Raw genomic sequence first — 144179 nt, 5'->3', positions numbered from 1 at the left:
AATGTTGGTGTAGGGACAAAGTGGAGTCGCAATTCAACGGCTCAGACACGAGACGTATGTGGCAGGATCTAAAGGCAATCACGGACTACAAAAAGAAAACCAGCCAGGTCACGGACACCGACGTCTTGCTTCCAGACAAACTAAACACCTTCTTTGCTCGCTTTGAGGATAATACAGTGCCACCGATGCGACCCTCTACCAAGGACAGTGGGCTCTCCCGCTCCTTCTCTGTGGCTGATGTGACTAAGACATTTAAACTTGTTAACCCTCGCAAGGCTGACAGTCCAGATGGCATCCCTAGCCGCGTTCTCAGAATATGTGCAGACCAGCTGACTGGTGTGTTTACGGACATATTCAATCTTTCCCTATCTCAGTCTGCTGTCCCCACATGCTTCAAGATGTCCACCATTGTTCCTGTACCCAAGAAGGCAAAGGTGACTGAACTAAATGACTCTCGCCCCGTAGCACTCACCTCTGTCATCATGAAGTGCTTTGAGAGACTAGTCAAGGATTATATCACCTCTACCTTACCTGCCACCCTAGACCCACTTCAATTTGCATAACGCCACAATAGGTCCACAGGCGACGCAATCGCCATCACACTGCACACTGCCCTATCCCATCTGGACAGGAGGAATACCTATGTACGAATGCTGTTCATTGACTATAGCTCAGCATTCAACAGCATAGTACCCTCCAAGCTCATCATTAAGCTTGAGGCCCTGGGTCTCAACCCTGGAATTGGGTCCTGGACTTCCTGACGGGTCACCCACAGGTAATGAAGGTAGGAAACAACATCTCCACTTTGCTGATCCTTAACACTGGGGCCCCACAAGGGTGCATGCTCAGCCCCATCCTGTACCTCCTGTTAACCTGTTAGGGCTAGGGGGCAGCATTTGCACGTCTGGATAAAAAAAATGTACCCGATTTAATCTGGTTACTAATCCTACCCAGTAACTAGAATATGCATATACTTATTATATATGGATAGAAAACACTCTAAAGTTTCTAAAACTGTTTGAATGGTGTCTGTGAGTATAACAGAACTCATTTGGCAGGCAAAACACTGAGACATTTTCTGACAGGAAGTGGATACCTGATGTGTTGTATTGACTTTAAACCTATCCCATTGAAAAACACAGGGGCTGAGGAATATTTTGGCACTTCCTATTGCTTCCACTAGATGTCACCAGCCTTTACAAAGTGTTTTGAGTCTTCTGGAGGGAGATCTGACCGAACAAGAGCCATGGAACGATGATGTCCCATTAGACACCTGGCGCGAGTTCATGTTGGGTACCCTCGTTCCAATACGTTATAAAAGAGTATGCATTCGTCCACCTTGAATATTATTCATGTTCTGGTTAAAAAAGGCCCTAATGATTTATGCTATACAACGTTTGACATGTTTGAACGAACGTAAATATATTTTTTCCCCTCGTTCATGACGAGAAGTCCGGCTGGCTTAGATCATGTGCTAACAAGACGGAGATTTTTGGACATAAATGATGAGCTTTTTTGAACAAAACTACATTCGTTATGGACCTGTGATACCTGGAAGTGACATCTGATGAAGAGAATCAAAGGTAATGGATTATTTACATAGTATTTTCGATTTTAGATCTCCCCAACATGACGTCTAGTCTGTATCGCAACGCGTATTTTTCTGGGCGCAGTGCTCAGATTATTACAAAGTGTGATTTCCCAGTAAGGTTATTTTTAAATCTGGCAAGTTGATTGCGTTCAAGAGATGTAAATCTATAATTCTTTAAATGACAATATAATATTTTACCAATGTTTTCTAATTTTAATTATTTAATTTGTGACGCTGACTTGACTGCCGGTTATTGGAGGGAAACGATTTCCTCAACATCAATGCCATAGTAAAACGCTGTTTTTGGATATAAATATGAACTTGATAGAACTAAAAATGCATGCATTGTCTAACATAATGTCCTAGGAGTGTCATCTGATGGAGATTGTAAAAGGTTAGTGCATCATTTTAGCTGGTTTTATGGTTTTGGTGACCCTGTCTTTGACTTGACAAAACATTACACACAACTCTTGTAAATGTACTGTCCTAACATACTCTAAATTTATGCTTTCGCCGTAAAACCTTTTTGAAATCGTAAAACGTGGTTAGATTAAGGAGATGTTTATCTTTCAAATGGTGTAAAATAGTTGTATTTTTGTAAAATTTGAATTTTGACATTTATTTGGATTCAAATTTGCCGCTCTTGAAATGCACCTGCTGTTGATGGAGTGCACCACGGGTGGCACGCTAGCGTCCCACCTAGCCCATAGAGGTTAACCCATGTCCGCGTGGCCATGCACACCTCCAACTCAATCATCAAGTTTGAGTTTTTTCTCCCTTTTTCTCCCTAATTTCATGGTATCCAATTGGTAGTTACAGTCTTGTCCCTTCTTTGCAACTCCCGTAAGGACTCGAGAGAGAGGTGAAGGTTGAGAGCCGTGCATCCCGGAAACACAACCCAGCCAAGCCGCACTGCTTCTTGACACAATGCCCACTTAACCCGGAAGCCAGCCTCACCAATGTGTCAAGAACATCCCGGCCGGCCAAACCCTCCCCTGACCCAGACGACGCTGGGCCAACTGTGCACTGCCTCAGGGGTCTCCTGGTCGTGGCCGGCTGTGACAGAGACTGGACTCGAACCAGGATCTCTAATGGCACAGCTAGCACTGCGATGTGATGCAGTGCCTTACACCAAGTTTGCAGATGACACAAAAGTAGTAGGCTTGATCACCAATGACGAGACAGCCTATAGAGAGGAGGTTAGGGCACTTGGAGTGTGGTGTCAGGAAAACAAACTCTCACTCAACGTTAACAAAACAAAGGAGATGATCGTGGAGTTCAGGAAACAGCAGAGGGAGCAACCCCTATCCACATCGTCGGGACAGCAGTGGAGAAGGTGGAAAGTTCCTCGGCGTACGCATCATTAAAAACTAAAATGGTCCACCCACACTGACAATGTGGTGAAGAAGGCTGAACATTTGTAAAATGTTTAGCTTGTCACCTAAAACCCTAAAACTTTTACAGATGCACAATTGAAAGCATCCTGTCGGGTTGTATCACCGACTGGTATGGCAACTGCACCGCCCACAACCGTAGGGCTCTCCAGAAGGTGGTGCGGTCTGCACAATGCATCACCGGGGGCAAACTACCTGCACTCATGGACACCTACAGCACCCGCTGTCACAGGAAGGCCAAAAGATCATCAAAGACAACAACCACCCGAGCCACTGCCTGTTCACCTCGCTACCATCCAGTTGCGCGAGATCAGTACAGGTGCATCAAAGCTGAGACGGAAGCTATTTTTCAGTCTCTCGGTCTCAAGGCCATCACACTGTTAACCTCTATGGGCTAGGTGGGAAGCTTGCGTCCCACCTACTCAACAGCCAGTGTAATCCCATGGCGCGTTATTCAAAAACCTAAAATGCAAAAAGTTCAATTTTTCAAACATATGACTATTTTACACCATTTTAAAGACAAGACTCTCGTTAATCTAACCACACTGTCCGATTTCAAAAAGGCTTTACAACGAAAGCAAAACATTAGATTATGTCAGCAGAGTACCCAGCCAGAAATAATCAGACACTCATTTTTCAAGCTAGCATATAATGTCACATGAACCCAAACCACAGCTAAATGCAGCACTAACCTTTGATGATCTTCATCAGATGACACACCTAGGACATTATGTTATACAATACATGCATGTTTTGTTCAATCAAGTTCATATTTATATCAAAAAACAGCTTTTTACATTAGCATGTGACTAGCATGTGACTAGCATTCCCACCGAACACTGCCGGTGAATTTACTAAATTACTCACGATAAACGTTCACAAAAAGCATAACAATTATTTTAAGAATTATAGATACAGAACTCCTCTATGCACTCGATATGTCCGATTTTAAAATAGCTTTTCGGTGAAAGCACATTTTGCAATAGTCTCAGTAGATAGCCCGGCAGCTATTTAGACACCCAGCAAGTTTAGCACTCACCAAAGTCAGCTTTACTATAAGAAAAATGTTATTACCTTTGCTGTCTTCGTCAGAATGCACTCCCAGGACTTCTACTTCAATAACAAATGTTGGTTTGGTTCAAAATAATCCATAGTTATATCCAAACAGCGGCGTTTTGTTCGTGCGTTCAAGACACTATCCGAAAGGGTAAATAAGGGTGACGAGCATGGCGCAATTCGTGACAAAAAAATTCTAAATATTCCATTACAGTACTTCGAAGCATGTCAACCGCTGTTTAAAATAAATTTTTATGCCATTTTTCTCATAAAAAAAGCGATAATATTCAGACCGGGAATCTGCGTTTAGGTAAACAGAAAAAAGAAAATAAAGCATGGGGTCGACTCGGGCACGCGCCTAAGCCCATAGTACTCTGATCGGCCACTTGCCAAAAGCGGTAATGTGTTTCAGCCAGAGGCTGCCTCGATATCGTTCAGCTTTTTCCCGGGCTCTGAGAGCCTATGGGAGCCGTAGGAAGTGTCACGTTAGAGCAAAGATCCTCAGTCTTCAATAAAAAGAGCCAAGATGAAACACAACTTGTCAGACAGGCCACTTCCTGCATGGAATCTTCTCAGGTTTTGGCCTGCCATTTGAGTTCTGTTATACTCACAGACACCATTCAAACAGTTTTAGAAACTTTAGGGTGTTTTCTATCCAAAGCCAATAATTATATGCATATTCTAGTTACTGGGCAGGAGTAGTAACCAGATTAAATCGGGTACGTTTTTTTATCCGGCCGTGTCAATACTGCCCCCTAGCCCTAACAGGTTAAACAGCCGTCACTAACACAGAGAGGCTGCTGCCTACATACAGACATTAAATCATTGGCCACTTTAGTCATGCCACTTTAACCTCCCTTCGTCAACAGCCAGTGGAATCGCGTGGCGCAAAATAAAAACCTCAAAAATGCTATAACTTCAATTTCTCAAACATATGACTATTTTTACACCATTTTAACCTCTCTAGGGTAGGGGGCAGTATTTTCACATCCGGATAAAAAAACGTACCCGTTTTAATCTGGTTATTACTCCTGCCCAGAAACTAGAATATGCATATAATTGTTTGATTTGGATAGAAAACACCCTGATGTTTCTGAAACTGTTTGAATGGTGTCTGTGAGTATAACAGAACTCATATGGCAGGCCAAAACCTGAGAAGATTCTGTACAGGAAGTGCCCTCTCTGACCATTTCTTGGCCTTCTATAGCCTCTTAATTGAAAACAGAGGATCTCTGCTGTAACGTGACATTTTCTAAGACTACCATAGGCTCTCAGAAGGCGCCAGAACGTTGAATGATGACTCTGCAGTCCCTGGCTGAAAAACAGTAGCGCATTTGGATAGTGGTCGATCTGAGAACAATGACACGGGGGCGCGCGTGCACGTGAAGAGTCCATTTTCTTCTTTGAGTCTTTGAACGAAAACAAGTCTCCCGGTCTGAATATTATCGCTATTTTACTAGAAAAATCAGATAAAAATTGATTTTAAACAGCGTTTGACATGCTTCGAAGTATGATATTGGAATATTTAGAAATGTTTTGTTCGACCATCTATTGCATCTTGCCTATGACGCTCGGTCATTGCTCATCCATATGTTTATATATATATATATTCTTATTCCATTCTCTTTACTTAGATTTGTGTCTATTAGGTAGTTGTTGTGGAATTGCTAGATTAGTTGTTAGATATTACTGCACTGTCGGAACTAGAAGCACAAGCATTTTGATACACTCACAATAACATCTGCTAACCATGTGTATGTGACCAATAAAATTTGATTTGATTTACTGTCATTATAATTTGGTTCTGTTATGTAGAATAGTATCATTATATAATCTTGCAGACATTGATTCAGCTTTGATCTAACTTTATTAAACAAGCACCATTTGCGAGAGTAGCCTGTTCTCTAAAAGTAGAGCAGAGACTGTGCATAAGTTAGAGAATAAACACATGCACAGAATGTGATCTGCACATGCACAGAAGCTCCCTGATATTTAGTCCGGAAAAACAAGGTTCTGGGAAATGTCGGATCTGCAACCACTCAGTATTTAAAACTTCTCTCTCTGCAGGGTCTATGATAATGATTATGGACATATGCATTTGTAATTTTTCTCAGCTTCATGGCCGATATCATGCACTTACTGTAGAAAAATTGAAAGACAGGTGAATACATTGCACACTGTATGTAGTTTAAACACATTGGCAACATTTCCGAATTATTGCATGTAAGAAACAGGTGTACCCCATAAAAGTTTAAATGAAGTTCAAATAATTTAGATTCAAAGACCTCTAAATTCTTAATCATATATTTGGTACTCGCTTATGCATTGTTTGCCTCAGAGTATAAGGTATGCAACATTGTTTTCGTTTTTGCCTAATTAGTAAACAAAAACAGGTGGTACAGCTCACACCCATCGTTAGAGTTTCATGCAGATCCTTCCCTAATGTGACTGTAGGTGTTTGACAAGCCCTGAAAGCAGCTAAAAGAGCAGATGCCAGCAAGGTTCACGGATAGGTTGCGTTTGTCGGGGGGGACATCCTTATAACTGTTGCAGAGCCACGTGGGCTTCAAATGCCACAAACATCCCATGCATACCATCTGCCTCTCAGCTGTTAAGGAGGCTTAAAATAGGCCTCAAGGTCCCCCAGCTATTCACAGCTAAAACCTGAACTGCTGCTAACATTGAGCTGCACTTGCTCTTTTGTTACTGGCCTGTGGTGTGAGATGTGGATTGTGTGACCTTTTCTTCTATTTTTTTTATAGTGTGGCCTTTCGTTTTCCAGGGAAGAAGGACTTTTCTCAGGAACTTAGATTATTGTCACTCATTATACTAAACTTCATACATATTATAAAGTCTTTCTGAAAAATTTGACTGGACATTACATGTAGGCCCAAAGTACATCTGACCTTATTTTCTTATGTACAATAGCAGTGGCGTATAGCCAGGCTTCCCGTCACAAAAAGTTAAAATAAAAGTATTAAATATTATTGTCCTTCAATTTGCAAGTGGCTGAATGTATCGCACCAGAGAAAGATTCAGAGTGAGCGAAAAAGCTCCCCTCTGTCTCAGTACGTGTAGCCCGCGGCGATTACTCAGAGTCAGTATTCATTTCATAAGAAGGAACTCCCCTCGACCACAAATTGGGGAAAACAAACATTATTTCCCATTGACCCCCACTGTAAAAGAGCCAACATTGTCGTAGATTATTATTATTTTTTATACAGAAATAACAAAACATGCCGAAAAACTGCTGTGTTGTTCAATGTACATGTAACCAGGTCAAAAATCCGACATACGGCTCGCAATGCTCCCATGTAGGGAAATAGAGCCTGCAAGAAGAGCCCTGTGGCTTCACGCTCTTCGGTGTGGAAGAGTGGGAAATTATGGAAACCCGGTATCCAAGTAGGCTACATGTAGCTATGTGTGTGCAAAACATGTAATCACAGGTGAGACATTTAACTTGTTTAGTATAGTCCATTTTTAACTCCACTCACTACCTGTAGCTTTATAGCTAGTCTGTTTGATTTGTTGGACTTGGCTAGCTCAATGTTCTGGTTGGTAGCTAGCTAGCACTATCATGTCATGAAAAGGGGCATGCGGGAAGCCCTACAATATATTAAAAGTAGTGAGAATGCTTGGGAGCAGGCAATGTTGAAAATAAACTTTTTCTTAAATGTTGTTTTATAATTGCCTAAAACAAGCAGACATACAATAATTTTTTTTGAAAAAGGTCACGTTTTTGCTATGAGCCAATGGGGTTACCAAGATAACCATGGGTTGTTTTCTCCACAGGCAGTTGGGGCCACAATTTTATTTGTATTATCGACTGGGACTATGCAGGAGCTCATATTAATCCCCCTAACTCCAGGGAATTTTAAATTATATCTGGGAGGCTTGTATACAGTCACAAGTATGCTCATTAATGAAGCAGGGATTTTGAATTGCCGACCAAATTAATCACGGTTTAAAACAGATAAAACAGCAGTCAGCATTCAGAGTTTACGGCATCGCTAAATGCTGCCAGGAGGGACAAGAAAGGAGGAGGAAACGAGAAAAACAGTTTGAGGAAACCTGTTGGTGTAGATACAGCATTGGGTACATCTTCAAAGTGGAGATGGATGGACCTGCTTCTTATTTGGTGCTCCCTGGCGTTCATGCCTTTGTGTTTGCTGAAAGCCAGAAGGATGCAGGTAACAGGAATTCACTTTTGAACCATATTAGTCTCTGACAGTACCCTCATTTTTTGACTGATGTTTTGCACCACCAGATAAAGCAGTAATGTTTTGAAATGTATTGGAGAAAGGTGCAGTATAGGTGGGTATGGGCAGGCAATTCTGCCTGTACCAAAGAATGCAGAAAAAACAACCAAGGCAAACCGAACACAACAGACAGACCCAATGTTTTTGAAACAGTCCTGAAAATGATGCACTGCCATTTCTACTGTGAATAAAACTGCTGTTGTGATTGATTTGAATTAAACTACTCTACTGACAAGTGGCAACCAAATTGCTGATAGTGTGCAGTGCAGAGCAAAGCACTAGAGTACAACCTCAACATACTGAATGGCCCATCTCACAGGGACTGTGTGTTAATATTCACAGGGGACACAGTTTAGAGAAAGCAACACTCCAGTTTTGGGCAATAAGTGCATGTGGCTTCCTTATTTATACTGAACAAAAATATAAACGCAACATGCAACAATTTCAACGATTTTACTGGTTACAGTTCATATAAGGAAATCAGTCAGTTGAAATACATTAATTAGGCCCTATGGATTTCACATGACTGGGCAGGGGCGCAGCCATGGGTGGGCATAGGAGGGCATACCCACTGGAGAGCCAGGCCCAGCCAATCAGATTGAGTTTTCCACCACAAAAGGCCTTTATTACAGACAGAAATACTCCTCAGTTTCATCAGATGTCTGGGTGGCTGGTCTCAGACAATCCCGCAGGTGAAGAAGCCAGATGTGAAGGTCCTGGGCTGGCGCGGTTACACGTGGTCTGCGGTTGTGAGGCCGTTTGGATGTCCTACCAAATTCTCTCAAATGACGTTGGAGGCGGCTTAGAGAAATGAACATAACATTTTCTGGCAACAGCTCTACTGGACATTTCTGCAGTCAGCATGTCAATTGCAAACTACCTGAAAACTTGAGACATCTGTGGCAGTGTTGTGATTGAAACTGCACATTTTAGAGTGGCTTTTTATTCTCCCCAGCACAATGTGCACCTGTGAAATGATCATGATGTGTAACTTCTTGACAATCCAACCACAGTGTCTGATTTCAAAAAGGCTTTACGGCAAAAGCATACCATATGATTGTTAGGTCAGCACCTAGTCACAAAAAAACATACAGCCATTTTCCAGCCAAAGAGAGGAGTCACAAAAAGCAGAAATAGAGAAAATTAATCACTAACCTTTGATAATCTTCATCAGATGGCACTCATAGGACTTCATGTTACACAATACATGTATGTTTTGTTCGATAAAGTTCATATTTATAGTTTACATTGGCGCGTTATGTTCAGTAATGTTTTGCCTACAAAACATCTGGTGATTTTGCAGAGACCCACATCAATTTACAGAAATATTCATCATAAATGTTGATGAAAGATACAAGTGTTATGCATAGGATTATAGATAAACTTCTCCTTAACACCATCCATTTAGGATTTCTATTTGACATATTTTTCAACTGTGCTGTGATGCTTCACAAAAGTTCTGAACTTTTCTATTGTCATAGTTTCTACAGATTGTAAATTAAAGATACATTTTTTGCTAAAAGTATTATTATATTATTGATCGATTGACTAGGACTTTTCAAATCACCCAGTATTGCTATCTATAGCGTTAGCTCCAGGTAAATGTTGCAATTCTTCAGTCATTCCTGGACCTGTGACCAAAAACGAGCTACATATCCTCTCTGGGCTAGGCGGGACGAATTCGTCCCACCTACGTAACAGCCACTTGCAGCCTGTGGCGCGATTTTCAAAACCTTAAAAATCCTATTACTTCAATTTCTCAAACATATGACTATTTTACAGCTATTTAAAGACAAGACTCTCGTTAATCTAACCACACTGTCCGATTTCAAAAAGGCTTTACAACGAAAGCAAAACATTAGATTATGTCAGAAGAGTACCAAGCCAGAAATAATCAGACACCCATTTTTCAAGCCAGCATATAATGTCACCAAAACCCAGAAGACAGCTAAATGCAGCACTCACCTTTGATGATCTTCATCAGATGACAACCCTAGGACATTATGTTATACAATACATGCATGTTTTGTTCAATCAAGTTCATATTTATATAAAAAAAACAGCTTTTTACATTAGCATGTGACGTTCAGAACTAGCATACCCCCGCAAACTTCCGGGGAATTCGCTAACATTTTACTAAATTACTCACGATAAACGTTCACAAAAAGCATAAATTATTTTAAGAATTATAGATACAGACCTCCTCTATGCACTCGATATGTCCGATTTTAAAATAGCTTTTTGGTGAAAGCACATTTTGCAATATTCTAAGTACATAGCCCAGGCATCACGGGCTCGCTATTTAGACACCCGGCAAGTTTAGCACTCACCATAATCATATTTACTATTATAAAAGTTTGATTACCTTTTGTTGTCTTCGTCAGAATGCACACCCAGGACTGCTACTTCAATAACAAATGTTGGTTTGGTCCAAAATAATCCATCGTTATATCCGAATAGCGGCGTTTTGTTCGTGCGTTCCAGACACTATCCGAAATGGTAAATAAGTGTCGCGCGCATGGCGCAATTCGTGACAATAAAATTCTAAATATTCCATTACCGTACTTCGAAGCATGTCAACCGCTGTTTAAAATAAATTTTTACGCCATTTTTCTCGTAGAAAAGCGATAATATTCCGACAGGGAATCTCCTTTTCGGCAAACAGAGGAAAAAAATCCCAAAGGCGGGGCGGTCGGGTCATGCGCATAAGCCCAGAGTCCATTGATCGACCACTTGAGAAAGGCGATAATGTGTTTCAGCCTGGGGCTGGAATGACGACATTCTGTTTTTTTCCCGGGCTCTGAGAGCCTATGGAAGACGTGGGAAGTGTCACGTTAGAGCAGAGATCCTTAGTAAAAGATAGAGATGGAAAAGAAGTTCAAGAAATGGTCAGACAGGCCACTTCCTGTAAAGGAATCGCTCAGGTTTTGACCTGCCATTGAGTTCTGTTATACTCACAGACACCATTCAAACAGTTTTAGAAACTTTAGGGTGTTTTCTATCCATATGTAATAAGTATATGCATATTCTAGTTACTGGGTAGGAGTGGTAACCAGATTAAATCGGGTATGTTTTTTATCCAGCCGTGTCAATACTGCCCCCTAGCCCTAACAGGATATGGACAGTACCAAAATAAAAAACTGCCTCTTCGGCAACTAAATCTGCAGAGCTGGGAAGGTTGTATCCCCCATATATATAACATTCTGTTGGTTGCAAGAATTCTGTATAATAATTTAAATGTAAAAATTCAAAGTTTTGAATCCGGCGTTGTTTTGAGTGTCACTTCGTAAACCATGTGCCATGGAATCGGTACATTGAAAATCTCTTCCCAACTATTTTGCAATCTATATGGCACAGCTGTCAATTTTTGGGTCCTTAAATGAAACTGGTATATATTATTATTTATCATTTTCTTTAACAATTGTTGGTCTTTAATGTATGGCTGACAGAGAAGTTCCTTACCTTTCCCCCTTCCTCTTGCCTCTTCCATTTTTGCGATAATGCTGCAATTAGTTGGTTGTAATTTTCATATATTTGTGTTAGCTGCATGTGTAACATAACTCCACCAGTCACATTTATGATATAATTGACAAAGATGTATAATCTTTTATTTTTTGTTATCGAAAAATAAAGTTTGAGTTTCACCACAAAATATTTTTTGTATTATTTGTTGTCTTTTCTGGTGGATTAAACTGAAATTGCAACCAACTTTCTATGGCTTGTTAAAAAATTATGATATTTTGGAGATTTATTTCATTTGCAAATAACAGAATGTGAGCGGATGTAATCTGAATAAAGGGGAAAAGGCCATTCTTGAACTTGGGGTGAGACATTCTTACTAATTTGCTAGAAAACCAGTTTGGATTTAAGTATCATTTTTTTATGACTGATGCCTTTAGTGAAAGGTCTAATGCTTTAATATTTCATAGTTTCTGCCCTCCGAATTCATAATGTCACGCCTGCTCCCGCTCTTCCCCCCCTGGCTCTCGAGGGCGCCAGGCTCCCCAGCATCATGCACTCCTGTCACCATCATTATCCACATCTGCCTTCCCCCTGTCACGCACATCAGCGATTATTGGTCTCACCTGGACTCTTACCTCTGTCATTACCTTCCCTATATATGTCTGGTTCCCCGCTTTGTTCGCTGCTTCAGCATTGCTTGCCGTATGTCCTTGTTTACCCGTGTGCCGACGCTGTACCTGTCTTGTTACCTGTTTGTTCCTGATTAAATGTTGACTCCCCGTACCTGCTTCTCATGTCTGCCATCCATCCCTGGGGCCGGATTCACAAAACATTACTTACGAAAAAAAATAAGAAGTTCATAAGATGCAATTTCCTCAAAATGTTCTTAGGAATTCGTAGTTTTGTTAGGAACTTGGTTAGGAACTTGGTAAATATGTATATATATATATTTTTTAATTTCACCTTTATTTATCCAGGTAGGCTAGTTGAGAACAAGTTCTCATTTGCAACTGCGACCTGGCCAAGATAAAGCGTAGCAATTCGACACATGGAATAAACAAAACATACAGTCAATAATACAGTAGAACAAAAGAAAACAAAAAGTCTATATACAGTGAGTGCAAATGAGGTAAGATAAGGCAATAAATAGGCCATGGTGGCGAAGTAATTACAATATAGCAATTAAACACTGGAATGGTAGATGTGCAGAAGATGAATGTGCAAGTAGAGATACTGGGGTGCAAAGGAGCAAGATAAATAAATAAATACAGTATGGGGATGAGGTAGGTAGATAGTTGGGCTGTTTACAGATGGGCTATGTACAGGTGCAGTGATCTGTGAGCTGCTCTGACAACTGGTGCTTAAAGCTAATGAGGGAGATATGAGTCTCCAGCTTCAGAGATTTTTGCAGTTCATTCCAGTCATTGGCAGCAGAGAACTGGAAGGAAAGACGACCAAAGGAGGAATTGGCTTTGGGGGTGACCAGTGAGATATACCTGCTGGAATGCGTGCTACGAGTGGGTGCTGCTATGGTGACCAATGAGCTGAGAAGGTGGGGCTTTACCTAGCAGAGACTTGTAGATAACCTGTAGCCAGTGGGTTTGGCGACGAGTATGAAGCGAGGGCCAACCAACGAGAGCGTACAGGTCGCAATGGTGGGTAGTGTATGGGGCTTTGGTGACAAAACAGATGGCACTGTGATAGATTGCATCCAATTTGTTGAGTAGAGTGTTGGAGGCTATTTTAAAGATGACATCACCGAAGTTGAGGATTGGTAGGATGGTCAGTTTTACGAGGGTTTGTTTGGCAGCATGAGTAATGGATGCTTTGTTGCGATATAGGAAGCCGATTCTAGATTTAATTTTGGATTAGAGATGCTTAATGTGAGTCTGGAAGGAGAGTTTACAGTCTAACCAGACACCTAGGTATTTGTAGTTGTCCACGTATTCTAAGTCAGAGCCGTCCAGAGTAGTGATGCTGGACGGGCGAGCAGGTGCGGGCAGTGATCAATTGAATAGCATGCATTTAGTTTTACTTGCGTTTAAGAGCAGTTGGAGGCCATGGAAGGAGAGTTGTATGGCATTGAAGCTCGTCTAGAGGTTAGTTAACACAGTGTCCAAAGGATATAGGATATGGTTATTTTGTTATTTTTCACACATTATAGCCATCAGACTAGCTATATCAAAATCAAAAATGGATAACCAAGGACAGTGCAATAAAAACTTCAGCAAACAAGAGCTTGAAGTGATGGTGAAGAAACTATAAGTCAGGAAAAGTTTGCTGTTGGGGAGACTTGATAACTGCGGGGTCATTGCAGAGACCAAAAAGATAGGATTGGCGAGAGTGGCCGAGTCTGTCTCTGCCGTCAGGGGTATGACAAGGGACAGTGATGCAGTAAAAAATAAGTGGTCCGACATCAAGTTGGCTGCTGAGAAGAAGGGAGCTGAGAGACCATTAATGTGGACCAGATGGAGGAGAAGATGTCGTCCATGGTAGGAGAGATGGTGGTAGAGGGACTGTGCAACCAGTAAATTGGGTAGCTACCTTAGCTAGCCAACGCGTCCCGACATTATAGCCAACAACATTTAAATATCTGGTAGTCAACTGTGTCTATGGCGCAAGAAAACGTTAATGTTTACAAAAGTATCCATTCATTCGTCTCAAGACAAGGGTTTAGCTGTCCTAAAGTTAAGTACCAAAAATAAATCCTAAAACATTATTTTCAAGAATCCCATTTCTTAACTTCTTTCATAGGAAAAAAAATAAGAACATTTCCGTTAACTTTACTGAGGCATAGCAACGTTGCTTAACTTTGTTCATAAGTCTATAGTTAAGGGAAAAATTGCAGTTCAGAAGAAATTTCTTAACTAACAGCTGGTTCTCCAGGACACGTTGAAGAACCTGTCAAACAAGGAGCACATGTTCTTGGGGGTAGTGGGAGAAGATGAGGATGTCATCAATATTGACGAAGTCGAACCAGTTCAACATGTCGCGGAGAACATAATTTACCAGAGCCTGGAACACAGTAGTATCAAGGCACAAGGTGAGACCCAGATGCAGACACAGGGGGCAGATGATTGGAGTCTTACAATGTTTTTTAATCTAAAGGGGTAGGCAAGAGAATGGTCGTGGACAGGCAAAAAGGTCAAAACCACGTCAGTTGAATAGGTACCGAAGTTCAGGCAGAATCAAGGTTAGGGCAGGCAGGATGATCAGGCAGGCAGGAAAGAAATCCAGAGTCAGGCAGGGGTCAGAACCGGGAGGACTATAACCTCTTACATCTAGACGTTCCGCTAGCGGAACACCTGCTCCAATACCCAATGATAGGCGTGGCGCGAATTACAAATTCCTCAAAAATACAAAAACTTCATTTTTCAAACATATGACTATTTCACAGCATTTTAAAGATAAGACTCTCCTTTATCTAACCACACTGTCCGATTTCAAAAAGGCTTTACAACGAAAGCAAAACATTAGATTATGTCAGCAGAGTACCCAGCCAGAAATAATCAGACACCCATTTTTCAAGCTAGCATATAATGTCACAAAAACCCAGAAGACAGCTAAATGCAGCACTAACCTTTGATGATCTTCATCAGATGACAACCCTAGGACATTGTTATACAATACATTCATGTTTTGTTCAATCAAGTTCATATTTATATAAAAAACCAGCTTTTTACATTAGCATGTGACGTTCAGAACTAGCATATCCCCCGCAAACTTCCGGCGAATTCACTACGAATTTACTAAAATTACTCACGATAAACGTTCACAAAAAGCATAACAATTATTTTAAGAATTATAGATACAGAACTCCTCTATGCACTCGATATGTCCGATTTTAAAATAGCTTTTTGGTGAAAGCACATTTTGCAATATTCTAAGTACATAGCCCAGGCATCACGGGCTAGCTATTTAGACACCCGGCAAGTTTAGCACTCACCAATATCAGGTTTACTATTATAAAAGTTTGATTACCTTTTGTTGTCTTCGTCAGAATGCACTCCCAGGACTGCTACTTCAATAACAAATGTTGGTTTGGTCCAAAATAATCCATCGTTATATCCGAATAGCGGCGTTTTGTTCGTGCGTTCCAGACACTATCCGAAATGGTAAATAAGTGTCGCGCGCATGGCGCAATTCGTGACAATAAAATTCTAAATATTCCATTACCGTACTTCGAAGCATGTCAACCGCTGTTTAAAATCCATTTTTATGCCATTTTTCTCGTAAAAAAGCGATAATATTCCGACCGGGAATCTCCTTTTAGCTAAACAGAGGAAAGTAAACAAAGCTTTCGGTCGACGCGGGCACGAGCCTGAGTCTCACAGTACTGTAACCAGCCACTACCCAAACGCGCTACTTTTTTTCAGCCAGAGCCTGCAAAGCCACGATTCAGCTTTTTACCGCCTTCTGAGACCCTATGGCAGCCGTAGGAAGTGTCACGGGACAGCTAAGATCCTCACTCTTCAATAAACAGAGACAAGAAGAACGACACCTTGTCAGACAGGCCACTTCCTGCCTGAAACCTTGTCAGGTTTTTGCCTGCCAAATGAGTTCTGTTATACTCACAGACACCATTCAAACAGTTTTAGAAACTTTAGGGTGTTTTCTATCCATATGTAATAAGTATATGCATATTCTAGTTACTGGGTAGGAGTGGTAACCAGATTAAATCGGGTACGTTTTTTATCCAGCCGTGAAAATACTGCCCCCTAGCCATAACAGGTTAAAGATAGTAGAAAAGGAGTATGAGAAAAACACGCTGGTTGACTTGACTAAACATACAAGACGAACTGGCACAGAGAGACAGGAAACACAGGGATAAATACACTGGGGAAAATAAGCAACACCTGGAGGGGGTGGTGACAATCACAGGAACAGGTGACACAGATCAGGGCTTGACAAGCAGGGGCATTGGTGAGGCCAAATGGCATGACCAAAACTCGCAGTGTCCACTGGCCGTGTTGAAAGCGATCTTTCACTCATCCCCCTCCTGTATCCGCACCAGGTGGTAGGCATTCCATAGATCCAGCTTGGAAATCCCGGTTGCCCCCTGGAGTAGCTCGAAGGCCAAAGAGATGAGTGGTAGCAGGTAGCGGTCTTCACCATTGTCATTGAGTCCCCGGTAGTCGATGCACGGGTGCAGGGTCTTGTCCTCCACAAAGAAGATCCCTGCGCCAGCAGGAGAGGGCAAAGGACGTATAAATCCTGCAGCTAGGGTGTCCCCAATGTAGGTGTCCATAGCCTTGGTCTCCGGTCCTGACTGTGAGTACATACGTTCCTGGGGCGGAGTGGTGCTAGGGAGAAGGTCAATCCCGCAGTCATATGGTCGATACAGTGGAAGCGAAGTGGCCCAGGCCTTGTTGAACACCTCTCGAAGGTCCTGGTACTCTGCAGGAATGGCGGAGAGGTCCGGGGCACCTTCCGAGTCCCCAGGAAGACGTACCGGGGAAGGTTGCGCTGACTCCAGCCCACGATGGCACCAGTAGACTAGTTGATGAGGGGATTGTGTCACTGGAGCCAGGAGATTCCCAAAACCACGGGAATCTGAGGAGAGTTGATGAGCAGGAATTGAATAGTCTCCCTCTGATACCCTGACACCCGTAGGTTGTTGGGAATGGTAATATGAGTGGCCCGGCCTATAGAATGCCCATCCAGCGATCTAACTTCCATGGGAGTGGAGAGGGGCTGTTCAGCTCGGAAGCCATGGTAGCGTCCAAAAAGCTCTCATCGGCCCCAGAATCAATTAGGACCTTTAGACTGGTTTCCCCACAGCAGAATGGCATGAAAATAGGTGCGGGAGAAGGTGGAGTGATCGGTGAGACGGCGCTGCTAGCAGCTGGGTAACTGAGGGGCTGTGGGGTTACCACCGTGGTAGGCTGCTTACCAGACAACCCGCGGAAAATGTCCAATGCCCTGTCATGGTGTTCAGCCAACGCTTGGACCCCCTCCATAAGGCCATGAAGCAGTTCCTCATGCCTCCCGATGGTGGCTCCTTGAGAGGAGATGGTGTCGTGCAGCTGGCCCGGGTCTGCTGGATCTGTCATGCCCAGTAAGTACTATCAGGGTTGAAGGTAAGACCCAGATGCAGACTGTGTCAAAATCAAATCAAATGTATTTATATAGCCCTTCTGACATCAGCTGATATCTCAAAGTGCTGTACAGAAACCCAGCCTAAAACCCCAAACAGCAAGCAATGCAGGTGTAGAAGCAGGTTGGCTAGGAAAAACTCCCTAGAAAAGGCAAAACCTAGGAAGAAACCTAGAGATGGCCAAGATGTTCAAATGTTCATAAATGACCAGCATGGTCAAATAATAATAATCACAGTAGTTGTCGAGGGTGCAACAGGCCAGTACCTCAGGAGTAAATGTCAGTTGCCTTTTCATAGCCAATCATTGAGAGTATCTCTACCACTCCTGCTGTCTCTAGAGAGTTGAAAACAGCAGGTCTGGAACAGGTAGCTCGTCCGGTGAACAGGTCAGGGTTCCATTGCCGCAGGCAGAAGAGTTGAAACTGGAGCAGCAGCATGGCCAGGTGGACTGGGGACAGCAAGGAGTCATCATGCCAGGTAGTCCTGAGGCATGGTCCTAGGGCTCAGGTCCTCCGAGAGAGAGCAAGAAAGAAAGAGAAAGAGAGAATTAGAGAGAGCATAATTCAATTCACACAGGACACCGGATAAGACAGGATAAATACTCCAGATATAACAGACTGACCCTAGCCTCACGACACAAACTACTAAAGCATAAATACTGGAGGCTGAGACAGGAGGGGTCAGGAGACACTGTGGCCCCATCCGATGATACCCCCGGACAGGGCCAAACAGGAAGGATATAACCCCACCCACTTTGCCAAAGCACAGCCCCCACACCACTAGAGGGATATCTTCAACCACCAACTTACCATCCTGAGACAAGGCCGAGTACAGCCCACAAAGATCTCCACCACGGCACAACCCAAGGGTGGGCGCCAACCCAGACAGGAAGACCACGTCAGTGACTCAACCCACACAAGTGATGCACCCCTCCTAGGGACAGCATGGAAGAGCACCAGTAAGCCAGTGACTCGGCCCCTGTAATAGGGTTAGAGGCAGAGAATCCCAGTAGAGAGAGGGGAACCGGCTAGGCAGTGACAGCAAGGGCGGTTCGTTGCTCCAGTGCCTTTCCGTTCACCTTCACACTCCTGGGCCAGACTACACTCAATCATAAGACCTACTGAAGATATGTCTTCAGTAAAGACTTAAAGGTTGAGACTGAGTCTCTCACATGGGTAGGCAGACCATTCCATAATGAGAAAGCCCTGCCTCCAGCTGTTTGCTTAGAAATTCTAGGGACAATTAGGAGGCCTGTGTCTTGTGACCGTAGCGTACATATAGGTATGTACGGTAGGACCAAATCAGAAAGATGGGTAGGAGCAAGCCCATGTAATGCTTTGTAGGTTAGCAGTAAAACCTTAAAATCGCCCTTGCTTTAACAGGAAGCCAGTGTAGAGAGGCTAGCACTGGAGTAATATGATTAAAAAAATATCAAATTTGAGCCCGCCTGTCGATGTAACAATGTTTATTACAGCAATAGGGGAAGGCAAACAACAGGTGAAGGCAGGCAGGGGTTGATAATCCAGTGCAGTGGGGCAAAGGTACAGGACGGCAGGCAGGGTCAGGTCAGGCAGAGGTCGGTAATCCAGAGGTGGGGCAAGGTACAGGACGGCAGGCAGGCTCAGGGTCAGGCAGAGTGGTCAGGCATGCGGGCTCAGAGGCAGTACAGGCAAGGGTCAAAACCAGGAGGGCGAGGAAAAAGAGAGACTGGGGAAAGCAGGAGCTGAGACAAAACGCTGGTTGACTTGACAAACAAGACGAACTGGCAACAGACAGAGAACACAGGTATAAATACACAGGGGATAATAGGGAAGATTTGCGACACCTGGTGGAAACAATCACAAAGACAGATGAAACAGATCAAGGTGTGATAAGAATGGCATATTTTTGTCTAATTATGTTACTGGTCTGTGCAGCATATATGGCTGTGGCATACACATGAAATCAATAGCTATTTTGTTCATTAAATTGACAAGACAGACCCTGATCGCAGTCAACACACATACTGTATATTTTATAGTAGGCTAAAAATATTATGGAATAAAATACGAATAGTATTTTTCCCACACAACCGTGGCACCACTGTCATATAAACTATATGATATTTTGAAACAGAGCCCAAAGCAAGCCCATGCTTTTTTAAATCCATGTTTCATCTCTTTCCTACCTTCACTCTGCTTTGTTAGTAATGTCAGTCTATATTTTCAAAAGCATTTGAGTCTCGTGTTCATATTTTACAACCTCCGCGGGCTTTTTGAGTTGACTATAGGCGATCGAGCACTATAATAGGCCTACACTGGATTTAGGCAACATTATTGCATACTAAATGTTTCTGATCAGTGATAGATGAGAAAACGAATAGATTAGCTATACTACCACTTACTTGCCCAGCCACAGAATTGTAAGAGTCTATTGACGTACTAAGTAACAAAAAAATCCCCATCAAAATCCATCAGCTTAAACTCGAGAGCTTTTTTGCATGGGCTGGGTCTCAATCCATCGCATCCGCTTTTGTCGGCCTTCCACATCTGTGGTGGAAGTTGGCCAAGCTACAGTGGTGTTTGTCAGACCATGAGACATCCTGAAAATATGTATTTTCATGAAAACGTCTGTAGCGTACAAACGGTTTGGCCTACTAACTAATATGACCCCACTTTGGAAGATGTAGACTCTCACGAACACAAGCAGCTCTATGACCCCCACAAGTGTCTCAGGACTCGTCTAAAGGTAACCCATACAAATTAATGTAAGAATGGAGGTAGTTTTGTGGCAACAAAAATAAGGGGTTAAATATGTGTTAAAAAACAGAAATATTTCCTGAGCTTTGTTATATCTCCTAGATATAAGAGACGCTTCAAAACCTTATTCCTTATGATACATTTTTATACAGTCTGTTTTGCCATTTATGAATGTGTTATTCAATTCATTTCTATGGGCTATAGTAGGCAAAATTCATCATTTTATTTTGTACCTAATAAACTTTTATTTACTTTAAGCATATGTTTTCTTTTCAGTGTCCTCCATCTCCACTAAATTAAGCTTATTGTATGTATTTTTTTATATTAATAATGTAAAATTAACAGCTGTACAGAAAGACTCGTGTGACGGACAAATTACAGAGGAAGAACTTCTTGATGCAATTAAAGCCTTTAAGTCCAGGAAAACTCCAGGGGCCGGATTCACAAAACCTTCTTAATGCAAACACTGTGTCTGATTTTACAATGGCTTTTCGGCAAAAGCACATTTTTCAATATTATGAGTACAGAGCTCAGCCATCAAAGCAAGCTATACAGTTACCCGCCAAGTTCTGGAGTCAACTAAACTCAGAATTTGTATTATAAATCTTCCCTTACCTTTGCTGATCTTCGTCGGAATGCACTCCCAGGACTCCCACTTCCACAAGAAATGTTATTTTTGTTCAAAATACTCCATATTTATGTCCAAATACCTCGGTTTTGTTCGCGCGTTCAGGTCACTAATCCAAAGGCATAACGCGAGAGCGCAGAACCAGAGACGAAAAGTCAAATAGTTCCATTACCGTTCATAGAAACATGTCAAACGATGTTTACAATCAATCCTTAGGGTCTTTTTAACATAAAACGTAGATAATATTCCAACCGGACAATAGGGTATTCATTACAGTTGAAAAAGAAGGAGAGGCGCGCCAATGTGCCGGCGCAGTAAACAACTCACTGGTCCCAGGCAGTCCACTGATTGACTGAGCTCCTATTCTCTGCCCAGTAACAGTAGACGGATGAAACAAGTTTCTAAAGGCTGTTGACAGCCAATGGAAGCCTTAGGAAGTGCAAAATGACCCCACAGACACTGTGGTTTGAATAGGGATTAGATAGAACTACAAGTCACTTCCTGGTTGGATTTTTTCTCAGGGTTTTGCCTGCCATATGAGTTCTGTTATACTCACAGACATCATTCAAACAGTTTTAGAAATATGCATATCCTACATTCTGAGCCCGAGTAGTAGGCAGTTTCATTTGGGCATGTCATTCATCCGAATTTCCGAATACTGCCCCCTGTCACTAAAAAGTTAAGGAGTAGTATATCTATAATTCTTTCAATAACTGTTGTAAAGTTTATCAACGTTTATGATGAGTTTTTTAAATTGATGTGCTCATTTACCGGATGTTTTGGTGGGAATACATTTTCTGAACATCAGGCGCCAATGTAAAATGGGGTTTATGGATATAAATATGAACTTTATTGAACAAAACATACATGTATTTTGTAACATTGAGTCCTGGGAGTGTCATCTGATGAAGATCATCAAAGGTTAGATATTCTGTCACGACTCCTGCCAAGGGTGACTCCTCTCCCTGTTCGGGTGGCGCTCGGCGGTCGTCGTCACCGGCCTACTAGCTGCCACCGATCCCTTTTTCCCTTTTCTGTTGGTTTTGTCTTGATTGTTTGCACCTGTGTATGATTAGTGTTAAGTTGAGTATTTAAGCCCGTTTCCCCACTTGTTCTGTGTGCGGGCTTACTTTCTGTTGTCGACTGTTGTTTATGCAGTGGTACGTGTTATTGGATCATTGTGTTTGTTGGATCACACCCAGTTGTGTTTTCGTGGGTGTACTTTTCTTTTACGGTGCAATTCATTAAAAGCCCGTTAGCAACTACTCCTGTTTCCTGCGCCTGAATCCACACCCACTACTGCAATCGTTACAGATTCATTTTAGCTGTATTTCTGTTTTTTGTGACGCCTCTCCTTGCTTGGAAAATGGCTGTGTGGTTTTTCTTGTCAAGGTGATGCCCTAACATTATCTAATGTTTTGCTTTCGCCATAAAGCCTTTTTGAAATCAGACACTGTGGTTAGATTAAGGAGAATCTTATCTTTAAAATGGTGTATAATACTTGTATGTTTGAGAAATTTGAATTATGAGATTTTAGTTGTTTTGAATTTGCCGCCCTGCTATTTCACTGGATGTACCGCGGGTGGGACGCTAGCATCCCACATAGCCCATACTAGTTAAGGCAGAGAAGTGCGAGTTCCATCGCTCCACCATCCCCTTTCTGGGGTACATTATCTCCGCTGGGAGTGTCCAGATGGATCCCGGGAAGGTGAGAGCGGTGGTGGATTGGCCCCAGCCTTCTTTCAGGTTGCAGCTGCAATGTTTCCAGGGGTTCGCCAAATTCTATCGCTGCTTCATCCGGGGTTACAGCACCCTGGCTTTTCCCATGTCAGCACTCACCTCTCCCAAGGTTCCATTCACATGGTCCCATGCTGCTGACCAGGCGTTCCGGGACCTCAAACACCGCTTCACCAATGCTCCTATCCTGGTTCATCCTGACCCTTCACGTTAGTTTGTGGTGGAAGGCCATGCGTCTGATGTAGGAGTGGGTGCGGTCCTATCCCAGCGTTCTGCCCTGGACCTGAAGCTACATCCCTGCACCTTCTTCCAGGCAAGCTAGATGGGCCCTGCTGTTCACATGGTTCAACTTCTCCCTCTCATATTGGCCAGGATCCAAGAATGTCAAGCTGGATGCACCGGAGCCCGAGACCATTCTTCCCACCTCGTGCCTGGCGATGGCACTCAGCTTGGGTATAGGGAAACCGGTCCGGGAGGCACAGTGTTCCCAGCCGAACCCCCAGTGCACAAAACCAGACTCCTCGACAAGCTCCAGCTGGTCTCTTCCAACCTCTGCCGGTCCCTCACCGTTGCTGGTCCCACATCTCCCTGGACTTTGTCACAGGTCTTCCCCCATCTGATGTCAACACCGCCTTCCTGACTGTGGTGGATCGGTTTTCCAAAGCCGCCCACTTCATTCCTCTCCCCAAACTACCCTCTGCCAAGGAGACGGCCCAGCTCATGGTGCAGCACGTCTTCCAGATCCATGGACTACCAGTCAACATGGTCTCTGACCGGGGTCCTCAGTTCTCGTCTTGGTTCTGGATGGCGTTCTGCACCCTCATTGGGTTGTTGGCCAGCCTGTCCTCCGGATTCCAGCCCCAGTCCAACTGCCAGTCAGAACGAGCCAACCTGAATCTGGAGATTACTCTGTGCTGCCTGGTCTCTGCCAACCCCACCACCTGGAGCCAGCTGTTGGTGTGGGTTGAATATGCCCGCAACACCCTTCCCTGCTCTGCCACGGGCCTATCTCCTTTTGAGTGTTCCCTGGGGTATCAGCCTCCGCTCTTCCCTGAGCAGGAAGAGGAGGTTGGCATACCTTCTGCCCAGATGTTTGTCTGCCACTGTCATCGTACCTGGAGGAGAGCCCGGTCGGCCTTCCTCAAGACCACCTCCAGGTATTGACGACAAGCGGATCACAACTGGACCTCGGCTCCCCACTATCGTCTCGGGTAGAAGGTATGGCTGTCCACCCGGGATCTTCCCCTCCGGGTGGAATCCCGCAAATTCTCCCCCCAGTTTATCGGCCGTTTCCCATCTCCAAAATCATTAGCCCCTCTGCTGTTCGTCTTCTTATTGCCCCGGACCCTTCGTATACATCCTACCTTTCATGTCTCACAGCCCTTTGTCTCCTGTTTCCATGTGGTAAAAGGGGGTTATTTCTCTACAGGCAAAATGTGATTGACCGGCTTGATTCGATCTTATGTGTTTTTTACATTGGATAAAAGTAAAGACTCAGAGCTTGAAAATGGTATATCATACATTAAAGTTGAGGAACAATGGGAAAGTAATACTGCTTTGAAAGTTGACCTCACTTTTGAGAGAATGGCCATTGAATGTTTTGCTACCTACTGGACAGCTCTTCTTTGTCTACACCCATTCAGCATCATTCACACCAATTTAAGCTTTAGCCCCACCCATATCTTTAAGGATTCACATGTGAGGCTATGTACTAAACAACCAAAGAATTCAAGACTAAAGGCTGGCTTATACTACGGGTGTGTTTGTACATTTTATCTGGAGTGCCAGTGTGTACTCTGGGCAGTTGTAAACTCAGAGCATTTTCAAATTGGCAGTTTATAAATTCAGAGTGCCCACTGGACGCTCCGGTCGAAAAGTATGGTTGATCCGAGCGTTCTGACCTAACAACAGCAGTCAAGCACTCAAGCTAACTGGCTAATGTTGGCTAGCATGCTAGCTACTTCCAGACACAAATGAGAGAACAACTCACTGTGACCATGTTACTCACCCTAGCAGAGCTGGTTAGGCTTGTGACTGCAACTGTACTGCTGGCAGCAATTTAATTAACCTGTTATGGCTAGGGGGCAGTATTTTCACAGCTGGATAAAAAACGTACCCGATTTAATCTGGTTACCACTCCTACCCAGTAACTACAATATGCATATACTTATTACATATGGATAGAAAACACCCTAAAGTTTCTAAAACTGTTTGAATGGTGTCTGTGAGTATAACAGAATTCATTTGGCAGGCAAAAACCTGACAAGGTTTCAGGCAGGAAGTGGCCTGTCTGACAAGGTGTCGTTCTTCTTGTCTCTGTTTATTGAAGAGTGAGGATCTTAGCTGTCCCGTGACACTTCCTACGGCTGCCATAGGGTCTCAGAAGGCGGTAAAAAGCTGAATCGTGGCTTTGCAGGCTCTGGCTGAAACAAAGTAGCGCGTTTGGGTAGTGGCTGGTTACAGTACTGTGAGACTCAGGCTCGTGCCCGCGTCGACCGAAAGCTTTGTTTACTTTCCTCTGTTTAGCTAAATGGACATTCCCGGTCGGAATATTATCGCTTTTTTACGAGAAAAATGGCATAAAAATGGATTTTAAACAGCGGGTGGCATGCTTCGAAGTACGGTAATGGAATATTTCGATTTTTTTTGTCACGAATTGCGCCATGCGCACGACCCTGATTTACCCTTTCAGATAGTGTCTGGAACGCACGAACAAAACGCCGCAATTTGGATATAACGATGGATTATTTTGGACCAAACCAACATTTGTTATTGAATTAGCAGTCCTGGGAGTGCATTCTGACGAAGACAACAAAAGGTAATCAAACTTTTATAATAGTAAATCTGATTTTGGTGAAGGCTAAACCTGCCGGGTGTCTAAATAGCTAGCCCGTGATGCCTGGGCTATGTACTTAGAATATTGCAAAATGTGCTTTCACCAAAAAGCGGACATATCGAGTGCATAGAGGAGTTCTGTATCTATAATTCTTAAAATAATTGTTATGCTTTTTGTGAACGTTTATCGTGAGTAATTTAGTAAAATGTTAGCAAATTCCTCGAAGTTTGCGGGGGGTATGCTAGTTCTGAACGTCACATGCTAATGTAAAAAGCTGTTTTTTTTATATAAATATGAACTTGATTGAACAAAACATGAATGTATTGTATAACATAATGTCCTAGGTGTGTTATCTGATGAAGATCATCAAAGGTTAGTGCTGCATTTAGCTGTCTTCTGGGTTTTTGTGACATTATATGCTAGCTTGAAAAATGGGTGTCTGATTATTTCTGGCTTGGTACTCTGCTGACATAATCTAATGTTTTGCTTTCGCTGTAAAGCCTTTTTGAAATCGGACAGTGTGGTTAGATAAAGGAGAGTCTTGTCTTTAAAATGCTGTGAAATAGTCATATGTTTGAAAAATTGAAGTTTTTGTATTTTTGAGGAATTTGTAATTCGCGCCACGCCTATCATTGGATATTGGAGCAGGTGTTCCGCTAGCGGAACGTCTAGATGTAAGAGGTTAAGCTTATTTGCTCATGTTTACCAACACCGACCATATTAAATGGGTGTCGAGCGTTTGTAAATTCATCAGTTATTCAGCGCTCTGGCACACTCAGATGAGAGTGCTCTGAAATCGGAGTAAATAGCCAGAGCGAATTTACCAGCTACGTCTATCGACAGTTGTCGCAGTGACAACATAAGCATTCTATTGAAATAGTTACTTGCATAGTGGAGTCTTTCGTTTACACATGTAGCTAGCTTGCTAAACTATGAACCATAATCCAAACTCATAACGATACTATCCTGCATGAATCTGCAGGTAGCTAACCAACCAGGTTCAATATTAGCTAGCTAGCAATGCAAATGTCTCTGAGATACGAATAATATTACTATACAGATCATACACAACATTAGTACACTTTAATTAGAAATTACTTTCTGACAAAATTAGAAACATGTAATATCTTAAAAGGTAGCTAGCTAGACTCTCTTACCCATATACATGGATGAACGCTTCTCCCTATCTGTCACGGATGCCATGGTTGCCCTTAGTTTAAAGATGTAATCCGGAGACAGGTGTTTTCAACAGCCTTCTGTGTGTTCTCTTATTGATTCCGTCTGCATATTTGCAATCAAACGCCAAAAATCTCTACATCTCCTTAGCCATCATACTCTAATTCCACTGATTTCAAAACTCGGTCCTCCACAAAGTGGAGAGCAAATCCAATGCAGTTCTACTAAGTGATATCTTTCAAAAATGCCATGTTAGAAAGGATTACCTATTACACATATTGCCCAGCTCAAATTATAGATATAAGCGTGCAACATGGCAGACCAATCCAAACTCATTATCTCAGGCAATCATGGCTAGTGGGAATGTTGCCGACTTTTTCTATGGCTAAACCAACTAGGTTAATGTTCAAATGGCTCTCCTCTGAAGTAGTGACAGGCGACATAAATTCTATGTGAAAGCAGTATCAGTAAACAAACGCCTCCTTGCTAACATGTGACTACAGGGACTGGCCAATGCCAGCTAGTGGACTTTTTAATCACACTCTCAAAGGGACCTATGTGAACATACAGTACTGTATGTCTTAGTATTGGTTCAGGTTTTTGCTATCACTCAGACAATTCTTAGCACAAGATTAAATCAGCCCATTGAGAATAGATATGCTTCCTCATTTCCTTAAAGTGCCAAATTAACTTTAATGAAGTCACTTGCATGCCATATTGTGCATACCGTCATTAATAATGTACATCTCTTCTACATGAACAAACAACTGACTTCTTGGTTTTTTATTGCCAGACAAGCCAGGGTGAAATGGAAAAAGATGTACTTTGCATTTGATATTGTTGGTGCATTTGTGGACAGTAGGCTAGGCTGTTTATTAATTAATTAATATGATTATCTTTTTAATATTACTGGAAGCTGTGTGCAGTTTCATTAAATCTGTACACATGCACAGGGCTTATATCAAAGATCTTCGCGGCTTGAAATACTATTAATGATGGGAAATTTGTCTTTTAAAAACTCTAAGGACATTCAGATGCAATTACCAGAGATTTATTCATCATTAATCATCCATTATAATGGAGGTTTTATTTTTCACTTCATTACTTCAGCACACTTCCTAGGCACATCTAATGGGGACTGAAAACACACAAGCTGAATGGCAAAGCTGAATATGATACTACGTTATTTGACATTATTCATACTGGAAAAATCAGCCGGGTCACCCGTGATATTAGTCAGTCCATGTCTGAGGACGTCGGGAGATGACGTGGAAACTGGCCACCAGTGAACGCTGTTACCTTCAAGTAGGTTGCCTCTGTTTCCAAAGGTTGTAAATTTGAACCCAGTGATAGAAAGTTGTTTTTGAGATTTTGTTTTAAGCCTATCCCAAACCTTAACCCTTACCTTAACCATTCAGAGTTAATGTCTAACCTTAACGGGGGTTTTTTTGGTGGGGGGGGGGGGTTACAACACACTGCCCCTCCTTTGGGCAGCACGTACCTGTCTGGCACTAATGTACAGAATACAGAGGAAAGCCTAACATGGACTTGAATCTGGGACTTGCAAGCACACTTATTACAACTCCAAGCCCCTTGGGGAAGATTGTAACGCACTTATTAAAGATTGTTACAATATCGGTGTGAGAAGGTTCATTTTCATGCATCTAATTAGCCTATTTCTCAGCGGCACCAGCGGTGTCTGACCGTTGGAAATTATGTCTGTGGCAAAGAATCTGCGATATAAAAAAATGATTATTTTTCAGTCAGCCATAGAATATAAAGTTACGATTTTATCTTCCATTAAAAACTTATTGGATTGCCCCCGAAATGTCAGTAACCAAAGGTTTGTTCTGGCACACATTTACTGGTTCTGTTCCTAAGATAAAACAAAAAAAGGGCAGTGTAGCCATAGTGGAACAACAGAATCAACCATGCCAGGTTTTCATGTCATAATAATTGAACACTGGTAACTTTAATACTGTTTACATACTGTTTAACCCACTTTATATGTACAGTATATACTGTATTCTAGTCATGGCTCATCCTATATAACTACTGCTGTACAAAATGTATCTATTCATACACTGTCTATACACACCATTATATATATATACAGTACCAGTCAAAAGTTTGAACACAAACTCATTCCTGTGTTTTTCATTATTTTTACTATTTTCTACATTGAAGAATAATTGTGAAGCCATCAAAACTATGAAATAATTCATATGGAATCATGTAGCCACCCTTTGCCTGAAGCTGCCAGTTAAGTGATTCTCTATCCAGTATACAGTGTCAATGGGGTCATTTTGCACTTCCCAAAGCTTCCACTAGATGTCAACAGTCTTTAAAACGTTGTTTCATGCTTCTACTGTGAATGGGGAGAGAATAAGAGCCATTGGAATCAGATGACTGAGAAAATGACATGAGCTCAGTGGCGCTCGCTCCTGTGAGAGTTCTGTGTGTTCCTTTTCTTTTTTGAAGACAAAGGAATCGTCCGGTTGGAATATTATGGAAGATTTATGATAAAAACATCCTAAAGATTGATTCTATACATCGTTTGACATGTTTCTACGAACTGTAATATAACTTTGACTATTCGTCTGAACTAACTGAGCGAGCACAGTGGATTTGGATTACTCGACTGAACATGGAAACAAAAAGGAGGTATTTGGACATAAAGGATGGACTTTATCGAAACAAATGAACATTTATTGTGGAACTGGGATTCCTGGGAGTGCATTCCGATGAAGATCATCAAAGGTAAGTGAATATTTATAATGCTATTTCTGAGTTTTGTTGACTCCTCGCTGTAAAGTTGTTTAGGCTAAATTATAGATGGGCTATGTTCAGGTGCAGTGATCTGTGAGCTGCTCTGACAGCTGGTGCTTAAAGCTAGTGAGGGACATAAGTGTTTCCAGTTTCAGAGATTTTTGTAATTCGTTCCAGTTATTGGCAGCAGAGAACTGGAAGGTGAGATGGCCAAAGGAGGAATTGGCTTTGGGGGTGACCAGAGAGATATACCTGCTGGAGCGCGTGCTACGAGTGGGTGCTGCTATGGTGACCAGTGAGCTGAGATAAGGGGGGACTTTACCTAGCAGGGTCTTGTAGATGACCTGGAGCCAGTGGGTTTGGCGATGAGTATGAAGCGAGGGCCAGCCAACGAGAGCGTACAGGTCGCAGTGGTGGGTGGTATATGGGGCTTTGGTGACAACGGATGGCACTGTGAAAGACTGCATCCAGTAGGGTATTGGAGGCTATTTTCTACTGACAGGATGAGGTCAATATCCTTCCAGGATACCCGGGCCATGTCGATTAGAAAGGCTTGCTCACTGAAGTGTTTCAGGGAGCATTTGACAGTGATGAGTGGAGGTCGTTTGACCGCTGACCCATTACGGACGCAGGCAATAAGGCAGTGATCGCTGAGATCTTGGTTGAAAACAGCAGAGGTGTATTTAGAGGGCAAGTTGGTTAGGATGATATCTATGAGGGTGCCCATGTTTACAGCTTTGGGTAGGTTCATTGATAATTTGTGTTAGATTGAGGGCATCGTGCTTAGATTGTAGGATGGCTGGGGTGTTAACTTCTCTAGGGCCAGTGGGACGATTTCCCACCTACGTAACAGCCAGTGAAATCCTGTGGCGTGTTATTCAAATACCTTAGAAATGCTATTACTTCAATTTCTCAAACATATGACTATTTTACACCATTTTAAAGACAAGACTCTCGTTAATCTAACCACACTGTCCGATTTCAAAAAGGCTTTACAACGAAAGCAAAACATTAGATTATGTCAGCAGAGTACCCAGCCAGAAATAATCAGACACCCATTTTTCAAGCTAGCATATAATGTCACATAAACCCAAACCACAGCTAAATGCAGCACTAACCTTTGATGATCTTCATCAGATGACACACCTAGGACATGTTATATAATACATGCATGTTTTGTTCAATCAAGTTCATATTTATATCAAAAACCAGCTTTTTACATTAGCATGTGACGTTCAGAACTAGCATACCCCCCCGCAAACTTCCGGTGAATTTACTAAATTACTCACGATAAACGTTCACAAAAAACATAACAATTATTTTAAGAATTATAGATACAGAACTCCTCTATGCACTCGCTATGTCCGATTTTAAAATAGCTTTTCGGTGAAAGCACATTTTGCAATATTCTAAGTAGATAGCCCGGCATCACAGGGCTAGCTATTTAGACACCCAGCAAGTTTAGCACTCATCAAAGTCAGATTTGCTATAAGAAAAATGTTATTACCTTTGCTCTTCTTCGTCAGAATGCACTCCCAGGACTTCTACTTCAATAACAAATGTTGGTTTGGTTCAAAATAATCCATAGTTATGTTCAAATATCCTCTGTTTTGTTTGTGCGTTCAAGACACTATCCGAAGTGTAAAGAAGGGTGACGCGCACAACGCTTTTCGTGACAAAAAATGTCTAAATATTCCATTACCGTACTTCGAAGCATGTCAACCGCTTTTTAAAATCAATTTTTATCGTAAAAAAGCGATAATATTCCGACTGGGAAATCGTTTTTTTATTACAAAGAGTGAAAGTAAAAGCATGCTATCCCCTCATGCACGAGCCTCAGTCTAATGGCCCTCTGATAGAGCACTTGCCAAACGCGCTAATGTGTTTCAGCCTGGGGATGGAATTACATCGTTCAGCTTTTTCCCGCCTTCTGAGAGCCCATGGGAGCCGTAGGAAGTGTCACGTCATGCCAGAGATCCCCTGTATTTGTTAGAGATGATCAAGGAGGGCAAGAAATGGTTTAGGAAGTGTCACGTCATGCCAGATATCCCCTGTATTTGTTAGAGATGATCAAGGAGGGCAAGAAATGGTCAGACAGGCCAATTCCTGTAAGGAATCTTCTCAGGTTTTGGCCTGCCAAATGAGTTCTGTTATTCTCACAGACACCATTCAAACAGTTTTAGAAACTTTAGGGTGTTTTCTATCCAAAGCCAATAATTATATGCATATTCTAGTTACTGGGCAGGAGTAGTAACCAGATTAAATCGGGTACATTTTTTATCCGGCCGTGCAAATACTGCCCCCTAGCCCCAACAGGTTAATGTGCTTCTTCTTGAGCCACTCCTTTGTTGCCTTTGCCGTGTGTTTTGGGTCATTGTCATGCTGGAATACCCATCCACGACCCATTTTCAATGCCCTGGCTGAGGGAAGGAGGTTCTCACCCAAGATTTGACAGTACATGGCCCCGTCAAATGATGCAGTGAAGTTGTCCTGTCCCCTTAGCAGAAAAACACCCCCAAAGCATAATGTTTCCACCTCCATGTTTGACGGTGGAGATGGTGTTCTTGGGGTCATAGGCAGCATTCCTCCTCCTCCAAACACGGCGAGTTGAGTTGATGTCAAAGAGCTCCATTTTTGTCTCATCTGACCACAACACTTTCACCAGTTGTCCTCTGAATCATTCAGATGTTCATTGGCAAACTTCAGACGGGCATGTATATGTATTCTTGAGCAGGGGGACCTTGCAGGCGCTGCAGGATTTCAGTCCTTCACGGCGTAGTGTGTTACCAATTGTTTTCTTGGTGACTATGGTCAAGCCTGCCTTGAGATCATTGACAAGATCCTCCCGTATAGTTCTGGGCTGATTCCTCACCGTTCTCATGATCATTGCAACTCCACGAGGTGAGATCTTGCATGGAGCCCCAGGCCGAGGGATATTGACAGTTATTTTATGTTTCTTCCATTTGCGAATAATCGCACCAAATGTTGTCACCTTCCCACCAAGCTGCTTGGCGATCGTCTTGTAGCCCATTCCAGCCTTGTGTAGGTCTACAATCTTGTCCCTGACATCCTTGGAGAGCTCTTTGGTCTTGGCCATGGTGGAGAGTTTGGAATCTGATTGATTGATTGCTTCTGTGGACAGGTGTCTTTTATACAGGTAACAAGCTGAGATTAGGAGCACTCCCTTTAATAGTGTGCTCCTAATCTCAGCTCGTTACCTGTATAAAAGACACCTGGGAGCCAGAAATCTTTCTGATTGAGAGGGGGTCAAATACTTATTTCCCTCATTAAAATGCAAATCAATTTATAACATTTTTGACATGCGTTTTTCTCGAATATTTGTGTTGTTATTCTGTTTCTCACTGTTCAAATAAACCTAACATTAAAATTATAGACTGATCCTTTCTTTGTCAGTGGGCAAACATACAAAATCAGCAGGGGATCAAATACTTTTTTCCCCCACTGTATATACACGGGACACGACAAGACAAGGACAAAAGACGTCTGACTGCTATGCCATCTCAGAATGAATATAGGTCTACGGTTTCAAGCTTTGATTGATTTCAAATGTATTTCCAATTCTACAAGTTAATAATGGATATGTTGGATTCATGTCTTCATCGCAACACAAAATCTAATTTAAAGAATAGGAGTAAATCAAATCAAACTTTATTTAAAGTGTGTTTGATTTAATTATGTTTGTTAACGTTTTGGTTGAGGTGTAGCTGTGAATCCAACATATTTTTTATTTATTATTTTACCAGGTAAGTTGACTGAGAACACATTCATTTACAGCAACGACCTGCGGAATAGTTACAGGGGAGAGGAGGGGGATGAATGAGCCAATTGTAAGCTGGGGATGATTAGGTGAACATGATGGTATGAATTACTAACTTGTAGACAAACTGGAGACTAAGTCAGTGGCGCAAACAGAGAACACTTGGGAGGGATCTTAGACCATTCCTCCATACATAACTCTTCCAGATCTTTGATATCCTTCATCTGTGCTTATGGACTGTCCTCTTCAATTCAAACCACTGGTTTATAATGGGTTTGAAGTCTGGAGACTGAAATGGCCATTACAAAATTATGATTTTGTGGCCACTTAACCATTTCTTTGTGGATTTCGATGTGTGCTTGGTGTTATTGTCTTGCTGGAAAGTCCACTTGCGGCAAGTTTCAGCCTCCTGGCAGAGGCAACCAGGTTTTGGGCTAAAATGCCTTTTGTTGTGCTTTTATAGGGTTGAAAGTGCTTTTATAGGGTTGAAAGTGCAGTGATAACACATTGGGATTTCAACAAACTATTGGCTGTCTTTGAGTGAATATACAGGTAACTGCTCAAATAAAGGAAGCACCAACATAGTGTCTTAAAGGTCCAGTGCAGTCAAAAACATGATTTCCCTGTGTTTTATATATATTATTTCCACACTATGAGGTTGGAATAATACCTTGAAATTGTGAAAACTTTTATAATTCCCTTTAGTGTAAGAGCTGGTTGAAAACATTGAAAAGTTTTGGTGGGATGGAGTTTAGGCCTGCCTTGTGACATCACCAGGTGGTATATTAGTTAACCCCCTAGAGTCGAATGACCCACCGGTGTGACAGTCTAAGTAACATAAAAAAAAAAAATCCCCATAAAAATCTGTCAGTTTAAGATAGAGATATCAGTTTTGCATCGGATGCGTCTCAGTCCACCACATCCGCCGATGTCGCACATCCGCATCTGCGGTGTCATCAAAGTGTGTCAGAAGTTTTCAGACCTTAAAAGTGATCTGAAGTCGATTTGAACATATTTCACGGCATCTGTTATTTAGAAATCTGCAGGTCCCAATTGCACATGAATGGTAAAGATTGGCACCATCTAACATACACAACAAATGCCGTGGAACTCAGCTTTTGGCATACAGTACCAGTCAAAAGTTTGGACACACCTAATCATTCAAGGGTTTTCCTTTATTTTTTTGTAGAATAATAGTGAAGACCTCAAAACTATGAAATAACACATGGAATCATGTAGTAACCAAAATATTTAGATTTGTCAAACAAATCAAAATATATTTTAGATTCTTCAAAGTATCCACTCTTCGCATTCTCTCAACCAGCTTCATGAGGAATGCTTTTCCAACAGTCTTGAAGGAGTTCCCACATTTGCTGAGCACCTGTTGGCTGCTTTTCCTTCACTCTGAGGCCCAACTCATCCCAAACCATCTCAATTGTGTTGGGGTCGGGGGATTGTGGAAGGCAGGTCATCTGATGCAGCACTTAATCACTCTCCTTGGTCAAATAGCCCTTACACAGCCTGGAGGTGTGTTTTGGGTCATTGTCCTGTTGAAAAACAAATGATAGTCCCACTAAGTGCAAACCAGATGGGATAGCGTATCTCTGCAGAATGCTGTGGTAGCCATGCTGGTTAAGTGTGCTGACAGTGTCACCAGCAAAGCACCATCACACCACCTCCTCCATGCTTTACGGTGGGAACCACACATGCGGAGATCAATCAAGTAAACACTCTTGACCTTATGGTACAGTATGTACCCCATGTAGAATCCAGCAGTCATGGCTATACGGGTTGGCCCTGTTTTATTTTGGTTTTGCATAATGTGTAAAAATACTATAAAGTACTACTTAAGTTGTTTTTTGGGGGGTATCTGTACTTTACTATTTATATTTTTGAAAACTTTTACTTCGCTACATTCCTAAAGAAAATTATATACTTTTTACTCCATACATTTTCCATTACACCCAAAAGTACTCAGTACATTTTGAATGCTTAGCAGGACAGGAAAATTGTCTAATTCACACACTTATCAAGAGAACAATCCTGGTCATCCCTACTGCCTCTGATCTGGTAGACTCACTAAACACATGCTTTGTTTTTAAATGATTTCTGAATGTTGGACCATGCCCCAGGCTATCCGTTTAAAAAATAATAATAATACCATTTGGTTTGCTTTATATTAGGAATTTTAAATGATTTATACTTTTACTTTTGATACTTCAGTATATTTTAGAAATTACATTTACGTTTGATACTTAAGTATATTTAAAACCAAAAACGTTTAGACTTTTACTGAAGTAGTATTTTACTGGGTGACTTTCACTTTTAATTGAGTCATTTTCTATTAAGGTATCTTTTACTTTTACCCAAGTATGACAATTGGGTACTTTTCCACCACTGTGTGCCTCTGGGAGAGAGGAGAGAGACCTGCGTATCTGAACCACTCTTACAGCACTCCCTGTAGTCCTTATCAGGCCTTTGAAGAGTGGTGCTTGTTATCAAAACATTCATCTCAATGGAACTCAGAGATTAACCTGCACTGCACTGAGCATCATTCAACACCCTTTTACTGGTCATCTGGTACAGCTTCATCCCCCATTACACAGAGCCCTAACTGGACTCTGTCAGGGAACTAGAGCCCTAAGGGCATTTTCCTATATGGGCGATTCTACAGAAGTGTGCAAATTGCACCCCCCCTTAAAACACATTCCAAACATATATCATTATGTAAATAAATGTCCTGTTCTAATTCAGTCCAAGGCAATAAGTAGTTAAATTAATATAGTACACAGTCACCGTTTATACACCCATTTCTGTTGAGGTGGCTGTCCTAAACCCTGACTCCTAAACTTTGACTCCTGTATTTTTTACCAATATTATTTCAAGAGCAAATCTTTTTCTAATATTACATTGAAATATACTAATCTAATTAGTAGTTGTTTATTTTTAAACATCGACCTCAAAAGAATGCTGTACCATCTTTTGATGTACACCACGGAAACACACACTAAAAGACTGTAGAATGGGCCTCCCGAGTGGCGCAGCGGTCTAAGGCACTGCTTCACAGTGTTACAGCATCACTATAGACAAGGGTTCGATCCTGGCCGGGACAGGGAGTCACAACCGGCCGGGACCGGGAGTCGCGCGATTGGCCCAGTGTTGTCTGGGTTAGGGGAGAGTTTGGGGGGCTTTACTTGGCTCATCGTGCTCTAGTGACTCCTTGTGGCGGGCCGGGTGCCTGCAGGCTGACTTCAGTCGTCAGTTGAATGGTGTTTCCTCTGACACATTTGACCGGCTGGCTTCCGGGTTAAGCGAGCAGGTGTTAAGAAGTGTGGTTTGGCAGGTCATGTTTCGGAGGACACATGACTCGACCTTCACCTCTCCCGAGCCCGTTGGAGAGTTGCACTGATGAGACAAAAAAAATTATTACAAAAAAATAGACTGTAGAATGAATGTGCCTTAAGCCACACCCCTACAAATATCACCAGGTGATGGAATTGCACCCCTCTCCAGCATTGCCGCATGGTGTGTAGCAAGTTGGTAAATCTTCATGTATTTTTAAGAAGTGTCACTACGAAACACCTAATATGTAAAGTACGCTTTTGGGACTAAAATATGTTTTGCTGGGGTGTACATCTGGCCAAATGAAAAAGAGCCAGCCATATGTTAGCTATGGGGATTCTTTAAAGTCCAAACAGAAACGATCACAACCAAAACAATTGACACGAATATATATGAGGCCTCATCTTTGTTTCTGGCTATCATGGCGTCTGTTACAGGACAGGCAGCGCCATTTTAAAGTTGCATGCTCTACCAACTGAGCTACAAAGGACCACCATGTGGGTAGAGGACAAGGGCACACTTCAGGAAAAAGTATAGTATTGAGATGCATAGCCAGCAGGGTGGCTCCAACCCTCCAAGAGTCCAAAAATGTACATCCATTTGGCCACTACATAGAGATCTATAATGTGCTATACTGTAATGTACTTTACTGTACTGTTGTCTACTGCACTGTCCTGTACTGTGCTCGAGTTTACTCTACTTGAGTTTTTTACAATTGAAGAAAGGGCCCATGGCCTCTTGATCAAGTGGTCTTAGTCTTGAGACCACTCAAGACCACAAATTCAGTCTTTAACTTGTCATGGTCTCAACCACAGAGTTAGAGAGATCATCATTATGGCGCTGCCCGTAGTCAGTTCTTATTTTGTTGTTTGATTAATGCATACATCTTATTTTGGTGTGTTTTATTAATGCATACAACTTATTTTGGTGTGTTTTATTAATGCATACATCTTATTTTGGTGAGTTAATGACACCTGCAGTACTGGAGTCATGAACCAATTTGTGTCATTAATTTATTGTGGCCACTAGATGGGGGGTGTTAAAGTAATTTACAAACCATAGCATCCAATTTGAAGACAATGCTCTGATCATTGGCTGATTACTCCCAACCCATAGGAATCATGACCCAGCTGACTACTTTAGAATGGTGGAAGCCTTCAATGGCAATGTCCATGCTAAAATATGTTACATAGAGGTTGAGTCCTCTATCCATCTCTATGGTCTCATCTCACTGGGTCGGGATCTTGGGACCAATGTCCTTGTATAAATATTGGTCCTGGATATTACCTTAGTATTTGGTTTACAAAGCATAGGCAACCCAATTTTGAAGAAGACAATGACTGATCATTGGCTGATCACTCACAACCCATAGGAATCCCCACCCAGTAGACTACTTTTAAATGGTGGAAGTCCTCAAAGGCAATGTGTATACTAGAAAAAAAGTCCTCCATTTATCTCTGATTGAAACTGAAACGCCTGTTATTTTGCCAAAATATAGGTAATATGATCATTTTAACATCTAACAACATGATTGAATTACTTATGCATCTAATTAATTAACAAGTTTCAGATTCATACAATCAACGTTGAACATTTTACAGAGAACAATAGAGATTATATTACTCAATTAATTTTAAAGGTTTTAAAAAGCAGTTTAAAAATCTTCAGGGGTCCTGTGTGGCTCAGTTAGTAGAGCATGGTGTTTGCAATGCTAGGGTTGTGGGTTCAATGTCCATGGGCGACCACTGAGAGAACTGTATGCACTCACTACTGTAAGATGCTCTGGATAAAAGCGTCTGCTAAATGACTGTAAATGTAAAACATATACACTTACTGACACACGCCTTTTATAGGCGACGCACACACCTACTCATAAGCACACGCTCACACATAAACACACCTTTATTTAAACGGGGGGGGGGGGGAGAAATACACACAGCTCTTTCACGTCACGGTCAAGTTAACAAGCTTTCAGTGTGGAGCGATGCCCTAGCATACTCCTCACTGCCTCAGCCCTAAGCCCCCACAGTGGGCGTGCCCAGAGAACACAATCAGGAGGCCTGGTGCTCAAACTGGAGGTGACAGTGACAGCTAAGACTTAGAGCACTGATGCTAGCATTAGCTACAGTGCCTTCAGAAAGTATTGATATCCCTGACTTATTCCACATTTTGTTGTTACAGCCTGAATTTAAAATGTATTAAGTATATTTTGTTTCTCACCCATGATCTACACACAATACATCATAATGACAAAGTGAACACGTTTAAAACATTTTTTTTGCACATTTATTGAAAATGAAATGCAGAAATGGCTCATTCCCATAAATAAGTATTAACATATGTATACATGTTAATCACCTTAAACAACGATTACAGCTGTGAGTCCTTCTGGGTAAGTCTTTAAGAGCTTTGCATACCGGGATTGAACAATGTTTACACATTACTATGAAAAATATTATTCAAGCTCTGTCAAGTTGGTTGTTGATCATTGCTAGACAGCCAAGTCTTGCCATAGATGTTTAAGCCAATTTTAAACTGTAACTAGTCCACTCAGGAACATTCAATGTCATCTTGGTAAGCAACTCCAGTGTATTTTAGGTTCTTGTTTTGCTGAAAGGTGAATTTGTCTCCCAGTGGTGGAAAGCAGACCGAACCAGGTTTTCCCCTAGGATTTTGCCTGTGCTTAGCTCTATTCCATTTTTTTTTTTTTAAATCCAAATAAACTCTGTAGTCCTTGCCGATAACAAGCATATCCATAACATGATGCAGCCACAAACATGCTTCAAAATATGAACAGTGGTACTACAGTAGGTGATGTGTTGGATTTGAAATAGGAAGAGTGGTACTAGGTGATGTGTTGTGTTGGCTTTGCCCCGAACATAACACTTTGTTTTCAGGACGTAAAGTTAAATTCTTTGCAACCTTTTTGGCAGTTTTACTTTAGTGTCTTATTGCAAACAGGATATATAATTTTTTATATTTTACATTTAAGTCATTTAGCAGACGCTCTTATCCAGAGCGACTTACAAATTGGTGCATTCACCTTATAATATCCAGTGGAACAACCACTTTACAATAGTGCATCTAAATCTTTTACGGGGGGGTTAGAAGGATTACTTTATCCTATCCCAAGGAATACCTTTTATTCTCTACAAGCTTCCTTTTTTCACTGTCATTTGGGTTAGTATTGTGAGTACTACAATGTTGTTGCTCCATCCCATTAAACTGTTTTAAAGTCACCATTGGTCTCATGGTGAAATCCCTGACCAGTTTCCTTCCTCTCCGGCAACTGAGTTAGGAAGGATGCCTGTACAGTGCATTCGGAAAGTATTCAGACCCCTTAACTTTTTCCACATTTTGTTACATTACAGCCTTATTCTAAAATTGATTACATTAGATTTTTCCCTCATCAATCTACACACAATACCCAATAATAACAAAGCAAAAACAGGTTTTTAGAAATGTTTGCAAATGTATTAAAAATAAAAACAGATACCTTATTTACATAAGTATTCAGACCCTTAGTTATGAGACTCGAAATTGAGCTCAGGTGCATCCTGTTTCCATTGATCATCCTTGACATGTTTCTACAAGTTGATTGGAGTCCACCTGTTGTAAATTCAATTGATTGGACATGATTTGGAAAGGCACACCTCTCTATATAAGGTCCCACATTTGACAGTGCATGTCAGAGCAAAAACTAAGCCATGAGGTTGAAGGAATTGTGGGAAAGGGCACCAAAACATTTCTGCAGCATTGAAGGTCCCAGTGGCCTCCATCATTCTTAAATGGAAGAAGGTTGGAACCACCAAGACTCTTCCTAGAGCTGACCGCCCGGCCAAACTGAGCAATCAGGGGAGAAGGGCCTTGGTCAGGGAGGTGACCAAGAACCCGACGGTCACTCTGACAGAGCTCCACTGTTCCTCTGTAGAGATGGGAGAACCTTGCAGAAGGACAACCATCTCTGCAGCACTCCACCAATTAGGCTTTTATGGTAGAGTGGCCAGACAAAAGCCAATCCTCAGTAAAAGGCATAAGACAGCCTGCTTGGAGTTTGCCAAAAGGGACCTAAAGACTGACCATGAGAAACAAGATTCTCTGGTCTGATGAAACCAAGATTGAACTCTTTGGCCTGAATGCCAAGCGTCATGTCTTGAGGAAACCTGGCAGCATCCCAAAGGTGAAACATGGTGGTGGCAGCATCATGCTGTGGGGATGTTTTTCAACAGCAGGGACTGGGAGACTGGTCAGGATTGAGGAAAAGATTAATGGAGCAAAGTACAGAGATATCCTTGATGATAAACCGGTTCCTGTGCACTCTGGACCTCAGATTGTGCTGAAGGTTCACCTTCCAACAGGACAATGACCCTAAGTACACAGCCTAGACAAAGTAGGAGTGGCTTCGGGACAGGTCTCCGAATGTCCTTGAGTGGCCCAGCCAGAGCCCAGACTAGAACCCGATCCAACATCTCGGCAGAGACCTAAAAATGGCTGTGCAGCAACGCTCCCCATCCAACTGTAACAGTGTAGCTTCCGTCCTTCTCCTCGCCTCTACCTGGGCTCTGCACACATCAACAACTACCTCCCACAAAGCATCGTTACCCATCGCTCCACAAAAGCCACGGCCCTTGCAGAGCAAGGGGAACAACTACTTCAAGGTCTCAGAGTGAGTGACGTCACCAATTGAAATGCTATTAGCATGCACCCCGCTAACTAGCTAGCCATTTGACATCGGTTACACTCACCCCCTTTTCACTTCCTCCTTTTCCGCAGCAACCAGTGATCCGGGTCAACAGCATCAATGCAACCGTATAGCTTCCATCCCTCTCCTCGCCCCTACCTGGGCTTGAACCAGGGACCCTCTGCACACATCAACTGCCGCCACCCTCGAAGCATCGTTACCCATCGCTCCACAAAAGCCGCGGCCCTTGCAGAGCAAGGGGAACAACTACTTCAAGGTCTCAGAGCGAGTGACGTCACCGATTGAAACGCTATTAGCGCGCACACCGTTAACTAGCTAGCAATTTCACATCAGTTACACAACCTTATAGAGCTTCAGAGGATCTGCAGAGGAGAATGGGAGAAATTCCTCAAATACAGGTGTGCCAAGCTTGTAGCGTCATATCCAAGAAGACTCGAGGCTGTAATCGCTGCCAAAGTGCTTCTTCAAAGTACTGAGTAAAGAGTCTGAATATTTATGTAAATTTAATATATTTCAGTCTTTTTTTATAAAATGTCCTAAAATTTCTTAACCTGTTTTTGCTTTGTCATTATGGAGTATTTAATCACTTTTTAGAATAAGGCTGTAAGGTCACAAAATTCAAGAGGTCTGAATACTTCCCGAATACACTATATTTGAAGTGACTTGGAGTACAGATACACCGTCCAAAGTGTAATTAATAACTTCACTGTGCTCAAAGGGATAGTTCATTTTTACCCATCTACCAGTAGGTGCCCTTTGAGAGGCATTGGAAAACCTCCCTGGTCTTTGTGGTTGAATCTGTGTGTGAAATTCATTGCTTGACTGACAGATAATTGTATATGTTGGGAACCGAGCTGAGGTAGTCATTAAAAAAATAATGTTGTTAAAACACTATTGCACACAGAGTCCATGCAAGTTATGTGGCTTGTTAAGCAAATGTTCACTCCTGAACTTAAATAGGCTTGCCATAACAAAGGGGTTGAATACTTTGACTTTAAGACATTTCAGCTTTTCATTTTAAATTCATTTGTAAAAATGTGTCTACATACATAATTCCACTTTGACATTATGGGGTATTATGTGTAAGCCAGTGACACATCTAAATTTAACGTATTTTAAATTCAGGCTGTAACATAACAAAATGTGGATAAAGAGAATACTTTCAGAAGGCAGAGGGGCAGAGAGAGGCGTATCATGGTTTAACACCTCCCTCTGGTGGAGATGGTAGGTCTGCACAAACATTAGTGTTGTTGTCAGGCTTCCATTTTGCCCTGTTGTGGCTAGGCACTGGACAGATCTAGAATCAGCTTCCCTTCCCCTATGGGCTCCCTTTTGTGTTATGGCTAGGTTCAATGCAGCGATCAAAGGGTGTGGTCCAGATATTCTTGTTATGTAGTGTGTTTCCTTTGGGCCCTTTATGTTGATTCACCTTTACCTGACCCCCAAATGTCAGACATAATACTGCAGCAGTAACACCTGTAGCAGAAACCTCATATCCTTCTCATATTGTCTATGTTTGATGTAATATTAAGTATTGTAATATTAAAGTTCACCCAAATTACAAAATGACATATTGGTTTCTGTAAGCAGTCTATGGACAAGGTATGACAAACAAACTCAAAGCATGGATTGCTATCTGACAACTGTCTCCAAAAGCTAATATCAGGGCTTGTATTGGATTTGTTCGACAAATGCTAAAAAAAAAAAAAAAAAAGCAGCATTTGGAGACCGTGTCCAGGTAAACAAAACCACTGCTTTGTCTTATGTCGTCCATAGACTGCTTACAGGGTAAGGAAACCCATATTTAGTTCACCGAAATTGCAAAATTGTCTCTTTAATAACAGATGATAAGGGTGATGGTATACATCACCCTTATCTGGTATTAAAGAAATCATTTTGCAATTTCGGTGAACTAAATATGGGTTTCCTTGCCCTGTCTGAATATTTACGTAAATGTAATATTTCAGTCTTTTTTTATACATGTGCTAAAATTAGTTAACCTGTTTTTTCTTTGTCATTATGGGGTATTTAATCACTTTTTAGAATAAAGCTGTTACGTAACAAAATTCAAGAGGTCTGAATACTTTCCAAATGCACTGTATATTTTAAGTGAAGTGAGCTTTAGATAATTGAGAGATTGATACAAAATTAATCTCTCTTTCTCTGTAACACCCCCTTTCTCCACTCCTCCTCAGATATCAACATGGCGGGAGAGCCCATGCCCAACAGACCCAGAGGGCAAGGTTGATATAGATGAGACTTGTGACACTTTCCCCTTTTTACTCAATTTCTCTAAATTTCTCTAACATTCGTTGTTCTTCCTCAGACATCAACATGGCGGGTGAGCCCAAGCCCAACAGACCCAAAGGACTGAAGAGGTCTGCCGCTGGTCTCTACAGGTACATAGGAGAACCATTTTGGGTTCCATGTAGAACCCTCTGTGGAAAGTGTTCTACATGAACCCAAAACAGAACCAACAAGTGTTCTTGTCCGAGTGTACTCTATAAGGTGTAAAGCGTAAATCATGTGCACAGACGCAGAGCCGCAATAGTCCAGCATTCTGTTGTGACATAGCTATGTGGCTCTGCATACCTCCCCACAATTCCCAACCAATGCAGCTCTATTCATTTGAATGTGTTGACAGTTTGAGAAATTGCTTGAGCTGCGCTGAGAATTTGAAATGTATGAAAGCCAACGGTTCAATATTCTAGAACACTGCTGTACGTATGCATCCACATTTGGACTATTAAGGCTTCATGGAAATAAGGGGGGAATAAGGGGTCAATCTCAAGTCTCAATAGTTGCTGATAATTCTTTACTCATTTCCTATCCTTCCTCTACACCAATCTGATAGAACTTGATAGTGGGATTTTTGCCTTACTGCTTTGACCTGTTTTTTTTCTGAGGTCAGTGCACATGAGGGAGAGGAATTTGGGAACTAAGGAGATTATTGATGCTCATTGTCATTCCAGAACATTATAATGTTGTCTAGATATTTTGTTTGTTTCTTTCAGTGGCTATCACTTTGATAATGACTACTACAGAGATGAATTCTATGACAGGTGAGTGGATTACACCTGTAAATACACTTTCGGTGTAACTCTACATTGCACATCATCCAGCAATGAGAAAGAGAGAATCATTTTGCAATGGCAAACATTCACAGTAAAGTAAATAAAGAGATCATATTCTTTCATCGGTGACAATCGTTTTGCAATCTCCCAAAAAGTCAGTCAGTGATGGCATTTTAATGCAGTCATACAGACACAAGTAATTTATTTTGTGAGGGTGCAAACCATTAATGTCATTGATCAAAGACTATAAACTATATATTTACTTTCATGGGACTTTTTTTCTGAGCAGTGGAAGATGTTGTTGCCTTTTATTCTCAACTCATCATTACTGAAAGATGTCAAAACTTGTTCCCATAAGTAACGCTCACCCAGCTGTTAAGTCAAGCTTTTGTTTCACAACACGGCCTGTGCTGAGCAAACTTTGGCAGTGTCCGCCTCCTCTCTTGGCCGTCCCCATTTCAGTGGCTATAGAATCCCCGCTGTTGCTCTCCGCTGGATGCCTGTGTTCGCAGATGTCTGAACATAATATCCAGATGAGGAACACATTTCAGCCATCCAGAGGAGTTTATTTATACCCTCTCTGTGATGTCCAAATCTGAGTTACGGCTGTCAGAGGCTGCCTTTGACTGGGATCAATATATTACAGAGAGATACACCCAATAATTTAATCGCCCTTCTGCTTTCAACTGATCTTCAAAACCCCTAGTCTTCATGGAGCCGCTGACGCAACCAACGAACTTGCTCTCTGTCTGGACGGCAGATATCGCTTTGAAGCCGAGGCAATAGCCTCAGCCTCTTACTTTATTTCATTCACAACACACCAGAGAAAGCTCATCGCAGAATAGTTTCCTCTAAATCCTTTTGAGGTAGGTTTATTTTTTCTAGTGAACAATGGACATACATACCCCTTAAAGGCAATATAATTATCTCAAACTCCATAAGATGTATTCAACACCCCCAGTCCATGGTACTGTAGATACGTGTAAGAAGGTAGTGCTTTACCTCAGTTGTCCCTTTCAATGTTTCAGGCATGTCAATACCTTTTTAACCCCCTAGAGTCGACTGGTGCATCAATCTAGGTAACATGATAAAAAAATTCCCCAACAAAATCCGTCAGTCAAGCTAGAGATTATTTTGCATTGAATGCGTCTCAATCCACCTTATCCGCCAATGTTGCACTTCCGCATCTATGGTGAAAGATGGCAGAGCTATAGCGGTGTTTGTCGTACCATGAGACATCCCGAAAATCGGTCTTTCTCACGAAAACGCCTGTAGCGTCCGAACAGTTTGACCTAACTATTATGGAAATGGGAGACTCTCACGAACACCATGGTGGTCTCTGCTTTGCTTTACGAACTTCACAGGTGTCAGGGGACTTGTCTGAAGTCGGTACCGTCAATGTGCCAACTTCTGTTTGTAGCGTCCAAACCATTTGAGCTAAACTAATGTGAACCAAATGTGGAAAGGGAAGTTTCTCAAAACATGAAGGTGTTCTCTGTTTGGCGTTATGACCGTCACAAGTGTCACGGAACCCGTCTGAAGGTAACCGCTACCAGTTTTTTTTTTAAATGAATGGAAGTATGAAGGTAGTTTTGTGCCTACCCAAAAAAGGGATGAAATACATGCAAAAAACCAAATCTATTTACATTTCCTGAGCTTTCTTATATCTCGGAGATATAGGACAAACACTTCAAAACCTTGTTTTTCATTTCTTGACTATCTTTTTTGCCATTTATGAATGTGTTATTCAATGTGTTTCTCTGGTCTGTAGTAAAGGCCAAATTCAATATTTTATCAAATAATTGTAAAATATTTTTGAGATACATAACGGAATTGTAAATCAAATTACCCCCAACGGCTTACATTTTTAAGAATTAAGGACTATTACCTCTGTACTGTCATAACGCAATACAGAAATGTACATTTTAAATATCCATCCACCAAAGGCTGTGTACCCTCTCTCTTTCCCTCTGTAGGTTGTTTGAGTACAGGAGCAGAGTGTCGCCAGTGCCTCGCATAGTGCCAGTTAAGTGGCCTCACATGGCCATGCCCCTGGTGCATCAGGTCAAGTATTTACCCTCCAAGCTGTTGGCACGCTCATCACTCCTCCCTAGCAGCCCCAAGCAGAAGTGTAAGTTCCTGCAGGTGCTTTATATCAACAATTAACCCAATAAGATGTCTTCAAGCAAAGCTCTGAACTAAAATGGCTCGGTTGAACTTGAACGGATCCATAGCAATCTCTTTTCATCTACAATTTTATATTTGCTTTTAAACAGTAAATTCTAAGATGAATGGATATCATTTGTTGGGACGAGTACATGTTATTGTTTTGAGCAATCGCGCTTTGCAGTGTTGTTACCATTTACAGCAATCTTCTCTTGATACGGTTCCATGCTGCAATGAATGTGTGGGTGGATCTCAAACTTAAAATGGCTCTTCTTTGCTGTCCCCCCTCTCTCTCTCTTTATATCTCTATTCTGGTGTTGTCTGTTACGGTGAGCTCAGCGGTAAAATCCAACGAGCTACAGGTAATCAAATCAGAGCTGACTCAGATCAAGTTCAACATTGATGCGCTGCTCGGCCGACTGGAACAGATCACAGAAGACAAACACTTTGCCGCGGGTGAGTTCCATCTCCATCAGTCCACAAGAAATATATAAAATATAACTCTACAACCTTAGAGAGCCCTCTTTACCAGGGTGGAGTCAACAAAAGGTAAAACAATTGTGCAAACACCTGTACAGGAGGATAGAGAAAGTAGGGTAGAGAACTCAATTGAACCCCCAACACTGAAAAATGGTAGGTCCTTGCAGCCAAATGGAACTTGAAGTGTGAGTTGAGTACAGTTTAATACAGCTTAATCAACCAAAAAAAACTAAAAAGGGCCAAGATAGGCCCAATATAAACTCTTACAGAAGCAGCCAAGAAAATCAGACTGAGTCAATAACCTTAATTAATTTGTGTTATTATTACAAGGCTGCCTCTGGTATGCAGATTGTATAGTTTCCCACCCTCCCCTAATGGCCAATGTCCAGTAGGTGGCAGAATGACACAATCAGCCATTGATTATCTCCTTGGTTTGACCAAAGAAGAAAATCAAATTCTCTTGTATCCTGGTCACAGACTCTACTTTAATGCACCAACAGCCCCCACATTATTTTTCATATGATGTGAGACACCTTTATAAGCCCTTTTTCTAAATAAATTGACCCTCCACAGATCATATACTGTTAACAGTGAGGGTCAAACACTGTAAAGGTGCTGAGTCAGCGAGGCCCTGGTCTGCATCCCAAATGGCACCCTATAAGGCACTACTTTTGACCAGAGCCCATTGGAAATAGGGTGCCATTTGGGACGAAGACTTGTTATATGAACTGTCATTCGCACTGGGTTTATGACCCTGTAGGCTGTGCCAGCTGTACTCCTCTCTTTCTCTCTCAAACACACACACAGGTCATAAATTCAGTGCTCCACTGTCTTTGACCAGGCGTGGCCTCTAACCAGAGATTTAGGATCAGTATTCCCTTCCTAAGTTTAGAAGCCAAACCGTATCGATGTGAAACACAACTAACCTTGGATCAGTTGTTTAGGGATTTACTTCACAGAGCAGCTCTAAGTCCTAACTAATCATATGTATGTTTGTCAGTTATTAATCTGCTGCGTGTACCATACTTTTGGTTTTCAAGTAGACTTGTCAATGATGTGTCTGGGCAAATAGTACCTAGTTGAAGTGTTTTATTGAGAGCAGATGCAATACCTCAAGCATTTTTGGGACCCATTAAATCACATTGCGAAACAGTGGAGAAAACATACCAGAAACAGATTTTTGTTCACTTGACTCACTGGTTTCATGACTTTAGCACATGAAATGTTTAATGTACAACCTACAAAAGTGGCCCCAGAGGTTAAGGCGCATGTGGGAAGTGAGAAGGTCTGTGGGTAACAAAATGTTCAATTCACCCAGACACAAAAAAAGATCCACAAGAAAAGGTTTTGACTGGCTTCTGGTTTTCTAGAATGGCTTTACTTTCTCAGGCGTACTAATTGAAATACACGTTTCAATGTCTCACTACGGAATTTGCTCAGCATATCTTTGACGGCTCGAAGAACCAATCGCACATCATCTGTTGGAGGCAGACCAGTTGAGTGAGCGAATGAGGTGAGCCCCTCGCCTCCTTATAAGGCGCCACTACCCCCTCCGCTGGTCATTTTCACCTCTTCCTTGTGGAAGAGATCACTACTCTCCTGAAGCTCTCAACAAAACGGCTAGCATTCCTACCTGCACATACAGTTGCATAAGAAAGATAACTCAGAAACGAGTTGCCTACCTGCCCAGACAGTAGTATGGCAAGCTCCATTCTCTCATTTAGTTCAACCTATGTTCATGCGTTTGATTTGACTGACCAGTTTAGCCTCACGGCATTACGGTCATGGGAGACTTTAAACCGAAGTCGAACAACGCACCCGTCGCCTAACACTGTGCTAGTTATAGCTTACCAAAACGAGGCGCTTGCTAACTAGCTAATGCCTACACTAGCCTCACGGCTATAGCGTTCATACACTGTGCTCACTTCAGCTATCCAAACCGCTCGCTGTTGTGAGGCCGGTTGGACGTGCTGCTATGGTAGAGAAATTAACATTAAATTCTCTGGTAACAGCTCTATAGGATATTCCTGCAGTCAGCATGCCAATTGCACGCTCCCTTGAAACATCTGTGGCATTGTATTGTGTGACAACTGCACATTTTAGTGGCCTTTTAATGTCCCCAGCACCAGGTGCACCTGTGTAATGGTCATGCTGTTTGATCAGCTTCTTGATATGCCACACTTGTCAGGTGGATGGATTATCTTGGCAAAGGAGAAATGCTCACTAACAGGGATGTAAACAAATTTGTGCAAGATTTGAGAAGCTTTTTGTGCGTATAGATTTCTGGCATCTTTTATTTCAGCTCATGAAGCCAACACTTTACATGTTACATTTATGTTTGTTCAGTATATAACTCTTTGTCCCCTTGAAACTAGGGGCACAGGGCCATGTTAATTCGATAAAAGTGGCTCTGATGCCACCAGAGGGTGCCACCACACTACCTCAGGTGAGCGCAAATCACCAGCTCTTTTTCATAGCAGAGAATTAACACGCTGTCACAGTTACTGCCTAAGTGCTGTCTACTATTACAAGGGGATACAAAATTCAGTTTGCTATGAAATCACCCATTTTCTACTGGGTTGTATTATCAATACCCAACGACCACTCGCCAAGTCGTCACCATGCGGCAGAAGTGTGACATGCGTAAGAACAGAAGGCTAACACAGCTTTTATTAAACTTTGTGTTCTGGTGGAAGTCCATTCATTTCAATGGAATTCAATCTGCGACTCATCTGCTGTACTAGTATCCAGACCCCTTGACTTTTTCCACATTTTGTTACGTTACAGCCTTATTGTAAAATGTATTAAATTAATTGTTTTCCTCCTAAATCTACACACAATACCCCATAATTACAAAGCAAAACGTTTTGGAAAATTTTGTAAATGTATTAAAAAAAATTAACATACCATATTTACATAAGTAAATTCAGACCCTTTGCTATGAGACTCGAAATTGAGCTCAGGTGCATCCTGTTTCCATTGATCGTCCCTGACGTTTCTACAACTTGATTTGAGTCCACTTGTGGTAAATTCAATTGATTGAACATGATTTGGAAAGGCACACCTGTCTATAAGGTCCCACAGTTGACAGTGCAGTCGGAGCAGCCAAAAAGCACATGGAATCGGATATTTCAAGGCACATTTCAAACCACCTTTGTAGGTGGTTTGAAATCAGTTACAAATCTGATTCCTGGGCATACGACTTAAATCTGATTTATTTGCACTCAAGTGTTTTTTTTATACTTTTATTTGGCATGTGTTGTTGCTTGCTAGCTACTCTGTTGACAGTTTGACAAGAACATGACGTGGTAGCTAACTACCCCACATGACCAAAAGTATGTGGACAGCTGCTCATCAAACATCTCATTCTAAAATAATGGCCATTAATATGGAGTTGGTCCCCCCTTCGCTGCTATAACAGCCTCCAGTTTTCTGGGAAGGCTTTCCACTTGATGTTGGAACATTGCTGTGGGGACTTGCTTCCATTCAGCCACAAAAGCATTAGTGAGGTCGGGCACTGATTTTGGCCGATTAGGCCTGGCTCGCTGTCGGCATTCCAATTCATTCCAAAGGTGTTCGATTGGGTTGAAATCAGGGCTCTGTGCAGGGCAGTCAAGTTCTTCCAAACCGATCTTGACAAACCATTTCTGTAAGGACCCCCCTTTGTGCACAGGGGCATTGTCATGTTGAAACAGGAAAGGGCCTTCCCCAAACTGTTACCACAAAGTTGGAAGCAGAGAATCGTCTAAAATGTCATTGTATGCTGGTGCGTTAATATTTCCCTTCACTGGAACTAAGGGGCCGAGCCCAAACCATGAAAAACAGCCCCAGCCATTATTCCTCTTCCACCAAACTTTACAGTTGGCAATATGCATTGGGGCAAGTAGTATTCTCCTGGCATCTGCCAAACCCAGATTCATCTGTCAGACTGCCAGATGGTGAAGTGTGATTCATCACTCCAGAGAACGCGTTTCCACTGCTCCAGAGTCCAATGACGGTGAGCTTTACACCACTCCAGCCGACACTTGGCATTGCGCATGGTGATCTTAGGCTTGTGTGCGGCTGCTCAACCATGGAAACCCATTTCATTAAGCTCCCAACGAACAGTTATTGTGCTGACGGTGCTTCCAGAGGCAGTTTGGAACTATGAAGTGAGTGTTGCAACTAAGGACAGACGATTTTTATGCGCTACGTGCTTCAGCACTCAGCGGTCCCGTTCTGTGAGCTTGTGTATCCTACCACTTCACGGCTGAGCCATTGTTGCTCCTAGACGTTTCCACTTCACAATAACAGCACTTACAGTTGACCAGTGCAGCTCTAGCAGGGCAGAAATTTGTCAAACTGACCTGTTGGAAAGGTGGCATCCTATGACGGTGTCACGTTGAATGTCACTAAGCTCTTCAGTAAGGCCATTCTACTGCCAATGTTTGTCTATGGAGATTGCATGTCTATATACCCTATGAACTTGTGGAGATTTCAGACGATTTGACGGGTGTAAGCAATATGATAATAGGTTCACCTTGTCCCCCTAGATAGAAGTTACACCATATTCCTTATACCAATTATATCGTATCAGATCTCCACCAGTGTATAGGGTGTAGGGCAGGGTTCTTAATGTTTTGAAAACCCTTTTTCAGAACAGCCTCAATTTTGTCAGGCATGGACTCTACAAGGTTTTGAGTGTTCTACAGGGATGCTGGCCCATGTTGACTCCACTGCTTCCGGCAGTTGTGTCAAATTGGCTTGATGTCCTTTGGGGGGTGGACCATTCTTTACACACACAGAAACCCAGCAACATTGAAGTTCTTGACAACAACAAAAAAGGGCTCCTTGCACCTACTACCTAGTTAAATAAAATACTACCATACCCCATTCAAAGGCATATAAATATTTTGTCTTGCCCATTCACCCTCTGAATGGCACAAATTCCAATTTGGCTCAAGGCAAAAAAAAAAAAAAATCCTCCTATAACCTGTATCCTCCCCTTCATCTACACTGATTTGAAATGGATTTAAGAATTTACATCAATAAGGGATCATAGCTTTAACCTGGATTCACCTGGTCAGTCTGTCATGTAAAGAGCAGGTGTTCCTAATGTTTTGTACACTCAGTGTACAACACCTTGACTTTTCCACATTGTTGTTACAACTGGAATTAAACATCTATTAAATTGAGATTGTGGGTCATTGGTCTACACACTACCAAATGTCAGTGGAATTATGTTTTAGAAATTCATTTAAAAAATGAAAATGTCTTGAGTCAATAAGTATGGACTCCCGATTGGTGCAGTGGTCTAAGGCACTGCATCGCAACGCTAGAGGCGTCACTACAGATCTGGGTTCGATCCCAGGCTGTGTCGCAGCCAACCGGGAGACCCATGAGGGTGGAGCATATTTGGCACGGCGTCGTCCGGGTTACGTGAGGGTTTGGCCGGCCTGGATGTCCTTGTCCCATCGTGCTCTAGCGACTCCTTGTGGTGGGTCGGGCGCATGCACGCTGACTTCGGTCACCAGTTGCATTGTTTCCTCCGACACATTGGTTGCCGCTGGCTTCCGGGTTAAGCGAACAGTGTGTCAAGAAGCAGTGCGACTTGGCAGGGTCGTGTTTCGGGGGACGCAAGGCTCTCAACCTTCACCTCTCCCGAGTCCATATGGGAGTTGCAGCAATAGGACAAGACTGTAACTACCAATTGGATATCACGAAAAAGGGATAAAAAGTACAAGGAAAATATATATCAGCAAAAATAGAAACAGCCCTTTTTCAGGACCCTGTCTTTCAAAGATAATTTGTAAAAATCAAAATAACTTCACAGATCTTCATTGTAAAGGGTTTAAACACTGTTTCCCATGCTTGTTCAATGAACCATAAACAATTAATGAACATGCACCTGTGGAACGGTCGTTAAGACACTAACAGCTTACAGACGGTAGGCAATTAAGGTCACAGTTATGAAAACGTAGGACACTAAAAAGGCCTTCCTACTGACTCTGAAAAACACCAAAAGAAAGATGCCCAGGGTCCCTGCTCAGCTGCGTGAACGTGCCTTAGACATGCTGCAAGGAAGCATGAGGACTGCAGATGTAGCCAAGGCAATAAATTGCAATGTCCATACTGTGAGACGCCTAAGACAGCGCTACAGGGAGACAGGATGGAGCGCTGATTGTCCTCACACTGGCGGACCACATGTAACAACACCTGCACAGGATCGGTACATTGGGAACATCACACCTGAGGGTTTGGTAGGTAAAATGGCGCTGGAAGAAATGGCAGCAGTTTTACGGGCGCCCAACCAATTGTGCCATTGTGGGGGTTTTTTGCGTTATTTGTCACTTATTTTGTACATAATGTTTCTGCTACCGTATCTTACGGCAAAAAAAGAGCTTCTGGATATCAGGACAGTGATCACTCACCTCGGATTAGACAAAGATTTTTTCGACAACAAAGACGACGCACAAGACATTCTCCAAACACCCAGCAGGGCCGACATCCCCGTTATTTGCAAGAGGAAGCGACGCAGGTACAGAGGACAAAGAGCCGGAAGCCTGGTCAGGACCCAGAGAAGGCAACTGGGAAAGCTGCCGTTACCGTCAATACTACTCGCCAACGTGCAATCATTGGACAGTAAATTAGACGAGATACGATCACGAATATCCTACCAACGGGACATCAAAAACTGTAATATCCTATGTTTCACGGAATCGTGGCTGAATGATGACATGGATATTCGGCTAGCGGGATATACGCTGCACCAATAAAATAAATCTGCCATTTCCAGCTACAATAGTCATTTACAACATTAACAATGTCTACACTGTATTTCTGATCAATTTGATGTTATTTTAATGGTCAAACATTTTTTGCTTTTCTTTGAAAAACAAGGACATTTAAGTGACACCAAACTTTTGAACGGTAGTGTAAAATATATATACACACACACCACATTTGAGAATAATAATGATATTCGTGTGTGTCAATGTATAAAATGTACAATTAAATGCTGCATCATAGAATGGCTGGTGAGTTTGAAAATGGCTTTTTTTTTGGTGTGACAGTGCAGTAAGTGGAGCTGGTGGTGGAACGAACTAGTTATCTGCTTCGATTCAGTCAGGATGCGATGCTGCAAAGGAATGACGTCAGAGGTGACTGAAAGGTGTTACCAGGTATGGGGTCTAGGGTGGTGGGTGGCTTGAAAGGTGCTTTGCGTCAGATGTCTGGTAGCTTGAGTGGTGCTCAGGGTCGGCATCAGGATGTTCTCCTGTGGACATAGGCTTTTCCCAGACGGCAACCTCAAGCGTTCCCCTGTCCTCTTCTAGCTGGGTGTTCTCATTAAATCAAACTGTATTGGTCACATACAAGTGTTTAGCAGATGTTGTCGCAAAATGCTTGTTTCTAGCTCCACCAGTGCAGTAATATCTAACAAGTAATATCTAGCAATTAAACAACATACATCATATACCAACATCCTCCTCTCCCTCTTCCTGTCATGTCTTGTCCCTGCACCTGGCTATCGTATTCCCACTTGTGGGATGTGATTTTACAATTGGGTCAATGAATGACATGATTGGGAAGAAACGGCAAGAACAGTGGTTGCTGGCTGCAGCCCCAGTCCTCTTTCTTTGCTTTTCTGCCTTTAGGTATCTGCATTTGGTTACTAAATATTTAATCTTCTACAAAGTGACCAAAAAATTAATTACCTTAAGCACTTCTCTCCATTTTTCACACACCAGAGCTTGTGGCTAGCTAGACTTGGCAACATGGCAAGCTAACATTAGGCCACATTTCTAGCCATCTTAATTTTATAGCCCCAACCTGGCATCTTAACGTGTGCTGCAACAAATTTCCATGCTGCATTTTTGGAATTCTGTTCATGGTATACATCAGAAGTTGTATTGAATATTGCAGGGTACACAGACAAAAGTATTCTCTATGTTATCTTGACTGTGAAGATGCGGAGCATGGATTTGCGACAATTGCGTCAAATTTACCGTAAGGCAATGTGTTGATGCAAGCCGTGTGCACGCGGCGTAAGCCTTAAACTTCTGTCTGCCCCACAGACCCGGGCCCTGTAAAGGGCAGCCCGTTGGTTCCTGCAGCTAATCATTCTAGCTTCACAGTGGGGAGGGGGCAACACGCTGGCTTTAGTGGACCTAAACCCCCGACAAACGCAGCAAACTGCCGATACCCAGGTTAGGGCCCTGAACCAGGGCAGACCTGGAGGAAAACCGTACTTTTCTGCAGCCGCAGCAATGTTCTGCCCTCCCAACCCCTCTTGGGGTAGAAGGCTCAGCCAACCTACAGCCTAGCCCTAAGCGGTAGAGGAGGATAGTGTGCAAAGCCTACGGCTTCCTTGCCCAACATGCGCTCTCTGGTTTAACGTGAGCCATTCTTCTCCGCCTCGCGGAGGCACATCTGCACAAAAAAACGAACACAAAAGGGACAAAAGTCAGCATGTCCGCTCTCCCTCTAGTCTCTTCTGACATGAGGAGCAGGATGACAGGTTGCCATCCTTCATGGCACTCTTCCCATGCCTTGGGGCATTTTGCCTCCAACTGTCTTGCACGCAAGCGAACACAGTAGAACAGGCTCCGTCAGCTGCTCTCTCACGCAAAGCCCTGCTCAGTGACATGCTTGGTCCAAGAGGATCAAGCATGTTTTGCAAGAAAAACACTATGCTCATATGCCTCAGACACATTACGAGGTATCCCAATTAACTAGGAGACACTCTCTGCCCCCCTGCGCCGCGGGTACACCCTGTCAACGGTGATGGCCTAAGTTTTTTTTCTCCCGTATGCCTAGCAACCCAAGCTTAACCCTCATCTTCAAGCCCCTGGCTGACCAGGGACGCTGGTTGGCAGAGATCACTCCCCTGCTTTACAACCAGTCCTGGTAGCTACTGTTAGGCAGGGAACTTCTGACACAAGTGTACCTGGAGATTTGCCACCCTCGCCCAGTAGCCATGGCCATCTGGGCATGGCCTGTGAGAGGGTGAATGTGACAGGCCTGACACTCAAGATCATTGACATGGGCCCCTTTACACGCTCACTTTATGGAAACAAGTGGTGCGTTTTTGAGAAGTGGTGTGAACTACACAGATCCTTCCTTAAATGGTCTGTATCTGAGGTTTTTATGCATTGATGAGTAACTGCTAACTAAGGCAACAATGGGTATGGAAACCAGGTATTGAAAAATGATTTTTCACATAGGGCGCCTTTCCTTCACTGCACAGGCCATTTGGGAACTTATTTTGATATATTTAACTTTTTACCCCTTTTTCGTGATATCCAATTGGTAGTTAGTCTTGTCCTATCACAGCAACTCCCGCACTGACTCGGGAGAGGCGAAGAATGATTCGCTGTAGTGCACCAGTATGCCCGGACAAAATATGTTTTTATTCAGTTTTATTTTTAAAGTGTGATATAAAAATCTTTTTTGCTTTGTCATTATGGCAAATTGTCGATGAAAACATTTAATTTAATCATTTTTAGAATAAGGCTGTAACGAAACAAATTGTGGAAAAGGGAAGTGGTCTGAATACTTTCCGAATGCACTGTTTATGAACAGATTGTAATAGGACTTCATGTTGCATTTCAAGTGAAACTCACAGCAATGTTTCACACACACAACACAACAGCTAACAGCAAGCGCGATGCAGTAAAAAAAACAGTTCCACTCACCAGATGATGATCATTTGAAACGTAACTTCCTGTTGAAAGTTATTCTTGAAAAGGGAAAATTTGACAAATTAGCAACAACATCCTCTTTGATAAAACCTGCTGCAAACTAGCCGACAACAAAAGCTTGCTAGCTGGACAGTGGGAAAACTACTGCTCGCTATTGCGCATTGACCTGTTTGCCTTCAAAAAGGCAGAAGTTTCCATATGTAATTGGTTGATTCCACTGTCACTCCAACATTTTGCCCTAACACAGTTGAATGGCAGATGCCTTTATGTAGCTTCTGATGGCCTTGCCAATGGCTAGCTAGATTTATCTCCTGGCCAAATCCTGATTGGATCTTTTTTCACTTCAGGGTTAACCCTTTCCTTTCCAACAAAAACTGAAGAGATTAAATCAGATCATTGAAAATAATAATATAATTAGCATTATTATAATCATTATTTTATAAATCCTTAGCCCTTTGAAGGCGTTGTGTTTTGGGTTAGTAATAATTTGTAGAGTGCCTCTATTTTCCCTCAGCATGCATTTTTTCACTATTCGAGTGTCTAAAGAATCCATATGTTCTGAAATATGAACACAGAAATACTGGACATTTTGAACTTTATTATGGTGGTGATTTGACCAAATTACACTCATGGTCTTGAATTGGACTTGCATTCTTCTGATCTCGGTCTTGACTCTGTCTCAAACGCAACACAATGCTGTACCGTAGGAAAGATATCGGTGACTACAGCTGCATTGTTTTTCTTTTTGAGGGGAGGTATGGTAGAACATTTTGGTAGTTGAGTCCTTAGGGGCATACATAGACATAACAAGAGCATGTATGTTCATAGGCTGGCTGAGTGGTTTCGTAACAGTAGTCACTTATTTTTACAAATTTATTTCAAGTCACTTTTGCACCTTGAACAGCTGTTTCATATTTGCTATTACTGTCAATATCGCTCCACATTTCCTTTTGAGAGACCTTATCATGTTTTTGGAGGGTTTTGTTGGCCAAGTGTAGCCTCAATGCCTAACTACTGTACCTCACAGTAACATAATATTGTTGCTGTAACTGCCATACCTGCTTGGTTTTTGTGTGTGTATGTAGAGCTACAGAAGGCAGAGGAGAGCAATAGCGAGGTGTCTCAGGACGAGTCATGCTCGGACACAGAGAAGCTGGTAGACGAAACCCATAACAGTGATGTGGAGGATGGGGAGGAGAGCGGCACACCGGACGAGTGTGAAGATGACGACATGGTCAGTCTGTGTGTGGGTGTGTGCGTGCACGAGAATGTGTGCGTGAAGCCTGTATGGATGTGGGGTATGTGGATGAGTGCATGGAGCCTGCATGGATGTGGGGGGTGTGTGGATGTGTGCGTGAAGACTGTATGGATGTGGGGGGTGTGGATGTGTGCGTGAAGCCTGTATGGATGTGGGGTATTTGTGGATGTGTGCATGAAGCCTGTATGGATGTGGGGGGTGGATGTGTGCGTGGAGCCTGCATGGATGTGGGGTGTGTGGATGTGTGCGTGAAGCCTGTATGGATGTGGGGTGTGTGGATGTGTGCGTGAAGCCTGGATGTGGGGGGGGTGGATGTGTGCGTGAAGCCTGTATGGATGTGGGGGGTGTGGATGTGTGCGTGAAGCCTGTATGGATGTGGGGGGTGGTGTGGATGTGTGCTTGAAGCCTGTACTGATGTGTGGTGTGTGGATGTGTGCGTGAAGCCTGTATGGATGTGGGGTGTGTGGATGTGTGTGTGAAGCCTATATGGATGTGGGGGGGGTGGATGTGTGCGTGAAGCCTGTATGGATGTGTGGTGTGTTTGGATGTGTACGTGAAGCCTGTATGGATGTGGGGTGTGTGTGGATGTGTGCGTGAAGCCTGTATGGATGTGGGGTGTGTGGATGTGTGCGTGGAACCTGCATGGATGTGGGGTATGTGTGGATGTTTGGTGTGAAGCCTGTATGGATGTGGGGTGTGTGTGGATGTGTGCGTGAAGCCTGTATGGATGTGGGGGTGTGGATGTGTGCGTGAAGCCTGTATGGATGTGGGGGGGTGGATGTGTGCGTGAAGCCTGTATGGATGTGGGGGGTGGTGTGGATGTGTGCTTGAAGCCTGTACTGATGTGTGGTGTGTGGATGTGTGTGTGAAGCCTGTATGGATGTGGGGTGTGTGGATGTGTGTGTGAAGCCTATATGGATGTGGGGGGGGGTGGATGTGTGCGTGAAGCCTGTATGGATGTGGGGTGTGTGTGGATGTTTGCGTGAAGCCTGTATGGATGTGTTCTGTGTGTGGATGTGTGCGTGAAGCCTGTATGGATGTGGGGTGTGTGGATGTGTGCGTGGAGCCTATATGGATGTGGGGGGGTGTGGATGTGTGCGTGAAGCCTGTATGGATGTGGGGGGTGTGTAGATGTGTGAATGAAGCCTGTATGGATGTGGGGGGGGGGGTGGATGTGTGCGTAAATCCTGTATGGATCTGGGGGGTGTGTGGATGTGTGCGTGAAGCCTGTATGGATGTGGGGTGTGTGGATGTGTGCGTGAAGCCTGTATGGATGTGGGGGGGTGTGGATGTGTGCGTGAAGCCTGTATGGATGTGGGGTGTGTGGATGTGTGCGTGAAGCCTGTATGGATGTGGGGGGTGCTGATGAAGCCTGTATGGATGTGGGGGGTGTGGATGTGTGCGTGAAGCCTGTATGGATGTGGGGTGTGTGGATGTGTGCGTGAAGCCTGTATGGATGTGGGGGGGTGTGGATGTGTGCGTGAAGCCTGTATGGCTGTGGGGGGTGTGGATGTATGCGTGAAGCCTGTATGGATGTGGGGGGTGTGGATGTGTGCGTGAAGCCTGTATGGATGTGGGGTGTGTGGATGTGTGCGTGAAGCCTGTATGGATGTGGGAGGTGTGGATGTGTGCGTGAAGCCTGTATGGATGTGGGGGGGTGTGGATGTGTGCGTGAAGCCTGTATGGATGTGGGGGGGGGGGTGGATGTGTGCGTGAAGCCTTTATGGATGTGTGGATGTGTGCGTGAAGCTTGTATGGATGTGGGGGGGTGTGGATGTGTGCGTGAACCCTGTATGGATGTGGGGGGTGTGGATGTGTGCGTGAAGCCTGTATGGATGTGGGGGGTGGTGTGGATGTGTGCTTGAGTGCGTGAGTGCGTGTGTGGATGTGTGCGTGAAGCCTGTATGGATGTGGAGGGTGTGGATGTGTGCGTGAAGCCTGTATGGATGTGGATGTGTGCGTGAAGCCTGTATGGATGTGGGGGGTGTGTGGATGTGTGCGTGAAGCCTGTACTGATGTGGGGTGTGTGGATGTGTGCGTGAAGCCTGTATGGATGTGGCGTGTGTGGATGTGTGCGTGAAGCCTATATGGATGTGGGGGGGGGTGGATGTGTGCGTGAAGGCTGTATGGATGTGGGGGGGTGTGGATGTGTGCGTGAAGCCTGTATGGATGTGGGAGGTGTGGATGTGTGCGTGAAGCCTGGATGTGGGGGGGGTGGATGTGTGCGTGAAGCCTGTATGGATGTGGGGGTGTGGATGTGTGCGTGAAGCCTGTATGGATGTGGGGGGTGGTGTGGATGTGTGCTTGAAGCCTGTACTGATGTGGGGTGTGTGGATGTGTGCGTGAAGCCTGTATGGATGTGGGGTGTGTGGATGTGTGCGTGAAGCCTATATGGATGTGGGGGGGGGGTGGATGTGTGCGTGAAGCCTGTATGGATGTGGGGGGTTTGGATGTGTGCATGAGGCCTGTATGGAGGGGGTGGGGTGTGTATGTGTGCGTGAATTCTGTATGGATATGGGGGGTGTGGATGTATGCGTGAAGCCTGTATGGATGTGGGGGGGTGTGGACGTGTGCGTGAAGCCTGTATGCATGTGGGGGGGTGGATGTGTGCGTGGAGCCTGCATGGATCTGGGGGTGTGTGGATGTTTGCGTGAAACCTGTATGGATGTGGGGTGTGTGGATGTGTGCGTGAAGCCTGTATGGATGTGGGGGGTGTGGATGTGTGCGTGAAGCCTGTATGGATGTGGGGGGGGGCTGTGTGGATGTGTGCTTGAATCCTGTACTGATGTGGGGTGTGTGGATGTGTGCGTGAAGCCTGTATGGATGTGGGGTGTGTGGATGTGTGCGTGAAGCCTATATGGATGTGGGGGGGTGGATGTGTGCGTGAAGCCTGTATGGATGTGGGGGGTGACTGGATGTGTGCGTGAAGCCTGTAAGGATGTGGGGGGTGTGGATGTGTGCGTGAAGCCTGTATGGATGTGGGGTGTGTTTGGATGTGTACGTGAAGCCTGTATGGATGTGGGGTGTGTGTGTATGTGTGCGTGAAGCCTGTATGGATGTGGGGTGTGTGGATGTGTGCGTGGAGCCTGCATGGATGTGGGGTATGTGTGGATGTTTGGTGTGAAGCCTGTATGGATGTGGGGTGTGTGTGGATGTGTGCGTGAAGCCTGTATGGATGTGGGGTGTGTGGATGTGTGCGTGGAGCCTGCATGGATGTGGGGGGGTGTGGATGTGTGCGTGAAGCCTGTATGGATGTGGGGGGTTGTGGATGTGTGAATGAACCCTGTATGGATGTGGAGGGTGTGGATGTGTGCGTGAAGCCTGTTTGGATGTGGGGGGTGTGGATGTGTGCTTGAAGCCTGTATGGATGTGGATGTGTGCGTGAAGCCTGTATGGATGTGGGGTGTGTGTGGATGTGTGCGTGAAGCCTGTATGGATGTGGGGGGGAGGGTGGATGTGTGCGTGAAGCCTGTATGGATGTGGGGTATTTGTGGATGTGTGCATGAAGCCTGTATGGATGTGGGGGGTGGATGTGTGCGTGGAGCCTGCATGGATGTGGGGTGTGTGGATGTGTGCGTGAAGCCTGTATGGATGTGGGGTGTGTGGATGTGTGCGTGAAGCCTGGTTGTGGGGGGGTGGATGTGTGCGTGAAGCCTGTATGGATGTGGGGTGTGTGGATGTGTGCGTGAAGCCTGTATGGATGTGGGGGGTGGTGTGGATGTGTGCTTGAAGCCTGTACTGATGTGTGGTGTGTGGATGTGTGCGTGAAGACTGTATGGATGTGGGGTGTGTGGATGTGTGTGTGAAGCCTATATGGATGTGGGGGGGGGTGGATGTGTGCGTGAAGCCTGTATGGATGTGGGGGGTGTGGATGTGTGCGTGAAGCCTGTATGGATGTGGGGTGTGTGTGGATGTTTGCGTGAAGCCTGTATGGATGTGTTCTGTGTGTGGATGTGTGCGTGAAGCCTGTATGGATGTGTGGTGTGTGGATTTGTCCGTGGAGCCTATATGGATGTGGGGGGGTGTGGATGTGTGCGTGAAGCCTGTATGGATGTGGGGGTGTGTAGATGTGTGAATGAAGCCTGTATGGATGTGGGGGGGTGGATGTGTGCGTGAAGCCTGTATGGATGTGGGAGGTGTGGATGTGTGCGTGAAGCCTGTATGGATGTGGGGGGGTGTGGATGTGTGCGTGAAGCCTGTATGGATGTGGGGGGGGGGGGTGGATGTGTGCGTGAAGTCTTTATGGATGTGTGGATGTGTGCGTGAAGCTTGTATGGATGTGGGGGGGTGTGGATGTGTGCGTGAACCCTGTATGGATGTGGGGGGTGTGGATGTGTGCGTGAAGCCTGTATGGATGTGGGGGGTGGTGTGGATGTGTGCTTGAGTGCGTGAGTGCGTGTGTGGATGTGTGCGTGAAGCCTGTATGGATGTGGGGGGTGTGGATGTGTGCGTGAAGCCTGTATGGATGTGGATGTGTGCGTGAAGCCTGTATGGATGTGGGGGGGTGTGGATGTGTGCCCGAAGCCTGTATGGATGTGGGGGGGTGGATGTGTGCGTGAAGTCTTTATGGATGTGTGGATGTTTGCGTGAAGCTTGTATGGATGTGGGGGGGTGGATGTGTGCGTGAACCCTGTGTGGATGTGGGGGGTGTGGATGTGTGCGTGAAGCCTGTATGGATGTGGGGGGTGGTGTGGATGTGTGCTTGAGTGCGTGAGTGCGTGTGTGGATGTGTGCGTGAAGCCTGTATGGATGTGGGGGTGTGGATGTGTGCGTGAAGCCTGTATGGATGTGGATGTGTGCGTGAAGCCTGTATGGATGTGGGCGGTGTGTGGATGTGTGCGTGAAGCCTGTACTGATGTGGGGTGTGTGGATGTGTGCGTGAAGCCTGTATGGATGTGGGGTGTGTGGATGTGTGCGTGAAGCCTATATGGATGTGGGGGGGGTGGATGTGTGCGTGAAGCCTGTATGGATGTGGGGGGTTTGGATGTGTGCATGAGGCCTGTATGGAGGGGGTGGGGTGTGTATGTGTGCGTGAATTCTGTATGGATATGGGGGGTGTGGATGTATGCGTGAAGCCTGTATGGATGTGGGGGGTGTGGATGTGTGCGTGAAGCCTGTATGAATGTGGGGGGGTGGATGTGTGCGTGGAGCCTGCATGGATCTGGGGGGTGTGTGGATGTTTGTGTGAAACCTGTATGGATGTGGGGTGTGTGGATGTGTGCGTGAAGGCTGTATGGATGTGGGGGGGTGTGGATGTGTGCGTGAAGCCTGTATGGATGTGGGGTGTGTGGATGTGTGCGTGAAGCCTATATGGATGTGGGGGGGTGGATGTGTGCGTGAAGCCTGTATGGATGTGGGGGTGACTGGATGTGTGCGTGAAGCCTGTAAGGATGTGGGGGGTGTGGATGTGTGCGTGAAGCCTGTATGGATGTGGGGTGTGTTTGGATGTGTACGTGAAGCCTGTATGGATGTGGGGGGTGTGGATGTGTGCGTGAAGCCTGTATGGATGTGGGGTGTGTTTGGATGTGTACGTGAAGCCTGTATGGATGTGGGGTGTGTGTGGATGTGTGCGTGAAGCCTGTATGGATGTGGGGTGTGTGGATGTGTGCGTGGAGCCTGCATGGATGTGGGGTATGTGTGGATGTTTGGTGTGAAGCCTGTATGGATGTGGGGTGTGTGTGGATGTGTGCGTGAAGCCTGTATGGATGTGGGGTGTGTGGATGTGTGCGTGGAGCCTGCATGGATGTGGGGGGTGTGGATGTGTGCGTGAAGCCTGTATGGATGTGGGGGGTTGTGGATGTGTGCGTGAACCCTGTATGGATGTGGAGGGTGTGGATGTGTGCGTGAAGCCTGTTTGGATGTGGGGGGTGTGGATGTGTGCTTGAAGCCTGTATGGATGTGGATGTGTGCGTGAAGCCTGTATGGATGTGGGGTGTGTGTGGATGTGTGCGTGAAGCCTGTATGGATGTGGGGGAGGGTGGATGTGTGCGTGAAGCCTGTATGGATGTGGGGTATTTGTGGATGTGTGCATGAAGCCTGTATGGATGTGGGGGGTGGATGTGTGCGTGGAGCCTGCATGGATGTGGGGTGTGTGGATGTGTGCGTGAAGCCTGTATGGATGTGGGGTGTGTGGATGTGTGCGTGAAGCCTGGATGTGGGGGGGGGGTGGATGTGTGTGTGAAGCCTGTATGGATGTGGGGGGTGTGGATGTGTGCGTGAAGCCTGTATGGATGTGGGGGTGGTGTGGATGTGTGCTTGAAGCCTGTACTGATGTGGGGTGTGTGGATGTGTGCGTGAAGCGTGTATGGATGTGGGGTGTGTGGATGTGTGTGTGAAGCCTATATGGATGTGGGGGGGGTGGATGTGTGCGTGAAGCCTGTATGGATGTGGGGGTGTGGATGTGTGCGTGAAGCCTGTATGGATGTGGGGGGTGGTGTGGATGTGTGCTTGAAGCCTGTACTGATGTGTGGTGTGTGGATGTGTGCGTGAAGACTGTATGGATGTGGGGTGTGTGGATGTGTGTGTGAAGCCTATATGGATGTGGGGTGGGGTGGATGTGTGCGTGAAGCCTGTATGGATGTGGGGGGTGTGGATGTGTGCGTGAAGCCTGTATGGATGTGGGGTGTGTGTGGATGTTTGCGTGAAGCCTGTATGGATGTGTTCTGTGTGTGGATGTGTGCGTGAAGCCTGTATGGATGTGGGGTGTGTGGATGTGTGCGTGGAACCTATATGGATGTGGGGGGGTGTGGATGTGTGCGTGAAGCCTGTATGGATGTGGGGGTGTGTAGATGTGTGAATGAAGCCTGTATGGATGTGGGGGGGGTGGATGTGTGCGTAAAGCCTGTATGGATCTGGGGGGTGTGTGGATGTGTGCGTGAAGCCTGTATGGATGTGGGGTGTGTGGATGTGTGCGTGAAGCCTGTATGGATGTGGGGGGTATGGATGTGTGCGTGAAGCCTGTATGGATGTGGGGGGTGTGGATGTGTGCGTGAAGCCTGTATGGATGTGGGGGGTGTGGATGTGTGCGTGAAGCCTGAATGGATGTGGGAGGGTGGTGTGGATGTGTGCTTGAAGCCTGTACTGATGTGGGGTGTGTGGATGTGTGCGTGAAGCCTGTATGGATGTGGGGTGTGTGGATGTGTGCGTGAAGCCTGTATGGAGGTGGGGGGTGCGGATGAAGCCTGTATGGATGTGGGGTGTGTGGATGTGTGCGTGAAGCCTGTATGGATGTGGGGTGTGTGGATGTGTGCGTGAAGCCTGTATGGATGTGGGGGGGTGTGGATGTGTGCGTGAAGCCTGTATGGATGTGGGGGGGTGTGGATGTGTGCGTGAAGCCTGTATGGATGTGGGGGGGGTGTGGATGTATGCGTGAAGCCTGTATGGATGTGGGGGGGTGTGGATGTGTGCGTGAAGCCTGTATGGATGTGGGGTGTGTGGATGTGTGCGTGAAGCCTGTATGGATGTGGGAGGTGTGGATGTGTGCGTGAAGCCTGTATGGATGTGGGGGGGTGTGGATGTGTGCGTGAAGCCTGTATGGATGTGGGGGGGGTGGATGTGTGCGTGAAGTCTTTATGGATGTGTGGATGTGTGCGTGAAGCTTGTATGGATGTGGGGGGGTGTGGATGTGTGCGTGAACCCTGTATGGACGTGGGGGGTGTGGATGTGTGCTTGAAGCCTGTATGGATGTGGGGGGTGGTGTGGATGTGTGCTTGAGTGCGTGAGTGCGTGTGTGGATGTGTGCGTGAAGCCTGTACTGATGTGGGGTGTGTGGATGTGTGCGTGAAGCCTGTATGGATGTGGGGGGGGGTGGATGTGTGCGTGAAGCCTGTATGGATGTGGGGGGGTGTGGATGTGTGCGTGAAGCCTGTATGAATGTGGGGGGGTGGATGTGTGCGTGGAGCCTGCATGGATCTGGGGGGTGTGTGGATGTTTGCGTGAAACCTGTATGGATGTGGGGTGTGTGGATGTGTGCGTGAAGGCTGTATGGATGTGGGGGGGTGTGGATGTGTGCGTGAAGCCTGTATGGATGTGGGGTGTGTGGATGTGTGCGTGAAGCCTATATGGATGTGGGGGGGTGGATGTGTGCGTGAAGCCTGTATGGATGTGGGGGGTGACTGGATGTGTGCGTGAAGCCTGTAAGGATGTGGGGGGTGTGGATGTGTGCGTGAAGCCTGTATGGATGTGGGGTGTGTTTGGATGTGTACGTGAAGCCTGTATGGATGTGGGGGGTGTGGATGTGTGCGTGAAGCCTGTATGGATGTGGGGTGTGTTTGGATGTGTACGTGAAGCCTGTATGGATGTGGGGTGTGTGTGGATGTGTGCGTGAAGCCTGTATGGATGTGGGGTATGTGGATGTGTGCGTGGAGACTGCATGGATGTGGGGTATGTGTGGATGTTTGGTGTGAAGCCTGTATGGATGTGGGGTGTGTGTGGATGTGTGCGTGAAGCCTGTATGGATGTGGGGTGTGTGGATGTGTGCTTTGAGCCTGCATGGATGTGGGGGGGTGTGGATGTGTGCGTGAAGCCTGTATGGATGTGGGGTGTGTGGATGTGTGCGTGAAGGCTGTATGGATGTGGGGGGGTGGATGTGTGCGTGAAGCCTGTATGGATGTGGGGGGTGTGGATGTGTGCGTGAAGCCTATATGGATGTGGGGGGTGGATGTGTGCGTGAAGCCTGTATGGATGTGGGGGTGACTGGATGTGTGCGTGAAGCCTGTAAGGATGTGGGGGTGTGGATGTGTGCGTGAAGCCTGTATGGATGTGGGGTGTGTTTGGATGTGTACGTGAAGCCTGTATGGATGTGGGGGGGTGTGGATGTGTGCGTGAAGCCTGTATGGATGTGGGGTGTGTTTGGATGTGTACGTGAAGCCTGTATGGATGTGGGGTGTGTGTGGATGTGTGCGTGAAGCCTGTATGGATGTGGGGTATGTGGATGTGTGCGTGGAGACTGCATGGATGTGGGGTATGTGTGGATGTTTGGTGTGAAGCCTGTATGGATGTGGGGTGTGTGTGGATGTGTGCGTGAAGTCTGTATGGATGTGGGGTGTGTGGATGTGTGCGTGGAGCCTGCATGGATGTGGGGGGGTGTGGATGTGTGCGTGAAGCCTGTATGGATGTGGGGGTTGTGGATGTGTGCGTGAACCCTGTATGGATGTGGAGGGTGTGGATGTGTGCGTGAAGCCTGTTTGGATGTGGGGGTGTGGATGTGTGCTTGAAGCCTGTATGGATGTGGATGTGTGCGTGAAGCCTGTATGGATGTGGGGTGTGTGTGGATGTGTGCGTGAAGCCTGTATGGATGTGGGGGGAGGGTGGATGTGTGCGTGAAGCCTGTATGGATGTGGGGTATTTGTGGATGTGTGCATGAAGCCTGTATGGATGTGGGGGGTGGATGTGTGCGTGGAGCCTGCATGGATGTGGGGTGTGTGGATGTGTGCGTGAAGCCTGGATGTGGGGGGGGTGGATGTGTGCGTGAAGCCTGTATGGATGTGGGGGGGTGGATGTGTGCGTGAAGCCTGTACGGATGTGGGGGGTGGTGTGGATGTGTGCTTGAAGCCTGTACTGATGTGGGGTGTGTGGATGTGTGCGTGAAGCCTGTATGGATGTGGGGTGTGTGGATGTGTGTGTGAAGCCTATATGGATGTGGGGGGGTGGATGTGTGCGTGAAGCCTGTATGGATGTGGGGGGTGTGGATGTGTGCGTGAAGCCTGTATGGATGTGGGGGGGTGTGGATGTATGCGTGAAGCCTGTATGGATGTGGGGGGGTGTGGATGTGTGCGTGAAGCCTGTATGGATGTGGGGTGTGTGGATGTGTGCGTGAAGCCTGTATGGATGTGGGAGGTGTGGATGTGTGCGTGAAGCCTGTATGGATGTGGGGGGGTGTGGATGTGTGCGTGAAGCCTGTATGGATGTGGGGGGGGTGGATGTGTGCGTGAAGTCTTTATGGATGTGTGGATGTGTGCGTGAAGCTTGTATGGATGTGGGGGGGTGTGGATGTGTGCGTGAACCCTGTATGGACGTGGGGGGTGTGGATGTGTGCTTGAAGCCTGTATGGATGTGGGGGGTGGTGTGGATGTGTGCTTGAGTGCGTGAGTGCGTGTGTGGATGTGTGCGTGAAGCCTGTACTGATGTGGGGTGTGTGGATGTGTGCGTGAAGCCTGTATGGATGTGGGGGGGGTGGATGTGTGCGTGAAGCCTGTATGGATGTGGGGGGGTGTGGATGTGTGCGTGAAGCCTGTATGAATGTGGGGGGTGGATGTGTGCGTGGAGCCTGCATGGATCTGGGGGGTGTGTGGATGTTTGCGTGAAACCTGTATGGATGTGGGGTGTGTGGATGTGTGCGTGAAGGCTGTATGGATGTGGGGGGGTGTGGATGTGTGCGTGAAGCCTGTTTGGATGTGGGGGGTGTGGATGTGTGCTTGAAGCCTGTATGGATGTGGATGTGTGCGTGAAGCCTGTATGGATGTGGGGTGTGTGTGGATGTGTGCGTGAAGCCTGTATGGATGTGGGGGGAGGGTGGATGTGTGCGTGAAGCCTGTATGGATGTGGGGTATTTGTGGATGTGTGCATGAAGCCTGTATGGATGTGGGGGTGGATGTGTGCGTGGAGCCTGCATGGATGTGGGGTGTGTGGATGTGTGCGTGAAGCCTGGATGTGGGGGGGGTGGATGTGTGCGTGAAGCCTGTATGGATGTGGGGGGGTGGATGTGTGCGTGAAGCCTGTACGGATGTGGGGGGTGGTGTGGATGTGTGCTTGAAGCCTGTACTGATGTGGGGTGTGTGGATGTGTGCGTGAAGCCTGTATGGATGTGGGGTGTGTGGATGTGTGTGTGAAGCCTATATGGATGTGGGGGGGTGGATGTGTGCGTGAAGCCTGTATGGATGTGGGGGGTGTGGATGTGTGCGTGAAGCCTGTATGGATGTGGGGGGGTGTGGATGTATGCGTGAAGCCTGTATGGATGTGGGGGGTGTGGATGTGTGCGTGAAGCCTGTATGGATGTGGGGTGTGTGGATGTGTGCGTGAAGCCTGTATGGATGTGGGAGGTGTGGATGTGTGCGTGAAGCCTGTATGGATGTGGGGGGGTGTGGATGTGTGCGTGAAGCCTGTATGGATGTGGGGGGGGTGGATGTGTGCGTGAAGTCTTTATGGATGTGTGGATGTGTGCGTGAAGCTTGTATGGATGTGGGGGGGGTGTGGATGTGTGCGTGAACCCTGTATGGACGTGGGGGGTGTGGATGTGTGCTTGAAGCCTGTATGGATGTGGGGGTGGTGTGGATGTGTGCTTGAGTGCGTGAGTGCGTGTGTGGATGTGTGCGTGAAGCCTGTACTGATGTGGGGTGTGTGGATGTGTGCGTGAAGCCTGTATGGATGTGGGGGGGGGTGGATGTGTGCGTGAAGCCTGTATGGATGTGGGGGGGTGTGGATGTGTGCGTGAAGCCTGTATGAATGTGGGGGGGTGGATGTGTGCGTGGAGCCTGCATGGATCTGGGGGTGTGTGGATGTTTGCGTGAAACCTGTATGGATGTGGGGTGTGTGGATGTGTGCGTGAAGGCTGTATGGATGTGGGGGGTGTGGATGTGTGCGTGAAGCCTGTATGGATGTGGGGTGTGTGGATGTGTGCGTGAAGCCTATATGGATGTGGGGGGTGGATGTGTGCGTGAAGCCTGTATGGATGTGGGGGTGACTGGATGTGTGCGTGAAGCCTGTAAGGATGTGGGGGGTGTGGATGTGTGCGTGAAGCCTGTATGGATGTGGGGTGTGTTTGGATGTGTGCGTGAAGCCTGTATGGATGTGGGGTGTGTTTGGATGTGTACGTGAAGCCTGTATGGATGTGGGGTGTGTGTGGATGTGTGCGTGAAGCCTGTATGGATGTGGGGTATGTGGATGTGTGCGTGGAGACTGCATGGATGTGGGGTATGTGTGGATGTTTGGTGTGAAGCCTGTATGGATGTGGGGTGTGTGTGGATGTGTGCGTGAAGCCTGTATGGATGTGGGGTGTGTGGATGTGTGCGTGGAGCCTGCATGGATGTGGGGGGGTGTGGATGTGTGCGTGAAGCCTGTATGGATGTGGGGTGTGTGGATGTGTGCGTGAAGGCTGTATGGATGTGGGGGGGTGGATGTGTGCGTGAAGCCTGTATGGATGTGGGGGGTGTGGATGTGTGCGTGAAGCCTATATGGATGTGGGGGGGGTGGATGTGTGCGTGAAGCCTGTATGGATGTGGGGGTGACTGGATGTGTGCGTGAAGCCTGTAAGGATGTGGGGGGTGTGGATGTGTGCGTGAAGCCTGTATGGATGTGGGGTGTGTTTGGATGTGTACGTGAAGCCTGTATGGATGTGGGGGGTGTGGATGTGTGCGTGAAGCCCTGTATGGATGTGGGGTGTGTTTGGATGTGTACGTGAAGCCTGTATGGATGTGGGGTGTGTGTGGATGTGTGCGTGAAGCCTGTATGGATGTGGGGTATGTGGATGTGTGCGTGGAGACTGCATGGATGTGGGGTATGTGTGGATGTTTGGTGTGAAGCCTGTATGGATGTGGGGTGTGTGTGGATGTGTGCGTGAAGTCTGTATGGATGTGGGGTGTGTGGATGTGTGCGTGGAGCCTGCATGGATGTGGGGGGGTGTGGATGTGTGCGTGAAGCCTGTATGGATGTGGGGGTTGTGGATGTGTGCGTGAACCCTGTATGGATGTGGAGGGTGTGGATGTGTGCGTGAAGCCTGTTTGGATGTGGGGGGTGTGGATGTGTGCTTGAAGCCTGTATGGATGTGGATGTGTGCGTGAAGCCTGTATGGATGTGGGGTGTGTGTGGATGTGTGCGTGAAGCCTGTATGGATGTGGGGGAGGGTGGATGTGTGCGTGAAGCCTGTATGGATGTGGGGTATTTGTGGATGTGTGCATGAAGCCTGTATGGATGTGGGGGTGGATGTGTGCGTGGAGCCTGCATGGATGTGGGGTGTGTGGATGTGTGCGTGAAGCCTGGATGTGGGGGGGGTGGATGTGTGCGTGAAGCCTGTATGGATGTGGGGGGTGGATGTGTGCGTGAAGCCTGTACGGATGTGGGGGTGGTGTGGATGTGTGCTTGAAGCCTGTACTGATGTGGGGTGTGTGGATGTGTGCGTGAAGCCTGTATGGATGTGGGGTGTGTGGATGTGTGTGTGAAGCCTATATGGATGTGGGGGGGTGGATGTGTGCGTGAAGCCTGTATGGATGTGGGGGGTGTGGATGTGTGCGTGAAGCCTGTATGGATGTGGGGTGTGTGGATGTGTGCGTGGAGCCTATATGGATGTATGGGGGTGTGGATGTGTGCGTGAAGCCTGTATGGATGTGAGGGGTAGTGATGAAGCCTTTATGGATGTGGGGGGTGTGGATGTGTGCGTGAAGCCTGTATGAATGTGGGGGGGGGATGTGTGCGTGGAGCCTGCATGGATCTGGGGGTTGTGTGGATGTGTGCGTGAAGCCTGTATGGATGTGGGGTGTGTGGATGTGTGTGTGAAGCCTGTATGGATGTGGATGAAGCCTGTTGGGATGTGGGGGGTGTGGATGTGTGTGTGAAGCCTGTATGGATGTGGGGTGTGTGGATGTGTGCGTGAAGCCTGTATGGATGTGGGGTGTGTGGATGAAGCCTGTATGAATGTGGGGGGTGTGGATGTGTGCGTGAAGCCTGTATGGATGTGGGGTGTGTGGATGTGTGCGTGAAGCCTGTATGGATGTGGGGGGGGTGTGTGGATGTGTGCGTGAAGCCTGTATGGCTGTGGGGGGTGTGGATGTATGCGTGAAGCCTGTATGGATGTGGGGGTGACTGGATGTGTGCGTGAAGCCTGTAAGGATGTGGGGGGTGTGGATGTGTGCGTGAAGCCTGTATGGATGTGGGGTGTGTTTGGATGTGTACGTGAAGCCTGTATGGATGTGGGGGGTGTGGATGTGTGCGTGAAGCCTGTATGGATGTGGGGTGTGTTTGGATGTGTACGTGAAGCCTGTATGGATGTGGGGTGTGTGTGGATGTGTGCGTGAAGCCTGTATGGATGTGGGGTGTGTGGATGTGTGCGTGGAGCCAGCATGGATGTGGGGTATGTGTGGATGTTTCGTGTGAAGCCTGTATGGATATGGGGTGTGTGTGGATGTGTGCGTGAAGCCTGTATGGATGTGGGGTGTGTGGATGTGTGCGTGGAGCCTGCATGGATGTGGGGGGGTGTGGATGTGTGCGTGAAGCCTGTATGGATGTGGGGGGTTGTGGATGTGTGCGTGAACCCTGTATGGATGTGGAGGGTGTGGATGTGTGCGTGAAGCCTGTTTGGATGTGGGGGGTGTGGATGTGTGCTTGAAGCCTGTATGGATGTGGATGTGTGCGTGAAGCCTGTATGGATGTGGGGTGTGTGTGGATGTGTGCGTGAAGCCTGTATGGATGTGGGGGGGAGGGTGGATGTGTGCGTGAAGCCTGTATGGATGTGGGGTATTTGTGGATGTGTGCATGAAGCCTGTATGGATGTGGGGGGTGGATGTGTGCGTGGAGCCTGCATGGATGTGGGGTGTGTGGATGTGTGCGTGAAGCCTGTATGGATGTGGGGTGTGTGGATGTGTGCGTGAAGCCTGTATGGATGTGGGGGGTGGTGTGGATGTGTGCTTGAAGCCTGTATGGATGTGGGGTGTGTGTGGATGTTTGCGTGAAGCCTATATGGATGTGTTCTGTGTGTGGATGTGTGCGTGAAGCCTGTATGGATGTGGGGTGTGTGGATGTGTGCGTGGAGCCTATATGGATGTGGGGGGGTGTGGATGTGTGCGTGAAGCCTGTATGGATGTGGGGGTGTGTAGATGTGTGAATGAAGCCTGTATGGATGTGGGGGGGTGGATGTGTGCGTAAAGCCTGTATGGATCTGGGGGGTGTGTGGATGTGTGCGTGAAGCCTGTATGGATGTGGGGTGTGTGGATGTGTGCGTGAAGCCTGTATGGATGTGGGGGGGTATGGATGTGTGCGTGAAGCCTGTATGGATGTGGGGGGGTGTGGATGTGTGCGTGAAGCCTGTATGGATGTGGGGGGTGTGGATGTGTGCGTGAAGCCTGAATGGATGTGGGAGGGTGGTGTGGATGTGTGCTTGAAGCCTGTACTGATGTGGGGTGTGTGGATGTGTGCGTGAAGCCTGTATGGATGTGGGGTGTGTGGATGTGTGCGTGAAGCCTGTATGGATGTGGGGGGTGCTGATGAAGCCTGTATGGATGTGGGGTGTGTGGATGTGTGCGTGAAGCCTGTATGGATGTGGGGTGTGTGGATGTGTGCGTGAAGCCTGTATGGATGTGGGGGGGTGTGGATGTGTGCGTGAACCCTGTATGGATGTGGGGGGTGTGGATGTGTGCTTGAAGCCTGTATGGATGTGGGGGGTGGTGTGGATGTGTGCTTGAGTGCGTGAGTGCGTGTGTGGATGTGTGCGTGAAGCCTGTACTGATGTGGGGTGTGTGGATGTGTGCGTGAAGCCTGTATGGATGTGGGGTGTGTGGATGTGTGCGTGAAGCCTATATGGATGTGGGGGGGTGGATGTGTGCGTGAAGCCTGTATGGATGTGGGGGGTTTGGATGTGTGCATGAGGCCTGTATGGAGGGGTGGGGTGTGTATGTGTGCGTGAATTCTGTATGGATATGGGGGGTGTGGATGTATGCGTGAAGCCTGTATGGATGTGGGGGGGTGTGGATGTGTGCGTGAAGCCTGTATGAATGTGGGGGGGTGGATGTGTGCGTGGAGCCTGCATGGATCTGGGGGGTGTGTGGATGTTTGCGTGAAACCTGTATGGATGTGGGGTGTGTGGATGTGTGCGTGAAGGCTGTATGGATGTGGGGGGTGTGGATGTGTGCGTGAAGCCTGTATGGATGTGGGGTGTGTGGATGTGTGCGTGAAGCCTATATGGATGTGGGGGGGTGGATGTGTGCGTGAAGCCTGTATGGATGTGGGGGTGACTGGATGTGTGCGTGAAGCCTGTAAGGATGTGGGGGGGTGTGGATGTGTGCGTGAAGCCTGTATGGATGTGGGGTGTGTTTGGATGTGTACGTGAAGCCTGTATGGATGTGGGGGTGTGGATGTGTGCGTGAAGCCTGTATGGATGTGGGGTGTGTTTGGATGTGTACGTGAAGCCTGTATGGATGTGGGGTGTGTGTGGATGTGTGCGTGAAGCCTGTATGGATGTGGGGTATGTGGATGTGTGCGTGGAGACTGCATGGATGTGGGGTATGTGTGGATGTTTGGTGTGAAGCCTGTATGGATGTGGGGTGTGTGTGGATGTGTGCGTGAAGCCTGTATGGATGTGGGGTGTGTGGATGTGTGCGTGGAGCCTGCATGGATGTGGGGGGTGTGGATGTGTGCGTGAAGCCTGTATGGATGTGGGGGTTGTGGATGTGTGCGTGAACCCTGTATGGATGTGGAGGGTGTGGATGTGTGCGTGAAGCCTGTTTGGATGTGGGGGGTGTGGATGTGTGCTTGAAGCCTGTATGGATGTGGATGTGTGCGTGAAGCCTGTATGGATGTGGGGTGTGTGTGGATGTGTGCGTGAAGCCTGTATGGATGTGGGGGGAGGGTGGATGTGTGCGTGAAGCCTGTATGGATGTGGGATATTTGTGGACGTGTGCATGAAGCCTGTATGGATGTGGGGGGTGGATGTGTGCGTGGAGCCTGCATGGATGTGGGGTGTGTGGATGTGTGCGTGAAGCCTGTATGGATGTGGGGTGTGTGGATGTGTGCGTGAAGCCTGGATGTGGGGGGTGGGTGGATGTGTGCGTGAAGCCTGTATGGATGTGGGGGGTGTGGATGTGTGCGTGAAGCCTGTATGGATGTGGGGGGTGGTGTGGATGTGTGCTTGAAGCCTGTACTGATGTGGGGTGTGTGGATGTGTGCGTGAAGCCTGTATGGATGTGGGGTGTGTGGATGTGTGTGTGAAGCCTATATGGATGTGGGGGGGGGTGGATGTGTGCGTGAAGCCTGTATGGATGTGGGGGGTGTGGATGTGTGCGTGAAGCCTGTATGGATGTGGGGTGTGTGTGGATATTTGCGTGAAGCCTGTATGGATGTGTTGTGTGTGTGGATGTGTGCGTGAAGCCTGTATGGATGTGGGGTGTGTGGATGTGTGCGTGGAGCCTATATGGATGTATGGGGGTGTGGATGTGTGCGTGAAGCCTGTATGGATGTGGGGGGTGTGTAGATGTGTGAATGAAGCCTGTATGGATGTGAGGGGGGGGTGGATGTGTGCGTAAAGCCTGTATGGATCTGGGGGGTGTGTGGATGTGTGCGTGAAGCCTGTATGGATGTGGGGGGTGTGGATGTGTGCGTGAAGCCTGTATGGATGTGGGGGGTGTGGATGTGTGCGTGAAGCCTGTATGGATGTGGGGGGGTGGATGTGTGTGTGGAGCCTGCATGGATCTGGGGGTGTGTGGATGTGTGCTTAAAGCCTGTATGGATGTGGGGGGGTGTGGATGTGTGCGTGAAGCCTGTATGAATGTGGGGGTGTGGATGTGTGCGTGAAGCCTGTATGGATGTGGGGGGTGTGGATGTGTGCGTGAAGCCTGTATGGATGTGGGGGGGTGTGGATGTGTGCGTGAAGCCTGTATGGATGTGGGGGGGTGTGGATGTGTGCGTGAAGCCTGTATGGATGTGGGGGGTGTGGATGTGTGCGTGAAGCCTGTATGGATGTGGGAGGGTGGTGTTGATGTGTGCTTGAAGCCTGTACTGATGTGGGGTGTGTGGATGTGTGCGTGAAGCCTGTATGGATGTGGGGTGTGTGGATGTGTGCGTGAAGCCTGTATGGATGTGAGGGGTACTGATGAAGCCTGTATGGATGTGGGGGGTGTGGATGTGTGCGTGAAGCCTGTATGAACGTGGGGGGGGGATGTGTGCGTGGAGCCTGCATGGATCTGGGGGTTGTGTGGATGTGTGCGTGAAGCCTGTATGGATGTGGGGTGTGTGGATGTGTGTGTGAAGCCTGTATGGATGTGGATGAAGCCTGTATGGATGTGGGGGGTGTGGATGTATGTGTGAAGCCTGTATGGATGTGGGGTGTGTGGATGTGTGCGTGAAGCCTGTATGGATGTGGGGTGTGTGGATGAAGCCTGTATGAATGTGGGGGGTGTGGATGTGTGCGTGAAGCCTGTATGGATGTGGGGTGTGTGGATGTGTGCGTGAAGCCTGTATGGATGTGGGGGGGTGTGTGGATGTGTGCATGAAGCCTGTATGGATGTGGCGTGTGTGGATGAGTGCGTGGTGCCTGCATGGATGTGGGGGGTGTGTGGATGTGTGCGTGAAGACTGTATGGATGTGGGGTGTGTGGATGTGTGCGTGAAGCCTGTATGGATGTGGGGTGTGTGGATGTGTGCGTGAAGCCTGTATGGATGTGGGGGTGTGTGGATGTGTGCGTGAAGCCTGTATGGCTGTGGGGGGTGTGGATGTGTGCGTGAAGCCTGTATGGATGTGGGGTGTGTGGATGTGTGTGTGAAGCCTGTATGGATGTGGATGAAGCCTGTATGGATGTGGGGGGTGTGGATGTGTGTGTGAAGCCTGTATGGATGTGGGGTGTGTGGATGTGTGCGTGAAGCCTGTATGGATGTGGGGGGGGGTGGATGTGTGCGTGAAGCCTGTATGGATGTGGGGGTGTGTGGATGTGTGCGTGAAGCCTGTATGGATGTGGAGGGTGTGGATGTGTGCGTGAAGCCTGTATGGATGTGGGGGGGTGTGGATGTGTGCGTGAAGCCTGTATGAATGTGGGGGGTGTGTGGATGTGTGCGTGAAGCCTGTATGGATGTGGAGGGTTTGGATGTGTGCGTGAAGCCTGTATGGATGTGGGGGGTGTGGATGTGTGCGTGAAGCCTGTATGAATGTGGGGGGTGGATGTGTGTGTGGAGCCTGCATGGATCTGGGGGTGTGTGGATGTGTGCTTGAAGCCTGTATGAATGTGGGGGGTGGATGTGTGTGTGGAGCCTGCATGGATCTGGGGGGTGTGTGGATGTGTGCTTGAAGCCTGTATGGATGTGGGGGGGTGTGGATGTGTGCGTGAAGCCTGTATGAATGTGGGGGTGTGGATGTGTGCGTGAAGCCTGTATGGATGTGGGGGTGTGGATGTGTGCGTGAAGCCTGTACGGATGTGGGGTGTGTGTATGTGTGCGTGAACCCTGTATGGATGTGGGGTGTGTGGATGTGTGCGTGGAGCCTGCATGGATGTAGGGTGTGTGGATGTGTGCGTGAAGCCTCTATGGATGTGGGGGGTGTGTGGATGTGTGCGTGAATCCTGTATGGATGTGGGGGGGGTGTGGATGTGTGCGTGAAGCCTGTATGGATGTGGGGTGTGTGGATGTGTGCGTGAAGCCTGTATGGATGTGGGGGGGTGTGGATGTGTGCGTGAACCCTGTATGGATGTGGGGGGTGTGGATGTGTGCGTGAAGCCTGTATGGATGTGGGGGTGGTGTGGATGTGTGCTTGAGTGCGTGAGTGCGTGTGTGGATTTGGATGTGTGCGTGAAGCCTGTATGGATGTGGGGGGTGTGGATGTGTGCGTGAAGCCTGTACTGATGTGGGGTGTGTGGATGTGTGCGTGAAGCCTGTATGGATGTGGGGTGTGTGGATGTGTGCGTGAAGCCTATATGGATGTGGGGGGTGGGTGGATGTGTATGTGAAGCCTGTATGGATGTGGGGGGTTTGGATGTGTGTATGAGGCCTGTATGGAGGGGGTGGGGTGTGTATGTGTGCGTGAATTCTGTATGGATATGGGGGGGTGTGGATGTATGCGTGAAGCCTGTATGGATGTGGGGGGGGTGTGGATGTGTGCGTGAAGCCTGTATGAATGTGGGGGGTGGATGTGTGCGTGGAGCCTGCATGGATCTGGGGGGTGTGTGGATGTTTGCGTGAAACCTGTATGGATGTGGGGTGTGTGGATGTGTGCGTGAAGGCTGTATGGATGTGGGGGGTGTGGATGTGTGCGTGAAGCCTGTATGGATGTGGGGGGTGTGGATGTGTGCGTGAAGCCTGTATGGAGGTGGGGGGTGTAGATGTGTGCGTGAAGCCTGTATGGATGTGGGGGGGTGGTGTGGATGTGTGCTTGAATCCTGTACTGATGTGGGGTGTGTGGATGTGTGCGTGAAGCCTGTATGGATGTGGGGTGTGTGGATGTGTGCGTGAAGCCTATATGGATGTGGGGGGGTGGATGTGTGCGTGAAGCCTGTTTGGATGTGGGGGTGACTGGATGTGTGCGTGAAGCCTGTAAGGATGTGGGGGGTGTGGATGTGTGCGTGAAGCCTGTATGGATGTGGGGTGTGTTTGGATGTGTACGTGAAGCCTGTATGGATGTGGGGTGTGTGTGGATGTGTGCGTGAAGCCTGTATGGATGTGGGGTGTGTGGATGTGTGCGTGGAGCCTGCATGGATGTGGGGGGTGTGTGGATGTGTGCGTGAAGACTGTATGGATGTGGGGTGTGTGGATGTGTGCGTGAAGCCTGTATGGATGTGGGGTGTGTGGATGTGTGCGTGAAGCCTGTATGGATGTGGGGTGTGTGTGGATGTGTGCGTGAAGCCTGTATGGATGTGGGGTGTGTGGATGTGTGCGTGGTGCCTGCATGGATGTGGGGGGTGTGTGGATGTGTGCGTGAAGACTGTATGGATGTGGGGTGTGTGGATGTGTGCGTGAAGCCTGTATGGATGTGGGGTGTGTGGATGTGTGCGTGAAGCCTGTATGGATGTGGGGGGTGTGTGGATGTGTGCGTGAAGCCTGTATGGCTGTGGGGGGTGTGGATGTGTGCGTGAAGCCTGTATGGATGTGGGGGGGTGTGGATGTGTGCGTGAAGCCTGTATGAATGTGTGGGGGGGGTGGATGTGTGCGTGAAGCCTGTATGGATGTGGGGTGTGTGGATGTGTGTGTGAAGCCTGTATGGATGTGGATGAAGCCTGTATGGATGTGGGGGGTGTGGATGTGTGTGTGAAGCCTGTATGGATGTGGGGTGTGTGGATGTGTGCGTGAAGCCTGTATGGATGTGGGGGGGGTGGATGTGTGCGTGAAGCCTGTATGGATGTGGGGGGTGTGTGGATGTGTGCGTGAAGCCTGTATGGATGTGGAGGGTGTGGATGTGTGCGTGAAGCCTGTATGGATGTGGGGGGGTGTGGATGTGTGCGTGAAGCCTGTATGAATGTGGGGGGTGTGTGGATGTGTGCGTGAAGCCTGTATGGATGTGGAGGGTTTGGATGTGTGCGTGAAGCCTGTATGGATGTGGGGGGTGTGGATGTGTGCGTGAAGCCTGTATGAATGTGGGGGGTGGATGTGTGTGTGGAGCCTGCATGGATCTGGGGGTGTGTGGATGTGTGCTTGAAGCCTGTATGAATGTGGGGGGGTGGATGTGTGTGTGGAGCCTGCATGGATCTGGGGGTGTGTGGATGTGTGCTTGAAGCCTGTATGGATGTGGGGGGGTGTGGATGTGTGCGTGAAGCCTGTATGAATGTGGGGGGTGTGGATGTGTGCGTGAAGCCTGTATGGATGTGGGGGGTGTGGATGTGTGCGTGAAGCCTGTACGGATGTGGGGTGTGTGTATGTGTGCGTGAACCCTGTATGGATGTGGGGTGTGTGGATGTGTGCGTGGAGCCTGCATGGATGTAGGGTGTGTGGATGTGTGCGTGAAGCCTGTATGGATGTGGGGGGTGTGTGGATGTGTGCGTGAATCCTGTATGGATGTGGGGGGGGTGTGGATGTGTGCGTGAAGCCTGTATGGATGTGGGGTGTGTGGATGTGTGCGTGAAGCCTGTATGGATGTGGGGGGGTGTGGATGTGTGCGTGAACCCTGTATGGATGTGGGGGGGTGTGGATGTGTGCGTGAAGCCTGTATGGATGTGGGGGTGGTGTGGATGTGTGCTTGAGTGCGTGAGTGCGTGTGTGGATTTGGATGTGTGCGTGAAGCCTGTATGGATGTGGGGGGTGTGTGGATGTGTGCGTGAAGCCTGTACTGATGTGGGGTGTGTGGATGTGTGCGTGAAGCCTGTATGGATGTGGGGTGTGTGGATGTGTGCGTGAAGCCTATATGGATGTGGGGGGTGGGTGGATGTGTATGTGAAGCCTGTATGGATGTGGGGGGTTTGGATGTGTGTATGAGGCCTGTATGGAGGGGGTGGGGTGTGTATGTGTGCGTGAATTCTGTATGGATATGGGGGGTGTGGATGTATGCGTGAAGCCTGTATGGATGTGGGGGGGTGTGGATGTGTGCGTGAAGCCTGTATGAATGTGGGGGGGTGGATGTGTGCGTGGAGCCTGCATGGATCTGGGGGGTGTGTGGATGTTTGCGTGAAACCTGTATGGATGTGGGGTGTGTGGATGTGTGCGTGAAGGCTGTATGGATGTGGGGGGGTGTGGATGTGTGCGTGAAGCCTGTATGGATGTGGGGGGTGTGGATGTGTGCGTGAAGCCTGTATGGAGGTGGGGGGGTGTAGATGTGTGCGTGAAGCCTGTATGGATGTGGGGGGGGTGGTGTGGATGTGTGCTTGAATCCTGTACTGATGTGGGGTGTGTGGATGTGTGCGTGAAGCCTGTATGGATGTGGGGTGTGTGGATGTGTGCGTGAAGCCTATATGGATGTGGGGGGTGGATGTGTGCGTGAAGCCTGTTTGGATGTGGGGGGTGACTGGATGTGTGCGTGAAGCCTGTAAGGATGTGGGGGGTGTGGATGTGTGCGTGAAGCCTGTATGGATGTGGGGTGTGTTTGGATGTGTACGTGAAGCCTGTATGGATGTGGGGTGTGTGTGGATGTGTGCGTGAAGCCTGTATGGATGTGGGGTGTGTGGATGTGTGCGTGGAGCCTGCATGGATGTGGGGTATGTGTGGATGTTTGGTGTGAAGCCTGTATGGATGTGGGGTGTGTGTGGATGTGTGCGTGAAGCCTGTATGGATGTGGGGTGTGTGGATGTGTGCGTGGAGCCTGCATGGATGTGGGGGGTGTGGATGTGTGCGTGAAGCCTGTATGGATGTGGGGGTTGTGGATGTGTGCGTGAACCCTGTATGGATGTGGAGGGTGTGGATGTGTGCGTGAAGCCTGTTTGGATGTGGGGTGTGTGGATGTGTGCTTGAAGCCTGTATGGATGTGGATGTGTGCGTGAAGCCTGTATGGATGTGGGGTGTGTGTGGATGTGTGCGTGAAGCCTGTATGGATGTGGGGGGAGGGTGGATGTGTGCGTGAAGCCTGTATGGATGTGGGGTGTGTGGATGTGTGCGTGAAGCCTGTATGGATGTGGGGGTGTGTGGATGTGTGCGTGAAGCCTGTATGGCTGTGGGGGTGTGGATGTGTGCGTGAAGCCTGTATGGATGTGGGGGGGTGTGGATGTGTGCGTGAAGCCTGAATGAATGTGTGGGGGGGGGTGGATGTGTGCGTGGAGCCTGCATGGATCTGGGGGTTGTGTGGATGTTTGGTGTGAAGCCTGTATGGATGTGGGGTGTGTGTGGATGTGTGCGTGAAGCCTGTATGGATGTGGGGTGTGTGGATATGTGCGTGGAGCCTGCATGGATGTGGGGGGTGTGGATGTGTGCGTGAAGCCTGTATGGATGTGGGGGTTGTGGATTTGTGCGTGAACCCTGTATGGATGTGGAGGGTGTGGATGTGTGCGTGAAGCCTGTTTGGATGTGGGGGGTGTGGATGTGTGCTTGAAGCCTGTATGGATGTGGATGTGTGCGTGAAGCCTGTATGGATGTGGGGTGTGTGTGGATGTGTGCGTGAAGCCTGTATGGATGTGGGGGGGAGGGTAGATGTGTGCGTGAAGCCTGTATGGATGTGGGGTATTTGTGGATGTGTGCATGAAGCCTGTATGGATGTGGGGGGTGGATGTGTGCGTGGAGCCTGCATGGATGTGGGGTGTGTGGATGTGTGCGTGAAGCCTGTATGGATGTGGGGTGTGTGGATGTGTGCGTGAAGCCTGGATGTGGGGGGGGTGGATGTGTGCGTGAAGCCTGTATGGATGTGGGGGGTGTGGATGTGTGCGTGAAGCCTGTATGGATGTGGGGGGTGGTGTGGATGTGTGCTTGAAGCCTGTAATGATGTGGGGTGTGTGGATGTGTGCGTGAAGCCTGTATGGATGTGGGGTGTGTGGATGTGTGTGTGAAGCCTATATGGATGTGGGGGGGGTGGATGTGTGCGTGGAGCCTATATGGATGTGGGGGGGGTGTGGATGTGTGCGTGAAGCCTGTATGGATGTGGGGGTGTGTAGATGTGTGAATGAAGCCTGTATGGATGTGGGGGGGTGGATGTGTGCGTAAAGCCTGTATGGATCTGGGGTGTGTGTGGATGTGTGCGTGAAGCCTGTATGGATGTGGGGTGTGTGGATGTGTGCGTGAAGCCTGTATGGATGTGGGGGGGTGGATGTGTGCGTGAAGCCTGTATGGATGTGGGGGGGGTGGATGTGTGCGTGAAGCCTGTATGGATGTGGGGGGTGTGGATGTGTGCGTGAAGCCTGTATGGATGTGGGGGGTGTGGATGTGTGCGTGAAGCCTGTATGGATGTGGGAGGGTGGTGTGGATGTGTGCTTGAAGCCTGTACTGATGTGGGGTGTGTGGATGTGTGCGTGAAGCCTGTATGGATGTGGGGTGTGTGGATGTGTGCGTGAAGCCTGTATGGATGTGGGGGGTGCTGATGAAGCCTGTATGGATGTGGGGGGTGTGGATGTGTGCGTGAAGCCTGTATGAATGTGGGGGGGGGATGTGTGCGTGGAGCCTGCATGGATCTGGGGGTTGTGTGGATGTGTGCGTGAAGCCTGTATGGATGTGGGGTGTGTGGATGTGTGTGTGAAGCCTGTATGGATGTGGATGAAGCCTGTATGGATGTGGGGGTTGTGGATGTGTGTGTGAAGCCTGTATGGATGTGGGGTGTGTGGATGTGTGCGTGAAGCCTGTATGGATGTGGGGTGTGTGGATGAAGCCTGTATGAATGTGGGGGGTGTGGATGTGTGCGTGAAGCCTGTATGGATGTGGGGTGTGTGGATGTGTGCGTGAAGCCTGTATGGATGTGGTGGGGGTGTGTGGATGTGTGCATGAAGCCTGTATGGATGTGGGGTGTGTGGATGAGTGCGTGGCGCCTGCATGGATGTGGGGGTGTGTGGATGTGTGCGTGAAGACTGTATGGATCTGGGGTGTGTGTGGATGTGTGCGTGAAGCCTGTATGGATGTGGGGTGTGTGGATGTGTGCGTGAAGCCTGTATGGATGTGGGGGGGGTGGATGTGTGCGTGAAGCCTGTATGGATGTGGGGGGGGTGGATGTGTGCGTGAAGCCTGTATGGATGTGGGGGGTGTGGATGTGTGCGTGAAGCCTGTATGGATGTGGGGGGTGTGGATGTGTGCGTGAAGCCTGTATGGATGTGGGAGGGTGGTGTGGATGTGTGCTTGAAGCCTGTACTGATGTGGGGTGTGTGGATGTGTGCGTGAAGCCTGTATGGATGTGGGGTGTGTGGATGTGTGCGTGAAGCCTGTATGGATGTGGGGGGTGCTGATGAAGCCTGTATGGATGTGGGGGGTGTGGATGTGTGCGTGAAGCCTGTATGAATGTGGGGGGGGGGATGTGTGCGTGGAGCCTGCATGGATCTGGGGGTTGTGTGGATGTGTGCGTGAAGCCTGTATGGATGTGGGGTGTGTGGATGTGTGTGTGAAGCCTGTATGGATGTGGATGAAGCCTGTATGGATGTGGGGGTTGTGGATGTGTGTGTGAAGCCTGTATGGATGTGGGGTGTGTGGATGTGTGCGTGAAGCCTGTATGGATGTGGGGTGTGTGGATGAAGCCTGTATGAATGTGGGGGTGTGGATGTGTGCGTGAAGCCTGTATGGATGTGGGGTGTGTGGATGTGTGCGTGAAGCCTGTATGGATGTGGTGGGGGTGTGTGGATGTGTGCATGAAGCCTGTATGGATGTGGGGTGTGTGGATGAGTGCGTGGCGCCTGCATGGATGTGGGGGTGTGTGGATGTGTGCGTGAAGACTGTATGGATGTGGGGTGTGTGGATGTGTGCGTGAAGCCTGTATGGATGTGGGGTGTGTGGATGTGTGCGTGAAGCCTGTATGGATGTGGGGGTGTGTGGATGTGTGCGTGAAGCCTGTATGGCTGTGGGGGGTGTGGATGTGTGCGTGAAGCCTGTATGGATGTGGGGGGGTGTGGATGTGTGCGTGAAGCCTGTATGAATGTGTGGGGGGGGGTGGATGTGTGCGTGAAGCCTGTATGGATGTGGGGTGTGTGGATGTGTGTGTGAAGCCTGTATGGATGTGGATGAAGCCTGTATGGATGTGGGGGGGGGGGTGGATGTGTGTGTGAAGCCTGTATGGATGTGGGGTGTGTGGATGTGTGCGTGAAGCCTGTATGGATGTGGGGGGGGGGTGGATGTGTGCGTGAAGCCTGTATGGATGTGGGGGGTGTGTGGATGTGTGCGTGAAGCCTGTATGGATGTGGAGGGTGTGGATGTGTGCGTGAAGCCTGTATGGATGTGGGGGTGTGTGGATGTGTGCGTGAAGCCTGTATGGATGTGGGGGGGGTGTGGATGTGTGCGTGAAGCCTGTATGGATGTGGGGTGTGTGGATGTGTGCGTGAACCCTGTATGGATGTGGGGTGTGTGGATGAAGCCTGTATTGATGTGGGGGATGTGTGCGTGAAGACTGTAGGGATGTGGGGTGTGTGGATGTGTGCGTGAAGCCTGTATGGATGTGGGGGGGTGTGTGGATGTGTGCGTGAAGCCTCTATGGATGTGGGGGGGGTGGATGTGTGCGTGTAGCCTGCATGGATCTGGGGGGTGTGTGGATGTCTGCGTGAAGCCTGTATGGATGTATGCTGTGTGGATGTGTGCGTGAAGCCTGTATGGATGTGGATGAAGCCAGTATGGATGTGGGGGCTGTGGATGTGTGCGTGAAGCCTGTATGGATGTGGGGGGTGGATGTGTGCGTGAAGCCTGTATGGATGTGGGGGGTGTGTGGATGTGTGCGTGAAGCCTGTATGGATGTGGGGGTGTGTGGATGTGTGAGTGAAGCCTGTATGGATTTGGGGGTGTGTGGATGTGTGCGTGAAGCCTGTATGGATGTGGGGGGAGGGGGTGTGGATGTGTGCATGAAGCTTGTATGGATGTGGGGTGTGTGGATGTGTGCGTGAAGCCTGTATGGATGTGGGGGGGGTGGATGTGTGCGTGAAGCCTGTATGGATGTGGGGTGTGTGGATGTGTGCGTGAAGCCTGTGTGGATGTGGGAGGTGTGGATGTGTGCGTGAAGCCTGTATGGATATGGGGGGGGTGGATGTGTGCTTGAAGCCTGTTTAGATGGTGGTGCATGCATATGTTTGTGTGCTTGCGTTAGTATGAATAAATATGTTTGTGTGTGTGTGAAGGAACATGTGTGTGGCCGTGTCCGAATACCCATACTTGCATCTTAAATAGTAGACCGTTTGTATATGTGAAAAAAAAAGTTTTATAGAATGTGACATTTTGAAAATCTAGTATACTTTAAATGCCTGGATGTCATACTCATTTCAGCATGACAACAGCTGATCAATTAGATATGGGGATGCGCTACCGAAATCAATGAAGAGCGCATTCTCAATACGCAAAAATAGAACATTTTATAGCACACTTTATATTCACTTTTCGGGAATTTTACAGCCACAATGCATTGGAAGGGAGGGCTGCGAGTTTTGATTAGCTAGATCTCTTCAAACAAACAACAAAACAAGTTGGAATATGGCAATTAGTGAAGCTTCTACAGTAGTGTATATAATTTCTGTTCTCTTTATAATGATCAGGATTATTTCATCCTAATGTGATTTTTTTTTTTTTTTACAGATCAGTAGCTTGCCGTGCCTTTACCTAGTTATGCACTTTAGTAGAAATTGAAGTTATTACTGTTCAAACAGTAATGTTAGCTACAGGGTTTCTTGCTTGCTGTTGAGCGACAACTTTTTTTAACATTAGCCCAGCTAGCTACTTGTTGTTAATACCAGGGCTTGTGTTCTGTTGCAGGGTCTGACGACAATACCAGGTATTTAATTCAGTGGCGAACACGACAGGAGAAATGCTGCAAAAAAAACTGTTTTGAGTAAGTCATGTGGCCATAATTAGCTTTCTTGCCACTGCACAATGCACTGCCACTAGCTGTACCTAACGTTAGTAACGCGGTAGCCTAAATTCCTATTTTTCACGGTGGTGCTGGTCCCACCACTTCTCTCTTCTTCTATATAGTTCTGATTTGTCACGTCGATTTTATTTGTGGTGAGCTGATTGTAATGTTCATGCTATGCAATATTAGTTTCTACCTGAACGGTTACAGCATGAATGGGTCTAGCTAGTTTTATTGCACATAACCTGTTATGGTGAAAGTAATGGTAAGCTGCACTCATTGTTTCACCTTGGCACTCCAATTTGATAAAGTATGTGGCAGTCCTAGCTATCTACAGAAAGTTCACACAATTCTACTTTACTCATGTTTTGGTTAATGTTGTGCTTCATCTTATGTCTTTTCAGGATCTACATGAAAGAGTGTGAGCTGGAGGGGCAGCTAGCTGTCACCTCAACAAGCTTTCAGTCTCACTGAAGAATTAGACGTTCATCCACGTTCTCCAAATGTCACATTTCTAAGTGTTTTTGTTGCTCCTACTACTCTGTATCGTTCTGTTACTCCAAACGTCAAATTTCAAAGTTAAGATTTAAGTTTAGGCACACATTCCGAATGGTTAAGGTTAGGGTTTGCGATAGGGTTAAAACCAAAAATTCTAACTAATGTCCATGACTGGGATTGAACACATGCCCATCCACCACCACAACAGTCTAACAAAACCCAAGCCTACTTGATGATAAAAGTGCTCTTGGTTGCCCCTAGCGGCTGGTTTTGAAGGCATTTCCTGATGTCTTCGGGACATGAATAGACGTCCAATTTTGACGTCAATCTTGAATGATCTCCCTGGTGACCTGCATGGGTGAATAAGAAGTGGGAGAACCAAACATGACCTGTATGCTACTGTATGTTATCTTGACATGTATTGCTGTGCTGTACTTGGCTAATAAAGTTCCCCTTTTCTTTGAGAGCAACAACACTTTCCCATCTATTTCCTATGCTTCACCGGCACATTCATGTAAGTGTGAAGACATACATGTTAGAAAGGTGCATGTGTTCCAGAGGAATTTACTGCAATTGGCATTTTTACAGGTATTTACATGTAGTATGTTTGATGCTGAAAGCTATCCTTTTAGTTAGAGTTAGAGTTAAAAGCTCCCCCCACCTGAGTCAGCACGAATGGAAGGAAGGCCACAGCCACATCCTGGGAGTGGTATGCAGTGATTGATGAGGTGCTGGGGGGCTGCCACTCCATCAACACACCGGTTATCATCTCCTCATCCTCCCTAGCTGCAGCTGTGGGCTCCTCTCCCTTCCAGAAGGGTCCAGATGTGGAAGCTGGAGAAGGTGAATGCCAGGGAGGCATGCCTTATGGCCATTTTAAAGGCCATGATTAAGTAGTTTTATGCATTTTCTATGTATTTTATTTATAGCTATTAGGTATGTATTTTGTACTGTTTTTGGTGAAGTCCTTTGTTTAAACCCAAAGTGGAATGCTGTTCTCATTGAAAAGTTTTTTTTTTGTATGTAAAAAAAAATATATATATATATTTTTTTTTATATATATATATTTGATATCGGTAAATCTACTGTTGATGTGTTTTACTTTCCCCATTTCAACATAAAGAAATGCACATCTGACCTCTGACCTCTGACCTATCTTGTTGCGGGTGCATGGTAACAACTAGATAAGTTGAAAGAAAAGAGAAGCCTGCTCACTAGTATCATTTGTTTATTGAAGCTTAGGTATTGGCCTCTTGGCCTTCTTCTGAGCTTTCTGCTCTACTAAACTAAATAAACCATCTTTGGTATAATAATACTATTACATTTCATTTCTATAGTGCTTTTCATAACATTCTCAAAGCACATCAAAAACAAGCAACACATCATCATGAGTAGCCTAGCTATCTCCCATTCATTCCTCTCAAGCTTCAGGTGACTCTTCAATTGATACATGCTTAGGCTTACGGTCAACTCAAGTTTTCTCCAAATATGTTGTTCCAAATGCTAGCTACTAGGCTAATGTTAACCTAAAACAACACTCCGCTGTAGTGAAAGGTCACTGGGTCGGGTTACAGACGATCAAGACAACCTGGAACTCGGGGGGAAAAAACGTGCTGCGACTGGGGGAAAATTGTTTTGAACGGTCATCCAACTCGGAATTACAAGTCAGCAGCTCTGCATTATCCTGAAGGGAGTATGGATGTGGACGGAGGTGTTGGAGTGTGTTTGGCTGTTTGAGGTCACAGATGACGTGTGTTTTGGCTGCAGCACAGTATTGTACTAACGCCACTCTTTGTCTGAATGAATGTTTGCTCCAACCATATGCTATATCGCATGATATGACATTACATTCTCACAGTAGACACTTACATTTCTCCTCACGTCTTTTCCCAGGGAAACAAGCACCTTTCAGAAATGGACTCCATCCTGCAATAAAAGGCAAGTTGTTCTGAATGTCGAAATACTCAAGTGAAGTAAAGAAACCTGTGTCCGTTTGGATTGTCAGGAAATGTGCATGGCCACCGGGCATTGGTAAATATGTCAGAACAGAACTACTCTGATGCACATTCACAGTGTGCTATTTAGACAGCCTGATCCAAACATCATGGCGTTAGCTAGTCAATCATATAAATCCCAGTAAGAAAGAGTATAGCTGGTAAAGTGCTTTATTCACTTGTTTGGAAACATGGATAAATGCTATAGCACTCACATGGATAACGTCTGGGTAGCTTGCAATGTTGGTCTTTTTTAATTAGGTGGGTGAGCAATAATTCTTGGAAAAACATGGAGAACCAGCCACCACTTATTTATCAACACAAGAATATATCAAGTAGATACAGGGACTATTCTTGGAATAGTACTGTTGTACCTGAAGTTACATTGAATAAAATATACTATGCTTGCAGATCTAATTTTTAAATGAAGATCAGCACAATATTGAATGAAATATACTATGCTTGCAGATTTAATTTTAATTGAAGATTATTCAGTTTTGTTGGTCTGAGAGTTCTGTAGATAATGTATGAATACATACATAGAAATCCACCAGAACTCAGAAATACTTACTAGAAAACCTGCTATCCATCAGTACCAGCAAAGATTCAAGATAAAATGTATCAAATCCCCCATTTACTGTAGTAAAGTTAAAAACTACATCTGTCTTACTTGGCTCTAAGCTACAGTGTCAGTTACAGATATTTAGTGGGAAATTGTCCTCATTAATCTTGACCCAGGTGGGAAAAGTTATCAAAATCAGGGAAATTATATGGATTGTTTTCTCTAATCTGGTATTCAAGGTGAAAAGGCTAAACTTTTCTTGCGTTTCAACCACCTCAGCCACTGCGATATTGCAAGGCTTTCAGAAGACAAACACACCACAGCGTCAGTAATCAGTTTCTGATTTCACTGTATGCTGTTTATGGAGCTCTGCAGTGTTTGTGTGGCTCCTTCGTGTGGTAGCGGTCCCCAGCCAATCACATTTCCCCATTTCTCCTCTGAGCAAACACCCAGTGTGGCCCAGGAGACCCAAGCCAAATGAACACAGAGCAGGACACCAATTTCCCCAGTTCGTCAGGCTGCCTCCCCGACGGACACATGCGTTTATTTATTTATCTACACGTTGACGCTCACAGAGAGTGTTTGTGTTGGACCATACGGCTCCCACACTGAATCAGACCCTTGAGGAGGGTTGTTTTCATACAGTAGAATGGGTAAATTCACATCTGAGCCTTTATAGAAATAACATTTCAACATACAGGTAATTAAAATAAAGGAAACACTTGAGTAAATGAAGGATACAAAGTATATTGAATGCATGTGCTTCCACACAGTTGCGATTCCTGAATTCATTAAGCAGTTAACATCCCATCATGCTTAGGGTCATGTATAAAATGCCCAGTTGCCCATTAGTTTGGCTACCATGGCTAGAAGAAGAGATCTCAGTGACAAGGATCATAGGGGGTTTAAATGGGGTGGGTGTGTCTGTCGCCAGATCTCGACCCAATTGATTCTGTAGCTGCGCCTGTCAGTGTTTTCCACCACCAACAAAACACCAAATTATGGAATTTCTTGTAGAAGTATGTTGTCGGATCCTTCCAATAGAGTTCCCAGACACTTAGAACACAGAATCTATGCCAAGGTGCATTGAAGCTGTTCTGACGGCTCATGGTGTCCCAATGCCATATTAAGACACTTTACGTTTGAATTTCCATTATTTTGGCAGTTACCTGTACATCGCGATGTGAGTCACAGCACTGCTGGTTGTCATCCTTCCCCTTTAATCAGGGACTGAGTGAATGACCTGAAACAAATATACTGAACAAAAATATGAACGCAACGTGTGTGGTCCCATTTTTCATGAGCACAAATTTCTTTACATCCCTGTTAGTGTGCATTTCTCCTTTGCCAAGATAATCCATAAACTGATTAAACAGCATTGCACAACCAAAGAATCTCGGCACAAACTGTCAGAAACAGTCTCAGGAAGCTCACTGGATGGCAGACAACGTGTATGGCGTTGTGGGCGAATGGTTTGCTAATACACAGAGATACCGTGACGATCCTGAGGCCCATTGTCGTGCCATTCATCCTCCGCCATCACCTCAGGTTTCGTCATGATAATGCAAGGCCCACTGTCGCAAGGAACTGTTAACAATTCCCAGAAGCTGAAAATGTCCCAGTTCTTCCATGGCCTCCATACTCACCAGACATGTCACCCATTGAGCATGTTTGGGATGCTCTGGATCGACGTGTACGACAGCGGGTTCCAGTTCCCACCAATATCCAGCAACTTCAACTCTATGCAAAGGAGGTGTCACACTGCATGAGGAAAGTGGTGGTCACACTAGATACTGACTGGTTTTCTGATCCACGCCCCTACTTTTTTTTAAGGTATCTGTGACCAACAGATCCATATCTGTATTCCCAGTCATGTGAAATCCATAGATTAGGGCCTCATTAATTTATTTCAATTGACCGATTTTCCTTATATGAACTGTAACTCAGTAAAATCTTTGAAATTGTTATGTTTATATTTTTGTCCAGTGTAGAAACCAAACTCTTTGAGGGGGGGGGGGGGGGGGGGCAACCGAGCATGGCTGGCCACTATATCTACATAATGGTAGGGGAAATACTGATACTGCGGACCAGTAGCCCTGGAGTGCCCTGTTGGTAGCATTTCCCAAAGTTCTGTCTATACTCTTACAGGAAAGGCTAATAATCTTGTTTTAAACCTGTGTATATTATTGCCTTATGAAATAGTGTGTGTGTTGCACGGGTGAATGCTACAGGACACTATGGTGGTGGGTGAAGTGAGTTCCCCCCCATGCAATGTACTGTGAGCACCTCGGAAAGAGCTATATAAATTCAATCAATGACTTATTATTCAAAACTAAAACTAATGTATGAATGGAGCCTATCTGAAAATGTCCAACTGTATTGACGGCATTAAAGTATAATGTTCATACTGTGTTGAACAACTTGTCTTTTCATGTGCGTTCTGCAGGAGCAGCTATTTTCCTTTTGCCTCAGTTTTGAGTATTAGACACATAAAGTATGACTTTATGTTACCAATTAACCCTAGAGGCCCCAGACTCAGCAGTGACTGGCCTGTAATGGGAATGCCCCCAAAGAGTCGTAAATTCCAAGACCATACCTTAACGATTACAGCAGTCTGTCCCTCCATTCAGCTCCATAAGCAGGTGCTGTGTCTTAGTATGAAGATGCACTCTAAATGTATTTTCACCCATAAAAATCTATAACACTGTTTTTGGTACCAGAGCCAGGTTCTCTCTCTTTTCTTGCTAGGCTGTGGCCTGGAATTTTCTCTCCTTTTGTTTGTCTCTGAAGTCAAGGGGAAAATATTTTATGTTAGCTATTCGGCTTTAAAAAGCAACTGAGGAAAAATAAAAACACATGTGAGGATTGACAGTAATCCAGCCAAGAGGTTTTTCTTTTCTTTTTTTGGTCAGTATGCTCTGGTGCTCTCCATGTTCAGACACATCTTAATACTGCTCTTCCTTTTCTTGTCCAGTCAGCGGGGAGCTGGAAAAGACTGTTGACTGGAAAATGTGCTAGTACCACAGACTCCACAGGAAGACACTCAAACCATAGGGTGCCGTCAAAACCCACAACACCGGCCACAGATGACTGACAGCACTGTCAAGCAGAGAGGGAGACGCTCCCTTTAAACTGAGATCTCAAAAAACACTACACCTCTGGCTGACACCACCAGACAATTAATACAGGAATTAAAGACGTAAAACAGGTCTATAACCATGGGGTTCCCACTCGTCCAAAACAAGCAGAACGTTTCAAACTGATGAATGCTACTAGCAAAAGAAAAGACTGACGTTTTTCTACTGTATGCTACAGATCCCTCCAATTGACCATCACTTCTTGTCCATCCTTCCCATTACCTCCTCTTCAGTCTTGTTTTTATTTATATACTGATTGATTCAACTGTTATTTTTAATGACTGCCTATTCCTCTGAAAGAGATCTTTACACATGTAAATAAACTGTTGACTTGGCCTTGTGCTTTCACTGCATATATCCTTTCAAATCTCTCTGCAGAACCTGGCAGGGTTTTCATGAAGCAGGGTAAAGGAGCAAGCTAACTTACATTAAAGAGAATTATTAACAAAGTTTCTGGTCTGTTTACCACTGGGTTAGAGTTAACAGGTCAGTAATATAATCTGCCCGAGGATTCCAACAGGTCCCTCAGGCATGAAGTCCGCTGAAGGCCCATTCTGCTAACCGCGGCCTGCTAGCTCCCTAGAGTTACTTTGAACCCTACTAATTCCACGACTGGTCTATCGACTTCACCGCATGAAGAGGCAAAAACAGACTTACCCCCATCGCGACGTCCCCCAAAGGCTAACTTGCTAGCCCCGGTCTGCTAACTGCTAGCTTGCCTGCCCAGTTCTGCTAACTGCTAGCTTGCCTGCCCCGGTCTGCTAACTGCTAGCCTCGGTCTGCTAACTGCTAGCTTGTTTAGCCCCGGCCTACTAACTGTTAGCTTGTTAGCATTGGCCTGCTAATTGTCTGAATCGGGCTGACTGCCGTCCCCAGTCAGCCCAACCACTCACTGGAGCCATATGTTCACTTGGCTACGCATGCCTCTCTCTAATATCAATATGCCTCGTCCATTACTGTCCTGGTTAGTGATTACTGTCTTATTTCACTGTAGAGCCTTTAGCCCTGCTCAATATGCCTTAACCAACCATGTTGTTCAACCTCCTACATATGCGATGACATCATCTGGTTTAAACGTCCCTAGAGACTATATCTCTCATCATTACTCAATGCCTAGGTTTACCTCCAATGTACTCACATCCTACCTTACCTTTCTCTGTACACTATGCCTTGAATCTATGCTATCGTGCCCAGAAACCTGCTCCTTTTACTCTCAGTTCCGAATGTGCTAGACGGCCAGTTCGTATAGCATTTAGCCATACCCTTATCCTACTTCTCTTCTGGTGATGTAGAGGTTAATCCAGGTCCTGCAGTGCCTAGCTCCACTTCCACTCCCACTCCCCAGGTGCTCTCATTTGTTGACTTCTGTAACCGTAAAAGACTTGGTTTCATGCATGTTAACCTGTTAGGGCTAGGGGGCAGTATTTACACGGCCGGATAAAAAACGTACCCGATTTAATCTGGTTATTACTACTGCCCAGAAACTAGAATATGCATATAGGTATTGGCTTTGGATAGAAAACACCCTAAAGTTTCTAAAACAGTTTGAATGGTGTCTGTGAGTATAACAGAACTCATATGGCAGGCAAAAACCTGAGAAGATTCCTTACAGGAAGGGGCCTGTCTGACAAGTTCTTGTTCTTCTTGACTCTCTTTATTGAAAACTGAGGATCTTTGCTGTAATATGATACTTCCTACAGCTCCCATAGGCTCTCAGAACCCGGGAAAAAGCTGAATGATGTAATTCCAGCCCCTGGCTGAAAAACATTAGCGCCTTTGGTAAGTGGTCTATCAGAGGACAATGAGACTGAGGCGCGTGCACGAGGCGACCCCATGTTTTTATTTTCTCTCTCTTTGTACTAAAACACAGATTCCCGGTCGGAATATTATCGCTTTTTTACGAGAAAAATGGCATAAAAATAGATTTTAAACAGCGGTTGACATGCTTCGAAGTACAGTAATGGAAAATGTAGAATTTTTTTGTCACGAAACGCGTCGGGCGCATCACCCTTCTTTACCCTTTCGGATAGTGTCTTGAATGCACGAACAAAACGCCGCTGTTTGGATATAACTATGGATTATTTTGAACCAAACCAACATTTGTTATTGAAGTAGAAGTCCTGGGAGTGCATTCTGACGAAGACAGCAAAGGTAATAACATTTTTCTTATAGTAAATCTGACTTTGGTGAGTGCTAAACTTGCTGGGTGTCTAAATAGCTAGCCCTGTGATGCCGGGCTATCTACTGAGAATATTGCAAAATGTGCTTTCACCGAAAAGCTATTTTAAAATCGGACATATCGAGTGCATAGAGGAGTTCTGTATCTATAATTCTTAAAATAATTGTTATGTTTTTTGTGAACGTTTATCGTGAGTAATTTAGTAAATTCACCGGAACTGTTCGGTGGGAATGCTAGTTCTGAACGTCACATGCTAATGTAAAAAGCTGGTTTTTGATATAAATATGAACTTGATTGAACAAAACATGCATGTATTGTATAGCATAATGTCCTAGGAGTGTCATCTGATGAAGATCATCAAAGGTTAGTGCTGCATTTAGCTGTGGTTTTGGTTTTTGTGACATTATATGCTAGCTTGAAAAATGGGTGTCTGATTATTTCTGGCTGGGTACTCTCCTGACATAATCTAATGTTTTGCTTTCGTTGTAAAGCCTTTTTGAAATCGGACAGTGTGGTTAGATAAAGGAGAGTCTTGTCTTTAAAATGGTGTAAAATAGTCATATGTTTGAAAAATTGAAGTTTTCGGATTTTCGAGGACTTTGTATTTCGCGCCACGCCCTATCATTGGATATTGGAGCGGTGTTCCGCTAGCGAAACGTCTAGATGTAAGAAGTTAACACCCCGGCCATCCTACAATCTAAGCTTGATGCCCTCAATCTCACACAAATTATCAATGAACCTACCAGGTACAACTCCAAATCCGTAAACACGGGCACCCTCATAGATGTCATCCTAACTAACTCGCCCTCCAAATACACCTCTGCTGTTTTCAATCAAGATCTCAGCGATCACTGCCTCATTGCCTGCATCCGTAATGGGTCTGCGACCAAACGACCACCCCTCATCACTGTCAAACGCTCCCTAAAACACTTCTGCGAGCAGGCCTTTCTAATTGACCTGGCCGGGGTATCCTGGAATGACATTGACCTCATCCCGTCAGTAGATGATGCCTGGCTATTCTTTAAAAGTGCCTTCCTCACCATCTTAAATAAGCATGCCCCATTAAAAAAATGTAGAACTAGGAATAGATATAGTCCTTGGTTCACTCCAGACCTGTCTGCCCTTGACCAGCACAAAAATATCCTGTGGCGTTCTGCATTAGCATCGAATAGCCCATGTGATATGCAACTTTTCAGGGAAGTTAGGAACAAATATACACAGGCAGTTAGGAAAGCTAAGGCTACCTTTTTCAAACAGAAATTTGCATCCTGTAGTACTAACTCAAAAAGGTTCTGGGACACTGTAAAGTCCATGGAGAATAAGAGCACCTCTCCTAGCTGCCCACTGCTCTGAGGCTAGGAAACACTGTTACCACCAATAAATCCACTATAATTGAGAACTTCAATAAGCATTTCTCTACGGCTGGCCATGCTTTCCACCTGGCTACCCCTACCCCGGTCAACTGCCCGGCACCCTCCACAGCATTCCGCCAAAGCCCTCACCATTTCTCCTTCACCCAAATCCAGATAGCTGATGTTCTATAAGAGCTGCAAAATCTGGACCCCTACAAATCAGCCGGGCTAGACAATCTGGACCCTCTCTTTCTAAAATTATCTGCCGAAATTGTTGCAACCTCTCTTTCGTATTGTCTGAGATTCCCAAAGATTGGAAAGCTGCCGCGGTCATCCCCCTCTTCAGAGGGGGTGACACTCTAGACCCAAACTGCTACAGACCTATATCTATTCTACCCTGTCTTTCTAAGGTCTTCGAAAGCCAAGTTAACCTTTTAGGGACAGACGTTCCGCTAGCGGAACGCCTCACCAATATCCAATGGTAGAGCGTGGCGCGAAATACAAATACCTCAAAAATGCTACAACTTAATTTCTCAAACATATAACTATTTTACACCATTTTAAAGACAAGACTCTCGTTAACCTCTTACATCTAGACGTTCCGCTAGCGGAACACCTGCTCCAATATCCAATGATAGGCGTGGCGCGAATTACAAATTCCTCAAAAATACAAAAACTTCAATTTTTCAAACATATGACTATTTCACAGCATTTTAAAGATAAGACTCTCCTTTATCTAACCACACTGTCCGATTTCAAAAAGGCTTTACAGTGAAAGCAAAACATTAGATTATGTCAGCAGAGTACCAAGCCAGAAATAATCAGACACCCATTTTTCAAGCTAGCATATAATGTCACAAAATCCCAGAAGACAGCTAAATGCAGCACTAACCTTTGATGATCTTCATCAGATGACACACCTAGGACATTATGTTATACAATACATGCATGTTTTGTTCAATCAAGTTCATATTTATATCAAAAAACAGCTTTTTACATTAGCATGTGACGTTCAGAACTAGCATACCCCCCGCAAACTTCCGGGGAATTTGCTAACAATTTACTAAATTACATTTTAAGAATTATAGATACATAACTCCTCTATTCACTCGATATGTCCGATTTTAAAATAGCTTTTTGGTGAAAGCACATTTTGCAATATTCTAAGTACATAGCCCAGGCATCACGGGCTAGCTATTTAGACACCCGGCAAGTTTAGCACTCACCAATATCAGATTTACTATTATAAAAGTTTGATTACCTTTTGTTGTCTTCGTCAGAATGCACTCCCAGGACTGCTACTTCAATAACAAATGTTGGTTTGGTCCAAAATAATCCATCGTTATATCCGAATAGCGGCGTTTTGTTCGTGCGTCCCAGACACTATCCGAATGGTAAAGAAGGGTCGTGCGCATGGCGCAATTTGTGACAAAAAAAATCTAAATATTCCATTACCGTACTTCGAAGCATGTCAACCGCTGTTAAAAATCCATTTTTGTGCCATTTTTCTCGTAAAAAAGCGATAATATTCCGACTGGGAATGTCCATTTAGCTAAACAGAGGAATGAAAACAAACCTTTCGGTCGACGCGGGCACGAGCCTGAGTCTCACAGTACTGTAACCAGCCACTACCCAAACGCGCTACTTTGTTTCAGCCAGAGCCTGCAAAGCCACGATTCCGCTTTTTGCCGCCTTCTGAGAACCTATGGCAGCCGTAGGAAGTGTCACGGGACAGCTAAGATCCTCACTCTTCAATAAACAGAGACAAGAAGAACGACACCTTGTCAGACAGGCCACTTCCTGCATGAAATGTTCTCAGGTTTTTGCCTGCCATATGAGTTCTGTTATACTCACAGACACCATTCAAACAGTTTTAGAAACTTTAGGGTGTTTTCTATCCAAAGCCAATAATTATATGCATATTCTAGTTACTGGGCAGGAGTAGTAACCAGATTAAATCGGGTACGTTTTTTATCCAGCCGTGAAAATACTGCCCCCTAGCCATAACAGGTTAATCTAACCACATTGTCCGATTTCAAAAAGGCTTTACAGCGAAAGCAAAACATTAGATTATGTCAGGAGAGTACCCTGCCAAAAATAATCACACAGCCATTTTCAAAGCAAGCATATATGTCACAAAAACCAAAACCACAGCTAAATGCAGCACTAACCTTTGATGATCTTCATCAGATGACACTCCTAGGACATTATGTTATACAATACATGCATGTTTTGTTCAATCAAGTTCATATTTATATTAAAAACCAGCTTTTTACATTAGCATGTGATGTTCAGAACTAGCATACCCACCGCAAACTTCCGGTGAATTTACTAAATTACTCATGATAAACGTTCACAAAAAACATAACAATTATTTTAAGAATTATAGATACAGAACTCCTTTATGCAATCTCGGTGTCAGATTTTAAAATAGCTTTTCGGAGAAAGCACATTTTGCAATATTCTGAGTACATAGCCCGGCCATCATGGCTAGTTATTTTGACACGCACCAAGTTTGGTACTCACCAAACTCAGAATTACTATTAAAAAATTGGATTACCTTTCCTGTTCTTCGTCAGAATGCACAAATGGTGTAAAATAGTCATATGTTTGAAAAATGGAAGTTTCAAACATATCATTGGATATTGGCGAGGCATTCCACTAGCGGAACATCTAGATGTAAGAGGTTAAATCGGGTAAGTTTTTTATCCGTCTGTGAAAATACTGCCCCCTATCCCAAACAGGTTAACAAACAGATTAGCGACTATTTCGAATCCCACCGTACCTTCTCCGCTATGCAATGTGGTTTCAGAGCTGGTCATGGGTGCACCTCAGCCATGCTCAAGGTCCTAAACGACATCATAACCGCCATCGATAAGAGACATTACCGTGTAGCCATATTCATCGACCTGGCCAAGGCTTTCGACTCTGTCAATCACCACATTCTTATTGGCAGACTCGACAGCCTTGGTTTCTCAAATGATTGCCTCGCCTGATTTACCAACTACTTCTCTGATAGAGTTCAGTGTGTCAAATCGGAGGGCCTGTTGTCCGGACCTCTGGCAGTCTCTATGGGGGTGCCAAAGGGTTCAATTCTCGGGCCGACTCTCTTCTCTGTATACATCAATGATGTTGCTCTTGCTGCTGGTGATCCTCTGATCCACCTCTATGCAGACGACACCATTCTGTATACTTCTGGCCCCTCTTTGGACACTGTGTTAACCTCCAGACGAGCTTCAATGCCATACAACTCTCCTTCCGTGGCCTCCAACTGCTCTTAAAAGCAAGTAAAACTAAATGCATGCTATTCAATCGATCACTGCCTGCACCTGCTCGCCCGTCCAGCATCACTACTCTGGACGGCTCTGACTTGGAATATGTGGACAACTACAAATACCTAGGTGGCTGGTTAGACTGTAAACTCTCCTTCCAGACTCACATTAAGCATCTCCAATCCAAACTTTAATCTAGAACTGGCTTCCTAAATCGCAACAAAGCATCCTTCACTCATGCTGCCAAACATACCCTCGTAAAACTGACCATCCTACCGATCCTCGACTTCGGTGATGTCATCTATAAAATAGCCTCCAACACTCTACTCAACAAACTGGATGCAGTCTATCACAGTACCATCCGTTTTGTCACCAAAGCCCCATACACTACCCACCATTGCGACCTGTACGCTCTCGTTGGTTGGCCCTCGCTTCATACTCGTCGCCAAACCCACTGGCTACAGGTCATCTACAAGTCTCTGCTAGGAAAAGACCCACCTTATCTCAGCTCACTGGTCACCATAGCAGCACCCACTCGTAGCACGCGCTCCAGCAGGTATATCTCACTGGTCACCCCCAAAGCCAATTCCTCCTTTGGTCGTCTTTCCTTCCAGTTCACTGCTGCCAATGACTGGAACGAACTGCAAAAATTTACATTTATCCGAGGAAAGTAATCCTTCTAACCCCCCCCCCCCCCTTAAAAGATTTAGATGCACTATTGTAAAGTGGTTGTTCCACTGGATATCATAAGGTGAATGCACCAATTTGTAAGTCGCTCTGGATAAGAGCGTCTGCTAAATGACGTAAATGTAAATGAGATGGAGTTACGTCGGGATGCCACCGGGCTGCAAGCAGAAGTCGGGAAATACCAATATTGGGATTACTTAACCTCTCTAGGCTAGGCGGGACGAATTCGTCCCACCTACGTAACAGCCACTGCTATCCTGTGGCGCGATTTTCAAAACCTTAAAAATCCTATTACTTCAATTTCTCAAACATATGACTATTTTACAGCCATTTAAAGACAAGACTCTCGTTAATCTAACCACACTGTCCGATTTCAAAAAGGCTTTACAACGAAAGCAAAACATTAGATTATGTCAGCAGAGTACCAAGCCAGAAATAATCAGACACCCATTTTTCAAGCCAGCATATAATGTCACCAAAACCCAGAAGACAGCTAAATGCAGCACTCACCTTTGATGATCTTCATCAGATGACAACCCTAGGACATTATGTTATACAATACATGCATGTTTTGTTCAATCAAGTTCATATTTATATCAAAAAACAGCTTTTACATTAGCATGTGACGTTCAGAACTAGCATACCCCCGCAAACTTCCGGGGAATTCGCTAACATTTTACTAAATTACTCACGATAAACGTTCACAAAAAGCATAACAATTATTTTAAGAATTATAGATACAGACCTCCTCTATGCACTCGATATGTCCGATTTTAAAATAGCTTTTGGTGAAAGCACATTTTGCAATATTCTAAGTACATAGCCCAGGCATCACGGGCTCGCTATTTAGACACCCGGCAAGTTTAGCACTCACCATAATCATATTTACTATTATAAAAGTTTGATCACCTTTTGTTGTCTTCGTCAGAATACACACCCAGGACTGCTACTTCAATAACAAATGTTGGTTTGGTCCAAAATAATCCATCGTTATATCCGAATAGCGGCGTTTTGTTCGTGCGTTCCAGACACTATCCGAAATAGTAAAGAAGTGTCGTGCGCATGGCGCAATTCGTGACAATAAAATTCTAAGTATTCCATTACCGTACTTCGAAGCATGTCAACCGCTGTTTAAAATCAATTTTGACGACATTTTTCTCGTAGAAAAGCGATAATATTCCGACAGGGAATCTCCTTTTCGGCAAACAGAGGAAAAAATCCCAAAGGCGGGGGCGGTCGGGGTCACGCGCATAAGCCAGTGTCCCTTGATCGGCCACTTGAGAAAGGCGATAATGTGTTTCAGCCTGGGGCTGGAATGACGACATTCTGTTTTTTCCCGGGCTCTGAGCGCCTATGGACGACGTGGGAAGTGTCACGTTAGAGCAGAGATCCTTAGTAAATGATAGAGATGGAAAAGAAGTTCAACAAATGGTCAGACAGGCCACTTCCTGTAAAGGAATCTCTCAGGTTTTGACCTGCCATTTGAGTTCTGTTATACTCACAGACACCATTCAAACAGTTTTAGAAAATTTAGGGTGTTTTCTATCCATATGTAATAAGTATATGCATATTCTAGTTACTGGGAAGGAGTGGTAACCAGATTAAATCGGGTATGTTTTTTATCCAGCCGTGTCAATACTGCCCCCTAGCCCTAACAGGTTAATCCTATCCCAGGTATTCCTTAAAGAGGTGGGGTTTCAGGTGTCTCCGGAAGGTGGTGATTGACTCCGCTGTCCTGGCGTCGTGAGGGAGCTTGTTCCACCATTGGGGTGCCAGAGCAGTGAACAGTTTTGACTGGGCTGAGCGGAAACTGTGCTTCCTCAGAGGTAGGGAGGCGAGCAGGCCAGAGGTAGATGAACGCAGTGCCCTTGTTTGGGTGTAGGGCCTGATCAGAGCCTGAAGGTACGGAGGTGCCGTTCCCCTCACAGCTCCGTAGGCAAGCACCATGGTCTTGTAGCGGATGCGAGCTTCAACTGGAAGCCAGTGGAGAGAGCGTAGGAGCGGGGTGACGTGAGAGAACTTGGGAAGGTTGAACACCAGACGGGCTGCGGCGTTCTGGATGAGTTGTAGGGGTTTAATGGCACAGGCAGGGTGCCCAGCCAACAGCGAGTTGCAGTAATCCAGACGGGAGATGACAAGTGCCTGGAATAGGACCTGCGCCGCTTCCTGTGTGAGGCAGGGTCGTACTCTGCGAATGTTGTAGAGCATGAACCTACAGGATCGGGTCACCGCCTTGATGTTAGTGGAGAACGACAGGGTGTTGTCCAGGGTCACGCCAAGGTTCTTAGCACTCTGGGAGGAGGACACAAGGGAGTTGTCAACCGTGATGGCGAGATCATGGAATGGGCAGTCCTTCCACGGGAGGAAGAGCAGCTCCGTCTTGCCGAGGTTCAGCTTGAGGTGGTGATCCGTCATCCACACTGATATGTCTGCCAGACATGCAGAGATGCGATTCGCCACCTGGTTATCAGAAGGGGGAAAGGAGAAGATTAATTGTGTGTCGTCTGCATAGCAATGATAGGAGAGACCATGTGAGGATATGACAGAGCCAAGTGACTTGGTGTATAGCGAGAATAGGAGAGGGCCTAGAACAGAGCCCTGGGGGACACCAGTGGTGAGAGCACGTGGTGCGGAGACAGATTCTCGCCACGCCACCTGGTAGGAGCGACCTGTCAGATAGGACGCAATCCAAGCGTGGGCCGCGCCGGAGATGCCCAACTCGGAGAGGGTGGAGAGGAGGATCTGATGGTTCACAGTATCAAAGGCAGCAGATAGGTCTAGAAGGATGAGAGCAGAGGAGAGAGAGTTAGCTTTAGCAGTGCGGAGAGCCTCCGTGACACAGAGAAGAGCAGTCTCAGTTGAATGACCAGTCTTGAAACCTGACTGATTTGGATCAAGAAGGTCATTCTGAGAGAGATAGCAGGAGAGCTGGCCAAGGACGCCACGTTCAAGAGTTTTGGAGAGAAAAGAAAGAAGGGATACTGGTCTGTAGTTGTTGACATCGGAGGGATCGAGTGTAGGTTTTTTCAGAAGGGGTGCAACTCTCGCTCTCTTGAAGACGGAAGGGACGTAGCCAGCGGTCAAGGATGAGTTGATGAGCGAGGTGAGGTAAGGGAGAAGGTCTCCGGAAATGGTCTGGAGAAGAGAGGATAGGGTCAAGCGGGCAGGTTGTTGGGCGGCCGGCCGTCACAAGACGCGAGATTTCATCTGGAGAGAGAGGGGAGAAAGAGGTCAAAGCACAGGGTAGGGCAGTGTGAGCAGGACCAGCGGTGTCGTTTGACTTAGCAAGCGAGGATCGGATGTCGTCGACCTTCTTTTCAAAATGTTTGACGAAGTCATCCGCAGAGAGGGAGGAGGGGGGGGGGGGGGGGAACATTCAGGAGGGAGGAGAAGGTGGCAAAGAGCTTCCTAGGGTTAGAGGCAGATGCTTGGAATTTAGAGTGGTAGAAAGTGGCTTTAGCAGCAGAGACAGAAGAGGAAAATGTAGAGAGGAGGGAGTGAAAGGATGCCAGGTCCGCAGGGAGGCGAGTTTTCCTCCATTTCCGCTCGGCTGCCCGGAGCCCTGTCCTGTGAGCTCGCAATGAGTCCTCGAGCCACGGAGCAGGAGAGGAGGACCTAGCCGGCCTGGAGGATAGGGGACATAGAGAGTCAAAGGATGCAGAAAGGGAGGAGAGGAGGGTTGAGGAGGCAGAATCAGGAGATAGGTTGGAGAAGGTTTGAGCAGAGGGAAGAGATGATAGGATGGAAGAGGAGGGTGTAGCGGGAGAGAGAGAGCGAAGGTTGGGACGGCGCAATACCATCCGAGTAGGGGCAGAGTGTTGGATGAGAGCGAGAGGGAAAAGGATACAAGGTAGTGGTCGGAGACTTGGAGGGGAGTTGCAATGAGATTAGTGGAAGAACAGCATCTAGTAAAGATGAGGTCAAGCGTATTGCCTGCCTTGTGAGTAGGGGGGGAAGGTGAGAGGGTGAGGTCAAAAGAGGAGAGGAGTGGAAAGAAGGAGGCAGAGAGGAATGAGTCAAAGGTAGACGTGGGGAGGTTAAAGTCACCCAGAACTGTGAGAGGTGAGCCATCCTCAGGAAAGGAACTTATCAAGGCGTCAAGCTCATTGATAAACTCTCCAAGGGAACCTGGAGGGCGATAAATGATAAGGATGTTAAGCTTGAAAGGGCTGGTAACTGTGACAGCATGGAATTCAAATGAGAAGATAGACAGATGGGTCAGGGGAGAAAGAGAGAATGTCCACTTGGGAGAGATGAGGATTCCAGTGCCACCACCCCGCTGGCCAGATGCTCTCGGGGTATGCGAGAACACGTGGGCAGACGAGGAGAGAGCAGTAGGAGTAGCAGTGTTATCTGTGGTAATCCATGTTTCTGTCAGCGCCAAGAAGTCGAGGGACTGGAGGGTAGCATAGGCTGAGATTAACTCTGCCTTGTTGGCCGCAGACCGGCAGTTCCAGAGGCTGCCGGAGACCTGGAACTCCACGTGGGTCGTGCGCGCTAGGACCACCAGGTTAGAGTGGCAGCGGCCACGCGGTGTGAAGCGTTTGTATGGCCTGTGCAGAGGGGAGAGAACAGGGATAGACAGACACATAGTTGACAGGCTTCAGAAGAGGCTACGCTAATGCAAAGGAGATTGGAATGACAAGTGGACTACACGTCTCGAATGTTCAGAAAGCTAAGCTTACGTTGCAAAAATCTTATTGACTAAAATGACGAAAGTGATACAGTACTGCTGGCTGGTGAAGTAGGCTAGCTAGCAGTGGCTGCGTTGTTGACTTTGTTTGAACGTGTAGCTGGCTAGGTAACCTCGATAGTTTCAGTACTACACCTTATCATGATACAAAAGCAACTATGTAGCTAGCTAACATAGCACTGTGTATTTAGTTTCTACAATGCTGCTCATCGGTAATAGTTGGCTAGGTTTGGAAAAATGGCGTCGCGGGGAACGAAAATAGCTGGCTAGCTAACCTCGATAATTACTCTAAACTACACAATTATCAAACTATGACAAAGACAACTATTTAGCTAGGTAACACTGCACTAGTCAAATCGTTCCGTTGCAATGTATTAGTTTCTACAGTGCTGCTAGTCGGTAAAGGTTGGCTAGCTAGCAGTGGGTTTGATGATGACTAGGTGTGTTGACTAAGTCTGGAGTCTGGACAACAGCGGCGCGTCGCGGCGCGGCTGGCTAGCTAACCTCGATAAATACTCTAAACTACACAATTATCTTAGATACAAAGATAGCAAAGACAACTATGTAGCTAGCTAACACTACACTAATCAAGTCGTTCCGTTGTAATGTAATAGTTTCTACAGTGCTGCTAGTCGGTAGAAGTTGGCTAGTTGGCTAGCTAGCAGTGTTGACTACGTTAGGAGGACAAAAATAGCTGGCTAGCTAACCTCGATAATTACTCTAATTACTCTAAACTACACAATTATCTTTGATACAAAGACGGCTATGTAGCTAGCTAAAAAAAAAATTGCTCAGATCAAACAAATCAAACCGTTGTAATGTAATGAAATCTCTGAAGCTGGAGACTCATATCTCCCTCACTAGCTTTAAGCACCAACTGTCAGAGCAGCTCACAGATCACTGCACCTGTACATAGATTGGCTGTTTACAGGTGGGCTATCTACCTACCTCATCCCCATACTGTATTTATTTATTTATTTATTTATCTTGTTCCTTTGCACCCCAGTATCTCTACTTGCACATTCATCTTCTGCACATCTACCATTCCAGTGTTTAATTGCTATATTGTAATTACTTCGCCACCATGGCCTATTTATTGCCTTAACTCCCATATCCTACCTCATTCGCACTCATTGTATATAGACTTTTTGTTTTCTTTTGTTCTACTGTATTATTGACTGTATGTTTTGGTTATTCCATGTGTAACTCTGTGTTGTTGTATGTGTCGAATTGCTACACTTTATCTTGGCCAGGTCACAGTTGCAAATGAGAACTTGTTCTCAACTAGCCTACCTGGTTAAATAAAGGTGAAATATATACTGCTCAAAAAAAGAAAGGGAACACTTAAACAACACAATGTAACTCCAAGTCAATCACACTTCTGTGAAATCAAACTGTCCACTTAGGAAGCAACACTGATTGGCAATAAATTTCACATGCTGTTGTGCAAATGGAATAGACAACAGGTGGAAATTATAGGCAATTAGCAAGACACCCCCAATAAAGGAGTGGTTTGGCAGGTGGTGACCACAGACCACTTCTCAGTTCTTATGCTTCCTGGCTGATGTTTTGGTCACTTTTGAATGCTGGCGGTGCTTTCACTCTAGTGGTAGCATGAGACGGAATCTACAACCCACACAAGTTGCTCACGTAGTGCAGCTCATCCAGGATGGCACATCAATGCGAGCTGTGGCAAGAAAGTTTGCTGTGTCTGTCAGCGTAGTGTCCAGAGCATGGAGGCGCTACCAGGAGACAGGCCAGTACATCAGGAGACGTAGAGGAGGCCGTAGGAGGGCAACAACCCAGCAGCAGGACCGCTACCTCCGCCTTTGTGCAAGGAGGAGCAGGAGGAGCACTGCCAGAGCCCTGCAAAATGACCTCCAGCAGGCCACAAATGTGCATGTGTCTGCTTAAACGGTCAGAAACAGACTCCATGAGGGTGGTATGAGGGCCCGACGTCCACAGGTGGGGGTTGTGCTTACAGCCCAACACCGTGCAGGACGTTTGGCATTTGCCAGAGAACACCAAGATTGGCAAATTCGCCACTGGCGCCCTGTGCTCTTCACAGATGAAGCAGGTTCACACTGAGCACATGTGACAGACGTGACAGAGTCTGGAGATGCCGTGGAGAACGTTCTGCTGCCTGCAACATCCTCCAGCATGACCGGTTTGGCGGTGGGTCAGTCATGGTGTGGGGTGGCATTTCTTTGGGGGGCCGCACAGCCCTCCATGTGCTCGCCAGAGGTAGCGTGACTGCCATTAGGTACCGAGATGAGATCCTCAGACCCCTTGTGAGACCATATGCTGGTGCGGTTGGCCCTGGGTTCCTCCTAATGCAAGACAATGCTAGACCTCATGTGGCTGGAGTGTCAGCAGTTCCTGCAAGAGGAAGGCATTGATGCTATGGACTGGCCCGCCCGTTCCCCAGACCTGAATCCAATTGAGCACATCTGGGACATCATGTCTCGCTCCATCCACCAATGCCACGTTGCACCACAGACTGTCCAGGAGTTGGCGGATGCTTTAGTCCAGGTCTGTGAGGAGATCCCTCAGGAGACCATCCGCCACCTCATCAGGAGCATGCCCAGGCGTTGTAGGGAGCTCATACAGGCACGTGGAGGCCACACACACTACTGAGCCTCATTTTAACTTGTTTTAAGGACATTACATCAAAGTTGGATCAGCCTGTAGTGTGGTTTTCCACTTTAATTTTGAGTGTGACTCCAAATCCAGACCTCCATGGGATGATAAATTGGATTTCCATTGATTATTTTTGTGTGATTTTGTTGTCAGCACATTCAACTATGTAAAGAAAAAAGTATTTAATAAGATTATTTATTTCATTCAGATCTAGGATGTGTTGTTTAAGTGTTCCCTTTATTTTTTTGAGCAGTGTATATATATATTTTTTTTAGATATCCCAGCAGGCAAAATGTGGAACACATCTTATGTCATTTTCTGGTTAAGAAGACAAAAGGCCTTATTCTTATCATGGAAGTTCAGCGTTACAGTGTGATTGACATTTAAAGGCAATGTTCCCAAGTTAGCGGAGACTCCATTCACAGTAAACCCTGCAAATGTCAGCTCAATCAGAAATGGCTATTAAATGTAAAGCTTCAGTGATACATATTTTATAGGGCCTATAATATAACCAGATTACAACCAACTGGTCTCTGTTACAATCAGGTAAATATTTTTCATGGCAAGACAACATTTGGCATATCTTGGTCATATAACCAAATCTGGTTAAGATAACCAAATATGTATTTTTGTGGTTCCTACCAGTTTTGCCTGCTGGGATTGACCCAGTTTCAAGATTAGCTTGCTTTGACTATTGGAGAATATGGGATTGATTCAAAATGTTTACTCAAGTCATTAATAATCATCCTTTGAGAAATATCCAGGTGTCCTGGATCTGTTTAATATCAATGTGGAAGTTCTAGCTTTTTCACCTGATCAAGGCCATGTTCAACCTCACCTCACCTTGCCTGAACAGGATTGGCAGAACAAAAAGTATTTGGGAAGATGGGGAACAGGCTGGCCCGCATAAAGAACAGATGGAATGCCAGTTTGACAGCAAGTTAGTAAGTAAACACTAGTCAGGGCTGCTATTTTATTTATAAAGCTCTATTTAGGCATGTTCAATAAGAAATGTTTCATTTTAGTTCTGTTTCCATTGATATTTGTTGGGTATTTCCCAGGTGACTAACTTCCTGGTTCCGGTTGCCACATAATGGTTCTTTTAATGAACGTTGAAGAAAATAACAATTAATAGGTAAGCATTGTGTTACCATTCTACACTGTAATTTATCAATCCCAGCCAATTAGCATACTGTAAACGTTAAGTAAAGCATACTGTGACTTCCTACACAACCACTATCCTAATTATGTAAGTACTACTTATGAAAAAATATCAACACGTGAACTGCACACATGCACCATTCAGCTTAACCATTTACCTCCTACCAACTCCCCTGGGCAAAGAAGTCTCTTCTTCCAACTGTAGTCATAAGTATAGCCTTATTGAGTAATGGCATACTTTATACTTGGTTAATAGCGGCGCAATTTCTATGACATTAAGCATTAAAACGTTCATTTTTAATTTAAGGAGCCCAATTACCCATAGGCTTACGGTATGATGCCATCACAGGATCAGCCTGGGACATTTATGGAAGTTCATGCAGGCTACACAATCATGCCTGACTATTTCACTCTCTCTAGTTAAACACATCTAGGAATGCATGTGGAAATGCCCCCATGAATTAACTCTTGTTCAGAGTAATCCATCACATCATGAACACAGCGCACTGCAGTGCTCTGGGGCTATCGCTAACTACTTTTAGCTCTGTTACTTCTCGGCCAGGGCTTGTGACACTAACAAGACATGTTTTAATTGGGCATACATCAGAGGTAAGGGTTGCCTAAATGTTTGGTGGAGACACACTAAAGGGAGTATGTCTTGTGCAACTAGCTACATCATTTTATCATTATTGATTTGTAATAATACTTCAATGTTCTTTCAAGGTGCAAATGACTTGCATGAGTGAACCCCATCCCTTGACTATTTGGAAATATGTGGAAGTTTTAAAGAGCATCCTGTTCTGGTCAGAAAACACTCATTATTCATGAATGCCTCACCTCGTTTCGGAGTGTGCGTTGATGTTAACCAGGCATTTGGTATTTTATTAGGATCCCCATTGGCTGTTGCAAAAGCAGCAGCTACTCTTCCTGGGGTCCACACAAAACAATACAGAATGACATAATACAGAACATCAATAGACAAGAACAGCTCAGACAGAAATACAAATATATATAATTTAAACGCAAACGTAGCCTACTTATCAATGTATACACAAACTATCTAGGTCAAATTGGGGAGAGGCATGTGTGTTTTGAAACCAGGGTTCGCTATTTATTTGAGCAATATGAGATGGAAGTTCCATGCAATTAGGACTCTACGCTTTCTTGAATTTGTTCTGTATTTGGGGATGGTGAAAAGACCCCTGGTGGCATGTCTGGTGGGATAAGTGTGTGTGTCAGAGCTGTGTGCAAGTTGACTATGCAAACAATTTGGGATTTTCAACACGTTTCTTCTAAAAAGAAGTGATGCAGTCAGTCTTTCCTCAACTCTTAGCCAAGAGAGACTGGCATGCATAGTATTTATATCAGCCCTCCGATTACAATTTAGAGCAAAACTTGCCGCTCTGTTCTTGGCGCTGCAGCTTAACTATGTCTTTCCTTGCAGGACTGGACCACACGACTTGACAATAATCAAGACTAGACAAAACTAGAACCTGCAGAACTTGCTTTTTGGAGTGTGGTGTCAAAAAAGCAGAGCATCTCTTTATTACGGCCAGACCTCTCCCCATCTTTACAACCATTGAATCTATATTTTGACCATGACAGTTTACAAATCTAAAGTAACGCCAAGTAATTTTGTCTCCACAACTTGTTCAACAGCCACACCATTCATTACCAGATTCAGCTGAGGTATAGAACTTAAGGAATGATTTTACCAAATACAATGCTCTTAGTTTTAGACATGTTCAGGACCAGTTTATTACTTGCCACCCATTCCAAAACAGACTGCAACTCTTTGTTAAGGGTTTCAGTGACTTAATTTGCTGTGGTTGCTGATGCGTATATGGTTGAATCACCAGCATACATGGACACACATGCTTTGTTTACTACCAGTGGCAGGTCATTGGTAAAAATAGAAAAGAGTAGAGGGCCTAGAGAGCTGCCCTGCAGTACACCACTCGTTACATGTGACATTAGACAAGCTTCCATTAAAGGAAACTCTTTGAGTTCTATTAGATAGATAGCTCTGAATCCACAATATGGCAGAGGTTGAAAAGCCATAACACAAGTTTTTTTCAACAACAAGTTATGGTCAATAATATCAAAGGCTGTACTGAAATCTAACAGTACAGCTCCCACAATTTTCTTATTTCATTTTTTTTTCATGAACAGTTTCTTTCAACCAATCATCAGTCATTTGTGTCAGTGTAGTATATGTTGAGTGCCCTTCTCTATAAGCATCTGTTGTTAATTTGTTCACAGAGAAATAGCATTGTATTTGGTCAAACACAATTTTTTCCAACAGTTTGCTTAGAGCTGGCAGCAAGCTTATAGGTCTGCTGTTAGAACCAGTAAAGGCCGCTTTACTACTCTTGGGTAGCGGAATTACTTTGACTTCCCTCCAGGCCTGAGGACAAAGGCTTTCCTCTAGGCTCAGATTAAAGATATGACAGATGGGAGTGGCTGTAGAGTCAGCTACCATCCCCAGTCGCTTTCCATCTAAGTTGTCAATGCCAGGTTTGTCATAATTGATCAATAATAATTTTTCCACCTCTCCCACACTAACTTTCCAAAATTTTCTTTCATTATGTTTTTTTTATACATTAATATAATTGCTCACTGTTTGTTGTTGGCATTTCATGCTTAAGTTTGCCAATGAAATAATCATTAAAATAATTGGTAGCATCAAATGGTTTCATGATGAATAAGCCATCTGATTCGATGAAAGAGAGTTGAATGTGTCTTTCTACCCAAAATTTAATTTAAAGTAATCCATTTTTTTTTTTACCATCATTCTTTATATCATTGACCTTAATACCAGGAGTGGCCACATTGGAGCACATGCTGCTGCGGAGGCTGCGTGAAAGCAGCACTGGGTCTTTAATCATTGGATTAAGCACATCCTTAGTGTGCATGAAACCATTTTAATGACAAAAACAAAGCTATTCATGAATTCTGTCACAACAGCTGCCAGTGAACACATCCCCCTTTTAGTGTGAGATGGAGTTGATTAGAGGGAGCGTAAGACAATCGCACACCTTGTTAGCGTTCCTTGCCTCCATATTTGCTATTTTATTAAAGAGGATGCTACTACAGTTTATTACATTTATTTGTGAAAGTTAAAATGTTTGTTTTTTAAACCATACGGGACTCATCTTTGTATCTGTGCCAATATAGCCTCTATGATCCCTCCTGATGATCCGGTTGGACATGACTCCAACAGGGTCTCCAAGAGGGATCAGCCAATGAAGTTGGAATTCCCACCCAGTCGACTACATTAAAATGGTGGAGACCCTCAATGGCACTGCTCATGCTAATACTAGCTTTTGGCCACTAGAGGCCTCTATCATTCTTTATGGGTTATACAGACATTTTGGTTGAAATGGTAGTACTGAAAACATAAAGGAGACATCTTTGACATATGGAAGGTTTTTTCAGACTTTTAATATTTAACTGAAATCCGACCGCCACCTGACTTCACAAAAATACATGACTGAGGGAATTGTGTATGTTGTACAACATCTCTCATCCTCACTTTTCCAACTTATCTAAAGTCAACATGAGAGAAAAATATTTAGTGTTGTCATATTTATAATAAACGCATCCCACTGAGAAAACCATGCTGGGGCCAGAATTCACAAAATACTTATTTTTTTCCTCTCCGACTTATTCAAGGCCTGCCCAGGATATGGATACCTCTGAAAAAGGAGCCCTAAAAAAGGTTTGCTGCACAACGTTTAATGGGGCATTTAAACCATAAACACATGTCCTACGCAGCTGTGTGGTGGTGAGATAATTATATATTTTTTTAATTGGTTGATAGACACATACAGTTGAAGTCAGACGTTTACATACACTTAGGTTGGAGTCATAGCATACTTCCAAAGTTGTGGCAAAATGGCTTAAGGACAACAAAGTCATGGTATTGGAGTGGCCATCACAAAGCCCTGACCTCAAACCTATAGAAAATTTGCGGGCAGAACTGAAAAAGCGTGTGCAAGCAAGGAGACCTACAAACCTGACTCAGTTACACCAGCTCTGTCAGGCGGAATGGGCCAAAATTCACCTAACTTATTGTGGGAAGCTTGTGGAAGGCGTTTGACCCAAGTTTAAATTGTTTAAGGCAATGCTACCAAATACTAATTGAGTGTATGTAAACTTCTGACCCACTGGGAATGTGATGAAAGAAAAAAAAGCTGAAATTAATAATTCTCTACTATTATTGACATTTCACATTCTTAAAATAAAGCTGTGATCCTAACTCACCTACGACAAGGAATTTTTACTAGGATTAAATGTCAGGAGTTGTGAAAAACTGAGTTTAAATGTATTTGGCTAAGGTGTATGTAAACTTCTGACTTCAACTGTATTAGCAACTTTTCTGACAGTGCAACACAACCCTAGCCCCTCCCCCAAAGCAAATTATTCCACTGAGTTCCTGCATTTTTTACACATCAGTTTGTTTGAACATACCCTAATATGGGCTCTTAAAATGTGGCATTCATAATACTGAATTCATACTTTTCGAAGCTAAGAACCTGGTGCACAAACAGGGATGGTCTGAACAAAAGAATGGATTTATTGAGTAAACAACAATTATACATTAAACTGAGCCTCCATTACCCTGGTCCACCATAGTGATGGATGATGGAATTAGGAAATATAGACTGCGTCTGATCACCCAGATGGTATACGATTTATTCATTTCTTTACAATAGGTAACAAATCCACAGACGGTCCATAAAAGCGTCCAGCCTGCCCCATCCTGTCCACTCCGCTTCTGAGAGAGAAACAGAGCACAGATGGGGGAGAAGGGGCAGCGGTGGTGGTTTTAATTGGCTTTGGCGCGGAGCTGAGCCCTCTTGCCTGTGACTGCCTGGAAACCTGCCTTGATGCTGGCGACGGAGCAGCGGGAATGGCAGGTCTCGCACTGCAGGAAGTAGAGTCGTGTGTCCTTCTGGAGGATGGTGTCGGGGGAGCGACATGTATGGCACGTCACATACTCCTCTATAAAGGGGATAGAAAAACTTGGATGAGATTGGGAAGTGTTGACATCTGGTTTGATTTAACCATATTATGCAGTGAAGGTCAGGTGATTGGTTGAAATTGCTAACCGGCTTTTTGTACTGCGATGATAAGTCCGTTTTACGCAATATTGCACTGATTTAACTGTTGTGGAAATAGCGCGGTAACTGGTCAAATTTGCAAAACCTCGAAAAGTATGTACGGAATTGTATAATTTGCAAAAAATACATATCGCCCTCGCAAAATCCTAGAGGAACAGCTCACAACCAAGCAGGTCTTGTTATGAACATTGCTAGCAAATTGCAAAGTCGGACCCACTATCATTTTAAACAAAAAATGTTAAGTACAGTAGATTATCGTCATCCTCTCATTTTCAATGATTAACTGAAATCAGAATTAAATCACGAGTTCAGAGATGCGTACAAAGGTAGGACAACTGTCAACACGAGCACTTACTAATATATCTTCGTAAGACATTCTCTATCTGTTTCTGCTGGAATCTTCCTTTGATGATGAGCTGATTAGTTCCGTCTATAGAGCCACTGTTGCAATAAAAACAGTTTCAGCCATAAATTCATATCCTCCATTCACATTCATTTTCAATTTTTTTTTATATATATTTTTTTTTGCGTAGCAGATAAATGCTTTTCTTCACTTGCTGACCAAAACCATACCTTGTTCCAAGCTCAGCCAATAAGAAGGCCAGGAGATGTTTTGGCTGCCGATGCAACCTGTCAAGAAAAATTACAGTAAGGGGACTAATGACGTAAAATAATGTGATTCAACAAGGGAGACTAAGTCATTAAACCTCAACATCTCTAAAAACGCCAACAGCGCATCTCATGGTATTCTCACAGTTTGCAGATGTCGGTGAAGTTGACGAAGGATGACTTCTTGGTGCCCACTCGGACCACCTGGGGAGGCTTCATGACAAACTTCCGCTTCTCCCCAGCCACCATGTCAGGATTCTTCTCCCGCATGATTTGAAAGACACGGTTCAGCAGCTACAAGGGAGGGAGATGAATCAGCCTGGATAGTAGAATGAAATACTTGGGAAACACCACTGAAAGACATTGGCTTCAACAAGATTTGACCAATAATTTTCTAATGAAGATGTGACTAAACATTTCTTTATTTCAGGTCATGATGACCTGACATCTTGTCGTACATCTTAGGTCTCTGTGATGAAAATGCCTAGTGTAATATACTCTGGTGTAATATTCCTCAAAAATCTTACAATTAAAAAAATAAAATAAAAAAGGGAGTACAATATCCAGAAATCACACCGCCATTTCCTGATTGGTAAAATTGTAATAGTTTGCCAAATTTTGATTTATGTCACAAAACAAGCAATGTAGCAGTGTAGAGAATAATTGTACCATCTAAACCGCTGTGAAATATATTTTCAATAACCCAAAATATTGTTTTGTTTTTTTTAAGCTTGAAGCTGGTGTACAAAACCCGAAAGTTAGACCTGAAAAACGACACTTAAGAATGGTAAGCATAGAATTAGCACACAGACCAGATCTACAGCTTCTTAAACTTGCTTTCAATGAGTGACAGATCTATAACTCGCATTTCTATGTTAATTTGGTCAGGACGCCCAAAAAGTTACATATTGCAGCTTTAAGTGAAGTCTCTTGACCCACTGACTCAGATTGTACCTCGTCATATGTGTAGTCTCTCTCTGAGCCCGCCCACGCAGGGCCCAACTGTGTGCTGCTGAACGTGATGTCGTCAGTGTTCTTTCCATCGTCGTCTTCCTGGGCTTTAAACCACAAGGTATGAGAAAGGCCAAATGTCAGTTTGCATGCTGGTTGCATTAATTTAACGTATTATGGCTTGCAACATTTATCCAGCCTGTGAATTCAGTCCACTCACCGTCATCTTTGATTTCCATGTCGTCATCCATGTCAAAATTCACAGCCTTGGACTTCCTTTTCTTTTTTCCTAGTTCTAACATCAAGTCGCCCTCTCCATTGGTTTCAGAGGGCTCGGTCTCAATTTTCAGCTCCTGTGTATGGACAGTTATAGAATAAAGTCAATTGAATACATACTAAACACAGGGGTTAAAAAAATATATATAATAATCCCATGGCCGAAACTCAAGTCCATCTCAGATTGATTGTAAGGGGCCAAGTTAACCTCCACATTCATGTAAAGAAAGTCATGACCATCATACTTTCATGGATAGAGGATCATTTTGTACATGTATTAAACAGAGTTTGACCATTCTCCTTGCTTAGGGGGTCCTTCCAGGAACATTTTTTATATAGGGTTGAGCAGAGTTCTGGTGACTTTTTAAAAAGGACATTCTAATTATTTTAACATCTTGGACCATGCATTCAGTGTATTCAGAAAATATTCAAACCCCATGACTTTGTCCACATTGTTACTTTAACGCCTTATTCTAAAATTGATTAAATACAACCATTTCCTCAATCTACACAGAACGCCCCGTAATGACAAAGTGAAAGCAGGTTTTTAGAAATGTTAGCCAATTATATCTTAATTTACATCAGTATTCAGACCCTTTGCTATGAGACTCAAAATTGAGCTCAGGTGCATCCTGTTTTCATTGATCATCCTTGAGATGTTTCTACAAGTTGATTGGAGTCCACCTGTGGTAAATGCAAATTATTGGACATGATGTGGAAAGGCACACACCCGTCTATATAAGGTCCCACAGTTGACAGTGCATGTCAGAGAAAGAAACCAAGCCATGAGGTTCAAGGAATTGTCCGTAGACCTCCGAGACAGGATTGTGTTGAGGCACAGATCTGGGGAAGGGTACTATAAACAAGGTTTGGAGCATTGAAAGTCCCCAAGAACACAGTGGCCTCCATCTTTGTTAAATGGAAGAAGTTTGGACTCTTCCTAGAGCTGGCCGCCCAGCCAAACTGAGCAATTGGGGGAGAAGGGCCATGTTCAGGGAGGTGACCAAGAACCCAATGGTTACTGACAGATCTAGAGTTCCTCTGTGGAGATGGGAGAACCTTCCAGAAGGACAACCATCTCTGCAGCACTCCCACCAATATGGCCTTCATGGTAGAGTGGCCAGACAGAAGCCACTCCTCAGTAAAAGGCACATGACATCCCGCTTGGAGTTCCCCAAAAGGCACCTAAAGACTCAGACATCTCTAAGACAGACCTGAAAATAGCTGTGCAGCGGCACTGCCCCATCCAACTCGACAGAGCTTGAGAGGACCTACAGAGAAGAATGGGAGATACTCCCCAAATACAGGGGAGCCAAGCTTGTAGCGTCATACCCAAGAAGACTCAAGGCTGTAATCACTGCCAAAAGTGCTTCAAAAAAGTACTGAGTAAAAGGTCTGAATACTTAGTGGAAAGAAAAAGTATGTGAACCTTTTGGAATTCTGGATAAATTGGTCATCAAATTTGATCTGATCTTCATCTAAGTCATAACAATAGACAGTGTGCTTAAACTAATAACCCAAATCATTGTATTTTTTTGCCTATATTGAATAAATCATTTAAACATTCAGTGTAGGTTAGAAAAAGTAAATGAACCCCTAGGCTAATGACTTCTCCAAAAGCTAATTGGAGTCAGGAGTCAGCTAACCTGGAGTCCAATCAATGAGATGAGATTAGAGATGTTGGTTAGAGCTGCATTGCCCTATAAAAAAAACCTCACAACATTTGAGTTTGCTATTCACAAGAACCATTGCCCGATGTGAACCATGCCTCGAACAAGAGATCTCAAAAGACCTAAGAATTGTTGACTTGCATAAATCTGGAAAGGGTTACAAAAGTATCTAAAAGCCTCGATGTTCATCAGTCCATGGTAATACAAATTGTTTAATAAATGGATAAAGTTCAGCACTGTTGCTACTCTCCCTAGGAGTGGCTGTCCTGCAAAGATGACTGCAAGAGCACAGCACAGAATGCTCAATGAAGTTCAGAAGAATCCTAGAGTGTCAGCTAAAGACTTACAGAAATCTCTGGAACATGCTAGCATCTGACGAGTCTACGATACGCAAAACACTAAACAAGAATGGTGTTCATGGGAGGACACCACGGAAGAAGCCACTTCTGTCCAAAAAACATTGCTGCACGTCTGAAGTTAGCAAAAGTGCAACTGGATGTTCCCAAGCGCTACTGGCAAAATATTCTGTGGACAGATGAAACTACAGTTGAGTTGTTTGGAAGGAACACACAACACTATGTGTGAATATATATATTTTTAAATCACAGCACAAAAATGAATTCCCAAGTTAATCAAGACATTTTGCAGGAGAATGTTAGGCTGTCTGCCAATTGAAGCTCAACAGAAATTGGGTGATGCAAAAGGACAACGACTCAAAACACATTAGTAAATCATCAACAGAAGTAAATATTCCTTCTGGAGTGGCCCAGTCAGAGTCCTGACCTCAACCCGATTGAGATGATGTGGCATGACTGATCTGATCCAACAGAAACGTTTGGTTGAGGTTATTGTTGCCAAAGTAGGGTCAACCATTTATTAAATCCAAGGGTTCACACACTTTTTCCACCCTGCACTGTGAATGTTTACACGGTGTGTTCAATAAAGACATAAACATAATTGCTTGTGTTATTAGTTTAAGCAGACAGTTTGTCTTGTTGTGACCTAGAAGAAGATCAGATCAAATTTCATGACCAATTAATGCAGAAATCCAGGTATTTCTAAAGGGTTCACATACTTTTGCCACCGTACGTACATTTGTTTATTTTGAATACATTCGCAAAAAAAACGTGTTTGCTATGTCATTATGGGGTATTGTGTGTAGATTGAGAAGATAAAAAAACAATTTTAGAATAAGGCTGTAATGTAGCAAAATGTGGAATGCACTGTATAGCCTATGCATGGTGCATATTATCAGATGTGCTAGTAGCAAAAAGCATTATCACCTGTAGCCCAACTGATGAAGCATAGTGGCTATAAAATGGACATAGACTGAAGCATGGGGTTTGTCCATCTACCCCTTTGGACAACATCCTGATTGTTATGAATAATTATTGTCTTATAAAAAAAAAAATTTGGTTGAATAATTTATTTGTCTCCATTACAAAAATGTCATTGCACCTTTAAGAGCTCTGCTGCTCAGCTGTGCCTAAACCATGCTTGAAACTCTGGTTGTAAAACTGCATTTGTTAAAAAAAATTAAAAAAAAATTCCACACACAATTGAATAAGTACAGAAATTAATGTGGTAGCAATGTTAAACAGGGATCGTCTTTTTTGCAAAGGCCAAAACTACTTTCAAATGTTTTTTCCCACGATTGCATTGGAATTGTTGTGCATTGACTGCTTGTCAGAATACAAGTTTCCCTCCTACTGCTGTCAGATCTTCAATGTGCACTGAGAGGAATATTTATCTGGCATAGAACACACAAGCCAACTATGTAAATAGGTCAACTATTCTACCATGGGGTTGTCTGATTTGGTTTTAATAACATTACATGACTTTGCCAGCAGCTACAGTAGGCTACACACCGCTGTGAGTTGAGCGCTGCTGAGGTGCGCATTATAAAAAGTTTTATTCCCTTCATCTGAACACTGATGTGTGTTCAAAAATCATGCATGTCAGTTCAGTGCACACAGCGTAACAAGAGAAAATAAAAATAGAGAATATATTTTTGTAGAACCGATTCTGTCTGTCCAAACCCCCAGAGATATTTTAGTGCGGATCTACACTGATCTCAAAAGTGACCTCTCCAGAAACCCTATGACTGAAATCCGTCGCGGAAGATATTTAACACGTCAAGCCACAACAAAGTCATACACTGTACACTGAGTGTACAAAAACTTTTGGAACACCTTCCTAATATTGATGTGCACCCCCTTTTGCCCTCAGAACAGCCTCAATTGGACACAACAAGGTGTCTGAAGTGTTGAACAGGGATGTTGGCCCGTGTTGACGCCAAGTTGGCTGGATGTCCGTTGGGTAATAGATAGGGTTGCGGGGTATCCATATTCTCATATCGTTCTACTGTCCTCTCATCAAGGGACATACGGTATTACCAGTTTAGTTCACAAGGGGGTGCCAAAAATGCAAAAGAAAGCCCAAGGGTGTCCATTAGTAAAATGCAAAACAATGAATTTTAATGGAGGCTGCAAGCTAAATATGCTAACGAGTGCAAACGCTAAAGAAAATGAATGAATTGCAAAGACAGGCAATCCTGCTCATAAAGTTATGCATATGTATGTAGGAGCTACCGAATGTCATTTTTGTTGAGTTTGGACATTTACAAGTGAATGTGAACGAGAGATATGAACAAAGTTGACGCATGCAGTACTGGCTCTCCAACAGCATGTATACCTACAGCAAATATTTTTTTAGAACTAACCCCATCTGTGCAGATGGGCCAGAGCAGATGGGCCAGAACGAAGAGGGGGGGAAAAAAACGCAAAGAAATGTTTTTTTTTTGGTTTTTTTTTAACTAGGCGAGTTAGTTAACCTGTTATGGCTAGGGGGCAGTATTTTCACGGCTGGATAAAAAACGTACCCGATTTAATCTGGTTACTACTCCTGCCCAGTAACTAAAATATGCATATAATTATTGGCTTTGGATAGAAAACACCCTAAAGTTTCTAAAACTGTTTGAATGGTGTCTGTGAGTATAACAGAACTCATATGGCAGGCAAAAACCTGAGAAGATTTCATGCAGGAAGTGGCCTGTCTGACAAGGTGTTCTTCTTGTCTCTGTTTATTGAAGAGTGAGGATCTTAGCTGTCCCGTGACACTTCCTACGGCTGCCATAGGCTCTCAGAAGGCGCCAAAACGCTGAATCGTGGCTTTGCAGGCTCTGGCTGAAACAAAGTAGCGCGTTTGGGTAGTGGCTGGTTACAGTACTGTGAGACTCAGGGTCGTGCCCGCGTCGACCGAAAGCTTTGTTTTCTTTCCTCTGTTTAGCTAAATGGACATTCCCGGTCGGAATATTATCGCTTTTTTACGAGAAAAATGGCATAAAAATGGATTTTAAACAGCGGTTGACATGCTACGAAGTACGGTAATGGCATGTGACGTTCAGAACTAGCATACCCCCCGCAAACTTCCGGGGAATTTACTAACAATTTACTAAATTACTCACGATAAACGTTCACAAAAAGCATAACAATTATTTTAAGAATTATAGATACAGAACTCCTCTATGCACTCGATATGTCCGATTTTAAAATAGCTTTTTGGTGAAAGCACATTTTGCAATATTCTAAGTACATAGCCCAGCCATCACGTGCTAGCTATTTAGACACCCGGCAAGTTTAGCACTCACCAAAATCAGATTTACTATTATAAAAGTTTGATTACCTTTTGTTGTCTTCGTCAGAATGCACTCCCAGGACTGCTACTTCAATAACAAATGTTGGTTTGGTCCAAAATAATCCATCGTTATATCCGAATAGCGGCATTTTGTTCGTGCGTTCAAGACACTATCCGAAATGGTAAATCAGGGTCGCGCGCATTTCGTGACAAAATTTCTAAATATTCCATTACCGTACTTCGAAGCATGTCAACCGCTGTTTAAAATCAATTTTTATGCAATTTCTCGTAAAAAAGCGATAATATTCCGACCGGGAATCTCCTTTTCGGTAAACAAAGGAAAAATCACAAAGACCGGGGCGGCCAGTGCACGTGCCTAAGCCCACAGTCCCTTGATCGGCCACTTGAGAAAGGCGATAATGTGTTTCAGCCTGGGGCTGGAATGACGACATTCAGGTTTTTCCCGGGCTCTGAGAGCCTATGGAAGACATAGGAAGTGTCACGTTAGAGCAGAGATCCTTTGTAATAGATAGAGATGGCAAAGAAGTTCAAGAAATGGTCAGACAGGGTACTTCCTGTACAGAATCTTCTCACGTTTTGGCCTGCCAAATGAGTTCTGTTATACTCACAGACACCATTCAAACAGTTTTAGAAACTTTGGAGTGTTTTCTATCCAAAGCTAATAATTATATGCATATTCTAGTTTCTGGGCAGGACTAATAATCAGATTAAATCGGGTACGTTTTTTATCCAGCCGTGAAAATACTGCCCCCTAGCCATAACAGGTTAACCTGTCTTCCCCTTCTATTACCTGTCTCGCCCCCTTCATCAACACTGACTGAAGTGGATTGATTTAATAACAAGTGACATCAATAAAGGATCATAGCTTTTACCTGGATTCACCATGTCAGTCTATATCCTAATGTTTTGTACACTCAGTGTATAATTAAAACAGCTACAAATGCAAGAATCCATCTTATCCCTATCTATGAGACATATCCACCAACTACAAGGTTGACAGGAATCCATTTTGTAGATAAGTCAACAAACATTTACATAATTTAATAGACACTTATGAAAACATGTTAAAATAAAGTCAACATTCTACACGCTAAGGCCCATTGGCCAGCTATCTGGGCACTTAACCCAAAACGTACCTTTATTCCCTCCTCTACATCATTGTCAAATGTCTTTGGCTTTTTCTTTTTCTTCTTCTTCTGGTTGAAGAAGTTTAAGTCATCCAGGTCATCAGAGATTTCTGGCAAACATACCAAGATCAAAAATTCTTACTTACAAAAGGTCTTATAAGTCAGACACATGCAAATCCACCTTTTTAATTTATATTATGTTAAGGCACCTGAGGGCCCTGCTACTTCCTCACCTTTCCTCCTTCCGTCATCCTCGTCAAAGTCCAACTCTCTGTCCTCTCCTCCATCCACCTCCACCTCCTTTGCTTCTGGCTGTGGAGCATCCTCACTGGCACCGTCCCCTCCTTCTTCATCTAGCATGAAAGGCTTCTTCTTCTTTTTCTTCTTCTTGGACATGTTGGGATCAAATATCATCTGCAAAGGACAAATGGAACGTGTTACAAATGGCTAACCCCATTCATCTTGCAAATATAGTTAACTTGCTTCGTCCCGCAACGAGCAATTGTTTACTAAACATAATCTATTTGGTTACACTAAAATAATGTTTCCAGGCAACAGAGGCATACCCCAATATCTCTAGGAACAACACTTATGATTCGTTGGGTTGAATGTAGAGGTCGACCGATTATGATTTTTCAACTGCGATACCGATTGGAGGACCAAAAAAAGCCGATACCGATTAAAATCGGCCAAAATATATATTTTTTAATATATATTTGTAATAATGACAATTAGAACAATACTGAATGAACACTTATTTTAACTTAATATATTATATAAATAAAATCTATTTAGTCTCCATGAAACATGTTCAATTTGGTTTAAATAATGCAAAAACAGTGTTGGAGAAGAAAGTAAATGTGCAGTATGTGCCATGTAAAAAAGCTAACATTTAAGTTCCTTGCTCAGAACATATGAAAGCCAGCGGTTCCTTTTAACATAACTTTTCAATATTCCCAGTTAAGAAGTTTTAGGTTGTAGTTATAAGAATTATAGTCGACGCGTCATCTCTCTAGACCATTTATATTTCATATACCTTTGACCATTGGATGTTCTTATAGGCATTAGTATTGCCAGCCTAATCTCGGGAGTTGATAGGCTTGAAGTCATAAACAGCGCTGTGCTTCAAGCATTGCTAAGAGCTGCTGGCAAACAGTAAAGTGCTGCTTGAATTAATGCTCACGAGCCTGCTGCTGCCTACCACTGCTCAGTCAGACTGCTCTATCAAATCATCATTATAATAAACACACAGAAATACGAGCCTTTGGTCATTAATACGGTAAAATCCGGAAACTATCATTTTGAAAACAAAACGTTTATTCTTTCAGTGAAATACAGAACTGTTCCGTATTTTATCGAACGGACGTCAACCTTAAGTCTAAATTTACATTTAGCAGACGCTCTTATCCAGAGTGACTTACAGTAGTGAATGCATACATTTCATTTCATGCATTTTTTTGTACTGTAAATATTGCTGTCACATTGCACAACCTTCAATGTCACTTCATAATTATGTAAAAATCTGTCAAATTAATTACGGTCTTTGTTAGGAAGAAATGGTCTTAACACAGTTCGCAACAAGCCAGGTAGCCCAAACTGTTGCATATACCCTGACTCTGCTTGCACTGAACACAAGACAAGTGACACATTTTCCCTTGTTAATATTGCCCGCTAACATGAATTTCAAATATGCAGGGTTAAAAAAATATACTTGTGTTGATTTTAAGAAAGGCATTGATGTTTATGGTTAGGTACACTTGTGCCACGATTGTGCTTTTTTCACGAATGCACTTATTAAATCATCACCTGTTTGGCAAAGTTGAAGTAGGCTGTGATTCGATGATAAATTAACAGGCACCGCATTGATTATATGCAACGCAGGACAAGCTAGTTAACCTAGTAATATCATAAACCATGTGTAGTTAACTAGTGATTGAAGATTGATTGTTTTTTATAGGATAAGTTTAATGCTAGCTAGCAACTTACCTTGGCTTCTTATAGCCACAAGGTCCTTTTGATGCTGCACTCGCGTAACAGGTGGTCAGCCTGCCTCCTCGTGGATTGCAATGTAATCGGCGTCCAAAAAGGCTGATTACCAATTGTTATGAAAACTTGAAATCGGCCGATCTCTAGTTGAACGTTCCCTAGAGCTCTGCTGCCTGACGGAACCCGACAATATCTACAGGTTAGGGCAGGGCCTGTTTTTTTCACATCAATAACTAGGATACGGGCAGGGCATCATTAACATTTTGAATCTAAGCCATTTGCTCATGCTCTGCAGTAACATAACTGACTAAGATCATAACATGGTGTCAGAAATGCTTCAGACTTTTTTTTTTTACTTAACAAGGCAAGTCAATGAAGATTAAATTCTTATTTACAATGACGGCAACACAATGAAGACGACACTGGGCCAATTGTGCGCCGCCCTATGGGACTCCCAATCACGGCCGGATGTGATACAGCCTGGATTCATACCAGGGGCTGTAGTGACACCCCTTGCACTGAGATGCAGTGCCTTAGACCTCTGCGCCACCACTCAGGAGCCCAAATATATGACAGGAGGGATTTTTTACAGAAAAATTATGTTCCTTTAGTTTAGAGTGATGAAAAGTAGCCAACAGCTCTCTCATGTCTACTCACTGCGCAGAGCAGCCCCAGCTAAGCCGTTGTTTAAGATACTCATAGCTGCCATGAGCAGAGGGAGCTGTGTGCAGGGAGCAATAACTGAAAGAAAAGAACAGCTAATGGATTTACTAACGCAGGAAATTACTTCTGATTTCGGGTAGGGCCGGGCCTTAAATTTGGCAGAAGCAAATCGGGCCTGATATAGGGCCTTAACGTCGGGGGCATGGGTAGGGCTCTAATGTGGCCTTCCGTATCAAATAAGCGTTTAAAATATTTATCCAGGGTCTCCCTGTAGAAGTTGGAGTTCACATGGTAGTTTACTCTCTTGGACCGTGTGGTCTAGAATGGACTACAATGGCAGCCCACAGGCGGAAAAGAAATGGGAGACCCTGGATAAAAACGTGTTTCAAACGCTTATCTGATATCAAAGGACACATTCATTCAACCCAACGAATCGTAACTATTGTTCCTAGAGATAATGGATATGCCTCTGGCTCTGTTGACGGGAAACGGAATAACGTTAGTTTAGGTTTGGTTGATCAAGGACGCCAGGCTGCAAAGCTTCCGCATATACATCTGTAAAATGGCTCGTTGCGGGAAGAAGCAAACTAGCTGGGTAACAGAACACACAATAAAAACTATCGTTAGATAGCTAACGTTAAATAGGTACTGCATTGCAACCACCAACAGTCAGCAAAATAGCTAAATTGAATCGGACACGTTCGCACAATGAAAAATAGTTAGGTACAGTACATATCTAGGGTTTTACTGACAATTTTAAGGAGATGAAGCAGCTATCTAACCAGCAATAACATGGAGTGGCTAACGTTAGATCATAGCTAGCTGCCTCATTCTCACACGTGTGTAGGCCATAATTATGTCTCTCATAAACACGAATTACAATGGTAAAATTGGATTAGTTACCTCATCATCTCCTGACATGTTTCCAGACTATGTTGTGTCAGATAACGATGAAAATCCGTTGCAGTATATGTTTTAATCACCCAAACCACTGGTCAGTTTCGGGTTTCTTGCATCAGCTACCGAGCAGTAATGTGTGCGCATGCGCAAATGTTATTTATTTCATGCCCAGGTGTAGGGTAAAGGCCTAGTGGGATATGTAGTTTTCTGTGCTCCGGCACACTATTATAGTTCAGTGTACGCAACTCAACCTTTAGGTCAACAACATCTGGGAAGGTGGAACATTGGTGTCCTTATTTTGGACATGTATTAAAGTCTCGCATAGAATCAAAGCACATCATCATGGGACTTCATGGTCTTGCTTGATTTTGGGCATCAGGAGACTGAAAGCGATCTGCCATTATGATATAAAGCCAGTTTATTCTGTTGTCAACCATGAAAACAAGTACATTTAATTTGACACTTTCACACAATGACAATAGAAGGTCTTAAAATAACAATATTTTGCTCATAAGTGCCACATTGTTGTCCTTATTTTGGGCCTGTATTCACTTAATAGTCTGACAGAGCATTAAAGCATATCATCATAGGACTTCGTGCACTTGCTTGATTTTGACCATCAGGAGACTGAAAGCAATAATTATATCTGGAAACAAAATGTGCAAATCTGAGACTAAGGGGATTATTATTTAAAAAATGTACTACCCTGTAGGGATGGCATATATTGTCTTTCATGCCCCTTTTTAACATCAAATTATGTCCTTATAGAATATCTAATCCTTTTGTCAAATTATCAAGTGTAAGGCTGAATCTAAAAGAAAACAGTTGTAATATATGCATGCTCATCAAGAAGATTTCTGTGTTTATCATTGTGCTGCTCAATGGCCCTGTTCAGTCATTAATCTGCTCAAAATAGCTGGGGGATAGACTGTTTATAGACTTTGCAGAAGTCATTGCAGTTTCCTCAACATCTTTCACAAAAGCAGTGTCGCAATTCTCACGTATCTCCAATTCATTTGGTAAGCCACTTTTTGGTAAGCCTCTATCTTTATTGAATTGAGTTAAAAATGTTTGATGAATCTTTCAACATTCTTACAGAACATGTATAAAGTCATTGTCAAAATGCTTCAGATAACAATCTGCGTACTGTAAATATACTGTATGTATATGAATACATGTGAATATGAATGTATTCAAAACAAAACTGAGTGAGATTTAGAGATTTATTTGTGTATATACACTACCGTTCAAAAGTTTGAGGTCACTTAGAAATGTCCTTGTTTTTGAAAGAAAAGCACTTTTTTACATTAAAATAACATAAAATTGATCAGAAATACAGTGTAGACATTGTTCATGTTGTAAATGACTATTGTAGCTGGAAACTGCTGATTTTTTATGGAATATCTACATAGGCATACAGAGGCCCATTATCAGCAACCATCACTCCTGTGTTCCAATGGCACGTTGTGTTAGCTAATCCAAGTTTATCATTTTAAATGGCTAATTGATCATTAGAAAACCCTTTTGCAATTATGTTAGCACAGCTGAAAACTGTTGTCTGATTAAAGAAGCAATAAAACTGGCCTTCTTTAGACTAGTTGAGTATCTGGAGCATCAGCATTTGTGGGTTTGATTACAGGCTCAAAATGGCCAGAAACAAATAACTTTCTTCTGAAACTCGTCGGTCTATTCTTGTTCTGAGAAATGAAGGCTATTCCATGCGAGAAATTGCCAGGAAACTGAAGATCTCGTACAATGCTGTGTACTACTCCGTTCACAGAACAGCACAAACTGGCCCTAACCAGAATAGAAAGAGGAGTGGGGTGCCGGTGCACAACTGAGCAAGAGTACATTAGAGTGTCTAGTTTGAGAAACAGACGCCTCACAAGTCCTCAATTGGCAGCTTCATTAAATAGCACTCGCAAAACACCCGTCTCAACGTCAATAGTGAAGAGGCGACTCCGGGATGCTGGCCTTCTAGGCAGAGTTGCAAAGAAAAATACATCTCAGGCTGGCCAATGAAAATAAAAGATTAAGAGGGTCAAAAGAACACAGACACTGGACAGAGGAACTCTGCCTCGAAGGCCAGCATTCCAGAGTCAACTCTTCACTGTTGACGTTGAGACTGGTGTTTCCCTTGGACCTCGACTCTCTCGTAGCCTTGACCATAAGGATCGATGGGCGACTACGGGAACGCAACGAATGGAAGACAGCCTTTAACATAGCTAGTGGGCAGTATGAGTATTTGGTTATGCCATTCGGACTGACTAACGCTCCCACAGTGTTCCAGGCTCTGGTTAGTAATGTGCTCTGTGACATGTTGAACCGGTTCATGTTTGTCTACCTCAACGACATCCTTGTCTTTTCCTGTTCGGTTCAGGAGTATGTTCTCCACGTCCGACAACTCCAGTGCCTCCTGGAGAACCAGTTGTTTGTCAAGGCGGAGAAGTGTGAATTTCATCGCTCCACTATGTCCTTTCTGGGATATATCATCACTGCCGGGAACATTCAGATGGATCCGGACAAGGTGAGAGCGAAGGTTGAGTGGCCCCAACCCACATCCAGACTGCAGCTGCAACGTTTCCTGGGATTTATCTCATTTCTACCGCCACTTCATCCGTGGCTACAGCACGCTGGCTTCCCCCCTCTCTGCACTCCCCTCCATTCACGTAGTCCCAGCTGCTGACCAGGCGTTTTCGGATCTCAAGCATCGGTTCACTACAGCGCCCATCTAAATCCATCCGGACCCGTCCCGTCAGTTCGTGGCGGAGGTCTATGCCTCGGACGTTGGAGTGGGGGCCGTCCTGTCCCAGCATTCTGCCCAGGACCAAAAGCTTCATCCCTGCGTTTTCCTATCCCATTGTCTTAATCCCGTGGAGAAGAACTATTACGTTGGTAACCGGGAACTTCTTGCGGTCAAGATGGAGCTGGAGGAATGGAGACACTGTCTAAAAGGGGCAGAACATCCATTCCTAGTGTGGACCTGCCATAAGAATCTGGAATATCTCCGCACCGCCAAGCGCCTCAACTCAAGGCAGGCTTGTTGGGCTCTGTTGTTCACTCGTTTCTATTTCACCATCTCCTACTGCTCTGGGTCATAGAATGTGAAGCCTGACGCCCTCTCTCACTTGCCTAGCTCTGTTGCTACTCCATCTGACTCAGAGACCATCCTCCCTATCTCCTGTCTTGCAGCGACACTCATGTGGGGTATCGAGAGCCTGGTCCGCAAGGCGCAACATTCCCAACCGGACCCTGGGGGGGGGAGGGGGGGGGGCTAACCGGTTGTTTGTCCCAGATTCTGTCTGGTCCACAGTCCTGGAATGAGCTCATTCCTTTAATCTAACCTGCCTCCCGACTCCTGCCTTACCCTGGCCTTCTTCCGACAATGTTTTTGGTGGTCCACTATGGTTTCTGATGTCTCCACATTCGTCGCCGCATGCACAGAGTGTGCTCAGAATAAGACTCCGAGGCAAGCTCCGGCCGGCCTCTTAAAACCACTCCCTGTTCCTCATCACCCCTGGTCCCATATATCCCTGGACTTTGTCACTGGTCTCCCTCCGTCTGATGGCAACACCACCATCCTTACGGTGGTGGATCGGTTTTCCAAAGCCGCCCATTTTACCCGCCTTCCCAAGTTATCCTAAGCCAAGGATATGGCCCAACTCATGGTACAGAACGTCTTCTGAATGCATGGACTTCCGGTCGACACGGTCTTTGATCGTGGTCCTCAGTTCTCATCTCAATTCTGGAAGGTGTCCTGCACCCTCATTGGGTCGTCAGCCAGCCTGTCCTCCGGTTTCATCCTCAATCTAATGGCCAGTCGGAGCAATCCAATCAGGACCTGGAGACGACTCTTCATTGCCTCGTCTCGGCCAACCCCACCAGGAGCCAGCAACTCGTGTAGGTGGAGTATGTCCGGAACACCCTTCTCTGCTCGACCACTGGTCTCTCGCCCTTCGAGTGCTCTGTGGTTTATCAGCCCCCGCTCTTCCCTGAGCAAGAGGAAGAGAACCTACCCTCGACCCAGATGTTCGTCCGCGTATCTGGAAGAGAGCCCGGTCCGCTCTTCTTAAGACCACCTCCAGGTATTGTCGACAAGCAGACTGCCACCGGACCCTGGCTCCCCTCTATCGTCTCGGCCAGAGGGTCTTGCTCTCCACTCGGGATCTGCCCTTCCAGGTGGAGTCCCATAAACTTTTCCCCCACTTTATCAGCCCTTTCCCCATCTCTAAAGTCCTTAGCCCCACTGCTGTTCGTCTTCTGTTGCCCCGGACCCTCTGTATACATCCCACTTTCCATGTGTCTAGGATTAAACCTCTGTCTCACAGCCCTTTGTCTCCTGTTTCCAGGCCCACACCTCTCCCCCGTCTTATCGACAGCCATCCGGGGTACATGGTGAAGCGCCTCCTGAGTGTTTGGGGATTCCAGTACCTGGTTGACTGGGAGGGTTATGGCCGGGAGTAGAGGCGCTGGGTCCCTGCTAGGAACATCCTGCTCCCAGCCCTCATCGCTGAGTTCCGGCACAGACACCCTGGTCAACCAGGTATATGCCTGGATAGGACGCCAGGTGGCGCTCCTAGAGGGGGGGGTACTGTCACACCCTGATCTGTTTCACCTGTCTTGTGCTTGTCTCCACCCCCCACCAGGTGTCTCCTATTTTTCCCCATTATCCCTGTATATTTATACCTGCGTTTTCTGTTTGTCTGTTGCCAGTTCGTCTTGTCTTATCAGGTCTTACCAGCATGTTTCTCCTGCTCTCAAATTTGTTTTTCTAGCCTCCCAGATTTGACCTTTCTGCCTGTCCTGACCCTGAGCCTGCCTGCCGTTCTGCCCATGTTTGACCCTGCCTATGATTATGAACCTTTGCTTGCCCCTTTGTATAATAAATATTCTGCTTACTATCCACCTCCTGTGTCTGCATCTTGGTCATATCTTGAGTCGTGATAAGGAGAGAGATGGAGTGCTGCTTCAGATAACCTGGCCACAATCACCCGACCTCAACCCAATTGGGATGAGTTGGACCGCAGAGTGTAGGAAAAGCAGCCAACAACTGCTCAGCATATATGGGAACTCCTTCAAGACTGTTGGAAAAGCATTCCTCATGAAACTGGTTGAGAGAATGCCAAGATTGTGCAAAGCTGTCTTCAAGGCAAAGGGTGGCTACTTTGAAGAATCTAACATCTAAAATACATTTTGATTTGTTTAACACTTCTTTTGGTTACGACATGATTCCATATGTGTTATTTCATAGTTTTGATGTCTTCGCTATTATTCTACAATGTAGAAAATAGTAAAAATAAAGAAAAACCTTAAATGAGTAGGTATGTCCAAACTTTTGGCTGGTACTGTATATAAAGTGTTATATTGGGATGCAAACTCAAAATTGAATACATTTCAACTCTATATCTGATATGGTACAGTTGTCTTCTTTTTAAAAAGCCCATAACCACGTGTGTGAGATGTGTAGTTTAAGACTACAGCGAATCACTGTGTGACTGTGATTTAGCCCACTGCAGTAAAAGGTTAAAGCTTCCCAGAGATACTATTAGTACATAGTGAATAAGTACTAAAAGGAAATGCAATAACTTCCATGGTATCAGACATGTTCTCTATATTATAAAATTGGCTTGCACATTGGAGAAACATAGTTTGATATTTTTCTTATTTATTTAACCTTTATTTAACTAGGCAAGTCAGTTAAAAACAAATTCTTATTTACAATGAAGGCCTACACCAGCCAAACCCCGACGACGCTGGGCCGATTGTGCACCGCCATATGGGACTCCCAATCACGGCCGGTTGTGATACAGCCTGGATTCAAACCAGGGTGTCTGTAGTGACACCTCTAGCACTGTAGTAATGTAGTACCTTAGACCGCTGTGCCACTCGGGATTCTGCTACATTGACCTTCATCTAGATGCATCCATAAAAATGCTCTATCATAAAAACAGATCAGAATTGGGCTGCCTGTGTAGACACAGCCAAATGTAGCCATATCTACCATTCCTACTATGTGACGCGCTTCAAGTGACAATACTTCCATCAATTTATCTGTAGACCACAGTGAGCTGTCAAGCTGCTCATCTGTTTCTACTTACGGTACACAAACATGAAGTGCATCGGCATACAGACTTTGAATTGTTAGTGCCTTGTCTCAAAGTAGGACATGGATGTCTGTGGGAATGTCCTTGAAGCAAGATAAGCAACTCTCATTTGCTCCAATGATTGATGCATGCATACCAGTAAACAAGCTTTATTCTTTTGTGTACTGTGTTCTATTTGTCAAGGACAAATACGCAAAAGAAACAAATAAGTAATAGAAGCGCATAGGCGTAACATTGAAAGGAACGATCCATTGCGATGAATATAATCTTTCTTGCTTACAGTATCTCTAAAGTAGGTTTGAAATCAATATTTCCAAAACTTTGGACTGCATTTTCCCTCCCTTTATCTACCAAACTACATAATGGCCATTACCTATTTCCTTAAAATGGAAACATATGCAACATGTTGTATGAAAGTTTTATGTCAGTTAATTTAAGGCAGCAGATATTTGCAATCCCTTGAGAGAACACATTTATATTTCAACCTCAACTGCTAGTATGCGTTCGGACAAGTAAACTATCTGGCAAAATGTGGTGGTGTCTTTCAAAAAACACATATATAAAGTTCCATGTGCTTTATAGAATTTCTTTAAGCTGTGGATCATTATATAGAAAACTGGAACCAGCTTTGCTGTCACAGGGCAGTATTTCTATCTTATCTGAGGATCATCATCAAAGAACAGAGGTGGAAGTGTCATGAGGAAATAATTTGACTGTGAGACGACCTTTAGTTTGCTAGACGACTGATTGCCACTGCGGACTGCCATATAATGAATTATAGTGTGTCAACACCACCATGTCATTAATGACACCATCAATGTTAAGATGTTAACAGTACCATTAGACAACTGAATAAAATATGGAGCTTATATTTGATAAATTAAGAAAAGGCTCACTGAAATAATACACACATTATGCAATATGTGTCTAAGTTTCAATGCAATTCTGTAAATGCAAGACTTAAAGGGTAAGTTTGGTATTTTCCAGATAGATGGTTTCTTACCCTGAAAGTAATCTATGACCCAGGATAAACTTTAATCCATGGTTTGTTAAATGGCCACTAAGATACAAAATTCAGCTTTAGCCAATGTTAACTACAAATCAATGGGACTGATGGTGCAACTGTGCAATGTTCAAACTGTTTGACAAATCACGTTCCTATAGGTAATGTCAAAGCCAGTTGTTGAGTTGATTTCAGTTGATTTGACATGTTCAAATCTGCACAGTTACTCCCATTGCTCTTTAGCTAGCGGTAGCTAAAGTTAGGTGACGTTTGTAGTATTTGTTTAAAGAAATCTAAACCATGGTTTACAGTTTCTCCTGGCGAAAAGACTACTTTCAGGGTAAGGAACCATATCATATTTAAGTTATAAATTATGGAATTTATACTGAGTTGGGCAATAGTATATAAAGACAGTTCTATGCAGCTCTAACTTTCATTACATGTTGTTATTAACTGATTTATTGATTGTTTTTTGTTGTTGTTGTTATTTTTAACCCTTATTTTACCAGGTAAATTGACTGAGAACACATTCTCATTTACAGCAACAACCTGGGGATTGATTGATTATGTTGATTGGTCCTTCAAGAGTAAATTCTTTCCATAGCTCACAAGTTAGGCCTACAAGGCCTACATAAACACGCCAAGAAACAAACAACATGAAATCAACACTCCATCCTACATTGATTGTTCAAAAACAGAGAAACCAGCAGGGAACTGATGGAACATATTTCAAAACTATTTCTTAATTTGATCCCCTCAATTAATCTGACAGTTATCAAGGATTATGTTTTGCTATTGTCTATATTTCCAGGCTATAGTAGAGTCAATTGTCATTCTTCTAAATGGATCATTAGCTTTCCAAGAAGCACATTTTTTTGTGGAAGAAAATAATCCAGCCCAGAGAGCAATGGTCTTCGAGCTCAAACAATTGCATATAAGCTATCCTTAAAGATGCACTATGTGTCACGCTTATCGACGGTGAAGGAGGACCAAAACGCAGCAGGCATGCGGTTGTTCATTTTGAACATTTATTCACTCCAAAATGAACACAAAAATAACAAAAGAGAACGAACGATAAACTGACAGTCCTGTAATGTTGACATACACTAAACACGGAACAATCTCCCACAAATGACAAACACACCCTAATATATGGGACTCTCAATCAAAGGCAAATAGACAACACCTGCCTTCAACTGAGAGTCCCAACCCCAATTAACCAAAACATAGAAACAGACACACTAGACTAAACATAGAATACATGAAAACCAAACAGTGCCCAAAAACCCCGGAATACTTAAATCAAATGCCCCTTCAACAAACACACCACCCCGAACCACATAAAACGAATACCCTCTGCCACGTCCTGACCAAACTACAATACCAATTAACCTTATACTGGCCAGGACGTGACACTATGCAGAAATCTCTATGCAGAAATTGCTCCAGATTGCTAAAAATCGAATAGTTCGTAAATTCAGATGATGTGACAAAACAAGGAAGTATAGTGTAGAGAATCATTGTACCATCTAAACCTCTGTGAAATATATTTTCCATAACCAAAAATATTGTATTTTCAGCTTTTTGAAGGTGGTGTACATAACTGAAAGTAAAAAATGCAAAAACGAAATTTTAGAACAGGAAGCACATAGAACATATCTAATGCCTCCTTGAATAGCGTTCAATGAGAATGAAAGATTGATAAGTGACACTTCTATGTGAATTTGGTCAGGTTTCCCAAAAAGTTACTTATTGCAGATTTAATTGAAAAGGCAGAGCAGGTTGACTTTTGAGAGCTAAGAAAATATGCCCCTGGAGTAAACCTATTAGGAAGGTCTTTAATGTTCAAATTGTCTTTTCTTTTAACTACTGCATATATTATTTCCCTGAAACACACACACACACGAGAGCACACAGAAACATGCACACATTCGCCAGGACAAAGGCATGCACAGAATACACTCACAGATTTATTTTGATTTTGAAAGCCTAGAAAAAAAGCAACTTAATTGGGCTTTTAAATTTACTGCCGGTTCTGGAACTGATTTAGGTCAATTTCACATTAACCAAATTGCAGCTGCTGGCCATGATGCTCAGAGCAGAGTTTGTGATGGTCTGTGAAGAACAGCATTTGTCATCTGTGCAAAAGAAACTTAAGAACACTTGTATGTTTACATAACAAGCCTTGGTGCCATTGTACATTGTCCTACTGCTGGCAACTCTGCTATTCATTCTTGTCCATTGTGATGCCTATGCAGAGCACGTGGGTCTCCTTGATTGCTCGAGACAGCTCAAGTCAGTCATGTTCGACCATGGCAAGCCTTGACACAACTGCAACAGAAAAGTGTTGCTTATTTCCTCGGTTAAATTCAATACTTTCACATAAGTTGTTATTGACGAGGAGGCTAAACTGGTGGAAAAGAGATGGGGAAAACCAGAGTCAATCATTGGCATTTTCGCTCATGACTTTATAACAGCATAAAACAATTTATCATGGCTTGCTGTCCTTGGAGTATGTGGCATCCAACTTCAAAGTGATACCCTGTTGTTTACACTTCAGTGAGCATGTTTACAGAGTATTGGATTTTTACTTACAATCATCTCGCGGAAAATGTTCAATACATTATCATTTATCACTATATGGCATTTTTTTTTATATATTGACATATTTTTATATAATGGAGAGTGTCACACCTCTACTTCTGATGCATCATTCAATTACTTAACATAATACCTCTACGCTAGTTGTTTGAGCATGAAACTCCCCTTTTTCCATCAGTGGAAAGAAGAGGCATGGGGTCCATTTATCTCCATTGATTTACCTGTACCACTCAGCTGTGTTAGTTAGGACACTGGATGGCCATTCAATTGACATTGTGTAAAGCTATAGCTAACTTAGCTTAGTTGTGGGCTTGGATCCTTAAAGTTATTAGGTTTCTCTGAGGTTAAAGCAGGGGTGTGAAACTAATTTTGCCCCTCATTGAGTATTCGGGGGTCGCATTCGGTATTCAACGAGGTCCGGAGGGCTGCACTAATATTTCCTCGCAGTCAAAATTGGCAGAATATACAGTACTTCTCTATCCATCGTTACTTCCTGACCGAGGCCGGACTACCACATTTGGGGCCCAGTGAGTTTTATAATTCTATTTTACATTTTGTCATAAGGCTTAGATAAAATGTCGTAATTTTGAAGCTAATTTCCTGCAAGTGTACACTTTTTGCCACGAGGCTTTTGCTGTTTTTTAGCTCATCTCAAGATATTGTTCACATTTAGCCATGAGACTGAGGGGAAATGTTGCTGTTTTAAAGCTGTACTGAACAAAAATATAAAATAACATGTAAAGTGTTGGTCCCATGTTTCATGAGTTGAAATAAAATATCCCAGAAAGGTTCCATATGCACAAAAAGCATATTTCTCTCAACTTTAGTGCACAAATTTGTTTACATCCCTGTTGTGAATATTTATCCTAAATCAAGATCATCCATCCACCTGACAGGCGTGGCATATCAAGAAGCTGATTAAACAGCATGATCATTACACAGTCGCACCTTGTGCATGGGACAATAAAAAGCCACTCTAAAATATGCAGTTTTGTCACACAACACAATGCCACATATGTCTCAAGTTTTGAGGGAGCGTGCAATTGGCATGCTGACTGCAGGAATGTCCACCAGAACTGTGGCCAGATAATTTGAATGTTAACTTCTATACCATAAGCCGCCTCCAACATTTAGAGAATTTGGCAGTACATCCAACCGGCCTCACAACCTCAGACCACGTGTAACGACACCAGCCCAGAACTTCTACATCCGGCTTCTTTACCTGTAGGATCGTCTGAGACCAGCCACCGAGACAGCTCATGAAACTTAGGAGTATTTCTGTCTGTAATTAAGCCCTGTTGTGGGGAAAAAACTCATTCTGATTGGCTGGGCCTGGCTCCCAAGTGGGTGCGCCTATGCTGCGCCACTGCCCAGCCATGTGAAATCCATAGATTAGGGCCTAATTCATTTATTTAAATTGACTGATTTCCTTATATGAACTGTAACTCAGTACAATCATTGAAATTCTTGCATGTAGCATTTATATTTTTGTTCAGTATAAGTTCCTGTGATTCTACAAATGTTGCTATCATATATTATTTTGGGGGTTTGGTGGCCTCATGGAGGTCGGGGGCCTCGGGGCACGTGCCCTGCGTACCGTTTGGTAAGCCGGCCCTGTCCCTGACTGTCTAGCTTAAATTTAGGTGATCATTAGCAAGTTGGACACAGTCAATAAACTGTATAAATGTAGTAGGTCCATTATCATTTCGACACAGTTTCGATTTGGTTTTAGTCATTTTTAAACCACACGCGGGCTGGATACCCCTGTAACTCTTTCAACCAGGATTTAGGGCCTATTAAATAGGCTGGTTCAAATAATTGACTGGATTGTGTGATACTGACTGCACAACTCTGTTGCACACTCTTTACTTGGCTTAGCATTGTGAGGATGTCCAGAACTCATTTAACAGTTTTCTATGGTGCTTTTTGCCAATGTTGATTATTTTAGGTACAGTATATCAAATAACTTTCTTAAGCAAAGGCTCATGGCACCACCTTTTTTTGCATCATCTGCAGGGTACAAGCAACATAAAACAATTCAAATTTCTGTAAATGAAAACCAAATGCAAGGTTTTTTCCATGTACTGTAGAATAGGATGCAGAAGATGATGCATGTTCAATGGAAATAGCATGATTTTGAGGCCTATCAGTAACTTTATCATTTGTACCTCTGGGGGTACATTTAGTGGGTAAATACAGTTTGATGATATTATTATTTCACAGGAAAAATAGTATTAGCTTTGTGTGACCGCTCATTATGTGACTCCTCACACATAATGAAGCCCAGGCGTCCCCATAAGGTCATAACCTGCAGTTGTAAACGTCAGATCCTGCAACTCCTCCGGCACATATGTAAAATCATGGTGTTGGCATGCATGGCCTGGCCCAGTATTCCCAAAGGTTCCTTCGAATGAGGACAATGGATTTTCACTGCTCTTCAGCGCGTAGCCATGCATCGTCCCAAAAGGGCTGGCCTGCTTGGTGGACTTCTTTTAGACTTTTTTCTAAAGATGTGGATCCGCCCCTGCCTGATTCCATATCTTAAACATTGCCCGACCACATGATCTGGTTGATATTTCTCTGTCGATTAGCAGGCAACAAGTGAAGAGCAGCTTTGAAGCTTGCAGGAAAAAGGGGGAGATAAACGTTGATCCTGACAATCAGAAACTACAGAGGGTAAGTAAGTCTGGAAGCTTTAATAGCTTTTCCATCTTTGAAGGCTGTGGAAGATAAAATCAACCAACAAAACATTTTGGTGAAAACTGAAACTGCACAGTGTCTCTACTTTTTAGAGGCTGAAGCTCAGTCTCTGAGAGAGATGTGACTTTATTTAGGCGGACATACAAAAGCAAAAACATTCATATTTAATGGGACGAATTAAACTAGATTGGATACTGACTGTCAAATGAGTACATTTTGCATTGACATGTGACACCGAACCAATTCAGCACTTTTGTCGAGTTAATACTGCTCCATAAATAATGCTAATATATCTTTGAAATAAATAAATCTCTTAAAAAGTTTTCAACACGTTATGAATGAATTAAAAGTTTTTTTTGTAGGGTGGAAGCCATCTACGCATTGGATTATTACGCTTATACAAAGCAAAAGGCTTTGCAAGTGTTACTTTTTTAAAGTTACCTACATACATGCATTGTAACAGTAGCAATAACATTACATTAAATTAAATCCTGATTAACATAGTTTTGTTTAGCATATTTTTTAAGATCTGTCTCAGTAACCCAGCATATGCCTAGTTAAATAAAGGTTAAATAAAGAAAAAAATATGGGCAAACAATTCAAATTATTTGTGGAGTAAAGATAATACCAACCAACAAACATCTTAAACATCTTAAATTGTGCACATTACTTACACTTGGACATATAGTAAGTTAACATATTTTGTCAATGCTATATTTTCTTAAAGTTAATGGCAATACAATTCATAGAAGGTATTTAAAAAGTACCTCCCTTTTAGATTCATTTATGTTAGATAGTCAGCTTTGTTTTGATGTATGCATAAGTATTACATTTTGGAATATACTTTGAATAGGTCTATATATTCCCTCCCTAATATTAGATTGAAAATCCTACCCACACAGGGTGAAAATCCACCATGTTCATCCTAACAAAAATGTGGTTATAGTTATTGTATTTGCAAACAAGCTGCCAGTATTAAATGTATTTACATACATTTCCTGTAATGGTTAACCTCACATTCTTGTTGTAAATTTCATTATAACTAGGTATTAAGATTTCACACATATTCTCTCTCTCTCTCTCTCTCTCTCTCTCTCTCTCTCTCTCTCTCTCTGTATATATATATATATATATATATATATATATATATATATATATATATATATAATAAACTAAACTAGGGACATTTAGAGGAATTCATACAGCTTTTCAATCATTAAATAATTTATTCTAGCTTTACACATTTTTAGAGACACTTTAAGAGGTGGTTTCCCGGACAGATTCTTCATTGAGTTGGATTTTTAGTCCAGGACTAGGCATAATCTGTGTCTAGGAAACCTCCCCTAGATGTCTATTTGAAGACTATTATGGAGACTACTTCCATGCGTACAGTTTTCATCTCATTTTATAAATAAGAAGCAGCTATGCTTGACTAGGCAGAGGCTCCCACAGAAAGCTTCATCCAATCTGAAAGAAACCGTACAGTGAAGTTATGCTGAGGACATGCTTTACAGTGAAAACAATCAAAGACCAGAGATTGTATTCAAAATGTTCCCATTGTAGCACTGTTTTAGCAACTGCATGTTGGATACAATTACAGAGTAGGTCTAGATATCTATCTTTAAACATCAATGTAAAGCTTTATATAAGAAGTGGATATGTGCTGAGTGGAATATTAGCAAGAAAACTAAGTTGATTTGACCGTGGCATTTGTTTGTAGACTATATTCACGCTTACTGACAGTTTGTGGCTGCTTTGTGTGATGTATTGTTGTTGCCCTTTGTGCTGTTGTCTGTGCCCAATAATGTTTGTAACATGTCTTGTGCTGCTACCATGTTGTGTTGCTACCATGTTGTTGTTATGTTGTGTTGCTACCATACTGTGTTGTCATGTGTTGCTGCCATGCTATGTTGTTGTCTTAGGTCTCTCTTTATGTAGTGTTGTGGTGTCTCTCTTGTTGTGATGTGTCTTTCGTCCTATATTTATATTTTATTTATATTTTATTTTTCATCCCAGCCCCCGTCCCCGCAGGCCTTTTTCCTTTTGGTAGGCCGTCATTGTAAATAATAATTTGTTCTTAACTGACTTGCCTAGCTAAATAAAGGTTAAATACAAATAAATATATCAAATCAAATATTCTTAGAAATTATTTTATTCAAATGGATTTTTTATAAATGTTTGTTCTGGATATTATTAGATGTTTGTGTGAATCTTATTGCATTGTTTTGCTGTGCATGTGCTAGGGTAGGCAGTTTTGTGCCACGTGTAGTTCATTTTCTATACAATAAAAATCTTGAACTGCTGTGATAATTATGTGACATTCAAATTCTATATCTGTTATGACTATGTATGCAACCACAATACAATCACAATGGGCTGTTATAGACTTCTAACACTCTGTCCTCACTACAGTCCTCAGGCCCACCTTGCTGACAGAAAAGCACTGTGATGAATTCCCTGTTTCTCCTGAGCTGTCTAAGCTCCACCTGGTTTTTTATAGTGTACTCACACATGATACTGGAGGAAAAGCTATACACCAATACGTCTTCTTCCTCGAGTCTACAGCATGGGAGCCTGTCAGATGCACCACCCATCGTCATTGTAGGTCAGTTAATCCTTAGGTTTGGCATATAATCGGTATTTGGAATAAAAAAAGGGTTACTAGATGTTTTCTAGAAAAACTATCACTGCATTCCTTGATATGTGCTGCTATATTGTGCCATTTTGTTGTTGTTATTGCAGGATACATTTTGCTCAGGTATATTTAAGTATTCCAAGGTTGACTTCAAAACCCAAACGGACAATATGACTGTAACACCAATCTTGAAAAGCTGCTACATTATATACCTAATAAAAATATATGTAATAGACATATTTATATACCTTAAACACATGTCAAATCTATTTATTTTTCAGAGTTACCCAAAACCGCAAAGAAGAAAAAAAACAAGAAACCAAGAAAGGTAAACTATGTTGTGAAAATAAGTGTCCAACCTACATTACAACCTACATGTTTGTATCATATTGTTAAGTTAGTGGACATATTTAAAGTCTAAAATACACATAGCCAATAGTGTAAAACCATGATGATAAGTATGAGAGTGAAGTGGTAACACTTTTATTAACATGTGGGAACTAGGGTACATTAATTAACATGAGTAAATGCAGGAGTTAACATGAATTCATACATCATTAATTAATGCATTTACAAAGTAATTTGTATTCTTATATTGACTAGACTATTACTAAAGACATATTCATGATCACATATATAAAGAGGTGAAAATGGCTTCAAATGGCTTGTTTTGTTCATGTTATGAAAATATTAGTTGAGCCACTTGGCAACTTTTCTCCCTTTGCTAAGGAGTGCCCTATTGTAAAGTGGACATTAGTAAGGCTTTATAAAGTGCCGTATGTCATTCATAATTAGTTAATATAGCATTTATTAATGTTAATTGATGTACCCATAGTGTGCAGGCAAGGCTAAATCATCAACCTTCTTCCGCAGAACAAATTCAGCATCAAAAACAAACGTCCATCTCCTCCCCCCAACTGCGTGCCATTGTGGGGAAGCTGCAAAACCCCCAATAATGTGTGCTGTGAGTACTGCGCTTTCTGCCACTGCCGCCTCTTCAAGACTGTGTGCTATTGTCGAATGGGAAACCCGCGGTGTTGAAGACATAACAGAGGATATTGCCATATTCACAAGAAGAGAAAGTCACTTTTATTATAAATAAGAATATAATGTTTCTGAACACTTCTATATTCATGTGGATGCTACCATGATTATGGATAATCATGAATGATGGGGAGTGTGGAAGTTTCAGAGGCATAAGTATCATACCCGCCAAAAAATGCTAACCTCTGTTATTGGTAATAGTGAGAGGTTAGCATGTTTTGGGGATATGATCTTTCTGTCTCTGTTACTTTCTCACTCATCATTGATCACGATTCATTCATGATTATCCGTAATCATGGTAGCATTCACAATAATGTAGAAGCATTGAGAAAAATATTATATACTTATTTACAATAAAAGTGACTCCAAAATGGCACATTACATTATTTACCATTTATTTTTATTGGGCACAACATAATCCAAAACACAACCAAAACAAACTGCAAATGCCTCCAACAAGTTTGTAGGGTCACAAGTATGATGTAGTCATTGTGTGTTTGGAATATGGGACTAAATACTAAACTTTTGACTACTTTAATACACTATAAGTGAATTTGTCCAAATACTTATACAATGACACCTTCAAATGGGGGGACTTGACGCATAAAGTGCTTTCATTTCTAAATGGTAAAACAGATATGCATGAAAATAACCATCAAATAAAAGGTAATATTCTGTACTGTCGCCTCATATGAAACATTTGATCTCAAATCCAAAATGCTGGAGTATAGACCCAAATTAAAAGATTTCACTTCACTGTCAAAATAAATACATAAGGGAGTGTATGTACATGAAGCAGCACACAAGTCTTTTCATGAAATGAGTGCTTTTTGCCTATTTTACATTTTACATTTACATTTAAGTCATTTAGCAGACGCTCTTATCCAGAGCGACTTACAAAATGGTGCATTCACCTTATGATATCCAGTGGAACAACAACTTTACAATAGTGCATCTAAATCTTTTAAGGGGGGGGGTTAGAAGGATTACTTTATCCTATCCTAGGTATTCCTTAAAGAGGTGGGGTTTCAGGTGTCTCCGGAAGGTGGTGATTGACTCCGCTGTCCTGGCGTCGTGAGGGAGCTTTTAAGTATTTAAGTATTTTAAGTAGGAATTGTGCAAAAATATTGCATTTTAAAAGGCTGTTATATTAAATGATGTGCCATTTCATAGAGAACATGGAACATTCAATGAATAAACGTTTTTATATGAATAAAGACTTGCTAAAGTGCCAAAATCCAGCATTTTGATATGTCCCTCTGTGCATCCTCTGTGAATTCTAGGAAGATTTTAACCCACTCAACGCCATTTTCTCCAAGTGTTCACCATCGTTGTAAAGCCTTTGTAATTGTAAAGCCTTTGTTGCTTTGACAAAGTAATTTCTGAAGATTATTATTAATTTCATGTTATTCATTTTAAGGGGAAAAAAACAACCTGTCCCTCATTTTAAGGTCAACCCAGTTAGGTGAACTGAACTCTTGTTTAAATATGGTGAAACTAATTCTTTGAAAAATAATCTACAGAAACATTAACCATCTAATATTCAAATCAAAGTGTAAAGGCAAGTGAGCTGGTTCGACTCTTTTTGGCCATTATCTGGTGTTTTGTGGTGGAAAACCGAGCGGCTTGAGCATAACACCTCAACCCTGTTACCCATAGATCAAATGAAATTTTGCGCCGAATACAACAGGTAGACCTTACCGTGAAATGCTTAATAACAACCCCTTAACCAACAATGCAGTTTTAAGAAAATAGTGCTAAGAAAATAGTTACTAAATAAACTAGAGTTAAAAAATAACACAATAAAATAACAATAATGAGACAATATGCAGGGGTTACCAGTAACGAGTCAATGTGCCGGGGTACAGGTTAGTCGAGGTAATTTGTACATGTAGGTAGGGGTAAAGATAGACAGGCTAGAAATGTTTGAACTATTTCAATATTTTTGTGAAGCTTGCATTCAATTGCCCCTCGTAGCACACAAGCCAGTCACAAGAGGATTTGAGATGGGAATTTATTTTCATTAAGTTGAGCATGTCCTCTTTGTGAAAGAATGTTAAAATTAGGTTAAATAAAATGTTGTTTTTTCACCAAGTTACACTACTCAAAAGGCACCTAATTGGTGCAACGAACCACATCATGCCAGTGCTGTACAAGTGGCAGTGTGTAGGATTTACAGTCTTGAATAGTTTTCAAGTCCAGGGGCCCAATTGTCTGGTTCTTTGATAAAATGTGGCAAGCACTTTAAAAGAGGTACAAATTGTGTTCCCCTACCTGGTTTTCATATATTGATGCTGCTAGTGTTCACAAGCTCAGAATGAATAGCAGTTTAGTATTGCATGCATCTGATGGTTTTACCTACAGCACAAACAATTAAACTACCACTGGAGAAATACAAATGTTTTATAGCTCTATATTAATATGGCATGTGATTTACAGAAAGACAAACTGCCAAAGGCACTCCAGGAGCCAAAATGTCTGTTTTTTATTTATTTTAACTGTACAATATTTACAGCGAGGTATTTTCTGTTGGCCAACAGTATTTCATTTTCAATGGCAAAATGGCTTGTATTAACACTATTATTTTAACAATGTAATGAAAAATCGAAACAACACAGATTTTTAAATAAATTTCTATCTGCATTTTTGGTAACTTGATGTATGTTAATTGTAGTC

The 144179-nt window shown here is 44.4% G+C and overlaps 2 protein-coding genes and 1 long non-coding RNA gene across 3 annotated transcripts; 2 read left to right on the top strand and 1 right to left on the bottom strand.

Moving 5' to 3' along the window:
- Positions 1–23682: 23682 nt before the first annotated feature.
- On the top strand, positions 23683–87247 carry LOC106582628 (RNA-binding protein Raly). The gene is made up of 8 exons (XM_045705817.1): positions 23683–23919; positions 43761–43803; positions 43892–43964; positions 44580–44627; positions 46616–46770; positions 47145–47261; positions 58051–58199; positions 86681–87247. The coding sequence occupies exons 1-8, from the start codon at positions 23683–23685 to the stop codon at positions 86699–86701; spliced, it is 843 nt and encodes a 280-aa protein (XP_045561773.1). The 3' UTR covers positions 86702–87247.
- A 25760-nt stretch (positions 87248–113007) lies between these two features.
- On the bottom strand, positions 113008–125619 carry LOC106582627 (eukaryotic translation initiation factor 2 subunit 2). Its single transcript, XM_014165853.2, has 9 exons — positions 125420–125619; positions 122101–122281; positions 121877–121977; positions 115358–115490; positions 115141–115244; positions 114332–114480; positions 114151–114207; positions 113933–114018; positions 113008–113458 (listed from the first exon to the last, which is right to left on the bottom strand). Exons 1-9 carry the CDS (start codon positions 125435–125437, stop codon positions 113283–113285), a joined length of 1005 nt encoding a protein of 334 aa, XP_014021328.1. The 5' UTR covers positions 125438–125619; the 3' UTR covers positions 113008–113282.
- Positions 125620–140245: 14626 nt separating this feature from the next.
- Positions 140246–141551, top strand: LOC123729713 (uncharacterized). The gene is made up of 3 exons (XR_006761415.1): positions 140246–140429; positions 140741–140787; positions 141333–141551. It is a non-coding gene; the product is annotated as an uncharacterized lncRNA (long non-coding RNA).
- The last annotated feature ends 2628 nt before the right edge of the window (positions 141552–144179 follow it).

This window comes from Salmo salar, chromosome ssa22, assembly GCF_905237065.1.
Source record: "Salmo salar chromosome ssa22, Ssal_v3.1, whole genome shotgun sequence".
In the NCBI taxonomy this organism is placed as follows: domain Eukaryota; kingdom Metazoa; phylum Chordata; class Actinopteri; order Salmoniformes; family Salmonidae; genus Salmo; species Salmo salar.
The sequence above is the reverse complement of the archived record's forward strand: the minus strand, read 5'-3'. Positions and strand labels throughout refer to the sequence as shown.

Coding starts and splice junctions, on each gene's coding strand:
- LOC106582628 (XM_045705817.1), top strand. CDS start 23,683: ATGGTGCAGCACGTCTTCCAGATCCATGGACTACCAGTCAACATGGTC. Junction 43,965..44,579: donor TCTGCCGCTGGTCTCTACAG/GTACATAGGAGA, acceptor TGTTTCTTTCAG/TGGCTATCACTTTGATAATG. Junction 46,771..47,144: donor TAGCAGCCCCAAGCAGAAGT/GTAAGTTCCTGC, acceptor CGGTGAGCTCAG/CGGTAAAATCCAACGAGCTA.
- LOC106582627 (XM_014165853.2), bottom strand. Junction 115,491..121,876: donor ATGTAGAGGAGGGAATAAAG/GTACGTTTTGGG, acceptor GTCCATACACAG/GAGCTGAAAATTGAGACCGA. Junction 114,208..114,331: donor TTCACCGACATCTGCAAACT/GTGAGAATACCA, acceptor TTTTCTTGACAG/GTTGCATCGGCAGCCAAAAC.